At 39.0% G+C, this 129,282-nt stretch overlaps 1 protein-coding gene and 1 long non-coding RNA gene across 5 annotated transcripts; one reads left to right on the top strand and one right to left on the bottom strand.

Annotated features, from left to right (window-relative positions):
* Positions 1–25,302: 25,302 nt before the first annotated feature.
* POT1 (protection of telomeres 1) lies at positions 25,303–84,826 on the bottom strand. 4 transcript variants are annotated; one of them, XM_058190926.1, is made up of 19 exons: positions 84,635–84,826; positions 81,481–81,553; positions 80,852–80,949; positions 74,654–74,758; positions 73,452–73,502; positions 71,779–71,893; positions 63,774–63,904; positions 54,936–55,226; positions 53,707–53,862; positions 47,874–48,031; positions 46,235–46,314; positions 44,698–44,739; positions 43,032–43,188; positions 41,268–41,473; positions 38,235–38,370; positions 35,693–35,787; positions 32,132–32,223; positions 30,455–30,560; positions 25,303–25,543 (listed from the first exon to the last, which is right to left on the bottom strand). In XM_058190926.1, exons 1-19 carry the CDS (start codon positions 84,755–84,757, stop codon positions 25,434–25,436), a joined length of 2,325 nt encoding a protein of 774 aa, XP_058046909.1. In that variant the 5' UTR covers positions 84,758–84,826; the 3' UTR covers positions 25,303–25,433. The 4 variants fall into 4 exon arrangements, with proteins under 4 accessions (XP_058046909.1, XP_058046910.1, XP_058046913.1 ...); XM_058190927.1 differs by lacking the exon at positions 54,936–55,226; XM_058190930.1 differs by lacking the exons at positions 80,852–80,949; positions 81,481–81,553; positions 84,635–84,826 and having other exon boundaries at positions 74,640–74,752.
* Positions 84,827–84,977: 151 nt separating this feature from the next.
* Positions 84,978–87,936, top strand: LOC131202362 (uncharacterized). The gene is made up of 3 exons (XR_009156138.1): positions 84,978–85,069; positions 85,949–86,204; positions 87,131–87,936. It is a non-coding gene; the product is annotated as an uncharacterized LOC131202362 (long non-coding RNA).
* The last annotated feature ends 41,346 nt before the right edge of the window (positions 87,937–129,282 follow it).

Below are 129,282 nucleotides of genomic sequence, written 5' to 3'. Positions count from 1 at the left end.
TGAATTTGGCTGAGTTAACACAACAGGCTCAATCATGACTCATAATTTAGCTACCAGAGGGGGTTCACCCAGATTCTAAACGATGGGTGCAGAATCTCAGTCCCCAGGTCTTTGGTTTCCATCATATGATGTCACCATCTTGTCCTTAATTAATGACATTTTAATTAAATTTAACTTCATATCAAATTGAATTTCCTGGCCTTGCTTCTTTTTTTCTTGGCTCTATCTGGTTTTTGCAGTGTGGCCTCTGGCATACTATGCAAAATCCAGTTGTGGGACTTAGCTTAAATAAAAAATGGTGTTGCTATAGCAATAAGGGAGAATATTTGTAATTTAGGGTTGAAATCGGGGGCGGGGCGGCTTAGTGCCCTCCGAGCTTGGTTGTCTTCTTGCAGATGTTACCCAAATTTGGCAATGCCATCAATGCTACCCTGTTTCCCCTAAAATAAGACATCCCCTGATAATAAGCCCAATTGGGCTTTTGAGTGCATGCTCTAAAACAAGCCCCCCCTGAAAATAAGCCCTCCCCAAAAATATTTAAACGCATGCTCAGCCAGTCCCCGCCCTTATGTTCTGGTTTCCTCCACGCGCCCAAAAATAATAAGACTTCTCCGAAAAGACCAAGCGCTTATTTCAGGGTTCAAAAAAATATAAGACAGGGTCTTATTTTCAAGGAAACACGGTAGTAAGGAGTGGGGCAAATCAGGACTTTCAGTCCATATATTTCTGTATCAGTCTCAGTCTATTATGATGAGTCTGCAGAACTAATGTGACCGAAGAAATTAGCATTCAAGGAGAGGAAGGAGGGAAGCAAGGTTCTTTTCCATACAGTACTGTTAATTTATTGCACTAATATTAAACCAAGATTCATATATGTCAAATACTAGTACTAGTTCCATATACCATTAAATTAAATTAAATCACCTGAAATACCTGGAATCTCATTCCAAGCATGGCCCAAACCTGGAATAATGAGATCACAGCTGCTTACCTGTCTATAAATCACATTTCCAAACTGCACTATTCTCAACTGATTCCCAGCACTTTGCAGCATAATAGAAATAAGCATCATCAACAACTTAAAATGCCCATGGTAAAATGTAAATATATCCTATTTAGGTCCCACTAGGGTGGCCAAAGCTGTTTCAGTGCCATTTCTAGGTCTGTATCGTGACTGAAGAGAGCCCAGCTAATCTGCTTCCTCAAGGGCACCTTGCAGCTGCTTCCTTATTCAGCAGAAAGGAAAACTGAGACTAGTTCAGAGGTGGGTTTCAGCAGGTTCTGACCAGTTCTGGAGAACCGGTAGCGGAAATTTTGAGTAGTTCGGAGAACCGGTAGTAAAAACTCTTGACAGGCCCCGCCCACATCTATTCTCTGCCTCCAAGTCCCAGCTGATCAGGAGGAAATGGGGATTTTGCAATATCCTTCTCCCAGGAGTGGGGTGGGAAGGGAGATTTTACAGTATCCTTTCCCTGCCACGCCTGCCAAGCCACGCCCACCAAACCATTCCACGCCTACCAAGCCACACCCACAGAACCCATAGTAAAAAAAATTTGAAACCCACCATTGGACTAGTTCATATTCACCAAAGGTTCTTAAGAGCAAACCACTATGACTATTATTATTTATCGTAGGATTGGAACATGAAAAAAGAGAAACATATATACTCAGGTCAGTAATTGTAAGTAATTGGTATGGCAATGTCCAACTCAGCTATCCACATCATCTCTGGCGTTGCTTCGTGCAGCTCATCTAGGGAACCAGAGAATGCATGTCATGAGCAATCTTGTACAATATGTTTAATAGTTTGCATATCAGCACCACAACTGCAACAAGGGCAATCTTTCCATCCCCACTAATACAGAGTAGAAGCACTTCTTCAGTATCACACCTAATTCTGTTCAATTTCGACCAGAGAAAATTAGGCAGATTAAAACCAGGTGGTTAGGTAGAGGAACCACTAATGGTCAGGCCACAAGAAGGTACCTATTACTAGTAGCCTTCATAGACAATCTCTACATAGAGATATAGCTAATCATAACTTCTTTGACTTCATGAAGAAGCCCGGAGGGCATGGATCAAACCCATGGGTGGACTAGATCATGATGGACATCTATTGACATCAGTCCAAAGGCCAAAATTAATCCTTGATAACATGAGTCTCTAGCCATATAGAGCCAAGTCTCTGACAGTCTGAATGGCAAACTTAGTGTAAACTGTTGTTCTGCAAACTGATCCACCTAATCTGCCCTGACAAAGAGATAGTATATGACCATTGGTGTGTGTTCGGCCAGAGATAACTGTCTCCAATATAATTCCCAAGCTTTCCTAGAGTCGGCCCCTTTGCATGAAATAATAACAGAAAAAGTGAAAGCACTTCAACTGCATGGCTTTTTCTGATACTGATTTGGAGCACAAAACTGGAAATGCGTACAACAATCAAGGTTTACTATACCAACACATGCAGGAATCTCCTCAAATACGCAGAATATTGGTGATTTAGCATTAAACAGAAAATGGGGAGGAGGATATGTTTATGAAAACTAGATCCCTCCACTTTTGAATGACTATATAAAGCACTAGAAAAATGGTTTTTTTAAAAGTATGGATATGTACTTTCCTTACTCATTTTTCCTATGTAGTTTTCAGCCCATTAGATGTGGGCATCCATCAGGGGTGCGTTCTACTTATCTTTACCACCAGTTTGCAATGGGACCGTGCACGTGAGCGACGTAAGCTCTCGCGGGTGCGCTTTTGTACATGCGCAGAAGCTTCTGCCCATGCACAGATTGCCCATGATGACATGGCAGGAGGGTGGAGCCTCTTGCTGGTTTTACTATTTTTTTCTATAGAACCAGACCGAACTGGGAGCAACCCACCACTGGCATCCATGAACAATAATTCCTACTGCTGCTGCTGATAATTTTATACAAGTTTTAAATTTTAAACATTAGGGATTTCTTGTTTAATTCTTCTCCAGACAAATACAGGTGTTATTTGCCAGCTCACAAATTCCATCCAGCAAATCTAATTTTGTCTTATGCAAAACAAAGACATACCATGATAATCTTTATAGACCACTTTACATTTTGCAGTATCTGTATGAACCCATTGGATGAAAGTTCTTTAGAATGATAATTTACCTTATTTGCTAAATCACATAGATTTAATGTATTCATTTAAACTAATTTTATTGGTAAACTATACATCAGTCAAGACAATGGGGTGCCCAACCTATGGGCCCTTCCAATGCATTTGTTCAGTCAAAGGACTGAAGAACAGTTGCAGGATTTGAGTATGTCTAGTCTAGAGAAAAGAAGGACTAGGGGTGGCATGTTCCAGTATTTGTGGGGCTGCCACAAAGATGAGGGGCTCAACTTATTTCTCAAAGCACCAGAAGGAAGACAAGAAACAATGGATGGAAACTAATTAAGGAGAGAAGTAACCTGGAATTAAGGAAAAACTTCCTAACAGTGAGAACAATTAACCAATGGAACAGCTTGCCTTTAGAAATTGTGGGTGCTTCACTGGAGGTGATGAAGAGACTAGACAGCCACTTGTCTCAAATTGTATAGGGCAGTGTTGGCAAAACTTTTCGGCACTCAGTGCCGAAATGGGAGTTTTTGTGCGTGAGATAGCACCGGAAACTGGAAGAGCAGCTCCCCAGGGTACACACGCAGGAGCGCTGGAAACCAGAAGAGCAGCTCCCTGGCGCACACATGCGGGAGTGCCGGAAATCAGAAGAGCAGTTCCCCAGCGTGCATGCACACACCAAGAAGCTGAGCTTCCAATTTCTGACAAGCGCATGCACGTCGGTCACCTGGTCTTCAAGTTTCTGGTGCTCATGCACATGCAAAGACCAGCTGGATGGCGTGCATGCACACCGGAAACCAAAACCTCAGTTTCCTGGCACACAGATGCATGCCAGGGAGTTGCTCTCCCAGTTTCCAGTGCTCCCACGTGCGTGAAGACAGCTGGACAGTGCACATGGGTGCATCAGAACCCGGAAGAGCAACGGGCAATGGCTGGCATGGCCAGAGAGATGGCTCTGCATGCCACTTCCAGCACGCATGCCATAGGTTTGCCATCATGGGTATAGGGTCTCCAGCTTGAGAAGCAAGTTGGGCTAGAAGACCTCAAAGGTCCCTTCCAGCTCTATTCTGATTAAGGACTGTATATGACAGTGATGGCTAACCTTTTCCGGACCGAGTGCCCAAAGCATGCAAGTGTGCAAGTGCATGTGCAAATGCACATATGTGTGTGTACCTGAACCCCCAAAACATAATGTGCACATGGCCCCCATGCATGCACGTCAGAGACCTGAAGACCAGCTGGCCAGCGGGAGGCGTGTGTGCATGCGCGGCAGAGCTGAACTGGCCACGTGTCCCATAGGTTCGCCATAACGTGTATATAATAATGCTGACTTATCATTCTTATTATATCTACATATCATCCCTACTATTCACTTCTATCCGGCCATCCTGGTATATAGATATATTTTGCAGCCTTGTTCTCCATACAAGAACCTGCCCTAGAAAATTCATTTTCTGTTACTGAAAGGACCTCCAAGTTAATGCATTTGCATGCACATCAAAAACCTTTTACATTTCTTACAAATGTTCCTCTGCTACATTTTAATGATGAATGTGTGTGCATGGGGGGAGGGAAGGTAGGGCTAATTTGAAATTTTCTGATGGCTTTTGAGTCAGAATGCTTAATAATCAGAGCAGGTCTGCTTATTGAACCAGCGATCGAAATACAGCCCACATCTTTCCCAGTATCTCTGGAACTGCAAAAGCTAGAAAAGAAAAGAAAAGAAAAATAGCCAAGAAATCAGGCTAACAAACACTCTAAAGATAATGCTGGCTGGGAAATATGAGAACTGAAGTGCCACAGATCCTGAACCAGATTGGGAACTGTGATTATAGGTAGTATGGTATAGAAAACGCGGCATATTTCAATTTTATAGTCTTTTGTTCAGTCATTACATCATGCCTGCACACATGTCAATTCATCTCATGTCAAATCTATTTGGTAGCAGATTTCCAAGATGTAGATTATTCATCTCCAGCTGTCTTCAATTCCCCCCCTCCTCCCCACAGACTACATGGAATATTGTGTTCTCATTTCCTGCCTGCTACTAATCTGTTACAAGGTGACATTTTAGCACTGTTTTAACTGACGCCTTTTGAAAGCTGTTTGTTTTTCATTTTACTGCAGAGTTTTCGTTCTCCTTTTCATCCCCTTTTCTCTCTTTTTTTAAAATAGCTGTATCTCGGAATTGTAACCATTAAGATAAATTGTTCAGCACTCCTATTTGTTGATATTCCTTTTCTTCCTACAGGTCTCTCATGAATTCAGTTTGAATTCATTTTACAAAATGCTGCATTGAACCCACTGCCATTAAAGTGCTTTTCTCATGTTCTGGAAATTCAACCCTTTTTAAAGCAATCACATTTTGTCTCCTCTGATGCGGACTTGATAAATCCCTGCTACTGGCTGATAATACTTCCAATGACCTCTGGATAAATAAAGACGCTTACATTGCCTTCCGAGCTTTCCTTACTAATTCCCAAGACAATCAGACTAGATTTTGGTCTTAAACACCACTGAACCTCTTAAGAAACCACACTGAATTCTTCACAGCATTTCTTGCTCCTCGGTTTTTCAAAATCTGCAAATGGTTCAGTATCTCCATATACAACAGAGCAATATGCAAGGATGGGTTAAAGAAACACATCCACTTGGGAGATATCCCCACCCATTTGGTCAGCAGAGTGTTTGCTGGATAGAACAGGTTCTTGGGCTACTCATCTATTTTGGGCATAAAGCAATGGTGGGATTCAGCCGGTTCAGGCCATTTCGCGTGAACCGGTAGTTAAATTGTTGGCTGGTCCCACCTCTCCCCAACCCACCCCTTCCAGGAATCTCCATGTGCCTCATTTTGACTCCCAGGTAAGTGCAGGGAGGCCTACTAGGCCCAAAATGGGGTGCAAGGAGGGTGCGCCATCCCCCCTAGCCCTTTTTTGCACCCAGGAGGCTTCAAGGAGGCCTCCTAGGCCCAAAACAGGGTGTGTGTGTGTGTGTGTGTGTGTGTGTGTGTGTGTGTGGTGTGGCCCATCCATGGCCTGTTTTTGCTCCCAGGGACGTGCAGGTGGCCAAATACTGCCTGTCACACCCCATGGCCATGCCCACCCAGCTGGTCATTAGGGCAGAGAACCAGTTGTTAAATGATTTGAATCCCACCACTGGCATAAAGGATCCAGTTTGCAGGGATTCCCAGACTTTTTAAGCATATTTGGAAATGCTGAGAATATGACACCATATAGCCGCCATGGAGAGTTCTCGTCCATTTTCAAAACAACTGGCCTAGTCAAGACATCTAGGCCCAGAATACCTACTTTCCAGAACTGTATCTCTCCTTGTTCTTTTTTTTTTTTTGGGGTGTGTGTGTGTGTGTGTGGAGAGAGAGAGTTGAGCAGAAAGCCAATTAACTTATTTTCCAAAATACCTACGAAAAACATTCTTGTAAATAAAAATGATTTAAGAGTCCAGAGATGGGCTAAATGTTTGCATTCACAAATGTTATCACAGCATAGTTGCTAGCAGCAAATTACTTGGCATTTTGAGAGCCAACTCTTTAAAAAAAAAGCTGTTTCTGTTGGAGACTGAACATTTTATTTGCCTCCTAATTTGACATCCAGATTATCCTCTGCATACTAGATGTTTTTCTGCCTTGATATTTAAAGGAAAAATAATCCTCCAGATGTTAGGGGGGGAAAATAAAACAGTCTCAAAAATTGTATATCATTCATTTTCCCATCCCTTTTCAACTCATCAACAATTGTTATCTTGGAAGAATGTGAAACATACTAAATTGAATAGAATTTCCAGAACCCCTATTTCTGATAATTGTTTATTGTAAAAGAAAAACTACAATAAGAACTGAATCTGGAGAAAAAGAGGATTTTTAAATAAGAAACGGAGAGAGATAGGACTGTACTATTGTTCTCATATCTTTAAATTATATAGCAAATATAAAAATGACAAGGCTAGGAGACATGATTGTTTCACTCAAAGTTGGTTGGATGTTTCAATGTTATAACTCTGAGGCAGGAAAAAAGACCCATCACTTTCGTTAGCCAAATATTGAGAAAAGTTTATTATGAAAGTAAAAATAGAAATGTTAATGTTAATTAAGATTTTAAAAATAATGTTGATGTGTGTGTTACTGAACATGTAGCTGACAGAAAAGAACAGAAGATAGCAGTTTCTTTTCTAGGACCGAGGAACAAATTTTTACCATGTTCTGAAAAAGTAAAAAAAAGGCATTAATTTTAGGAAGAAACATAATAACCGAGACTGCTAGTTTGATGTAAGACTAAGGCATCAGACTAGAAAAAAGTGAGACCATTGGTGCTAGTCCTGCCTTGGACCCAAAGCCCACTGGGTGACCTTGGGCCTTTCAGATCTACGAAGCAGGCAGTGGCAAACCACTTCTGAAAACGCTGCCAAGAAAACTGCACAGATTTGTCAAGAAGTCTCAATAATTGGACATGATTGAAGAGTAGAAAAAAAATGATAAGCTTAGAAGAGGTCATGAAGGATAAGAACAATTCAATGTTAATAAGGATCCAATCAGGGGTGGGAGTCTAAATTTTTTTGCTACCGGTTCTGTGGGCGTGGCTTATTTTGTGGGCGTGGCTTGATGGTCATATGACAGTGGGTGTGGATTGATGGTCATATGACTGGGTAGGCGTGGCCAACTCAATGTCTCTCATGTCAAGGGATACCTTGCCTGGCCCCTCCCCTCCCAGCCATTCCTTGTCACACCCAGCCTCAATGTATCTATAGTTCTGCAAAAATATTGTTCACCTTTTTGCAACTTTATTATCTACATACTATAGATCAGGGGTCTCCAAACTTGGCCACTTCAACTCCCAGAATTCCTCAGCCAGTTTTGCTGTCTTAAAGTCTTAAAGTGACCAATGTTAGAGACCTCTGCTATAGATGCACTTTCATGGACCACTGAAAGGAGGAAATGGCTCACATGCTTTGCCCAAGAGTGTGATAGGCAACAGGCTTTTAAGGGGCTGCTAGAAAGAAGGAGGGGGAGAAGTATTTTCCAAAGCACCAGAAGGCAAAACAAGAAGCAATGGATGGAAACTCAACAAAGAGAGAAGCAACCTAAAACTAAGGACAAACTTCCTGACAGTGTGAACCTATATAGGTTTCAGTCATAATTTCACCTATAAAATTGCCATTCATGTAATACAACCTGCATATTGTTCAAAACAATCATTAGTATTATGGCTGATGATTGACAGCAAGCCTAAAATCCCCATTCCCTCCCCACTCCAGGGGAAGGTTACTTCAAAATCCCATTTCCTCTCCACCCCACTAATCTGTTCTGGGAAGGAATCAAACTCCCCCCACTTCATTTCCCAAATAAAATATCCCAGATATTTAAGGAATAATCAAGCTGCTAGCAAGGAACCTGCCTGGAATTCTACATTCCTGCCAGCTGCATAAAGGAAACTTTGTAAGCAGAAAACAGCTACCGGAATTTCGGCTCCATTTACAAGTAGGCAGAAAACTCATTCAAGACAGGATACTTCACAATGGAAATCGCCCAAACCTTTTTAGAAACACAAAGCCCATGTTGCACAAATCCCAAAACTTCAAAAACATTGAACCATATAAGAATTCCTTCTCTTATCCAATTTGTTGTTCAGCTGACTCAGAACGGAGCTTCTAGTCGCTCTGTCAATTTAAAACGATAGCGGTTCCCGCCCCCTTCTTCTTTGCCAAGCGATCTCCTGGCTGAGAAGCAGCTGATCAATTTAAAGGGATGGTGTCTTGTTTTTTTTCTCTTCTTCGACAAGGGAGTCATGATTTTTTTCCTTCCAGCCGATCAGCTGGGAGTCGGGAGGCAGCAATAGATTGGGGGTGGGGCCAGGGAGAATTTTTACCACCAGTTCTCCGAACTACTCAAAATGTTTACTACCGGTTCTTGCGAACTGGGGAGAACCGGTAGCAACCCACTACTGGATCCAATGTTTTTTTCCCCCTAATATATCAATATGGCTGTAAAAGTTGGATGCTGAAAAAGAGTGAGAGAAAAAAGGTAGCTTTGAATTTTGTGGAAGTGAAGATGTTTGTTAAGGGTGTGGTGGACTGCAACCTGCAGACTGCAGTCCTGGACCAAATAGTGGCTAATGATGTCACTGCTGTGCAAACGAAGTTTACATACTTTGAACTTGCGACATGAACAAATGATGGGCTAAAATAATGTTTATGCTTGACAAGTTTCAGAAAAAAAGGGGAAAACAATGGGTAAAATGGACAGGCAAGATTCACAAAATATTTGAAGTCAGAATATTTTGAAGTCAGAAGTTCTAACATTTCCCAAACTCTGCTCCTGGGAAACTAGGAGAGCTCAGAAATCCACCTCCCTCCCTCCCACTCCCTCCCTCCCTCTCTTCCTTCCTCTATTTATAAAAAATTACTTGCTTTAGAATTATATAGACCTATAGTTCCTCTCCCAGCTGACCCTGACTTTTCCCAATGTCAGACTTTTCCAATGTAAAAGTGAGCTTAGACATCACACATGACTGATGTTGAAGATATGAGCCATTTGAGGTAGATTTCTTTTTTTTAAGAATCATCTTGTAATTTGTAGTTATGCTGAGAGCTCTTATGATCTGTCTGGAGTACTATATTTACTTTTAGATTATTATTTTTTAAATGGCAAGATGTTCTATTACTACAACCTGGTGGCTTTATAATTTTCTTCCACAGTGATTTTTTTTTTTACATTTTAATATTAAAGTCCAAACTATTTTTTTAATAGTTCATGCTTTTAAATAATAAAGTTTATTTTGTTTACCCCTTGTAAGATTGATATTTTGGCAGAGGGATCAAATTTTTGATTTTGAACCTTGATCACATATCCAGCAGGAAATTGAAATCTTGATTACATATCCAGGAGATGGAACCATTTAAATGATTTACATTTTTGCATTTTGACTTGTTAATTACCAGAAAGGGAGCATACTGAGGTTATGGGATGGACACCAGGTGAGGTATGGCCGAAAGATAATGTTGGCAGGAGGAACCACTAAGCTGCTATTCCAAAGGAGTGAAGCACTGGTAGAACTAGGGTGTGAAGACCCAAAGGCTTCTGGGAGAGAATGTTTGGGACATCCAGCCAAAACACTCTATGGGTCTGAGCATTTAATATACAAATTATTATTATATACAAAGGGGCCTCTGGTGGCTCAAACTGGTAAGACAGTCTGTTATTAACAGCAGCTGCTTGCAATTACTGCAAGTTCAAGTCCCACCAGGTCCATCCTTTACAAGATAGGTAAAATGGGGACCCAGATTGTTGGGGGCAATAAGTTGACTTTGTATATATTATACAAAAGGATGAAGACTATTGCTTGACATAGTGTAAACCGCCCTGAGTCTTTGGAGAAGGGCGGGATATAAATGCAAATTAAAAAAAAATGCCTGTAAATGCTTTAATCTCTGTAGTCCATCTCTGTTCCATAATTTTAGCAAGCATGGGATGATCATAATCAGAGATTTTAAATAAGTTCTATATAGCTACCTTTTTACATATGATATTTGAAATGTCATGAGAAGTTATGTTAGCAGGAACATTAACCTGATCTAATTTATTGTAGGCTGTATCTTCTTTTCTATTGAGAGATATTTATTAAGAGATATTGAGATATCTATTGAGAGATATTGAGAAAGCTCAAACTGCCAAAGGAGCTGCTGATCCAGTTCTACAGAGGAATTATTGAGTCTGTCATCTGCACCTCTATAACTGTCTGGTTTGGTTCTGCAACTCAACAAGAAAGACACAGACTTCAGAAGATAATTAGAACTGCAGAAAAAACAATTGGTACCAACCTTCCTTCCATTGAGGACCTGTATACTGCACGAGTCAAAAAGAGGGCTGTGAAAATATTTACAGACCCCTCGCATCCTGGACTGTTTCAACTCCTACCCGCAAAACAACGCTATAGAGCACTGCACACCAGAACAACTAGACACAAGAACAGTTTTTTCCCGAATGCCATCACTCTGCTAAACAAATAATTCCCTCAACACTGTCAAAATAGCTACTAAGTCTGCATTACTATTAATCTTCTCATTGTTCCGATCATCCATCTCCTCCCACTTATGCCTGTATGACTGTAAACTTGTTGCTGGTATACTTAAGATTTATATTGACTGTTTCCCTATGACTATCATTAAGTGTTGTACCTTATGATTCTTGACGAATGTATCTTTTCTTTTATGTACACCAAGAGCATATGTACCAAGACAAATTCCTTGTGTGTCCAATCACTCTTGGCCAATAAAGAATTCTATTCTATTCTATTCTATTCTATTCTATTCTATTCTATTCTATTCTATTCTATTCTATTCTATTCTATTCTATTGTGTGTGGTCAGCATAGGTTTTGATGGTTGCAGAAACACTCTTTCTAGGGGAAGGGTAAATCGGAATTCAAATTCTGCTAGTTCTCTCTAGCTATTAGAACCAGAAAAACACATGTTCAGTCTATGGAGATAATTAGTGCAATTTGATTTAACTCTTCATTGCTGTCTCTGGGAAATTAGCAATTGGTGCATAAACAAAAAAATCCGCCCTGCCAATAAATACTCAAACAAATAATTAGGGAGTCAGTTATGGAAAACAAAGTCAATGGGGAAACTGGCAGCAGGTCACAAATAATGACTAGGTGATGCCACACTTAATGACATCACAGGGTTCACTTAACAGCAATCAGAATTGCTAGAGCAGCCTTCACTAAGTGATGCAGTGATGTGACGTTGCATTTTATGATGGCATTGCTTAGCAATGGAAATTCTGGTCTCAATTATCAATATTAAATGAGAACTACCTGCAATGCATAATACATTTGTTTAATAACTATTTATAAAAATATGTTTATCCAACCATTTGTTAAACTTCACATAGCTAGCAAATTCAAGAAGCAAGTTCCACACAAATTTAATCTTTTTTCCTTCTTCCCAGGAAAACTTATAGCAATCCCCATTAAGACAATTTTTTTGAACCTATTCTTACCCATCTACACCTCAACCCCTAGTTTGGACTATGTTGCTTCTTCCACCTACCTCCCACACGCCTACATAATTTGAGAAACTGCAAACGTAAGGAACCTATCAGTAGATGAAATATTAAAAATGAAAGGATGAAAAATCATGCTGTTTATAAATTTTTAAACAGTGATTAAAATAGCTTTTGCATGAAAGGATGTTTGGCACCGAAGCAGTTATCTGCAGTTGACCATACATCTATTTTAAATAAATCCAACTCTGTTTTAAAATTCATGATGACACTGATGTTGTTCAATGTTTTATCTTGTACCATCTTTACTAGTGTTTCATTTCCATGACCTTCGGATGTAATAATGGTTGATGGTTTTAAAAATGATGGGAAGAATCTTTTTTTACAGAGAATCCTGTAACTGGATCATTGACATTCAAGACACCCCATTCTTAATCACCATTTAAACACTTAAACTTTAAAACTTAAAACTTTAAAACTTAAAACTTAAACACCCCATTCTCAATCACACTAAGAATTAATATGGAATCATCCTTATATATTCATATGAATTGCATATTATCTTCACTGAACACTGACATGATGAACCCCATTAATCTTAAAATATGAGAAGGACTAAGGCAAACTTACTGTGTGGTTGAAAAATTAGTACTCCATAATGTTTATCAGTTAATTACAAAACATGCTTCTCTAACTTTTGCATCCTAGACAAAGTGATAAAAGTCTCTCTCGGTGAATCAAACGCTCTAAAATTCTCAAATGTAGCTCCCCACTGCATGGTAAAATATTTAAAGTAAAACCCATAGGCCTTCTTGTTCTGGACATATGCAGTGCTGTGATTTTGCAACATAGTAAGAGTCATTCAGGCTTCTATGCAAGATGTTTGGACAACTAGGACGTCAGAGCCTTCGTTGTAAAGGACCAAAATAATGCTTTTGCTGTCAGATTTATTTTTGTGAATGAAATAAAAGTTGAAAATGGCATGGTTCCACAAGGTTATACCACTCTTTCCTCAGTCAGTAAATGTTTTCAGTTTGCAACATAACATCAAATTATTTCTATGTAGATAATAAATCATATTTGTTTGCATATAATGTATGGCGTCTTGTGGGGAATAGACAAGAAATGAATATTTCTGGTTTAGAAACACTATCATTTGTGATATATTAGTGTTCCCCATGGTCAGTAGAAAAGTTTGCTGAGATTTAATTAAGGTTTTGAAGATAGGTGGTCAGATATAATAGAAAAAAATTGCACAGACACACGTACACACACAACTCCCACTTCCATTTCCTAGGGATATTTTAAGGCTGACATGAGGTTTCCAATATTCTGCTGTAGTAAAAGGGTGACAACTGGAGACTAGTCTTTTGCTTCAGGCTAAGGAGAATGGGAGTGAAAAACAATAAAGAAGGCAGCTGATTTTAGCTTTTTAGAATGAATTTTATTTAATAATTTATTGGGTGTTCATAGAAGAGACACCATCATGTTGCCATTGTTTCCACTATTTTCTTCTTACTCCTTTGTATTTGCCAAAAGAACCTTTATATGTTTGCTGGTTTTATAGTTAACATTTATAATAAGTTTCAGTGACTTACCTAGGGGTGATTTCAAAGTCTAACTTCTAATACCTGTATTCTGGTTGATGTTATGGTACAAAAGTACATTCTGTTGAATACATAAAAGAGTTCATGATATTCAGCATAATGCTTCTGTCTAATCTGGTGATTACAAAGGTGATAAAATGCTGTACAATCAGGCCAGAAATGCACTAACAAGGGAGATCAGAGCAGCAAAAAGAGGCTACTCTGAAAAGCTAAAGAATCAGTTCTCAAATGAACCAGCAAACATCTTAAAAATATCACTGGCTACAGCAAACCTCTTTCCCAGGCTGAAGGAAATCAACAACTGGCAGATGACCTGTAAATGTTTTACTGCAGGTTTGAAAGGAAACTACAGCCACCTATCTCCACAACTCCCATCTCAGACACACCAACAACAGCTAAGCCTCCTACAATTGACCCCATCCCATTGGGTTCACAACCCCTAGTAATCAAGGAAAAGGAAGTTCAAGACCTATTTCACAGACAAAAGCCAGGAAAAGCTCCAGGCCCAGACAAGATAACTCCTTCTTGCTTAAAAGTCTGCGCTGACCAATTGGCCCCCATCTTCACCCATATCTTCAATAAATCACTAGAGATGTGCTGTGTTCCTTCTTGCTTCAAACACTCTACTATCATCCCAGTGCCAAAGAAGCCCACCATCAAGGAACTGAATGACTACAGACCAGCTGCTCTAACATCTGTAGTCATGAAAACCTTTGAAAGGCTAGTGCTGTCCCACCTGAAAACCATCATGGATCCAGTGTTAGACCCCTTGCAATTTGCATACTGAGCAAATAGATCAACAGATGATGCTGTTAATATGGCTCTGTACTGCATCCTACAACATCTTGAATCTCCAAAGACCTATGCAAGGGTCCTCTTTGTAGACTTTAGTTCAGCATTTAATACCATCATTCCAGACACTCTTCTAACTAAGCTAAACCAGCTACAGGTACCTGAACAGTCTTGTAAGTGGATCAGAAGCTTCCTAACAAACAGGAAGCACCAGGTGAAGCTAAGCAGAATCACATCAGATACCTGTACAATTAGCACAGGGCCCCCCCAAGGCTGTGTGCTTTCCCCACTTCTCTTCTCTCTGTATACCAATGACTGCATCTCCAACGATCCATCTGTCAAACTACTGAAGTTCGCAGATGACACAACAGTGATCGGTCTCATTCGAGACAATGATGAATTCGCATACAGATGGGAGGTTGAACGACTAGCCTCGTGGTGCGACCAGAACAATCTGGAACTGAACACACTCAAAACTGTAGAAATGGTGGTAGACTTCAGGAGAAACCCCTCCATACATCCACCTTTCACAATACTAGACAACACAGTATCAACAGTAGAAACCTTCAAATTTCTAGGTTCTACCATATCACAAGATCTAAAATGGACAGCTAACATCAAAAACGTCATCAAAAAAGGACAACAAAGAATATTCTTTCGGCGCCACTCAGAAAGCTCAAACTGCCCATGGAGCTGCTGATTCAGTTCTACAGAGGAATTATTGAGTCTGTCATCTGCACCTCTATAACTATCTGGTTTGGTTCTGCAACCCAACAAGACAGACACAGACTTCAGAGGATAATTAGAACTGCAGAAAAAACAATTGCTACCAACCTTCCTTCCACTGAGGACTTGTATACTGCACGAGTCAAAAAGAGGGCTGTGAAAATATTTACAGACCCCTCACATTCTGGACATAAACTGTTTCAACTCCTACCCTCAAAACGACACTACAGAGCACTGCACACCACAACTAGACACAAGAACAGTTTTTTCTTGAACGCCATCACTCTGCTAAAAAAATAATTCCCTCAACACTGTCAAACTATTTACTAAATCTGCACTATTAATCTTCTCATTGTTCCCATCACCCATCTCCTTCCACATATGACTGTAACTTTGTTGCTTGTATCCTTACAATTTATACTGATAGTTTCCTGATTGCTTATTTGTACCCTAAGTGTTGTAAGTGTTGTACCTTGATGAACGTATCTTTTCTTTTATGTACACTGAGAACATATGCACCAAGATAAATTCCTTGTGTGTCCAATCACACTTGGCCAATAAAAATTCTATTCTATTCTATTACTTGGGCCAGTCACACTCTCTCAGGCCTGAGAAGCGGGTAATGGCAAACCACATCCAAACTCTTGCCAAGAAACCTGCAGGGACTACTCCAGGCAGTTTCCAGGAGTCAAGATTGACATAAAGGCACCCAAAAACAGAGGGCAAAAAAAAATTCTGGTGGTATTTTGCTTCTAACAATGGCCATGCAGACAAGTATGCATCCATTAGAGATGGGCTGTTTTAAATAATTTCACTGCACTAAACCAATACAATGGAAAAAAATATTTTTTTCAGAAAAAGGATTGGAAAATTGTTGTAATCAGAACATCAAAAACTTCTTTGTCCCTTTCCCCAACTCATATCCCACCTTCATCCCTGAACTAATTCCAATCTTGATAGACAACTATCTAGTGATACAAACCCAGGATTTCTTCTTCCAGTGTCAAATCATAATTCTTTTAGCTAACTTTCTCTGCTCCAAATGGTCCTTGAGATTCCAAATATTAAGAATATAGACCTAATTAGAAGAAATGATGTGCAATTAAATAATGTAACTTTAGGCTTTCAGTAAAACGTAAGGTGCTTCAAAGCTCATTGAAATGTTATATATGTCTGTTGGATACATGCATAATATACATTATCCGGGGAGTCAATAGCTATAGCTATATAGCTCAAGAATTTCATGTTCTTGAGAACCTCTATAAATCTCTGAGCTATAAGAGACTAATTGGGGGCAGGGGTGGGCTTCAAAAATTTTAGCAAGGGGTTCTTTGCCCGGTCATGGAAGGCGTGGCCTAGTTAGCCTTCTGCACCATGGCAGGGAGGGGCGTTTTTGCCTTCCCCGGGTTCCAGAGGCTTTGTTTGAGCCTCCAGGAGGGCGAAAACAGCCTCCCCAGGCCTCAGAGGCCCTTTGGAGACCCAAAACAGGCCCATTTCGGCCTTCTTGAACTTCCGCTAGGCCCATTTTTCTCTCTCCCCAAGCCTCCACATGTACCCTGCACTTACCTGCATGCAAAACAGGCCATGTGGGGACTCCTGGGAGGGGCGGGGTGGGTGTAGCCAGCCAGGAGTGGGATTTGGGAGTTATCCGAACTGCATAGAATCTTAGCTAGAGATTCTCCCAAACCTCTGCGAACCCCCAGCAGCCCACCCGATTGGGGGATAAGAAATGGAAATTTAACCTGGACCAAATGGAAATGTAGCTGAACATCTGGATTTCAGGAGATACATCTGGTGAGAGAGGAATTGTTCTTCTTAGGATCAGGTTTACAGTTTGACGACCCTTGAGAATCGGTGCTGATATTTATTTATTTATTTTCATTTATTTATTTTGTCACAACAATATATATATAAGTATCATACAAAAAGATTATATAGTATATATATATATTGCGGGTGTTTGTATGTAGGTCTTTGGTTATTTGGGTTTTCTCCCGTGTAAAATTGGAGGTGACACATGCATTATTAACTCCAGTGGAGGCTTTTTAGTACACTGAATTATAGTAAATGTGGTAGAAAAACTTTACAAATAAAATCTCCCCTAGTGTCTCTCACCTAAACAAGTCCTGTATTTATTTTTAGAGTGATAAAAGGTTAAAGATGTTATGAAGTTGTGGATTTGGGAGATAATCTCAGAAGCATTTAAGACAAATCTCAAAGGTTTACTGAGCTCTTAGACAACCTCAGAAATATCTATCTGAAAATGAGCATTTTCTATAGTTTTTTTGAATAATTTCCTCGGACCTTCCGCCGCGGGCTTAAAACATACTTATTTAATTGTGCAGGACTGAGCTAGATTTTAAATTTATGGGTTTTAAATTGGGTTTTATTTTTATATTTTTAATTCTTAATCATCGGGCTTTTAGAATAAGTTTTTTAATTGTTTTTATATTGTATTTATGTGTTTTTAAGTGCCTGTAAACCGCCCTGAGTCCTTCGGGAGATAGGGCGGTATATAAATATGATTAAATAAATAAATAAATAAATAAATGTCAGTCTTCTGAAAGATTGACAACTCCCGAAAGATTATACCTATACAAATTAAGTGGATTTTACAAAATGTTTTGAAAAAGAAGATAAAGTTCCTGCCACAATTTTTTTTGTTGGGAATTATTACGGATTGTACAGTAATTGAGACTAAATTGATTTTAAATCTAATAACAGCAGCAAGATTACTAATAGGACAATACTGGAAGAAAAAAGAAGTACCTACAATAGAAGAATGGATATTGAAGGTTGCCAATTTGGCTGAGATGGCGAAGATATCAGCCTTTTTGAAAGACAATACGCAAGAAAGATACTTAAAGGAATGGAAAAAATGGATTGACTATATTCAACGTAGATATCAGACTAAGAGTTATCAGACTGTTTTTGAATAATTATGATGTATTATTCTTGATTGTTTTTGGGGGAAGTTAGGAATTGATGATTGTAGGGGTATAATTAACTTGGGATGAAAATTTTTTAGCATATGTTTGTTTTATTTTTAACTATACCTTGTGCCGTTCCGGGAAGTCGGGGAGGGGTTGTGAAGGGAGGAGAGGAGGGGAAAGGGGAAAAATTTTTTGTAAAACTTTTTGAATAATAAAAAAAAAAAATTCTAGCCCACCCAAATTAATTGTATATTCAATATCTATTAGCTGACAGATAAGGAAAATATTACTGTGTAAAAAACATTACTATACAAAGTGCTGATGATTCCTTTAACTAAAGACTATAAGTAAGGAAGGTGACCTTGATAAAAATATATATTAAAAAAAACTAGTCAAAGGGGGATGAAATATTAAGTCCTGGGAAACAAGACAATATTAGGAGGTACAGCACAGACTTTCAAACTGTTATTATATCTCAGAATACTGAATATCAGAGTTGGAAGGAACCTTGGAGGTCTTATAGTCCAACCCCTTGCTTAAGCAGGAGACTCTATACCATTTTAGACAAATGTTGTCCAGTTCCTTCTTAAAGCCTCCAGTATTGGAGCACCCACAACTTCTGAAGGCAAGTTGTCCCACTGGTTGATTGTTTTTATTGTCAAGAAATTTCCCGTAGCTTTAGGTTGCTTCTTCATTCAGTTTCCATCAGTTGCTTCTTGTTTTGCCTTCTGGTGCTTTGGAAAATAGGTTACCTTCCAATTCTTTGTGCAGCCTCTTGATTAAGTGTAGCTCTGGTTGACTTCAGGAGTTGATCTTTTGATCTGATTTACCAAGTGGGGTTGGCAGCAATACAAGTATCTTTTGGTGTATAAATACTGTATGTGAATGTTTAAAACTTTACTTCTATTTTACTATATTAACTACTTATATTTGCCTCCAAATTATGTTTGCTTTTTCTTTCCTTTTCATATTTAATGTTTGGTCAGTGTATTGTTAAATCTTTATTACATTTCTTAAAATTAAAAAACCTTGTAAATTGTTAATGTAAATTGTTAGAATTTTATAAGCAAACTTCTCCCAAATAACACATTTGGTTGAATGGTATATTGATATTTCAAGTTTTAATTGTTTAATATTCGGCATCTTGCATTGCATTCTCAATATATGATGTGTTCATGTGTGTACTAAATCTCTCTGATTACTAGCAAATTTATATTCAAATGTTATTTATAAGCATGACCATGAGCAGAATCATTTTAATGAAATTAGGAAAAACAATAGTAAAAATTTATTGATATACTGACTGAGGTCCATTAGTGGAAAACAGAGGCTCTGGGAAAGTTCAACAGGTGTTCTACAGTTCTTCTTGGCCTTTGAATCCAACTTACTTCATAGCCCAAAATTTCCTAATGACTAATCAGTGGCCTAAAATATAAGATGTCAACCATTTTAAAACCTATTCTGAGCGGCCACTTGTTTTGCCAAGAAATTACAAATAAGTGGTAAAAAATTATAATACAAATATATAGAAATAAAACAATAGATTTTTAAAAGTTGACTGAATGTACAGTCCTACTTATCTCAACATCTCTAATTTCTGCATTGTAAGTCCTATACTTATGTTACTATACACCTTATCATGCACCAGGAAGCCTCTTTATATTGAAATTCTAACCGCTTCATGCACTTCCTATAAAACACTCTCCATAGCATTTTCTTCAACTTACAAAAATGATGAACATAACTTTATTTAGGAGCATTAGGAGTAGTTAATAGGTAATGCAAGGCAATCTATATCTGTCAATTAATTCAATTGTAGGCAAATATGAAATCCCACTGAAATAAGCAGAAATGTTTGGCTGTGACAACGCTGTATAGTAACCAAGACCTGATGTGAATATTAAACTCGCTGAGTAGTTTAATATTTCAAAACTCTCAGTAACTTTAAAAACACGTAGCTAGGAACACTAGGCTTCCAAATCATTGTCACAGGCAACTGCTCCTTGCAAGATGATAATCCGATCAGTTTTAGAAAACAGTTATATTCATTCTTCAGTTGAGAGATTCTGATGACATTTTGCCCTCATAAATGACAAAACACATCACCTGGGTTTATAGGTAAAATAAAGTAAATTACCAGAAGGAAGTCAACTATAATTAGAGAGCAGGGGTCACCAACCTTTTGAACCTCAGGGACCACTAAATTCATAATTTTAAATCCCATGGACCACTAATATGATCTGCCTAATGACCGGCTGGGTGGGCGTGGCTAGGTGGTCATGTGACTGGGTGGGTGTGGTCAACTCGATGTCACTCACATTGAGGGGCGCCTCACTGGCCTCTACTCGCCCCACCCCTCCCAGCCACTCCTCGCCTCCCCATCCAGGCTCCTTAGGGCCCCAACAAGAAGCAGTTGTTGGAGTTAAGCAGCTACCGCCAGTTGCGTCCCTTCCTGGACCGGGATGCCTTATGCACAGTCACTCATGCTCTCGTTACCTCTCGCCTGGACTACTGCAATGCTCTCTACATGGGGCTCCCCTTGAAGAGCACCCGGAGACTTCAGCTAGTTCAGAACGCGGCTGCGCGGGTTATTGAGGGAGCGTCTCGGAGCTCCCACATAACACCTATCCTGCGCAGACTGCACTGGCTACCTGTTGTTTTCCGGGTGCGCTTCAAGGTATTGGTTACCACCTTTAAAGCGCTCCATGGCTTAGGACCGGGCTATCTACGGGACCGTCTACTGCCGGCTTCTATCTCCCATCGTCCGGTACGTTCCCACAGAGAGGGACTCCTCAGGGTGCCGTCAGCCAAACAGTGTCGACTGGCGGCCCCCAGGGGGAGGGCCTTCTCTGTGGGGGCTCCGACCCTGTGGAACGAACTTCCCCTCGGACTTCGACAATTACCTGACCTTAGGACCTTTCGCCGCGAACTTAAAACTTATTTATTTCGTATGGCTGGACTAGCCTTTTATTTTTATTGGATGGGTTTTTAAAATTTTGTGATTTTACGGGGGAGTATGTTTTTTAACATTTTGGGCATTTAAATTAGTTTTTTAAGGGATGTTTTTAATTATTGTGTGTATTTATATTTTATCTGCCTGTTCACCGCCCTGAGTCCTTCGGGAGAAGGGCGGTATACAAATTAAAATATTATTATTATTATTATTACCATGAGATTGGCAAAACAGCTCAGTTCAAATTGGATCTGACTGAGAATGAGGCTCAGCAGAAGCACCTCATTGAGGACTATGAGCATAGGCTTTCCAAGCAGAGGGAGGACCTGTGCGGGTGCAAGGCCAGGTACTGGCACCTGGAGGCTCAGTGGGCTGAAATGGTCAGTCAGTTCCAGGCCATGATGCAGTCCCACTGGAACAAAGCCCTCCAGCTCTTCGCCACTAGCAGCACTTCCCTCCAGCCTTTGCCCAAAGCCCTGCACTAGGAGGCTGAAGCAGACTCCAAGTCAGAATTTCTTCGCCCCTCTGACCCACACAAGAAGACCCCAAAGGGGGAGACTCTCTGCAGCAACACAAATGTTCATTGCATGTATCCAGTCCAGGGGCCGTAGTTTCAGGATCCCTGATTTTGTGTAATATAAAAAATGCAAATAATTTTTCTGGGGACCACCAAAATTTTCTCGTGGACCACCAGTTGGTGACCGCTGTTATAAAGACTATATAGTTCTTGAAGTACTATACTTTTCGGAGTATACGATATACTACCCCCACCCCCCCGAAATCCTACTAATCGCTGGAAAGGGCTGAATTAAAAGAGAACAGTGAAGCACTGATCATAGCACCATAAGAATAGGCACTAACAGCTAGATTCATAGAAGAAAGGCTCTACTATTCTAGAGATGATCCAAGGGGTAGACTATGCAGAGACCTCACAGACAGTCCAATATATACTGACAAGGTACAAGATGCAGGCAAGAACAACATATACTAAACAGTACAATCAAGTAGTTGGCATTGTGTACAGGAACATCTGCACAGTGGATGGGCTAAACTCTCCCAAGTCCAAATGGAAGAATCCATCACGGAAAATAGTAGGTCTAAAATCCCATGGGTCTTCCAGATCCAGCTGCAGAAGCAGACACTGGCCAAATAACCAGACATCATGGTAGTAAACGACCAGAAGACAGCAATGGTGATGGATATAGCGATGCCAAATAATCAGGAAGAAAGAGCACGAGAAGCTGGATAAATACTAGGACCTGAAGGAGGAACTAGAGAGGATGCAACTCCTAATCTGGGAGAATGGCTCCAACAGATCCCAAGAACAATGTCAAGAGAGATCTGTTCAAAAAAGTGCTAGGAATAGCTCTGTGCAGAACCCTCAAATTCCTAGGTCTTTAGTGAAAGACACACACTACCCACACACTATAGGGGTGAAAAAGTATTTACATATATGTATATATATTCATTCCATGTTCTGCAGCAAGCACAATTATACATATTTTGATATAAATTCAATACGCACACACACACATGCACACGCACCACCACCACTGGAAGACAAGAAAAACATAACCAACAGTAATTTGTTTCAATTTTCAGAATTAGACTGAAAAATATTGATATCTTAAACTAGTAACTAAACCAGATTATACAAAAGAGGAAAGTGGATTAGCAGGAATGTAACCCAAGACCCAGCTGCTTAGATTATTTGCAATCTCTTAGGAAATGCATTAAAACGCAACCACATGCATCACTTAATGAAAGGATTTGGTATTATGTTTTTTTATAATTTAATCATCCCCTAATGTATGCCTATGTCACATTTTTGATTCAAATACTATTACTTTAATGCATGTGTTTTATATGCACAATCAGGAGCATTCTAGGGAAGTGGGCATTACGGCTTTAGCTCCTAGGTCTTTTTCTCCTTTCGGCATAAAAGAAATTGCTTCATTGTTTTGGAATAATAAAATATAAAGCTAACTGTATTTTAAACACCCAAACTAAACTGTAAATGGGGTTACTGCATTGAAATTATTACAGTAATTATATGGAAACCTGTAGTACAATGGTTTCCATATAATTATGGAACAATAATTAATTGTTTGCTTTAATGAACTTAAAATTTGTACTTCCTAGTTCTTGCCCTTCTTACACTGAAGTCCTCTGACATGACAACAGTTATGCTGGGCTCAGAATAGTTTATGAATCAAATATAGGTGGTCCTGGTTTAATGACCATTCAAACTTACTGTGGCAATGTTAGTGTTACTGTGGCTAGAAATGTTACAAGCATGGTAGTCATGACTGGTTCTTTATACTTACTGCTATTGCAGTGTCCCTACGGTCACATGATGGTGATTTGTGACTTTCCCTGCTGGCCTCTGAGAAGCAAAGTCAATAGGGGACCTGGCAGAAAGTTGCAAGTCACAGTCATGTGAGGTTTTCACTTAATCAGCTGTGGTGGGGCAGTGGTTAGAATGTCGTATTGCAGGCTAATTCTGCCCTACTGCCAGCAATTCAAACCTGATCGGCTCAAGGTTGACTTCAGCCTTCCATCCTTCTGACATTGGTAAAATGGGGATCCAGATTGTTGGGGGCAATATTCTGACTCTGTAAAGCACTTAGAGGGCTGTAAAGCTCTATGAAGTGGTATATAAGTCTAAGTGTAATTGCTATTGCTAATGACTTGTGATGTCCTCACTTAACAACGGCAACTGAGACTGCCATTGCTAAGTGGTGTGGTCACACAGTGTTTCAACTTATAACCATATTGCTTAATAATGAAGGTTCCAGTCCCAATTAGCATCATTGAGAACCTCTTACACCTCACACAAGAAAAAAAATAGTTTAAAGGATTGTGAAATGTTCAGGATTTGGCGTGGTTATAGAGATTAAGAATTTGGATGCAGTGTTCATTAAATTATCCTGAAAAAAATGCAAAGAAATTTCAATGAACAGGGATGGGTTTTCTGCAGAGAAAAATAGAACATCTATTTTATTTATTTATTTTGTCACACAGTATATATAAGCATAAGCATGAAATAATTATACAATATATAAGCATATATATAAGCATGAGTATGTAATAACTATATTAATTGGATATAACGAAAGGAAACAATAGGACAGGAATGGTAGGCACGTTGGTGCTCTTATGCACGCCCCTTACAGACCTCTTAGGAATGGGGTGAGGTCAATAGTAGATAGTTTTTGGTTAAAGCTTTGGGGATTTTGGGAAGAGACCACAGAGTCAGGTAGTGCATTCCAGGCATTAACAACTCTGTTACTGAAGTCATATTTTCTGCAATCAAGATTGGAGCGGTTCACATTAAGCTTAAATCTATTGTGTGCTCATGTATTGTTGCAATTGAAGCTGAAGTAGTCTTCAACAGGAAGGACGTTGTAATAGATGATTCTAGGAGTTAAACTCAGGTCATGTCGAAGGCGGCGTAGTTCTAAATTTTCTAAACCCAGGATTTCAAGTCTGGTGGCATAAGGTATTTTGTTGTATTCAGGAGTGGAGAACTCTTCTTGTAAAATATTTCTGGACACGTTCAATTGTATTGATGTCAGAAATGTGGTATGGGTTCCAGACAGTCGAGCTGCATTCAAGAATTGGTCTAGCAAATGTTTTATATGCTCTGGTTAGTAGTGTAGTGTTTTTGGAGAAGAAGCTACGCAAGATTAGGTTTACAACTCTTAAAGCCTTTTTTGCGATGTAGTTGCAGTGGGCTTTGGCACCTAGATCATTTGATATGAAAACTCCAAGATCTTTAACAGGGTGGGGGTCATCTGTAAGGTAATGTCCATCAAGTTTGTACTTAGTGTTTAGGTTCTAAACACTAACATCCCATTAAAATATGTCAGTGTATAAGAAATTATGAGCTGGGATAGCTATAACAAGAAGTCAGCCAATGGGAACTGTTTGGTGACTAAGAAACAGGATTTGTTGCGAGCCATGGGAGCCTGGGCGTGGCTTAGCTTAACTGCACTTCCCCCCCACCCCTCTCTATGTATGTATGTGTGTGTGTGTATGTTTGGCTTCTGCTGCATGGGTATTGTATACATGCATCATGCTTCATATTATTGTATATAAACACATTTCTTGTATAAATGAATCCTGCTGAATTATTTACTTGTGTGCTGGTTGGATCACTGCAAACTCTGACAAAATATTATACTCTTAGGTAAGTTCTTTATTTATGCACGTGATATAAAAGTACATTATTAAAAAACATTATGCTACTTATTTGTTCAAAGGAAGGTTTAAAAATTATAACCTTTGAATCTTCTCAGCAGTTAGAACTCAGATATCTTCAGCAACTGTAGTATCAAAAATTTGATAGCAAAGTTGGTTTTCTGTTCCATCTCGGACATAGTAAGATTTGATGAAACATTCAAGCCACGGGAAGTCATCTATAAATGAAAGGCAAATGAAATGTGAGGGTTTTTTTAAATATATGCTGTACTTTATCAGTATGACCTATTTCAAAATAGATTTACAGGGCTGGAAACATTAATTTAATGGTCAAACTGCTTCACTGGAGTGTCACTTTGTGAAATAAATGTAAAAAATAATTAGCAAAAAACCCCCCCACAGAATAAAATTCATGTATCTCAAAAGGCAGTTGTGATTCTATGAGATATCTGTACTTCTAAAGAGGAAAATCTATTTCTTAAAATTCTGTTACATGTCATGAATTCAATTGTAGTCCTTCTTCTTACAGAGATAACTTGTCGATACAACACAAAATTATGCAGAAGCTAGCTTTTGCCCTTAATGTTCTATCCTCTTCCTCAAAAACATCATACAACTTTAATTCACAAAACACAAAATATATAGTGAGGAATATAAATTACTTTTGCAACAAACAAGACTAATCCTGCTGGCAAATGCAGATTGCATTTAGGTTTATAAATCTTTTTGTGAGGCTTATAGAAAGAAAAGCATTTATAAAGATCAGAAAAGACAACTTACACCATCTGTGACTTTTGTTTGAAGGGACAGCAAATCATTTACGTGTGATTTTGTCTGACGTGATTAACATCTCACAATACAATGTAGTTCTTACACCGAACATAATGGAAGTGTCATATAAAAAAGAATAGGACTCCACTATTGAGAATACTCCTTTTCTCCAATGCAACATAGACCTTCTCTTGCAAAGTTATACTTTTCTATATATTCACTCTTCCATATTCATCAACTTTACTGGAAATCAAAGCATATGTTTTGCTGTCCCAAAGGCCTCTTCTATCCAATTTGGCTTAATCTGCCATGTCTTCATCTAGTTTTCAAGTATAGCAGCTCTTTTCACTAATTAGTTTTATGGAATTACCGTATTTTTCGGAGTAATAAGAGACACTTTCCTCCCCCTTAAAAGAGGGTGAAAATTTGGGTGTGTCTTATACACCGAATGTAGCCCTGCCCACCTGCCGGCCCCCATCGTTTTGGAGCTTTTGGAGGCTGCAAATGCAGCCTCCCAAACAGAGAGCCTCTCAAACAGCCTCCAAAAGGTCCATTTGAGAGGCTCCCTTTGCAAAGAGAAGCTCCTTTGCAAACGGAGCTTTTGGAGGATGCAAACACAGCCTCTCAAGCAGATTTTTTTTCTCCTTATTTATCTCCCCCCAAAATACGGTGTGTCTTATACTCTGGAGCATCTTTTATACTGAAAAATACGGTAAGCCGTATACAGTCTGCCATCTACATTTCACTGTCATCTCTATCGGTCCTTTCCAGACTATAGCTCAATTATTTGATATACCGTATTTTTTTGACTGTAAGATGCTCCGGACATTAGCTTTAGAGGAGGAAAACAAGAAAAAAAAATCTGCCTCTGCCTCCCAGTATCCATCCGGGATTCATCTGGCTAGCGTCCTTGCAGCAAACAGCCTGGTCAGCTTCAGCATGTTATCACAGCCCCAGCACGTGGCTCGCCAGGGTTCCGCTCCTTGTGCCCACCATCGGTCAACTGAGCTGAGCCGCCGCCATCGGGGAATGCTGGAGCCTTCACTGCCAATTGGCAGTTGGATTTGCCTCCTGGAATACTGCTGATCAGCTGTTCTAGGTGGCGGGGATTGCCGCTGATCATTCGCCGCTCATTTAAAACGATTGGTGACAAACGGGCAGCGGCAATAGGCAGTGGCAGCCCTTGCTGCTTAGAACAGCTGATCGGCACTGCACCAATCCCCTCCCCCGCCACTATATTCACTCTGTAAGACACACAGACATTTCCACCCACTTTTGGGAAGTGGAGGAAAGTGCGTCTTATAGTCCGAAAAATATGGTATATAGTGAACTGGGATAGTAAATGATCGCATACACATACATTTTAAGTTACAAAATGACAAATGTAAAGGATACATCTCAAATAACTGTGAATATGGACTTCAAAGGAAAAAAAATCCCTAAATTGCCCTAATATATTTTTGGGGAAGTGGTGAGGGTGGAAAAAACAGAATCTTTTCCAAGAACAGAGTGACAATGCAATTACTGTCTCGAACATATTGTGTATCTTTGAAGGCAATTCTTTCTTAATCATTTTGTTAGGCACTTCACAACCACATAGATATTCTTCATGATGACCTGTCCTTAAGCCGAACCTTCAGTTCTTCCAATCATGCACCCATTGCATTCTTAGCATCCAAACGAATAGTTTTTTTGCATGATGATCTTGCATAGAATTAAGTAAGTTTGAGAGCCAGCTTGGTGTAGTGGTTAAGGTATCATCAGGCTAGAAACCTGAAGACTGTGAGCTCTACTGTAGGTACTATAGCCTTAGGTACAAAGCCAGTTGGATGACCATGGGCCAATCACTGTCTCTCGGCCCTAGGAAGGTTTTTCTACTTCTGAAAAACATTGCCAAAAAAACTGCAGGGACTTGTACAAACAGTCCCCAAGGATTGGATCCAATTGAATGGAAGAACGTAACACCCTCCTCCCCCTTGAACGGGATACACTCAAAACAAATTAACCAACATAAATGCATAGTTTTTGCAAATATTTTGCTGCAATGAAAAAAGAGAGAAAAATTAAGACTTGAATAGAATTTTCTGAATATAATTTTTTTTTTAAAAAAAATTCTATTTCTAGACTATAATGGATGAATCTAATTGTTTAGTTTCATACCAACTGGTTTCTGATCTTGGTTTCTGAAAAAAATTGGCAACATGGTCAACACCCTACTTAAGTTTTTGAAAATTAGCTTGGAAGTAATCACATTTATATTGCATCTTTCTACCTATAGAAACAGGAATTTGGCAGCTCTCTATGCTGGCTTTCATGTTAGTACTTAAACACGATTCCAAAATATGTTAATAGACTTTCCTTTGTTATACTTGATAGTAGCAGTTTTGTGACATGCTGTAATAGCTTCTCTTATTCAAGTCAAAAACATTGCCAGAATACCAAGAATGGCCCTTTTCAACTAACATTTTGTCTCTTATTTTATTCATTCCAATTGTTGGACAGGTAATGCCTGCATTTATATATATATGTTATAGTTTCCAGTTACTTTTTAGATGCAATTGAACATCTTGGATAGAGATTTTTGCTGGAATATCTTCAGGATTGCTTCCATATTAAGAGTTTATGTTCTCATTGTTCAGAAGTTAGGATCAGTACCTCCGTCCTATAGAAAAGAGATTTCACTGACTCCTTGCTCTTCTTGTCAGAGATAGGCAAAAATCTGTTCTTGTATGGATCCCGTTGTGATTCTGTTACTCTACAGAATTCTAGCCATTACTGCTGTTATTTTCCTTGCTCAGAAATAATATCTAAGAATATGATTATCTGGCACTGGATTGTTTTATTCTAATTTTCCTCTGCTTTCTTATTTCATAAACCACATTTTTCTCTATTAACTTTATGTCTCTCTATTGCAAATGTCCCATTAGAACTCCACTGTTTTTTGACTATTTCTTCTCCTGCAACTAGTAATAATCAAGATATTATGATTAATGGTGACATAGTCAACCAGAAAACCCAAACAGATTTGGCTCTTTCATCCAGCTATTGAGTCCTTCCCAATAATCTGGGATAGGCAGGTGTTGTTGTTTAATAATATTGAAGGTAATGTCTTAGGATGAAAGCTGTTCCAAGTAAAGCTGCCTTTTGCAATTGATTGATGGTGATTTTGCTAATGCCAAGTAGTGCTCAAGTGATGCTCCATATGTTTTGGGATTGCACCAAGACTCCTATTACTACTGGCACTATCTTTGATTTCTTTTGCTAGTCATCCTACTTCTATCTGGAGGTCTTTATATTTTGTGATGATGATGATTAAATTTATATGCTGCCTGACATTAATTTACAAATGATTTAAACACGAGCAGAAACTAAAAAAGGTAGGCATAGCAGATTAATAAACCAGGTAGAAACAAAAGAAAACAACCTAACATAAAAGGAAGGTTTAGTCATCCTTGCCAACAGTCTAGGCAACGAACTAGATCTTCAGGCCCTCAGCAGACTGGGGGCTATTTGGATCTAAGGAGGAACCTCCTTCCAGAGGGCACTGCAGCAGAGAAGGCACGCTTCCAAGATCCCAATAAATAGCACTGCATAATTGAGTGTGTCGACTCTGCCATATTAAAAAGGATAGACAGATACAATGGGAGATAGTTCAATACCTTCTTCTTTTGTTCTTCAACCTACAACTTTCGTTCCTCTTTTGCAGTTCTAGCAGATATCCAGATATCTAGAAGCCCATTCAAATTGCATTCTAACAAAAAGCTTAGATTGGTAACCAGAGCCCTTTTAGGGAGGGGTGAATTGTAAAATTTGTTACTACCGGTTCTGTGGGTGTGGCTTGGTGTGTTCTTTTCAGCCGAAGAAAAAAATGCTTTTAAAAGTAAAAAAAACCCACCTCTGATGATCGCGCGGCTCAGCTGGGCATGGCCGGAGGTGGGGGAGGAGAAGCAGGGATTTTTGCTACCGGTTCTCCGAACCACCTGCTGCCATCACTACTGGATCAGATGATCCGGTCCGAACCAGGAGCATTTCACCCCTGATTTTAGGATGTTGTTAATCAGAAAGATCTCAAGTACATTCTCATGGCAACTAGTAACTGCAATAACCTAATGATTAGATATGAACCTACAGGTAAATTATCCTCAATGAAATGTTTAACATTGGAAGAACCTAATATAAATGGCTGTCTTTACAGAACTTGTGCAGTTAGAAAATATGTAAATTAATTTATTTTCCTGTCCTTAGGGTTAGGACAAATTGCAGTATAAAGACAGATGTAACAGACAAATATAACAGATATTAAAAAGTGCATAGTGAAAGAATATCTGCATAGTTTCATTGATATATATATTGCTTACCGAGGGTTCTGTCTGCAGGGCAAAGTCTACTCATAATGCTCTCCATATTCTCTTGAAATATATTATTGATTAAGACTTCAGAAGCTGGAATTTGGAAGAATTTTTTCTGGAAGAAAGAATAAAAATAATGTTGACATTATTAAACAGTCTGTCTTTCTTCCAAAGATTTCATTTTGGAATAAGAGCTGAAAGTCGTAAAATGCTAATTAATTTTATGTTTTAATAAAAGCTTTTTATTTTGTTTTGTCCTGTTTGGTTCTTGTTCGGTAAAACAATCAAACAGGACAAGTACAGACTTAACGGATATTTAGGACTGCAGAAAAAACAGTTGCAATCAGCCTGCCTTCCATTGAGGACCTGTATACTGCACAGGTCAGGAAGAGGACTGAGAAAATATCCACTGGCACCTCACTTCCTAGACACAAACTGTTTAGAATTCTCCCATCTGGACCCTGCTAGAAAGCATTGCATCCCAAAACAATTAGACACAAAGATAGTTTTTTTCCCTCATGCCATCACTAAACATCTAATTACCACAGTATTGTCTTATGTCTAAAGATATTTTCCCGTGGCTAGATGGGTAATACAATAATACAGTATGGCTGTATTACTATTATCCTTCTCATCTTTCTATTACCTTTGATGAAGGTATCTTTTCTTTTATGTACACTGAGAGCATATGCACCAAGACAAATTCCTTGTGTGTCCAATCACATTTGGCCAATAAAAATTCTATTCTATTCTATTCTATTCTATTCTATTCTGTTCTGTTCTGTTCTGTTCTGTTCTGTTCTTCTCCTATTGATATTTAATTATTTATTGAATTTATATTGCCGCCTATTTGCCCATGGCGACTCAAGGTGGCTTACAGAATATAAGATCACATTTAAAACAATAAAAACTTAACAAAAAGAATCAAATAAATTAATACAGTACAATATAACAAAATCACCCCCCACCTCCCACCCAGGCGACAGATCACATGAGCCATTTAATACGCTCCATCCCGCTCTGGGTTCCCCAGGCCCGCTGGGAGAACTAGGTCTTCAGCACCTTTCGGAAGAGTATTAGAGCGGGGGCCATTCTAATCTCTGGGGGAATGATGTTCCAGAGAGAGGGAGCCACCATGGAGAAGGCCCTTCTTCTGGGTCCCACCAGGTCCATCTCCCTTGGGGATGGGACCTGCAACATTCCCTGCCTCCCCACTCTGATGGGGTCGGGTTGATGTGACCAGCAAGAGTTATCCTGGTCCCAAGCCATGAAGGGCTTTAAAGGTGACAATCTTTATGATCATACTACCTTGTTGTTTGTGTATACATACTGTTTGTATGTACACTGTATTACTTTGTGTTTATTTAATAAATCATTTATTTACAAAGGTGTCCCAGTGAATTAAGTACATTTAAAATAGAAAAAAAAACCACAAGGATGTTTCAGGAAGATTGGAAAATAAGTAAACAGGTTGACACCAAGCCCAGTGCAGGTATCCTTCTTTCTGTATTTACAAAGGCACTTGGATATGCTTATTTTTCAATCAACTGTACATGGAATTGAGCATGTGTTTTTAATTACTACCTAGTCCTTGCCATCTTCACTTTGTTACAAAAATAGCTTTGATCAAATATAAGTTTAGATTTAATCTAATTAAGTCAAGAGACCAATAATCTATCCTCTTACACTGTCCAGGAGATATACATCCAATGTTCCTGTTCCATCATCCAATGTAAACTTCATCACGAAGACGTACTCGAGAGGTACAATTCCTAACTCTAAGCAGAAGCAGACCAAAAACTATTTAAAAATTACTCAAGGCAAGAAGAGCTTAATAATAGTAGTGTTTAGTAATTACATATAAATTAAATTATTTTTTAAAAAGTCTTATTGGTTGAAATTGATTGAAATCTCTTTCAGAAAAGCTGGAGGAGGAGATCTCAGCTGTAATGCTCTTGTGGACACACATGCACACATATGTACTACGTGTCTAGAATACAACCTAGCATACTTGAGCTGAGTATTTCCGCGTGCCACTGAAACAGAGCTGACTCATTCATTTGTAACCCCTTGACCAAACATGATCAATACCTCAGTGAAAGATGCTCAAAGCATTTAGTTATTAGAAGAGAGTTTCCAAGGTATACATTTAATGTAATGTTAAAGAAACACTTCAATAGCTTTTTAATTTTGTATATTAAACCTTGAAATGTATTTGAATTTTAGGGAGCTCGGGTTGGTACAGTAGCTGAGCTGTTGGTCTGAGCTCTGAGCTTGGCAATTTGGTTGCCACCGTTTCGATACCATTCGAAGAGACTGATAATGTCTCCTCAGATGGTGATGAAATGTTTGCAACCAAATTGCCAAGCTCAGAGCTCAGACCAACAGCCCATATTAAACCTTGTTGCCATTGTAGTAGAATTATTTTAATTACCCAGAATTATTCCTAAGTACCATAGATCAGTGGTTCTCAACCCTGGCAGCTGTAACTGGCAGGATTTCAACTCCCAGAGTTCCCCAATCAGCAATACTAGCTGGGGAATTCTGGGATGTTCACCCAGTTAAATTTGCCAGGGTTGAATAACCCTACCTATAGACTCTTCAAAAAGAGAATGGCTTCCTAACCGAAATCCCCTGTGGGATATACCCCACTAAACAAACGAACAAGATTATTTATTTATTTTGTACAACCAATTCCTAATGCAGGATTCAATGAAAGAGATTGCAGTTGAATTTCAAACATTTGGGAGTGGGGAAAGTCAGAGAAAGGTATCCTTCTAAGTGATCATCAATAGATAGGCTACTTTTAAAATAATGCTTCCTTCAGGACAGCTTTTCTTATCTTGATGTTCTCCAGATATATTGAATTTTAATCCAATGGTGGACTACAGGAATTGAAATCAAAACACATGGGGAGCCCAGTATATGGAAGATTGTTATACTATATTAATTTTGGAACAACTATCATTTGCTTATGTTTCTCTTACTGGTCTAAAGAGTAGACTGGGTATATATTTCAAGGAAATTTCTGTTACAGCAATGCTGTCCAATAAATTGCTGTTTATCGAATACTTCTCATTACACTTTTGGCTGAAGCAACATTAAGCCTCATTTATGAAAATAAGCAACATTTGAAGAGCTGGAGTCTGATTCAGTCTTTCAACTTTTCAGAGGGCTGCATCTTGGGGCATGGTCATGTCACTAAAAGTGGCAAAGCCTTTTTTTGTGTAATGTTTTCTTTTGGGTTCAAAATTAACAATGGGAATGAGAGTGGTTTGCTTTCCCTTTTTGAACTGTGTGTAAACCAGCCTAAATCCACTTTTTAAAGGAATGATTTCTGACCATTTTGGGGTGACTTTATGGATATAGAAGGTGTAGAATATTTCAGAGTACTTCCTCCTCCCATCAATCCCTTTGTTTCCTGGTCTGGAAGTCCAAACCAGGAGACAAAAAGTTATGAATGCTAATATTACTTCATTATAATGTTGCAGTAACAGAATTTTGAAAATCTGAATGTCCTCTCGCCTTCTTGCCCTTATGTTTAAAAAAACTAGGGAAAAATCAAGTCTGAGAGGCTTTCTCAAAAGACATTCCTGCTTTGGACTCACATTTCTTCTATCTGACCACTGTCTTAATTGTGGCTCTTCCTCCTGTTCCTCAAAGTTATTGTACCCTTGATTTTGGAAAAAAAAAGTCATACACTGCAACATTTTCTAATTTGTTGCAATTAGCAGTGGAATAATAGAGTGTTCAGTGCTGCATGTCAGTTGTGGGTCAGCCATGGCAGTCTGATTGTTAATTGTGGAACAAAAAGAGAAAAATTCTACTTCTATGGAAAAATAAATTTCTGACATTATTCAGCAAATAAATAATTGCATTTAAACCCTTTCTTACTCATCTTTGATGATATTTCTAATTTAATTTTTATTGTCTATGCAAAAATTACAAATGATGGCAGAAAAGCTAACAAATGCAAATCATTAATACATTCCTTGGTAGAACAAAATGCCTGCAAGTGACAAAAGCAAATACATAATTTGTATTTATTCTTTTGTTGGTTAAAAGAAATTATTATATTATATTAAAAGAAATTAAAATAAAATTAAATTATGTTGGCATAATTCTTTTGTTGGTTGTAACTTACATTTTTAAAAGGTATCTACAAAGATGAGTATTTTGTGCAGTCATTTCTGCATCCATGTTTCCATTCTTTGGGATTTAAAATGTTTCAATCAGCAATATAATCAAGAAAAAACTTTCCAGAGTAGAGGTTGTGACATATGTTGATAAACATTTAAAGTGTAGCAAGTATATTGCTGATTGGAATGTAATGGCAAAAGACTGTGGTATAAAGATTTAGCCTGTAAGCTTTCACAAAGCTATTCACTGATTTTGATGGAATGATATAATTATTTGCAAATTATTAACTCTGCTTTGATTAATAAATCTATTTTCTATTTCTTTTTGGTCTATATGCCATTTAAATAATACCAGAATAAACACAAATAATATAGAAATGTGTATGTTATATTTCCTGTCCTATACACAAAGTGCTTTTATTTATAGCATCTTTTTTAAATTTAGCTAAATATATTCTCTCCCTTTCTTCACCTGTGGATTTTCTACTGTATACCTTACTTTTCAGAGTATAAGACACACTTTCCTTTCCTTAAAAGAGGGTGGAAATGTTGGTGCATCTTATATACCAAATACAGTTATTTTTGGCCTCCTGAAATCCCGCCCTCATGTCCCATTTCTGCCAAAAACAGGACGGTTTTTCGCAAAAATGGGGTGCACAGAGGGTTTGGGAGGCCTGCAGAGTGCTCCTGGGGCTGGGGAGGGCAAAAATGTGACACGTGGGGGGTTTGGGAGGCCAAACGGGGCCGTTTTAATGAAAAACGACCCCGTTTTTCACCTCCCAAATCCCTCACGCATCGTGTTTTTGCCCTCCCCAGCCCCCAGGAGCACTCTGCAGCCCGTCCAAACCCTCTGAGCGCCCCGTTTTTGCCCTCCCCAGCCCCCAGGAGCATATACTATATACTATACTCCGGTGTGTCTTATAGTCCAAAAAATATCGTATATTCTGTACAATTTAACCATTGTGGCATCTATCATAAAATTAACCTGATCAGCAAGACAGTTTTAGGCATTTCCTTCCCTGCTGAAATAATTTGACTACTTTAAGTTACACATAAACTGCGGAATGAAAGTCCAATATTACTGAATAGCAGAAGAATATCACATAACCTGGTGCTGTAGAAGTGTGTTCCCAAGATGGATTTTGCTTTGAAGCAAGACAACCCAGACTTTCCATAGCCTTAGGTTTGGAACATTGCTTGCACCTAGCATTTGGAACAAAATATCAATTAAAAATCATCATAAATCATATAGATTCAGCTGGTCTCAACATCATGCTTATTGATAGGAATTTTCCCGCTGCTTTAAATACAAGTTTTTCTTTTAATAAAGCACTGGAAAGTAATGGCTTTTATAAATCATTGCCCACAAAAATAAATTATTTGGCCATACAACCTAATGGAACATGTAGAGAATTGGACATTGGGGTGTTCCTAAAAATCTATTTGCTGATTCCAGTTTCTAGTCTTAATGCTTTAAGCATTACACCAAATTGCTCTTAGTTATATCTGGCACCATTCTTATTATCTCTTTGGCACCTGACAACGATACTTTTATTCTCTCATGTATCAATTCTGCTGTGATTTTTAAATTTTTAAATTGTTACTTTTCACTTTCTCTTATTGCTTTAATGTTTGTCTTGCTGATTTTATTTTGTATTTTTGTATTGTATTTTTGTGAATGCTGTTAATGAAGTTTATTCACTGTTTACACCTATTACTTGTAATTACAATTTCTAATTGTAAACTATTGATACTTTTAAACAGGGAACAGTAAAACACACACACACACACACAGAGGGGGTAGAGGGAGAGGGAGCCCCTTTTATATGTACATTTAAAGTATGTGCTTTGCAAAATTTAAGAATATTTTTGGTGAAAGCTTTGCATAATTCTGTGGCCTACTACTTTGAAACTACTCGAACTCATCTGATCTCAGAAGCTAAGGAGGGTCAGGCCTGGTTAGTACTTGTGTTTGGAAATCCTGGGTACTGCACTTTGGTGGTTAAGATACCAGGCTAGAAAGTGGGAGATCATGAATGCCTTAGACCAAAAGCCAGCTCCATGACCTTGGGCCAGTCCGTGCCCTAGTGTCACGGAAGCCCTGGGTTCAGATGATGAGGAACAGCCTGTTTCAGGAACTTGGCAGCAGGACGTGGTGGAGCATCTGGAAGATGTGGGGGATTCTGCACCAGGAGGGATGGGCAAGAAGAGGAGGAGAGACCAGGAACTTCAGAAGGGCCAGAGGAGTGATCAGACAAGTGGCTGGCTGACAATGGGAAGGAAGAAACACAGCTGCAGCCAAGATGCTCGGAACACCAGCCAGAAGCAGAGAGTAGAGAAAGGGCACAGCTACAACTTATGAAAGGGGATAAAGAGGAACTGCCTCCTCGGCTGAATCTTAGGGCACGCAGGTGTGAGAGGAGAGAGGTGTAAAGGAGTTTGCTGAAGTTACTTGGGAGGAAGCAGTCTCGCCTCTCCTAATGAGTTGCATTGGCTGGCGACTATTTAGCCCTGCACATGGAGCAGAGTGATGCTGAGAACAACTCTTCTATTTTGGATTGTGCACGTAGCTTTGGAACATCGTCCTTGACTCTGTTTCGGGACTTTGCCATGCGGACCTTGGAATTGGATTTTGGCTTGTGGGATTTGTGTTTTTGGACCATGGGCTTGTCTTTGCTGGACTTCCTCTGTTTTTTTCTCTGACTTTGAGAAATTGGACTCATTGGGTCTTGCTGATTCCTGCCCTGGGAATTACTATTTGGTGCTGGTGAAGCCTCAATAAAGACTTCAAGCCCTTGTGATGCGTGCTTGTGCAAGCAGGCCAGGACAACTAAAAGATTTCTAAAAAAACCTTTCCAGGGAAACTGCAGGGACTAGTTTAGGCGGATGCCAGGAGTCAGCAGTGACTTGAAATATGAAAAAAGTATTTCAGACTAATCTTACCTCATGTTTTCATACAATAATAGATTGCTAGAATGCTGTAATCAACATATCTTGATTTAGCCAAGCCATGTGATATTCATATTTAGGAGAGGCAAAACTGTCTGTCCGTCCATCCATCCATCCATCCCTAAAGACTGGATTAGTTTAGTGATACTATCTAGTGTACACTCAGTGAATGACACTGGAACAGTGACACTTTTGAAAGTCTATGAACCTATTGGAGGTAAAATTGGTTTGACTACTATGTTTGGTTACCCAAAGTCACTTAGAAGAAGTACAGCCCCAATGGGAAAATCATTCTCTTTTACAATTTTTAACAATATGCTTTTCAAAATGATTATATAATCTTTTCTATAGCTAATATAAAATGGATGATAAAACTGTAATAGATGAAACACCATAATCCATTAAGTTTCAGCTATATTTTTTTTTCAATTTGCTCATTTTTTGTGTGTCAACAAGTCACGATCTATTACTGACCACATAGATAATTTTCTATGATCATTTTGTTCAACTATAGGATAAATTAAACTGAACTATGTAGCCTGAGCTATTTATTATAGTTAATTATTTGCTCAATTTATTTATAATATAGCTTCTCAAACATTTCATACTTGCAGATCAGAGGTTTAACCATCAAAATTTGATTAAGTGAACAAAACTGAATATGTATACATATATTGCTTTATGTTTATCTTTGCATTTACCCATAATACTGCATGTTTCCTTCCCAAAAATATGGAACTGAAAGATCCAATAGCACAAGAGAGTCTTCTTTGGATGTCACTGGTATAATTCCTTTAAATTTGCTAGTGAACTTCAAGATTTCATTTAGAGTCCCTCCTATAAAAAAATTAAAGAAAATCTTGATTATTTAAATAGTATTATATTCACTGAAATACCACATTAATCCCCTGGGCATTAATATATCTGTAGTTTGTGGAAACAAATGTAGATCTCACATGATTGGTAGAAGATGAGACATACAAACATTTCATAGCTACACTGATTTCAAATGTTAAAATAACAGTGAACCATTTAGAATTCAACTCAGATTCTCCGCCCCCCACTCATCACCTATTATCCTCTGCTATGGATTAATTCAGATTTCCATATATTGAACTGAAAACAAAAACCTGTGTTATATGCAATTGTCTCTAAATCTCCAAATTCCAAATGATTGCCCACAGGTTTATGAAATATGGACCACTCTTATGCTACCTTATACCATCTTGCTGAGAAGTCAGGGAGTTAATTAATATTGCTGGAGCTTGTTCAGCTGGATGCATTAGAAATCCCAGCAAAATCCAAATAGACATATTCCCCCTGTCTAACTTCCAATATATAATGTCAAATTTGTTTATATTACAACATATGTGATTTTTCCACAAATGTTAGTCACTTCTGTAATGTTAAATATTGTATTTGAAAAGCTGTCATAAAAGTTGAATGACACATTTTAGTAGGAAATTTCCTTCTATTGGCACACTTAAATGGCTGCGTATAACCAATCTACTTGGATAGTTGCCATTCCTTTTAATGATCATTATCATTATCTTTATTTGTATTTGTTTATTTCCTCCAGTTTATATCCTGGGAACTCTGAGCAGACTACAGAAAAAGCAATGCCAAATAGGATTAAAAACAATAAAAAGTCAAACCAAGCCAACACATCTATATCTCAGAGATGGTATGATCTTGTAGACTGTGCCTAAATCCCTTCCAGAAGTAAGGTTTTATATACTCATATAAAATTAAATATATTACAAGGCCTTTGCTTTTAAGTATGAATACAATTTTATCTTTGTGAGAATACTGACATCCAGAGGATGCTTAAGTTAAAAGTATGCTTGCAGTAAGAAAGGCATTGCAGCTCACATTTTAATCAGCTGGAAGACTGATTGATTGCAGCTTTCAATTACATACATATATACACATACACACACACAAATAAAATAAACGTAACTTATATCTATATAATATATACTGCTCAAAAAAATAAAGGGAACACCTAAACAACACAATGTACTATATTTAATAAGAATATTTCATTCCTTCAGATCTAGGATGTCTTACAGTATTTTTGTGTTCTCTTTATTTTTTTGAGCAGTGCGTATTATATATATTATACAGTTTATAGTGTGTGTGTATACATACACATACATACTAGCATTATATGTGTATATATACTATTATAACATGTATAATAGATATATAGTCATACAATATATATATTATACAGTAATATATATATTAAATATATTTAACAATAAAACATTGTTAAAATTTCCGATTGTGTTTGTTATTATTGCAAGTCCTTCTTCATATCCTTATTTTCCTTGTCCTATTTCTTCTTGTTCTTATGATTAATTTTTCTATCTTAATGATTCAGGTCAAAAATAACTACTTCTGAAAACATAGTTAAATAAGATTTTAAAAATTGGAGGCCAAAGGAACTTAAATTTAGAACTAAAAATTACCAAAAAAAGAAAGAAAGAAAGAAAGAAAGAAAGAAAGAAAGAAAGAAAGAAAGAAAGAAAGAAAGAGAAAAAAAAGGGAACACATTAACTCAATTTATAATGTTACTAAATTTATTTATTTATTAAATGTTTAAGCTGCCCATTTCCCCTACAAGGTGACTCAACGGGATAGGGAGAATTACAGAAGACACAGTTACAGAATGCAAAATATTCTAATTTTAAAGAATATTTTTTTTAAAAAAGGTCTCAAAAGTTAACTTTAATAGTCAACAGAACATCTGCTTCTATGGAGAAACTGTCTGTAAGATGTAAGGAAAAAGGAATACATTCTACCTGGCAAGATTGAGACTGAGTTGAAACTAGGTCTAAAAGTGACAGGCTACAAGGACATCATGTAAAAAGATGTTATACTGGACATCCAAAAACAAAAAAGCCTGATGTCTTAATAATATACCAACAATAAACCAAGAGTTACCTGGATAGTTTTCCTATATTGGATTTGCTAAAGAGGCTTGCTGAAGTTTTAAAAAATCTCATAAGAAAGAAAACAATAAATCAATTTCTATGATGTTATTTAAATGGATTAAATGTTAAGATCATTAGAAGTAAAAGGAATATAAAAGCTAGATTCTTTCATAAAAAATCAAACATATGCTATCATCTCTGGAAATCTTTAATGGACTTTTGTTGACACCATGGATTGTAATGACCATGCTTTATGGATTTATTTATAGATAACAGATGTGATATGGGAAGATGACATCATTTCTTGCATTTTAAGAGGTGATAAATTACCAAAATTGTTTATACTTGCTGTGAAGTGGGAAGTCACTTCTATAGTATTTCTTTTATTCAGACCCATATTCTCATTTTTCTATTTCTCTTTTTTTCCCTTTTTTCCTTTCTTTTCTGCATCTTCTACTCCTTATTTTTATCCTATTTTTAGTCTTCATTTAGCAACTGTTCACAGTTACGATGGTGATGAAAGAGGAACTGGGACCAGTCCTTTCATTTTACGACTTTTGCAGGTGTGCAAAGCAAAAAGAAACCTGAAGTAAGATCATAAGCACAGCTGCGATTTTATTTAGTAAATAAACAAGTTGCTGGTCCCAGCTGTAGTTACTAAACAAGATTACCTGTATAGGAAAATATCGCAAATACACTGAATCCGATTTTTAATGGAACAGATGATATGCAAATGTTTTTAGGATAAGAGATTATTATAATGAGCAATGAAATGTACAGAGTTAAGTAACTAACCTTCTAGGAAAACTAAAGTATCCTCTGGGTCTTGAAGTAGTTCTTCGTGTGTCACAAAATGAACAGCTACCCGCCGCTGTCCCTGATTTTCAGTCAGCCACACAACAGAATTGCAGAACGAGGTGCTTTTTAAGTTTGAATCTGAACACGTCGCTGAAGCTTCTCGTAAAATTGAATCAAGTTCGGTCCCGTCTGGGATTTCTTGCCTGAAACAAATACAGCATGAATTGAATGTGCCAGCAATGTGCTTAAAAGTAACTTTTCAAGAAATACAATATGGATAGAATAGAGCATTCTTTATTGGCCAAGTGTGATTGGACATACAAGGAATGTGTCTCCGGTGCATAAGCTCTCAGTGTATATCCAAACAACAAAGTGATAAATCATAAATCATAAGATACGGTCAAAAAACTGTAACAGATAATTCAATGTTTCCATATGCATATTGGCGAGGCTGCACATTTTAAGGCCTTGATGTGTTTCTGTGTCACCTTGCAAGATATTAAGCAAACTTAATAAATAATAAATAAATAAATACAAAAAAGACTAGGAAGACTAAATCTCCATAAAGCATTCAAGCTTGATTAAAAAAGAAAAAGAAAGTGTATTTGAGATAGTATATTAATACAATTAGACAGGTAACTTCATACTGGGCAAAAAGTAACCTCACACTATTTCTACCCATAAAGCACTCCCTGATATCTGATAGGACCATTGCACAGCTGGCTGGCCATTTTCACTGGTGGATTTTCTGAAAAGCCAGGCAGTTGTTACCGTTTTATTTGGGAGCAAATTTTAAAAAAACATATTTACAGACTTCACCTGTCAGATTTCTGAATTTTCGTGCATATGTAAATTGCACGTGCATATGTAACATACATAAATTTTTAAACAAAGAATTCTAAAGATATATTGGCATATATTAAAAGATATCATCTCCCTCCAGTGGAATTCAACTCTTCATGACTTCCATTGTTACATTCACATAGTTTTCTTGGGTAGAAGGTGTGGGGTTTTTTGGGGAGTTTGGGTAGTGTATAGAGACTTTTTGCAAACAATTGAAAAACTTGGATTTTTTTTCTTACTTTTCAATCTAGCCTACAATCTTGGTACTCTTAGGTATTATCAATTTCAGATGTTAACTAGGCCCCATCTTCTTAGCTTTTGAGGCTAGACTAGGTCAGCCAAATGCAGCTAGAAGTTGGCAAGGCCTAGCTAATCTCAAACAAATCAGATGAAATTGGCCAAGTTATTGCTTAGAAGGGAGACTAGAAATGTCAGGGGTGTAAGGTGCAGGAGAAAGTAAAAAAACATCTAGGGAAAAGGCAATGGCCAATATCTTCTCTAACACCAGCAAGAAAACTGCATGATGAGTTTGATTGGAATGTAACAGAACACTTGCTTGCAAACATTCATATTGTTTTAGACTCTGAATGAGCCCCTTGTCACTGCCTAGCTTGTACGGTGTTTTCATTCTGCACTGCATTTGACTTTACTGGATATAACTTCATTCAAATTTCAGCTTTTAGTGTTTGTGTTTTTACGGTAAAGCTTTGATTATGGAGGGTTAGACTCTTTAATAAATAAAATAACAATATTAACAATTAAATATTGAATATCAAAATAAACGATGAATTTATTGTACATTTTAAATTGCAGGGGATTAAATATATAATGTTGTTCCATCCTGTAAGCAATAACTATAACAGCTCCAGCAATTTATAAGATATCTGTACCAATATCCATTGTCACTGGGACACTTACAATGAATTGCACTGAGGGCAATGAAGTTTTACAGACTGGTAGAGCTTCTCAGGTTCAAATTTAAGCAGCCTAGCTCTGATGCGATAGTTCTGAGGAATGTTGCTCATTCTGATAGTATTCAGTGTAGTTGTATCAAAGTGCTGGTGATCTGTTAATACTATAAAAAACAACAACATAAAAAGCATTTGGGCAAACATGAACAAATGGCATGCATGAACATCATCAGTAATTCATTAAGCTACTTTGCCCAATTAGTCACTATATTTATATTAATTGGTATTTCAAATGTTTAAGTTTAAACAATATAGACCACTTAAAAGCATGTGTCCTGTTCAACTAAAAAGGTAAAGGTTCCCCTCACACATATGTGCTAGTCATTCCCGACTCTAGGGGGCGGTGCTCATCTCCATTTCAAAGCCGAAGAGCCAGCGCTGTCTGAAAACATCTCCGTGTCATGTGGTCAGCATGACTAAACACCAAAGACGCATGGAACGCTGTTATCTTCTCACCAAAGGTGGTCCCTATTTTTCTACTTGCATTTTTTTATGTACTTTGAACTGCCAAGTTGGCAGAAGCTGGGACAAGTAATGGAAGCTCACCCCGTTATGCTGCACTAGGGATTTGAACCGCTAAACTGCCGACCTTTCGATCAACAAGCTCAGTGTCTTAGCCACTGAGCCACCGCATATAATAACATTTTGGATTGAGGGTGGCCAAATTTACTTTACCAGTTTATTAAACATTTGTGCATGTTCATAAATTCTCCTACTTAATTTCTAAACTCATCTTTTAATATATGGATATATCCCACATTTAAATAAATATTTCTATTTTTTTTCTTAAAATATGCATGTGTTTTGTTTTTTCTATATTACCAGAGTATTACCGCACCCAAGAATTTTGAAAACTGGTGGGTAACTAGGTTTTGTTTCACAATTTTACAGGATGGGACAAAATGCTTTCCTAGTCAGAAATACTTCTTCTCCTCTAAGGCCCACCCCCCATTTCCTGCCCTATTACAGTTTGTTTATAAATTATTAGTTTACCTTATATACTCGAGTATAAGCCGAGTTTTTCAGCACGTTTTTTGTGCTGAAAAATGTCCCCTCGGCTTATACTCGGGTCTATACGGCTTATACTCGAGTTTGTTTTTTTTTTAAGCCCCTCAGCTTATACTCGAGTATATACGGCTTATACTCGAGTTTTTTTTTTTTCTTTTTTTCACATTTTACCGGACGGGAAGCCCTGCGGTGCAGTGAGAGGCGGGCGGGGGCCGCCAGCCTTCTCAGCTGAGGAGGAGGTTTCCCCAACCGGTAGGTGCCTCATTTCCCACCCTCGGCTTATACTCGAGTCCCCAGTTTACCCCAGTTTTTGGGGTAAAATTGGGGACCTCGGCTTATACTCGGATCGGCTTATATTCGAGTATATACGGTAATCAAATTAATTTTTAATTTATAAATTGATAATTATTTTATCATTTATAAAAAAAATAAATTTAGTATTTATTAAACGTACCCACAGTGATTCATGTAGTTCCCTCTGATACATCCGATGCTATTCTAAAATATCCCCAAACCAACTATTCTTTTTAGGTAGGAAGTCCTATTGTAAAAGAAGTTCTCTTCTCATTCCAAAATACACAGAGTACCTAACGTGAAATTCTTACCTGTAACAGACAACTGCTGACATCTTTCGACATTGGATCCTACTTGGAAAAAAAAGGAAAGGGGAAATTCATTTAATTTTTTTCCTATCACCATTTTACATAAACAGGAAGAAAAAAGAAATATAACATACAGAGATGGAAATGTAGTGCTGTAAGATAGCGGAGTTCAATTTTAATTAATAACACATATATATAACTATGAATACTGGGGGTTCATTTTCGGATTTGATTAGTAATGAGGATTGCAGATTCCAATTTTCAGAGGATATACAAATAGTCCCCAATTTATAACCATAATTGAGTCCAAAATTTATGCTGTTAAGTGAGACATTTGTTAAATGAGTTTTGCCCTATTATATGGCTTTTCTTGCCACATTTGTTAAGTGAATCACTGCAGTTGTTAAGCTTGTCAGAAAGTTGCAAAAGGGAAACACATGACCCTGGGATACTGCAACCTTCATAAATATGAACCAGTTGTCAAACATCCAAATGTAAATCATGTGACTCTAGGGATGGGTCGTAACTGTGAAAAATAGTCTGTTTTCTCAGTGCCACTGTAACGTCAAAAGGTCGCTACACGGACCGTTGTAAGTCAAGGACTACCAGTAATGCAGTGTGAAATAAGGGCCTCTGGTGGTGCAACAGGCTAATGCAGCCTATTATTAACAGCAACTGCTTGCAATATTGCAGGTTCAAGTCCCACCAGGCCCAAGGTTGACTCAGCCTTCCATCCTTTATAAGGTAGGTAAAATGAGGACCCAGATTGTTGGGGGGCAATAAGTTGACTTTGTATATAGTATACAAATGGATGAAGACTATTGCTTGACATAGTGTAAGCCGCCCTGAGTCTTCGGAGAAGGGCGGGATATAAATGCAAAAAAAAAAATAAAAAAAAATAAGTATCTAAATTTAAAATTCTACCAATGTTGATTTTTGCATATATTGTTGGAATTCTATTTTATTTTCAAGATAGCAGTACTAAATATAAATTCAGAATGCTTTACTTCATATTAATGTACCTATTCATTACAAAATAAAATATTATTCTCTGTGAATGCACAGAGTACAGTTTTTACTACTGTTTTACTAACTTTTCTTATATCTTATTTTGCATTAAGAAAAGAAACAGTGGTGGGCTTAACCATATTATAAAAATAGGAATCTGTACTCTTTCAGATGTTGTTGAATTTTATTTCCCAGTATCTTTTACACTGGTGAACATGCTGGCTGAGACTGTTGCTCAGCAAAACTTTGAAGGAACAGGTTTCTCATTGTTGTTGTTGCTGTTAGTTGCGAAGTCGTGTCCGACCCATTGCGACCCCATGGACAACATTCCTCCAGGCCTTCCTGTCCTCTACCATCCTCTGGAGTCCATTTAAACTCACGCCTACTGCTTCAGTGACTCCATCCAGCCACCTCGTTCTCTGTCGTCCCCTTCTTCTTTTGCCTTCAATCTTTCTTTCTCATTGCTGTCCTGTAAATATATTGCTGTCCTGTAAATATGTGAAAATGATCTATTTTATTTTTAAAAACTTACATAAAGTATAAGAATTTTCAGGTTCCAAAGAAGCTGTTTCTGAATTGTCACTTAATGCCAAGTCGATAGTGTCCAGAAATCTAATAATGAAAAAAATATACTTCAAGTAAAGTTTATCAGGCTATTAAAAAAAGGCAATTAGATTTTAGTCAATTGTCCTGAGTAATGGTAAGTATGATAACATATTAATATTAGCAGATGTTGATTGTGCCATATTTTTCACACCTCTAAGTTTTATACGCCATTGTTTGTAGAATGTTATGCTAAGTTCTAAAATGTTAAATTACAAGGTGTTTTGAAAATGTGATGGAGTATAAAAACCAATATTGTTGTAATGTGTTATTTGACATCTGACGAATGACCCAGTTGGATGTATTCCCTGCTAACTAAATGTTGATGTATACTCTACTATACTACCGTAACAAGCATGGTACTTGTATATGACTGTGGATAATCTTTTACTCCATAGGAGAGTGGGGAACGATGGCTCTTTTGTGACTTGTGGACTTCAACTCCCAGAATTCCTGTGCCAGCCAATCACAATGTGACAATTTTGGTCATAAAAGAATCACCGTTCCCCACCCCTGTTCCAGATCAACAAATTACAAATCTACACAAGTGTGTGTCTATACTACACACACACGTTAAGGGGGATACAGAGGGAGAGGAGCCTGGGTATACTCCCTTAAAAGTAATATACACCAGAATTTACAACAGAGTAATTATGCTGTAACTATATTCAACAGTCACATAATCAGAAAGCAGCTCTGAACTCAAACCAGGATGCGAGAACTAATCTTATCCTACTTGTCTACTTCCCAAAGGTTATGTCCCAGAGTCCCACAGCGTATCGATCACTGACAATTCTGGAACCAGAAATTCACTCAAAAGCATCCAGACTGAAGAAGGCTACCTTAGGTTATATCACAAGGAGCTGATGTAGGAGAGCAAGAGTCCCAGGCTGAACAGTAGCCAATACAGTAACTTGCAGGCAGGCTGGCTCACGGTTTACGTTTTGTGCAATAATAAAAATCTGAAATAATAGCTTTATCCTTGAAAAGATACCTGAATAGTATTATTTTGCTATATGGAAATTATCCTGAACAATTCATGATATAGAGATTTCCTTACGGATATCGTCAAGCTCCAAAAACCAAGAAAAAACATGCTGAGATTCTTCAAAGCAAATGTCTTTATTGTTCCTTACCTATAGCCAGAAATCTTGCCAAACTAAAGCTAAATACTTGCACCATAACTAAATACTTGCACCATAAACCATGTATTTTGGGAACTATTAAGGAGGAACCATCTTCATCTTCTTTCTCTCACACCAACTATCTAAACTATGCTGCCTCTTGTCTTTGAAACGCACTCCTTCCCTCCTGGGAATACAGACATTCTACCACAGGCACCGAAGTTTCACAAGTTCACCGAGTTCATAAACAGAGTAACATTTAGAATTCTAATTTCTGGTCAAAGAATTGTGGGATGTTAATTACAGAATTTTAAGATTTTGGGGATGGAATTAAAGTGACAAGGCATGATTCTTGAATTGATCAAACCTGGTCCAATAATGAGAAATGACAGGCTGAACAAATTGGCATGTTTTCTCTCCAAATTTTAAATGTTATTTACTCACGACTTTAGTTCTATGATATCTGGGTGGTTTTCGGGAAGGACAGCAATCCCACGACCATGCCCGGTGCCTCCATGAAGAAGAAACTGCATGACATCACGCCCGTTTTCAGAACTGTGGGGCTTTACGTGCACGTTGTACATTGAAATGAACTGTCCAATCTTAAAATACACAGAAAAAAGAATTGGATTGCTGTTACCTACAAAACATATAATTATGACAATGTATACTTTCTTGTAATTCAACAGTAATTTTTAACTTAATCCTAAATGGTAAAATAATGATTACTGAATGTAGATCTGGATAGAATGGTAAGCTTTCCTAGCTGCCTAAAATTACAGTAGAAAATTAAAGACATACTGAGTTACTAGGCATGTAGCATAGTGGAGTCTGACGCAATTCTGAATGTAAAGGAAGCAAATCAGAATTCTTTAGATCTAAGTGGATTTCTTTTTACATAAGATGGTGCAAGTTGATGGATGGATATCAGGAATATCTCTGTCAATGAAGAAACTGAAAATGAAAGAAAGTTGGATATTTCAGCAACATAACAATCCAAAAAATTACTGTACCTTCAAATCAACCGTGAAGAAATGCATAGGAAAGAAAGAAAATAATTTTGGATAAGCTTTTGTGGTCCCCCAACGTGAATAATATTAAAACTATATGAGAAGATCTCAGATGCACAGGGCATGTAAGCACAGGGCATGTAAGCAAACCTATTTTTGAGCTAAAAGAATTATGTAGTAAAATGTTAAAAAAAAAAAGCTCAAAAAACAAACCGAGTTAATTGGCTGTAAGGAATGGTTGAAAACTGTTGTTTCTGCAAAAATGATATCGAAGTATTGTCCAAAAGGGTAGCTAAACTTTTGCACCGGCCACATTTGGGGTTTTTACTATTCTATTGGGGTTTTAATATTCGGCCGTATTTAATAAGTTTTTTAATTGGGGTTTTAATTTGTATTTATGTATATTTTTTACTTGGCTGTAAACCGCCCTGAGTCCCTTGGGAGATAGGGCGGTATACAAATATGATTAAATAAATAAATAAAATAAATAATAAATAAATTTATACTTTTTGTTAAATTTATAACCAAGTCAACATAAGGAGAATAGAATAGAATAGAATTTTATTGGCCAAGTGTGATTGGACGCACAAGGAATTTGTCTTGGTGCATATGCTCTCAGTGTACATAAAAGAAAAGATACGTTCATCAAGGTACAACATTTACAACACAATTGATGGTCAATATATCATAATATAAATCATAAGGATTGCCAGCAACAAGTTATAGTCATACAGTCATAAGTGGAAAGAGATTGGTGAAGGGAACTATGAGACGATTAATAGTAGTGCAGATTCGGTAAACAGTCTGACAGTGTTGATGGAATTATTTGTTTAGCAGAGTGATGGCCTTCGGGAAAAAACTGTTCTTGTGTCTAGTTGTTCTGGTGTGCAGTGCTCTATAGCATCGTTTTGAGGGTAGGAGTTGAAACAATTTATGTCCAGGATGTGAGGGATCTGTAAATATTTTCACAGCCCTCTTCTTGATTCGTGCAGTATACAGGTCCTCAATGGAAGGCAGGTTGGTAGCAATTATTTTTTCTGCAGTTCTAATTGCAGTTTGGAATTAGAGTAAATTGGAGTAAATATGGATTGCAGTTTTTGGAAAAATATTTAATTTTGTATCATACAGAGGCGTGTCAGGTGTTGTGTACTTATGGAGCATGAATTTTTGTACACAAGTGTCGTTTATAAAATCAGCACTGCCTCTCAGCAGTGAGATCATACAAAACTAATGCAACCATTCTTTAACCACACATACTAGAAAAAAGTTCTAGTGCACTACCAGTATTTTCCAGGGGGTGGCAGCATTGCATACGTTTACCTTTTTAGCTTGTGAACAGGAAATTCTAAGCAAAAGCCTGCACAAACTAGTTACTGAAAATATTTCCATGTTTAAAAATTCATAACCACTTAACTACAACCAAAAAGCCACAAATATAAAAAACTACTGCATTGGAAAATCCTTGTAGGAAGATGAATGCACTCATAACGTTCTTGGAACAAAAGGATACGGTTCCAATGCATTTCTTTAGCATCAATGCCTTTGCTCAGCTGCTCAGCTGCTTCTCCAATGACCTTCCCTCCATAGTAATTACTTCTACTCAGTTCTCACCTCCTTGTTCTGTTTGTCAGATGTTGTGACCCAGGCCCAAATAGGTAGTAGGAAAGTCAGTCCATGAAACAAACTTTATTTGAACAGCTGAGAATTACTTCATTCCCAGCATAGTTCAACTAAATTAAAACAAAATTCCTCCCAACACAAATTCCCCAGTCCTATCGCAAACCTTGGTCCAATTAGGCAAACTGCCAAAGGCCTTTCTGGGCAAAAGTTCAGAAGTCACAAAAATAAATGTAAGATGTAGATGAAGCAGAAGACGAAGCTACCAACGTTGTTTTCCGGCAAAGCTCAAATGCCGTTGCTGGTCTGTTTTAAGCCTTATGGGAGGGGCCAATCATCTCTTGGCCCTACTCCCGAGTTGTCCTTTTTGCTTGAGCTGTTCTTGCCTTCTGGCAGCTCTTCTCATGCGTGCATTAGGAACAGGCTCCTCCTGTTTTTCTGCCTCACTACTATCTGTCTCTGGAGGCTCTGGAGTCCGCACCTCACTCCCTGATGGCCCTGGCCTCACCTCAGCCTCATCACTGTCAGACTCCGTTGCCAGCTCTGCAGGCTGCTGGTGGCCCCCATTAGAGTCTCCTATCTTGCCATTAAAGCAGTCCTATTACAGGTAGTCCTTGACTTACAACCAATTTGTTTAGTGACCAATCAAAGTTACAACAGCACCGAAAATAGTGACCCTCCAACTTATACCTGTTGCAGCAGAGTCATGATCAAAATTTGGGCACTGGGCAACTAGCATATATTTATGACAGTTGCAGAGTCCTGATATTGTGGGATCACCATTTATGAACTTCCCAGACAGCTTCCAACAAGGAAAGTCAATGAAGGGAGCCGGATTTGCTTAACGCTGACATGATTCACTGAACAACACGGCAAAAAAGGTTGCAAAATTGTGTGTGACTCACTTCACAATCAACTTGGTTAGCAGTGGTAGTGCTGGCCACAATTATGGTCATAAGTCAAGAGCCACTTGTATCTATCTGTTGTGGCCTGTCGGCCGCTGGCTATTCCAGCAGCCAAATCAGAGGAGGAGGAGGAGGAGGTGTGGGAGACAAGGTCAGCATCAAGGCAACCTGGGAGCTCCGAGGGGGAAGAGGGAATGGAGCTGGCAGAGCGAGAGAGAGAGAGAGAGCCTGGGCTGTCCGTCAGCCCTCAGATGGAGAATCAACAGCCCCCAGGTCTGAAGATGGATGATGAAGAAGAAGAGGAACAGCTGGGTCCGGTGCCTGATGTGTGGCTGCGCAGAAGGCAGAGAAAGGGAGACCAGTGGGAAGCCGTGGACCAATCCTGGGGAAGGAAGAGCCACCACTGCTAGCGAAGCAGCGGAGATGGATGGATGCGGCAGACAACTATTCATCTCCTGGCCAGATGGACTTGTTAGCCTGACAGGGACACTTTTTGCTGGGGCTGCCGGCACTCCTAATAAAAGAATTTTTTGAGTTCACTTCAGAGGGTTTGTCGTGTTTGGGGAGCTGTGTCAGAACACTCTTTCTGCTTGGCATGGATTTCCAAATGCTCACTCCTGAACAACAGAATTTGACACAGTGAGACACAACCAGTTTCCAAACACTTGCACAACTGGATCAACGTATCAGGATTCGGTTTTTATTTTGTCATAAAATGCACCAGCAAAAAGATGAAGTCTACCTCCCATTGGTAAAACAAGCTGTTTTGCTGCATTTTAATTAGTTAAGAATCCGAAGCAAATTAAAAGGCAGAATGGAAAATAAGGAGCCCTAACTTTGATTTATCTACAGTGAACAAGGGCAAGACAATTATCTTTTTCCCTTAAAAAGTGGCACTGAAGAAAACAAATCCCAATTTAACTTAAGGGTTATTTAGTGAAAACGGCTTAAATCAAAGCAGCAAACCTACAAATGTAAATTCCCAAACAACTGGAGCTCATTTTCCATATGGCAGGTTGGAATCGGAGACATGGTTGGCATTAATTGGTACATGACTGCATTGCAGTGTGATTCATGTTCAGCAATGCAAGTGAGAATGCGAATGGCTAAAAAGAAAATGCAACTTTTTCTAGCTACATTAGAGACATACCAACAACGGTAAGTTGGAAAAGTTTTTTAACTACCATATTTTTCGCAGTGTAAGATGCTATGAAATATAAGATGCACATTAATTTTGGGGGATGAAAACAAGAAAAAAAATTCTGCCTCTGCCTCCCAGCATTCATAAGTATTCATCTGGCTAGCATCCTTGCAGCAAATAGCAAACAGCATGGTTTGCTGTTCAGCACATTATCGCAGCCTGATTCAGCACAAGCAGCTGATTGGTGGGTGGATCGGCCTCCCGGAATACTGCCAATCAGCTGTTCCAGGCTGCAGGGATTGCTGCAGACCATCGCTGCCTCTGTGTGTTGCGGGTTTGGCCTCCATGTGTCATATTTTTGGCATCCACCTGCGCGTTATGTTTTTGGGCAGTTCCAGGCTATCCCTGGTCCCTGCTGCCTGGAACCACCCAAAAACGCAATGCACGGAGGCCCAAAATGGGACGTGTGGAGGCCAAAAATGTGACACGCGGAGGTTGAAAACACAATGCGTGGAGGCGGCGAAGTGCTGTGGCGATCCCTGCAGCCTGGAATAAGTCTAAAACAGCATGTGGAGGCCGAAAACAGCCGAAGGGTGGGGGCCGGGGGCGGCTACATTCGGTGCATAAGACGCACCCAAATTTTCACCTCTTTTAGGGGGAAAAGTGTCTTATACGCCAAAAAATACAGTATGTGGGTTAAGTGTCGGGTTTTGGCAAAACCATTGTAAAACAGTGTCACATGACCCAATGGGATGCTGCAAACAGCTATAATTGCAGCCATGTTGCAACTGTCTAAAGTTTGGTCATATGACTGTAGGAGGAGCACCATTGCAATTGTGAATCAGAATTGTAAGTAGCCTCAAGATACTGCAGGTCCATCATAACTTTGATCGGTTGCTAAACAATAGGTAGTAAGTGGTTGATTACCTGTACCACTCTCCGCCTTAACAGTAGAATGGAATTATATTGTAATCTTGAAAGTGCAATATCACTAGATATATCCTTATTTAAGAGCTGACTGCAGTAATAATTCCCATGTTACAAATAACCTTCCTAGCAAAATGTCGCTCTTTAATAAGGAATAAAGATTAAAAAAAATTCTTTCTACATTGCAGAACTCCCAAAAAGGTATATGAATCACAAAATGAAACATTTAGAAATTAATATTTATGAACAAATCACAAATTCATAGAAGTCCATGGTTTTTTTGAAAGAGTACTATTTTTAAGAAATAAAAAATAATGACAGTATTATTTACAAAAGCTACATTTTTTTAAAAAAATAGTTTATCTGCGTAATAAAAAAGAAACTGAAGACTTCACTTCTTTTCCAAATGTTCATAGTTGTATTCCAAAAGATATTTCACAGCCCTTTAATTAAGAAACTGTTTTATAATAAATTAATTGAATTTTCTTTACTTGCTCTACCCCGGGAGATTTGGTTTGTTGGGACTAATCATGGTAATTACACAATTTATATAAATTCAACTAATTTAATTTAAATAAATGTACATGTAAACTCACTTTTAGTAAAAAAATATGAACTAAAACAGAACTAGAAAAAAAAATAAAAATGAAGCTATAATCGTCAAGGAGTTCCTTTACCTTTAATAGTTTTGCCACATGCACATGATTATCGTAAGCTACAACATCCACAGTTAGGTATTTTAATCGACGGAGAAGACTTTCATCTCCCTCTAGGTCTTCTTCTTTAACAAGCACATTCCAAGATGGGAAAGGGCATTTTGTGCCATCCCATACCTGCAACAAAATAAAGTACATTCTTTTTGGAATCAGAGAAAATTGTACCAATAATATTCCAGAGTAAAGATTAAAAACTACAATAAAAGATGGAAAATGTGAGCCTTAAAGGTGTTATAAGACTATAATTTCCCAAAGCTTCTTCTTCAAATACATTTTGTTCAATTTCTCTGAGACCGTATTTCTGTATAAAGAACATTATTTTGCAATCTTCCTGAAGAATAATTTAAAAGAACTAGAACAGAATGTTAACTGTCCAACTAGCGAACCCAAAACTAGGAGACAGTCTTGGGAGATTTCAATTCCCAAAAGTAAATCTATATTGGATACACAATATTGGTACTGAAGAAACAAAACCAGCTATGGTTTTCTCGCGCAAATGCTTGCCTAGTTAAACAATAGCTTCCTCTTCTCCCCACCCCTGGGTGATTACATTGTCCAATTATGAAATGTCCTTTTGTTATGGAAACAGTCCATCTCTTTCTCCAACACCTACACATTCCATTTCCCTCTTCCCTCCCCTCAGTTCATTGGCTTGTTGAAAAGCATTAAGGTTTGAAAGAAGCAAAGCGGTTCAATCGTAGGAAATATATTTTTATTTGAATATATTTATGTTTAATAAGCAATCCTAGTTGCCCTGGTTCATAGGGGGAAAAAATCAAAATCCGTAGTTAAGAAATACTAAAAGAGTCATAAAAGATTTAATAGGATATGGCTTCAAACAAGGATGTTAACAAGTACAATTAGAACTACTTTCTTCCCAAAGTATTAGTAATTATTTGAATGGCAATCAGGCCCATCAAATAATATAGTCAGTTTGGAAAGAAGCCACCATAAATTGAGCTAAAATATGATAAGTGAAAACCGTAAGTTATTAACTTGCTTGAATGAAACCTTTGATCTCTGAAAGTTTCAGGAAACTTAAAATGCAGCATTTCTAGCAAAGGATTTAAAAACTGTTTTAATGAGGGGGGGGAAAGCATACTTTCAATTACAGCCTACCTATGACTGCTGTGAAGTTACTATTCAATGAAAACATGAGTGCAAGGATGGGAATAATCATAACAATAGACCTTGAGAAGGTAGGAAGATCCATCCACTTTAGCTTTTCCTATTAATTTGCCGGTGAATTCAAAAAACATTGGTGGTTCGATGTCACACAATTTTTTCATGGGAGGCAGTTTGAAAAGATTACTTGCCACCCAAATACGCAAGTCTTCTACGGTTTTTCTGTCTTCATCTGTAAATGAAAATGTTTTACTAGATGTTCGGGGAATCACTGGAGTTCCAATGTTACCATCAAATGTAAGTGAACTAAATCCAGGGCCTGAAGTCCCTTGCATCTGGCGATTAAATTCTTTGATCTACAAGAATAAGAATAAAAACGATGTATCTAAAGTTCCTCCTAAAATGTCAAGGCTTCATATAGGCTTGCAGTACTAAAATTATGAAATAAAAAAAAAATCAATGTTTAGAAAGTGTCAAAATTACAGTTAATAATTGGTTAACTATGGTTTCAGAACATTTGCTTATTTGAATTTTTTAAAATTTTCAACTGATAGAACAAGAAAGTCCTCCATTCTTCTATATGTTTGGGGTCATTATCTAAAATCCAGCAGAAATAAACTGAGCACATATGGCAGGGGTGTCAAACTCATGGCCCACGGGCCGGAATGGGTCACGTGCTGGCGACACCCACTCCCATTTTAGCAAAGGGAGAAAAAGTCACAGTAAGTCACACGACAATGTGACACCACAAGTTTGACACTCCTGACGTATGGCCATTTTATTTGCAGAAAACATAGTGTGATGCCTTCTAGAATTAAACGCATAAAACGACTAATAAAGTGGTAGTAAAGACACTAACACAGTACTACAGATTGCCTCCCTGTTTCTGAAGTAAGACATTAGATTGCAAAAATGTTGAATTTCAGTGTGTTTGAACTAGAAACAATGTAAGCCAGCACAGTTGATGCTTCATGTAAACAGATGTTCTGCTATAATAAACATCTGATTATAGCATTTTTATTTGCAGTTGGTTGCTAAAAGAATGATCAACATCTGAGAGGCATTAACAGTTTCAAAATTAGGTACTCCAGGTAATAAATCTTCCTAGATAAAAATAATACTAGTCTCTAGTGCAATAAATCAGCTTCTTTAATCAGTATAATACTTGAAATGGCTATTTTCTTTACTTAGCTGGTCACCAATATATACTATAAGGAGAATGCATTGTCAAACATAATAATATTCTTTCAAATGTTATTTTCTTCCAATGGGAGAATGTATTTGTCTCATCTTTCCTTCCTTTGACTTTCCTAATATCTTTACTGAATCTACTGCATTTTTGTTCAGTTTTTTGGTCAGCAAATGCAATGGGATACAAGTCCTTAATATAGTCAACTAGGCCACAAGGATGCATCTGGTTTGGAGAAGATCAGTTAACATCAGGCGAGGAATGGATTCTTTCCATAACTGATTGGGGAATTTTAAAAAAGATTGTATCAATTTTAATGTATTTATATACATATTGAATGTCTAAATGGTTATATATCTCATAGCGCCTAAGTGCATCTCCATCTGCAGTGATTGATTTATGGCACAATTTATCTTGTTTTTATCATCGCTACCATCAGTAGCTGCATGGGACTCAGTGAATTCTTGCAGAACTTCAACTTGCTGAAGCAATTATGTGGTTGTTCTTGAATGGGCTTTAATAATAGCCTACTGGGTTATATTTTGGAATATGTGATCTGTGGGACCTGATCCAGTCAAATAAACGTGAATATCTATAATGGTTTTGATTTCAATATTTGAGAAAAAATAGCATCTTTGGGTTAGGTGTTAAATTAAATGTTAAAGTTAAATATGATTAACTATAAGCTAAATTTTTGTTCCAAAAGACAGAATGCATGATCAAAATATAATGTCTGCTCGTGTTTCAAACAACCATGGTGTTTTCAATCTGAATTTATATTTATATATTCTCATTAGAAACAGGTGTTTCTATTGAAAATATATTTATTTATTTATTTATTTATTTATTTGATTTCTATACCGCCCTTCTCCCGAAGGACTCAGGGCGGTGTACAGGCAAGAATAAAACAGACGGTACAATATACAAATTTAAAATGCAGTTAAAAAACTTATTTTAAAATTGGCCTGAGAAGTAAAATATATAATAAGCTAAAAAACCCCATTTAAAATTAATTTCTAAGAATTTAAAAATTTGTTAAAATCAATTTAAGCCAGCCCCGCGAATAAAAGATGTGTCTTCAGTTCATGACGGAATGTCCAAGGTCAGGTATTTGGCGAAACCCGGGAAGTTCGTTCCAGAGGTGGGAGCCCCCACAGAGAAGGACCTTCCTGGGGCCGCCAGCCGACATTGCTTGGCGGACGGCACCCTGAGAAGTCCCTCTGTGAGAGCGCACGGGTCGGTGGGAGGCATGTGGTAACAGCAGGCGGTCCCGTAAGTACCCAGGCCCTAAGCCATGGAGTGCTTTAAAGGTAGTAACCAACACCTTAAAGTGCACTCAAAAGGCCACAGGTAGCCAGTGCAGTCTGCGCAGGAGCGGTGTTATATGGGAGCTACGCAGAGCTCCTTCTATCACCAGCGCAGCTGCATTCTGGACTAACTGAAGCCTCCGAGTGCACTTCAAGGGGAGCCCCAGGTAGAGAGCATTACAATAATCCAAGCGAGAGGTAACGAGCACATGAGTGACCGTGCACAAGGCATCCCGATCAAGGAAGGGGCGCAACTGCCAAACCAGGCGAACCTGGTGGAAGGCCCCCCTGGAGACGACCGTCAAATGATCTTCAAACGACAGCCGTTCATCCAGGAGGACACCTAAGTTGCGCACCCTATCCTTTGGGGCCAATAACTCGCCTCCAACAGTCAGCCGCGGCTGCAGCTGACTGAATCGGGGTGCCGGCATCCACAGCCACTCCGTCTTGGAGGGATTAAGCTTGAGCCTGTTTCTCCCCATCCAGACCCGTACGGCTTCCACACACCGGGACAGCACTTCAACAGCTTCATTGGGGTGGCCTGGGGTGGAGAAGTACAGCTGGGTGTCATCAGCGTACAGCTGGTATCTCACCCCAAAGCCACTGATGATCTCACCCAACGGCTTCATATAGACGTTGAACAGAAGGCGAGAGAATCGACCCCCGCGGCACCCCACAAGTGAGGTCCCTCGCGGTGACCTCTGCCCCCCTGTCAACACCGTCTGCGACCGGTCAGAGAGATAGGAGGAGAACCACCGATACACGGTGCCTCCCACTCCCAATCCCCCCAACCGGCGCAGCAGGATACCATGGTCGATGGTATCAAAAGCCGCTGAGAGATCTAATAGGACCAGGGCAGAGGAATAGCCCGTCCCTGGCCCTCCAGAGATCATCCACCAATGCGACCAAAGCTGTCTCCGTGCTGTACCCGGGTCGGAAGCCGGACTGGAACGGGTCTAGATAGACGGCTTCATCCAGGTATTGGGGTAGCTGTCGCGCCACAGCACTCTCTACAACCTTCGCAACAAAGCGAAGGTTGGAGACTGGACGATAATTACCCAAAATAGCTGGGTCCAGGGAGGGCTTCTTGAGGAGGGGTCTCACCACCGCCTCTTTCAAGGCGGCAGGGAAAACCCCTTCCAAGTGTTGATAATCTCCTGGAGCCAGCCTCGTGTCACCTCCTGAGTGGCCAGTACCAGCCAGGAAGGACACGGGTCCAGTAAACATGTAGTGGCGTGAAGCCTCCCCAACAGCCTGTCCACGTCCTCGGGAGCCACAGGGTCAAACTCATCCCAAATGGACTCAACAAGGCGTGTCTCCTCTCCCTCGCTTGGATCATCCCAATTTGGTCCAGACCATCCCGGAGCTGAGCGATTTTATCTGCTAGATAACCACTAACCTCCTCAGCACGTCCCTGCAACGGGTCATCCCGCACCTCCTGATGAAGGAGGGAGCGGGTCACCCGAAACAGGGCGGCCGGGCGGTTATCTGCTGACGCAATGAGGGTGGAGGCATATGAGCGCCTCGCCTCCCTCATTGCCACTAGGTAGGTCCTAGAATAGGACCTAACTAGTGTCCGATCAACCGAACGGCTGGACCTCCAGGTGCTCTCTAGACGTCTTCTCCGGCGTTTCATCTCCCTCAGCCCCGCGGACTCCCCCTGAATAAGATCGCAAATCAGGGGGGCTTTATTAGCCACGGACCGGGCATTACATAACATCAACCGAAGATCCATTTATAAATATAAATGCAGATTGGAAACACCATGCTTGTTTGAATTTATTTTATTTTACTGATACAGATTGTTAATAATAACTTATTATCCCCTATTTAAAATCCTACCAATGCATATGAATCTATGTATTTCTATCTATATAGAAATGTTTCTAGATATTAAAAAACTCAATTAATCATTATTTACTTTTTGCAATAGAACTCCTTCTATCACCAGCGCAGCTGCATTCTGGACTAACTGAAGCCTCCGAGTGCACTTCAAGGGAGCCCCATGTAGAGAGCATTACAATAATCCAAGCGAGAGGTAACGAGCGATGAGTGACCGTGCACAAGGCATCCCGATCAAGGAAGGCGCAACTGCGAACCAGGCGAACCTGGTGGAAGGCCCCCTGGAGACGGCCATCAAATGATCTTCAAACGACAGCCGTTCATCCAGGAGGACACCTAAGTTGCGCACCCTATCCTTTGGGGCCAATAACTCGCCTCCAACAGTCAGCCGCGGCTGCAGCTGACTGAATCGGGGTGCCGGCATCCACAGCCACTCCGTCTTGGGGGGATTAAGCTTGAGCCTGTTTCTCCCCATCCAGACCCGTACGGCTTCCACACACCGGGACAGCACTTCAACAGCTTCATTGGGGTGGCCTGGGGTGGAGAAGTACAGCTGGGTGTCATCAGCGTACAGCTGGTATCTCACCCCAAAGCCACTGATGATCTCTCCCAGCGGCTTCATATAGATGTTGAACAGAAGGGGCGAGAATCGACCCCCGCGGCACCCCACAAGTGAGGTCCCTCGCGGTTGACCACTGCCCCCCTGTCAACACCGTCTGCGACCGGTCAGAGAGATAGGAGGAGAACCACCGATACACGGTGCCTCCCACTCCCAATCCCCCCAACCGGCGCAGCAGGATACCATGGTCGATGGTATCAAAAGCCGCTGAGAGATCTAATAGGACCAGGGCAGAGGAATAGCCCTGTCCCTGGCCCTCCAGAGATCATCCACCAATGCGACCAAAGCTGTCTCCGTGCTGTACCCGGTCGGAAGCCGGACTGGAACGGGTCTAGATAGACGGCTTCATCCAGGTATTGGGGTAGCTGTCGCGCCACAGCACTCTCTACAACCTTCGCAACAAAGCGAAGGTTGGAGACTGGACGATAATTACCCAAAATAGCTGGGTCCAGGGAGGGCTTCTTGAGGAGGGGTCTCACCACCGCCTCTTTCAAGGCGGCAGGGAAAACCCCTTCCAACAAAGAAGCGTTGATAATCTCCTGGAGCCAGCCTCGTGTCACCTCCTGAGTGGCCAGTACCAGCCAGGAAGGACACGGGTCCAGTAAACATGTAGTGGCGTGAAGTCTCCCCAACAACCTGTCCACGTCCTCGGGAGCCACAGGGTCAAACTCATCCCAAATGGACTCAACAAGACGTGTCTCCTCTCCCTCGCTTGGATCATCCCAATTTCGGTCCAGACCATCCCGGAGCTGAGCGATTTTATCGTATAGATAACCACTAAACTCCTCAGCACGTCCCTGCAACGGGTCATCCCGCACCTCCTGATGAAGGAGGGAGCGGGTCACCCGAAACAGGGCGGCCGGGCGGTTATCTGCCGACGCAATGAGGGTGGAGGCATATGAGCGCCTCGCCTCCCTCATTGCCACTAGGTAGGTCCTAGAATAGGACCTAACTAGTGTCCGATCAGCTTCGGAACGGCTGGACCTCCAGGTGCTCTCTAGACGTCTTCTCCGGCGTTTCATCTCCCTCAGCCCCGCGGACTCCCCCTGAATAAGATCGCAAATCAGGGGGGCTTTATTAGCCACGGACCGGGCATTACATAACATCAACCGAAGATCCATTTATAAATATAAATGCAGATTGGAAACACCATGCTTGTTTGAATTTATTTTATTTTACTGATACAGATTGTTAATAATAACTTATTATCCCCTATTTAAAATCCTACCAATGCATATGAATCTATGTATTTCTATCTATATAGAAATGTTTCTAGATATTAAAAAACTCAATTAATCATTATTTACTTTTTTGCAATAGAACTATATTAATAAGATACCTAGCAGTTCTAGGCAGAATATCCCTATTTTGGAGCAAATGTGTTTAGGAACTGAAGTCCTTAGCTCATGCATTCCTCTATTAACAGTCGATGTTCATATCTTCAGATTCCCTTTGTACTTAACAGATTTGATAGAAAATAGGTGGATTACATTACTACTGCCCCAAGTTATGCATTGCATACACCAGCTCATTTAATGGCTTATCAACCTGTGACTCTTCTCTTGCTTTTTAATATTTTCTTTTTGATTTGTTTATATAATACAATCTCTAATCTAAATAAATAAGTAACAAAGGAATGTTGTTTCGTCTGTGCATTGATTAAAAGTCTGTGCATTCTATGTATAACTTTTGTGCATTTCTATGTAAGAATACCATAACCCATTCAGAAAGCTTAAAACTAAAATGCTTAAGTAGCTTAATTAAACTGTTGTTATTCTAAATTTGCATGAAACTGAACCCCAAACACACCTGCATTCAATTTTCATAGAAATGGTTACTGAACTGCAGTGCCCAGCAGCAGATAACACTTGTGATATGCTTGATGGAATGTGGCAAATTAGCAAATCCTATTATTTGATGATGAAGATGATGATGATGATATCTATTTAGTCATGTTTGACTCTTGGTGATTCTATGGGCCAGGCCTCTCCACATCTTCCAATTTTGCACTACTTCTTTGAGTTTTCCTATGCTCTGGCTGGTGTCAACTTTCATGGTGTCAACCATGAAACTATTCCTTGCTGGCCTGGTTTCATTTTATCGCTAACTCTTCCAAATATAATTGCTTTTTACAATAACTTGCCCACATGACATGGCCAAAATAAGTGAGGCATTGTTTTGTGATTTTGCCTTTCATTTAACACACATCTAAAAACATGCCTATCTAAATATTAAAGAAAGTGGACTCTACCACTTTGGGGATTAGTGTGCTTATTCTAAATCAGGTATATAGATAGTTGTCACTTAAACATCACAACTGGGATCAGCAACTGAAGCGCTCAATAAGTAATACTGCAATGGTGATTGTGAGCTTATTTAGCTTTCCTTTTCTTTACAAACCTATGAAGGTCCTAAATTCAGTTGGTCACACAGGTACATTTTCAGCACTGTCGTAACTGTGAACCAGCGGTGAAATCCGGTCAGATCTATCCGGCTCACACAAACTGGTAGCGCCAGGCTCCTCCCACATGCTGGGACGTCATTATGTCCCATTTTTGACCCTCTGCGCATGCGAAGAGGCGCGCACACACACATAGCATGCACACGCTCCTGCGCACTCCCGTTCCCAAACCAGTAATGAAGGTAAATGGATTTCACCGCTGCTGTGAACTGTCACTGTACAAAGCAATTGCTAAACAAATAGTACCTGTGTACTAAAAAATAACCTAAACTAACATGCAATTTGAAGTTAATGATACATAATCCTTAAAAAAAATTCACAAATTCTAACAGTATCTAAATCAATGCCCAATGTAAGTTTGCTTACATTTCATTCTCTAGTGAACAAACACATTGCCTCATTTGAAAATTTAAAAAATAATAATCCACCAGAATAACAATCATGCATTCAAACCAACATGCTTTGGTATGCTGCATACCAAATATTAATATTGCTTACTATTGTGAATATTCCCTAATTCAAACCGATTGAATAAAGTAAACGCTCACAATTTTTAGCTGTTCAAATGTACTTCGCAACCACAGTTCACTTGGCAAAGTTGAAAAATTATACCCAAATTATCCCCTGTGCCATCAAGATTCAAATATATTGAAAAGTGAGAGAGGAGAAGAGTTACAAGTTCAAGGACATTAAGAGTCTGCTAAAAGAATAGCAAATAAAAATAAATAAGGAAGAGTAATGACCAAGAAGAGGGAGCAAAGGAGTATCTCTAAGTAATATTTGTGAATGCTTGCATTTCTTTAAACATTATAGCAGAGAAGTAAAATATCTAACAGAAACAACCTTGCTGTCATAGACCCACCCACCATCAGGGTGACAGATCACATACAAAAATCCACCATTATCATAAGACAAAGACAAAATGCACACAGTATTGTAAGAAAGCTTCACTTCTGCTTATCTACAAGAATAATATGGTTATGGCAAGAACTCAAGACATTGTGCAGTTCATTAAAGACCCGGAATTGTCTAAAATTTTCTCTTGATGTTGTTAATGTAGTAGAAAGCAACGTTTCTAAATAGTTATCCTATTATCTATAATTAATACAATCCAATTATAATTCAATTAAAATTAAATTTAGAATTTATTTTTATTTTTATTTTGTCACAACATTATATACAAGCACATACATTGAAAGGAAACAATAGGACAGGAACGATAGGCACTTTTGTGCACTTATGCACGCCCCTTATAGTCCTTTTAGGAATGGGGTTTTTTGGGCTACACTATGCCCCCCCCCAAAGGCCACATGGAACTTTCTAGTTCAGTTTACTGGGTAAGAGCAATCAATATGCATCAGCAATCCCATGAAAGAGAGAATTCTCTCTCTCAAAGATTAATGCCAAGAAGTATCTGCTCTGTTTCCTTTGAACGGACTATAGTGCAGCTTTCTTACCACATAGCTGGAAGTGCATTAAAATTACCTTTATTCTGTGAAATCGAACAATATCCCCAATTCTGTAGATCTGTGGAAGGGCATCTTTGACTGCCTTAAAAAATGAACACACCAACTTCACATTGGACTGATCTACAATGGTCACCATTGAACAATAATCTGCACATGTTGAGAAAAAGAATGAAAAAGAACAGAATGTTTATCATGCAAAGAAATCTTTGGTTTTCATTTCCCTGACACAACTGACATATAGTACATAGGAATAGAAGGACTAAACTGTAAGATTCCATATGACTTTGATTGACATAATTCCTTCTCTATCTTTCACAGTGCCAATATAAACGAATCAAAGCAATATTTGAAAAGTTCATGAAATAAATAGCAACATCTAGTTGATAATTAGTAACAGACTGACTCTATCAATATCTTATTTTTCACACAAAAATGCTGTCAGTTGTGTTGTTGTTTCCACCACAGCAAACAAACTGTATTCCTTTCCTTTCAGGACAAATCAATTAGATCTATCTGCTAATTTAAAATCAAGAAATGATATGAATTGATGAGGGGATCAATAAAATCCAACCTATTTCATAATTGTTATCAGACTATTTGTTATCAGAATATTTGTCTGTTCTATTAATGTTTTAATTTTTTTTAAAAAAAATTACAGGTTCTTCTACATAAAGTGTTTAGCTAGAGTTTTTCTACGCATCTACTTTATTTGAAAATAATTCCCTGATAGGTTTTTTTTAAAGAAGAATAAACAAAGACAAGAAAATAAATATTTGTATGCTAATTTTTCCAAAGTTTTAAAACATACAATAAAAAGTTCTTGCTCTCTTTCTCAGCAAAACAAAAACATATCCATCTGTTTTCATACATGACACTCAGAAACAAATATCCTCTCACTTCTTTTGTTTTGTTGGGGTGCTTATTTAGGAAAAACTTGCAAATCCACTCACATAGAAATCAATGGCAAATGTCTAAGACATTTCTAATTGTATGAAACCTGTGTCACTTTTCACGATCAGGAAGAGCCCTGTTCCACCTATTGTCTCCTGAAGAGACACAGATGAGAAAGAATGTCTTTGCTTGTGCAGTAGTATAATAATCTAGTGCAGCAGAAAATCAAGATGGACAAATCAGTCTGAATTCCAGCTAAATTACTGTTATAATTTATAATTCACTGCTTTTACCGTCAAACTGATGTGTCTCCTCTGTTCCTTAAATCATTTTCTTTAATAGTGCTCAATCTTGGTTTGTAACCTTAAACATCAGATTAACAGAGTTGGAAGGGACCTTGCAGGTCATCAAGTCCAACCCCCTGCCTAAGCAGGAGACCCTACATATGCCTCTACCTAGGATTGAACTCACAACCTCCTGATTGTGAGGCAAGAGCTCCACCTCTAGGCCAGGATCACATGTAAAGATAGGATATAGAGCAGTGATGGTCAATCTTTTAGGCACAGAGTGCCCAAACTGAAAGGTGCTTGTGCTCCAGAGCATCAGAAATCCGAAAACCAGCTGGCTGGCATGCTTGGGTGCATCGGAAACACAATGACCAGCTGGCTGAGCTGGGGCAACGGTGTGCGTGCCCACAGAGAGGACTCTGTGTGCCATTTCTGGCCCACGTGTCATAGGTTTGCCATCATGGATATAAGAATGTGCATATTTTCCTTTATGCCACATCTAACCAAAATATAATACAAATTGCTTTCAGTATAGTCAAATGCATGGTAAATCTGTACCTCACATGACAAAATTACCGCTTGAAAATATTCTACTGGCAGGGTGTTAATAGCCACAGGATTAGGAGGACCTGTATCAATTTTAACCGATCTGTTTTGACCAATCACAAATAGATAACTACACTTCTCTTTAGTGGGATTAAATAAACTATGTAAATAAACCTAATTAAATTCAATGGGAATGATACCCACTGCATATAGACAATAGCAAAACTGACATTAAAGTTAACATTTATTTTTAAAGGTAAAAGAATAATTGGAGTGGGAACTGTGGAATAGCTGTAAAACGTAGAATCAATTCTCAAACTAAAGATTGTATCAAAAATGGTAACAAATATGCCACAAAAACTTTACATAAAAATCTGTAAACAGCAATGCTCACCTGAATTAATATATTTAAATAAATGTTAACAATTTTTTTCAGGTGAAGATAATTACTTTGGAGCTACTATGTTCAAAGGAATAGTCTTGAGAAGTATGGGTTGGAAGGCTGAGATGTTGAATATATTGATAGTTTAACTTTGCAAATTATATTTTTAAAGGAATACACTATGGTGTTATCAAAAAGATGTAAAGGGAACTGACATCTAATTATAAGCTTATATATTATATATTTTGCTTCAATTTTTTTTAAAAAGGTCAAGAAATTACATCTTGGTAAACTGTACAAGATCTAAGGAAACATTCTGAAAAGAAATATCCTTTTCAAACCGGACAAATAATCTGACTGCTAAAATTTAAAATTGAGTATTTTCATGGGTTATTTCAGTTCAATAAACAACATGGAATGTAGAGTGTACAAAATTTTACACAAACAATATAGACTATATAGTGTAAAAAAAAATTGAGGGACAGCAACTGTTTTATTTATAGTACAAAACAAATGTCAGTATACCCTTATGGATTTACCAGACTCTGGTATTAAAGTACAACTAACACTAGCTAAAATTGCAGGCATCCTATGGAGATTTAATACAACCTCAAGGTTTTCCCCAGCTTCTAATAGCTTCTAAGCTTTTAATTGGATTACAGGTAGACACTCTTAAAATAAATTCCTGTGTGATTTCCAGACTTGAAATTGAACAAAAGTTTCACATTGGAGAGCTATTTTAGTATGTTCCAAATTATTACAGTTTCCATGAAAAATGGAAACTATTATCGTAAGATTTGGTAACATGTTTATTGCAATGGATCCTTCATATGTATATCGGACATTAACAATGACGGATTGCTTGTTTATTCACTACTTATTTTGTAACTTTATTTATATGTTCTGCATTTCCATCAAATGAAAAACTGAACTAAATGTGATATATAGAATTCCTTCATCTACTTTGTGATGTATAGTCACAATCATTCCGTGAGGTAGGTTACATGTACATTAATTCTGTAAAAAGATCTCAAATTTTTCTGTGTTCTCTGTAAAGTGTGTTAGTTGCTAATATACCATTGAATACTACTAAAAAGATCTTTATAGTATCCTTACATTTAATTTTTTGGAAAGCATACCAGCTTTGCTTTGCTTTGCAAATATTAGCAGAAACATAAGATAAGGAAAAAGTGATCAAAATGATCAGAGAGCCAACAAATCTTCCAGGAAGAAATGGTGGGGAAAGAGAAACAGGCTACATAAAACTGCAGAAACTGAATTGTTTAGATGGGGATCATATTGTAGTTGAGTGGTGTTAGATTTTTGGGGGGCGGAGGGAGAGAAAAAATAGTCATGATTTCAGTTTATTAGATATGCTATACATATTGTAAAGGTAAAGGTTACCCTCGCACATACGTGCTAGTCGTTGCCAACTCTAGGGGGCGGTGCTCATCTCCATTTCAAAGCCGAAGAGCCAGCACTATCCGAAGACGTCTCTGTGGTCATGTGGCCGGCATGATTCAATGCCAAAGGCGCACGGAATGCATGTAAGGGACGCAGTGGCTCAGGGGGCTAGGATGTTGAGCTTGTTGATCGAAAGATCGGCAGCTCAGAGGTTCGAAGCCCTGGTCTGCTGTGTAACGGGGTAAGCTCCCGTTACTTGTCCCAGCTTCTGCCAACCGAGCAGTTTCGAAAGCATGTAAAAATGCAAGTAGAAAAAATAGGGACCACCTTTGGTGGGAAGGTAATAGCGTTCCGTGCGCCTTTGGCATTGAGTCATGCCGCATGACCACGGAGATGTCTTCGGACAGCGCTGGCTCTTCGGCTTTGTAACGGAGATGAGCACCGGCCCCTAGAGTCAGCAACGACTAGCACATATGTGCGAGGAAACCTTTACCTTTACCTATACACACTGTATATCTAATAAGAGTTTTTACATTCATAGAATGGAAGTAAGTAATTAAAATCACAAAGAATACCCTTCAATTGAAGGTTCAAGAATACTTTGAAGGTTGAAAGTATTCTTGAAGGTTCAAGAATACTTTGATCCATCTAGAATTCAGGCAGAAAGAAAGAGTTAATTGTGAAGAACAGCTATTGTCCATGAGTTCAATGTGGCACACCATTTTTTCTTTAGTATGCTACTGTTGTCAAAATAGAACTAAACTTAATTAAAAACCTAAACCATCTCCAATGTTTCTCTCATATCTCAAGATAAACTTTTTTTAGTTTATTTAGCTATGAAAATTCTGCTCTTAGTATAAGGTTTTTTTTATCAGTCTCTAAGTGTTAATATCTGATGTCTTCAGAACAGCCTCACATCATATATTTGTCATGAGTACTTCATAAATGAAACTAAATTCTAATAACTATGTACTACAATTGTTATTATAAACAGGATAACGTTTTACAATACTATTGAATGTGGGAATCATTTCATAATATTTAAAAAGTAAAAAATAAGGATTTTTTCCCTTGCGAATTGAGTATGAATTCTCTATGAAAATCTAAATAAAACTACTGGAAAAATGAATATTCAGTTGAGCTATTTCTAGGATTATTTTCTATATTTCAATGATTTTATGCTTAAAAGCAATTACTACATAGAAATCTTTGTTTTGAGGATTCATATTTTGTCATTGCAAATTTCCTTATTTAAGCAGTTGAATCCCTTTTAAAGCAATGAGTTCATTTTATTACAATGGCAAAAGTCATTGTTAATTAAATTTTAATTATTTCAATGAAAATAAATAAATGTCATCAAATTTGGACCAATTATTTACAATGACTTTGTTGTACTAGTTTTATAAGCTAAGATTTCTCATGATTCTATAATCCACATTACAAGCAAACAGAAATGTTTTTTTATAAGTAATTTCACAGGAATAGAGAAAGTGTATGAATTATACAGTATGAAGAAATTATACTCCTCTCTCCAAATTATCTAAATTTCCAATACTTCTGTTCATTTCATTTACTTTTTCAAAGCTAAGTATGATTATGGTTACATTTGCAGTGGTATTTTAATTATCCAAATTACACTTTATTGGCATATTTGAATAAAGTTTGTAGGCCAAAATGGGTTTGTAAATTGTTTGGAAAGGAACCAATAATAACCGTTCCAAAACACATAAGCCTAACTGCGACTAATCTGAAAAAAAGGGGAGATTTAAACGAGAAAGAATCACAATATTTCACAGTGTATTCTTCCTCTTTCTTGTTAGGAGATAAGAATCGGAAGAAATATGCTGAGTATCTGTGTAGACTCACAACAATATCACACTCTTCTGAAAATTTTGCATGACTTTCCAGCTTTTTCTGGTGGTAAATTTTAGTTTGGGATGTTTTAAAGCAGGGGACTCCAACCTTGGCAACTTTAGGGCTTGTGGACTTCAACTCCCACAATTCCTCAGCTAGCTGAAGTCCACAAGTCTTAAAGTTGTCAAGGTTGTAGACCCCTGTTTTAAAGTAATTATTCTTGGAAAAATATAATTGCATAAGGACTCTGCAAATTTCAGATTCTGTTTAAGCAGAAACAAATTCAAATGAAATTACACATACGTTAGCAATTTAAAAAGTTGGCTACTTCAATACTGCATATTTTCTTTACTCATTCCAAAGGCATTCACACCAATGCGGTCACTTAATAAGTGTGTTCCAATTACAAAGAAAAAAAAATACAAGTCAGCATCCCTTCAAAATTAATGCATAGGAAAGAGTCTTACACTAGCAAAACATTTGAATCTCTTATTAAACCAAGTTCCATAATGGGTAAAGAGCCTGCGGCCAACTTGTCAATGCAGTGGCAAACTGCAGAAGAAAAGAATTGAAAGAGTTCATTTTTGGTAGAAAGAATAACTCTTAAGTTCTTTGTTTTCCTGTGTCCTTATTGCTTCTTTCTTGACTTTTTCTCTTTTCTTCTGCAGTTTGCTACTGCATTGACAAATGAGAGTAATCAAACTCAGCAGCAGAGACACAGCTGCTGAACTTTTCTTCCTGCTCCATAGACTGTGTCCACTTAATTCAGAAAACAGTCTACTGTTAGAAAGCCTTGAGTGATAAACTTCAGAGTTCCAGAAAGAAAGAACGAGAGAGAGAGAGAGAAAGAATGAAAGAAAGAAAGAGCGAGGAAAAAAAGGGTACTTTTGATGTAAGATAAAAATTAAATTCAGTAATTTTAAGATCAGATAAAATTAGAGAAATCTACTTAAGAAACATAAATTAATGGGACTTAAGAAAAATATTGTGAAAGAGGTTTGGACACATTCAGGTTTTATTCTGGACCACTGTCTGCTATGAACATGCCTGCTTCCCTCTTCTTTAAATTTAATTCTGCAAGATTACTCCCCATTCTGCAAGATCATAATTTATTTCATTTACTTATTTAAATTTAATAACCACCAAAATTATTGGAACATTGCGCAGGGCACAAAACTAAAAAAGACATAAAAGCAGCTAAAGATATTAAATCATAGGCAGCCAAACTAAAATGCTCTAATAATAAAACAGGAGTCATTCAACAAATAACATCAACCCCAACTTGGACTAAAACCAGATTTTCAAAGAGAGAGGCTGTTGTCCTGATCTCTGGGGGGAGGGACGGGAGGGACACTGTCCCAAGGTAAGGGGCCGCAACAGAGAAGGCCTGCTTCCTTAGTCCCACAAGATGAAAACATTTAATGGAGGGACCTAGAGCATACCCTTTCTGCCAGAATATATTGAGGACCATAAACAATTGGAGACAAGCATTATTTCAGGTATGCAGTCCCCTCTGCCATACAGGGCTTATAGGCAATAGCCAACAACCTAAATTGCATTTGGAGGCCACTGGCAGCCAATCCAACTTGTGTAGCAGTGGTAACACATGGCCACATTGAGAGCTGCCCATTACTGCATATTAAGTCAGCTGTAGGTACTGGGAGTCCAAACAGGCACACAATCTTGTTAACACTGAGCAGTTTGTTCTACCCTATTCAGGCCTGAAAGAACTCCAGAAACTGGTCAATACAACGGTAACTTCACTTACACGGATTGGGATGGTGATATAGAGCTGACTATCATCAGAATGCTGATGATACTGCACCCTAAAGTAATGGCAAATCTAGCAGATGAAGATAGTCAAGCCTAGAAGCACCCCACACACAAGGAGTCATGAATCAATCTCTTTCCATCTGTCATCATCAACCGGAACTGACCCCTGAGGAACCACTGCCGCACGATGGCCCCTACTCCTATTCCCACAACTGGTCCAGAAGGATATTATGGTCAACAGTATTGAAAGTCACTGAGAACTAGGGGCATATACCATGCTCTGCCAAACATCAGGATCAGGGGTGAAATCCAGCAGGTTCTGGAGAACCGGTAGCGGAAATTTTAAGCAGTTCGGAGAACTGGCAAATACCACCTCTGGCTGACCCAGAGTGGGGTGGGAATGGAGATTTTGCAATATCCTTTTCTCCAGGAGTGGGGAGGGAATAGGGATTTTGCAGCATCCTTTCCCTGGAATAGGGTGGAAATGGAGATTTTCCAGTATCCTTCCCCTGCCACACCCACCAAGCCACACCACATCCACCAAGCTAAGCTCACAGAACCGGTAATAAAAAAAATTGGATTTCACCACTAATCATGATCATATGTGACCAATACTGCCTCTGCACTGTACCCTGGCCTGAAATCAGACTGAAATGGATCCAGATAATCCATTTCCTCCAAGATCCTCTGTTACTATCATTCAAACATCTTTTCCACAACTTTCTCCAGAATGGGCTAATAAGACCAAATGTTTACTTGATCAGCTATGGAAGTTTATCTGAAATGGGCCACTAGTCCACAATCTACTTGGGCACATATCTGCTTAAAAAAGGCATATACTCTAACATATTATAATGGTATGGTGTATATTCAATCATACATACCAGTTCCTTTGCTTAAATATGGAGGCTTGAAGAATTTCACAGCCCCATACAGGTTGACAACACTTCCATTTTTAAGGTGATTCAGAGGAGTATATGTGTATTTGGGAGCAACTTTCTGGCAAGATAAAGTAAAAATGATCCAATTAGAAAATGATCTATGGCAAACTGGTCAAAAATTCTGTAACTGAACTATTTTTTGTTAAGATTTAAAATAGTAGAAACTATTATGAAAAAAAGAGAGATTTTTCCCATATAAACTAGTCAGTTAATTTTTTCAAGTAGTGGATTTCATCATGCAAATTCATATAATGCCTTGATTATTATTTTTTTAAATACAGAAGCAGATGTCCCAAAAGAGCTTTTTCAAGAGGCAACTGGTTCTTCTTTGAAGATGTTTTGCTTCGCATCCAAGAAGCTTCTTCAGCTCTGACTAGATGGTGAGGAATGGAAGGCTTTATTGAAAAGAGGGTTCAAAGAAGCCATCTATGTTAAAACTGAACAGCCTTCTTTCAACAAAGGAAGAGAGATACAATATAATCTATCCAGTCTGGATAAGGTTGGTTTAGGCCAGGGGTCGGCAAACTTAAACACTCAAAGAGCCACTTGGACCGGTTTCCTACAGGAAAAAAAACACACAGGGAGCCACAAAACCTGGGTGGGCGTGGCCAACTCGATGTCACTCGCTCCCACTCAGTCACATGACCCCTAGCCATGCCTACCAAGCCACAAAACTATTCTCTGTCTCTATCTCCCCCCCTCTCTCCCCTTTCTGTTTCTCTGTGTCTCTCTCCCTATCTTCTCCTCTTTTCCCCCCTTTGTGTCTCTCTCCCTCTGTATCTTTTTCACCCTCTCTTCCCTTCTCTCACCCCCTCTCTATGTATCACTCTATGTGTCTCTATGTCTCTCTCTCTCTCTGTGTGTGACTCTCTCTCTCCTCTCTCCCTTCGGGTGATCGTCCTCTTCCTCCCCTCTCCTCTCCTAACACCCAGCTGGCTGTGGCAGAGCCAAGAGCGTGTGCAGGTGCGGGCTCAAGTGAGCGCCAAAGTGCGCGGGATGGGTGGCTGCTTCTTAGGAGGGACTTAACAAGACGCGGCTTCTCTCCTGCACCATCGCCTTACCGTGTCATCCCCCACCCCCGGCAGCTATTCGGCTGAGCACAGAGAGTGTGAACTCCAGCCCAAAGCACCAGGAAGCAACGGCTGGCTTATGTGCAAATGTGGCGCTGAGGCAGGTACAGGGCAGTTTTGCTCCTGCACTCTCTGGAGACCCTCTTTCCCCCCCTCCTCTCAGGACGCCCGGGACAGCTGAGGCTGAGCCGGGAGTATGTGCACGCATGGGGAGACCCTTCTCAACGAGCACCAAAGCTCAGGAAGGGCATGTGCAGGGCAGGCAGCAGCTTCCTTAAGGAGGGTCTCCCTGCCCTCCACAGCTGGCCAGGGGGTCATGAGAGGAGGAGGGGGGAGGAGAGTGCAGGAGCAAAGCGGCCCTGTACCTGCTTTCGTGCCACATTTGTGGGTAAGGCAGCCTTCGCTTCCTGCTGTTTCAGGCTGGAATCCAAAAAAGAAATAAGAGGGGTAACGGGCGGGACCAATCAGTGATGGGACAGGGAGCTGTGGCAGAGAAAACTTGTTTTTAGATATTCAGCCCACAAAATTTAATTGATTCAAACTTACCATGGATGCTGTTTCTGCCCCAGTCACGTTTTGTGATGATCCAGTACAAACCTGGGGGGTGGGGGGTGTAAAAAGATTCTTAGCACTATAAAAAAGTTAAGTTATTTCAGACTTCATGCCAATATTTTAACAAGATTTTCATTCAATATTTATTAAGTTTAAACACTAAATTATTATATCAGAAACGGACATTTATTTCAGGTGCTATTGAAAAGGCTAACATGAAAATGATCTCATGAATAAGATGTCATTTTCTTGTTCATCATTGTTCATTCTCTAAAATAAAGTATTACTTTGCAAATAGATTCACTGCCAATTTACTATTTTGAAAACATAACACTAAGTGTATTCTACCAATCTTCACTAAGCCAATATAACTGTAATCCTACGAGAAATTCAGATTTTTATAACTTAGATATTTAGATTTAAAGATCCAGAAATATAGCATTATTTGATATTTTAACTAAAATGTTTTTTCTAAATCAGAGATATTCATCTCTGTGCAGTATACAGTAATACTTCTTTTATACTTCTGAAGACACACCTTTTTATTCGCGCGGGGCTGGCTTGAATTGAATTTTAATCTTAAATTTTGTAAATTTGATTAATTTTAAATGGGGTTTTTAGTTCACAGCATATTTTAATTTTTTCAGGCTAATTTAAAATAAGTTTTTTAAATGCATTTTAACTTGTACATTGTATGTTTTTATCTTGCCTGTACACCGCCCTGAGTCCTTCGGGAGAAGGGCTGTATAAAAATCAAATAAATAAAATAAATAATAAATAAATAAATAAAAGCAACTATAAAATTTATATTGGTTTTAGTATTTTTAACTTTTTGTTTAGTTCCATACTTATTTATTTGCATTCTGCTTCAAAAACTTCCAGCAGTCATCAAAAAACAATATAAAACAAGCATGTATAAACTAAACAATCTAAAACATCATGTATAAATTAAAATTATTATTTCTTCATTCTTTGTGTTATCCATTGATAATGACCACTAGCGCTCCTATTTACTAGAAAATGTAAAACAGAGATATAACTTTGAAATACTATTAAGCAACATAACTGATTTCTATCTGGCAGTTTCTAATGTACGAAAGGGACACATTTATGTATCATTGTAAAAGTTCTAGATATTGATTAATTTTAATAGCCATAGTGGAGAGAATGAGAAAAAAAAACCTTGCTCAATGTACATAGATCGTTGAGCCGGCTTCTTCAGACACTTCCACTTGACACCGATGCCTACTGGGATCATTAGTGGACTTTGTCAAGCTGAATCCAGCCACCATGATGATATCCTATTGAAAACAAATATATATATATATATAGCCAATTAGCATGTTACTATATCTGTCACTATTGTTATACCATTTATATCACATCTTTTATCCCTACTTTTTAAAAATGATAAAAAAAGATGCTGATAATAAGAGCATAGTGGTGCAGTGGTTAGAATGTATATTGCAGGCAAACTCTGCTCACTGCCAGGAGTTTGATCCTGACCAGCTCAAGCTTGACTCAGCCTCCCATCTTTCTGAGGTCAGTAAAATGAGAACTCAAGATTGTTGGGGGCAATATGCTGGCTCTGTAAACAGCTTAGAGCAGGGGTGTCAAATTCACGTCATCATGGTGACGTCATGTGACGTCTCGGGACTTTTTCCCCCTTTGCTAAACTGGGTGTGGCCAGCACATGACGCATCCGGCCCATGGGCTGGGAGTTTGACAGCCCTGGCTTAGAAAGTGCTGTAAAGTGCTATGAAGCAGTATATGAGTCTAAATACTAGTGCTATTGCTATAATTTTGAAAAATGCTAAAATGAATAAAATGAGACAGAACCTAACTGCCCATTTTAAGATGAATCATGTCTTCATATATTGCAATATTTAACAAAGAGAAAATGCATGTTAAAAAACAGGAGCTTTAAATAAATGCAATAACAAAAAAAAATACAATACAAATGAAGGAGAATGGATTGTATAGAAAATAGGTTTGCAGATTATCATTGGTTAAGAAACCTTGATGTAGTAGCAATCTAGTAGAACTGGGTAACAGAAAAACCCAACAGCAGAGATTTGAAGTACAAGTATCAGTCTGAATGATGTCTATATAATTGTAACTACGCATGTTATATATGGGGATTTTAAAATAAAACCCACTTTAACCAAGAAACACATGTAATTTTTTTCATGGTAGGAAAGATATTTAAATGTTTATTTCACATATTTGTTTCTGACTGATATGGTAAGCAAAGTAACCGTTTAAATTAATGAGGAAATAAGGCAAAACAAGTCTAAGCTAAAAAAAAAATCAGATGTAGAAATGTGCAAGTATGAAAGCAATGGGTCACTTAAATAAGATAATTATAAAAACATTAAGTTCTTGAAAAAGTCAGTTATTATCATAATATAAAGATAAAACTAATAGAATGTCCGAAAAAGAAAAAGTGCAAATAAAAAAATTAAAAATGTTTCTTGAAAAAGTCAATTCTTAATAAAAGACCCCTTCACCAGTATCGAACAACTTGCCCGAAGAAGTTGTGAATGCTCCAACAGTGGAAATTTTTAAGAAGATATTGGATAACCATTTTCTGAAGTGGTGTAGGGTTTCCTGCCTAGGCAGGGGGTTGGACTGGAAGACCTCCAAGGTCCCTTCCAAGTCTGTTGTTGTTGTTGTTATTATATATTTTATAAATCAGAATATGAATATAAATACAAATATACACATATATTTTTCAGCCTACATGGTATTAACTCAAAGCCAAATAGTCATAAAGTTAAAAATGTCACTTTATGAAGAGTGACTTTTGTAATGAAGCTTTCTATTACATGCTTTCTAAACAGTATTTTAAATGTCAATAACCTGAAAACTGCCCTGGAGAAATAATACAATAATACTTGCAAATGACGATGAAATGAAGCCAATCTAAGCCAGACTATATTAGCTTGTCAGAATAAGTAACCCAGAAATTTCTTTAAAACTCTCTCTTATGCATACACATACAGAGGCAGAAAAATAAAAAAAAATTCTAATATCTCCAGGGTAGTGACAGAGCTTATTCCAGTGTCAGTACAGTATAAATCATTTTTGATGTTTGACATTAAAAGAGGTTGTAGGTCTGATGGACTTGGAAACAATTTTGTGAAAAAGTATTTACTCCCTTTCAGCTTTTTTGTGTACCTCAGCCATTGAATCTGATGAAAAAAGAAGTGTTTTGTAATTCTTGAAGCCAAAGTAGTGCAACCAGATGCTGAATTTAAAGGGTCAATTACATTTTCACAATGTCATATTGCTTGCAGATGACTTTGTTTATGAAACCAATGAACTGCACTTTGCTGTTATTCGTTCAGAGTGACTTCTAATACTGGGAGGGCGTAAAGTTCTCGTAGCTTTCAATGGAAAAGAAATGCAAATGTTTAGAAAATCCAAAGGGGGAGGTGGATATTTTTTTCACCAAATTGTATGTGCACAAGCCACTGAAAGTGATGAACTCATGCAGAAGTGCCACTGATTTTAATATTATTCAATTACATTTCATTTTCTCAAGATGGGCCCAAGTCAGGAAAAACAACTGGCAAATCATTTACTTTACAAAACAGAAACAAAAAAAAGTATATGTGTGTATGTGTTTCTGCCTTTGAGCCAGACTTGGCTCCTGGCAAGTTCTGCAGTGATCTCAGAGGCTTTCTTGACAAGGTGTTTCAAAGGTAGTTTTTCCTAGTTCTTATGGAGATTAACTAGCCCAAGGTCATCCACTTGGTTTTGTGCCTAAGGCAGGACTAAAACTCACACTTTCCTGGTTTCTAGCCTGCTGCCTTAGTCAAACTGGCTCTTTTTATAAATATAGAATGCATAAAAGTTTGTAGAGATTTTTATCAATTTGCTGTCCAATTCACTTATCTCTTTTTTCTCTTTATTATAGAGGCACTACAGGAAATTCTGAATCCAAAACTGGAATCCACTGTAAATGGAGATGAAATTAAATATAGATAAGAATAGAATAGAATAGAATAGAATAGAATAGAATAGAATAGAATTTGTACTGGCCAAGTGTGATTGGACACACAAGGAATTTGTCTTGGTGCATATGCTCTCAGTGTACATAAAAGAGAAGAAAAGATACACTCATCAAGGTACAACATTTACAACACAATTGATGGTCAATATATCAATATAAATCATAAGGATTGCCAGCAACAAAGTTACAGTCATACAAGGTCATAAGTCATAAAGATATAAATATAAATAATAAATAAATATAATATAATAAATAATAAATATAATATAAATATGTCATAAAGTCATAAGTCATAAAGTCATAAGGCACAGTTAATAGTGCTCACTAACAAAGCCTGCCCGAGAGGTCTAGATATACTGTATTTTTCAGATTATAAAATGCACCTTAGTTTTTGGGGAGGAAAATAAGAAAAAAGCTGATTGACAGGTAGATTGGCCTCTCGGAATACCCCCATTAGCTGTTCCCAGAGATGAATTTTTGCAACAGGTTCCTTGGTTGTGAGCTCTGTGCCTTGCTTTTTTTTCTGTGTCTGAAAGCCTCCGAAACAGAGCTTCAGAAAAAAAGCCTCTGAAGCTCTATTTGGGGGCTTTTTTTCTGAACCCTCATTTTTGATGCTTTTTTCAGCCTCTGAAACCTCCGTTTGAGAAGCTGGGCGGGGCTACATTCGGAGTATAAGGTGCATCCAGATTCTCACCCTCTTTTTGGGGGGGAAAGGTGCGTTTTATATTCTGAAAAATACAGTAACCTTGCTGATGGAATTTAGGAAAGCAATAAAAAAGCAAAGGAATTTCTGAACTTTCAGTTTTTTATGCTTTATGGCTATAAGAAGACAGTCTCCAAGATGGGTAAATCATGCAAGTTTTTAAAGTTGAACTCTTTAAAACCTGCTCTTATATTTATTATGGGCTATGTTACAAACAGTCTTCCAAGAGTACTGGAACACATTAAAAAATAAATAAAAACTAAACAAATGAATAAGAGGGATCTGTTGATCCTTTGAAAGAAGTGTTTTGGAAGATGAGGGAGCACATCTTTTTAGAGAATTGTTTTGCAGTTTCCAAGGCTAAAGTAGGCCTGAAAAAAGATATGAGTGCTTTTAACAATTAGAAAAAAGATCCTTGATAAGCATGTTCTATTTGACCATAAATCCATACATGATCTCTGTTGAATTGCCACTGAATGCTACTAGATGTCAATAAGTACAGAAGCAGCTGCTACAATTTTAAAACAGGCACATTATTTGGATCACACAATCTCTTTATTTTATCAGTGGACTTGGCTGCCTACATTTTTTCTTTAGAAAAATTCAGTGCTCTTGCTATAGGCTTTAAAGCCTTAATGGCTTTTGACAAGGTTCCTTGAAGAGTCTGCAATTCATTCTATTCATATGAATCTGTGCAACTTTTAAAAATCACCTATTGGAGCCTTTCACAATAGCTGTTGCTTAAGCCATTAGTGACTTTCTATTCATACTTTCTTAGCATTAGCAGTCCATTCCATTCTATACTTTGTCACTTTGTTCTGAATCTATATTCCTTCAAAAACTACCAATTTATTTTTTTCCAAATGAGTATTTGCCTCTGCTGTTTCTTAAGCTGCTTTATTGACAGTCAACTTTGTTTTTGTTAATTTTAATCTTTTTTCACCCATTTGGGGACACTTATAGAAGGATTGAATTAGAGTTTGCAAAGTAGATTTTCTCTCCACTTCCATACCTCACAGATATAATTTTTATATAAATGTATATATTGAAAATATTTATACTGTATCTATAAATTGCTAGTACCAGATGGATGCATCAAAGGAATTACTAGGAATCAAACACAATAAGGGCCGTGATAGCTCAGGCTGGTAAGAAGCCTGTTATTAGAACACAGCAGCCTGCAATTACTGCAGGTTCAAGCCCGGCCCAAGGTTGACTCAGCCTTCCATCCTTTATAAGGTAGGTAAAATGAGGACCCAGATTGTTGGGGGGCAATAAGTTGACTTTGTAAATATACAAATAGAATGAGACTATTGCCTTATACACTGTAAGCCGCCCTGAGTCTTCGGAGAAGGGCGGGATATAAATGTAAATAAAAAAAAAAATTCAAAATCATTTCATGTTCTTATTCTTAATAGTAGGTTACACAGAATTTAATATATTCTGCTTTTTCAATAGTATGATTCTAATTTTGTAAAGGGACGTGGTGGCTCAGTGGCTAAGACGCTGAGCTTGTTGATCGAAAGTTGGCAGTTCAGCAGTTTGAATCCCTAGTGCCGCGTAATGGGGTGAGCTCCTATTACTTGTCCCAACTTCTGCCAACTTAGCAGTTCGAAAGCATGTATAAAATGCAAGTAGAAAAATAGGGACCACCTTTGGTGGGAAGGTAACAGCGTTCCATGCGCCTTTGGCATTTAGTCAAACCGGCCACATGAGGACAGAGACGTCTTCGGACAGCGCTGGCTGTTCGGCTTTGAGATGAGCACCACCCTCTAGAGTCAGGAACGACTAGCACATAAGTGTGAAGGGAACCTTTACTTAATTTTGTACAAACAAGATTAATCTGCTTAGGTAGTTGATGAGGAAATTGATAAGGGCCTTATTGATCCTGTAACTTCTTTATCATCACTTCTTTACCCTCCTACCATCGGGAAGGAGATATAGAAGTATAGCCAGCCGCACAAACAGGCTGAAAAACAGTTTTTATCTGGGCTTCAATCTCATTGTACATATGTTGTGCACTGACAATAAAGATTTGAATTTGAATTGAATTGAACTGAACTTTCATAAAAGTGCACCTGGATAGCAGAAATTATTCTATCAACTGTCTGTTCTACAAAAGCAACATATGGTTGGATTTCAGGATATTGAGATAATTTGTTGCTCAGGTTGACATATAGCATGAAATCTTGTCTTAAAAATAATAGAAGAATTTTTCCTGTTTTTGGTATAGAATAGCCCATGTTTTCTTACATATGAAAGAAATTCTGTGAGCTGGACAACTTCATTAGATCTAACATATTCATTTTTAAGACATCCACCTGCTCACTTATAGCCAAGAGAAATGGTACTGGATTACAGTGGTCTGTCTAAAAAACATGTCTGCAAAAATCATAAATGTGAATGGTTGTAAGACCATTAGAAGCCAACTGAAAGAGTAAGAAATTTTTTTAACTGCAGATGGTCTTCTAAATATTCATCATACTACCATGCAAAAAAGATGAGGCACAAAGAAGAAAACCAGCAAGAAATCTGTGGAAAATGACAATGAACATTGATTAATAAATTAAAATAAAGATACATAAGTAGGTACATACATCACATGTATCAATTGAGTAAAATAGAAATACAATCTATATTAATATTACTAACAAGAAAAATAAAATCCCTTACCCCTTGTTGGACAACTTTGGCACAATCTTCTGCCAGTTTCCCAAATATTAAAATATAGATGCTGCTATTCCTGGAAGATGAGTTTTCTGATTCTGATTCTGAAAATATAAATATCACAGTCTCACTATTTCAATATGTCTAAATACAACAACAACAGCTCCTGCTCCCACATTTGCCAATATTATGACTAAGCATATTAGATTATTTATCATCCGAGTGTGAAGGAAAGCCTGGTCCTTTAAGAAGAAAATACTTCTTTATATGCAGTAGTTCCCTGAACATTTTAGTAGGAAAGAATGCTTAAATAATTTACTGTCCTCCAAATCATTCTATAAGCAAAATTATGGGCATCTTGTTTCACTTTACAGGTAGGCATGGTGAACAAATACTAAAAAGCAAGATTCATAGTTTGGAAAGTTTTTGTTCTCAAATCACATATTTACATTATTTACACTGCATAATAGAACTTGCACCCATTCCCTCAGGAACTATATAAATGTTCGGTGATCATTCACTGCTGTTGTATTTTGAATCTCTCACCCACATCATCCATGTTGAATATGCATCTTGTTTCATAAACCTAACCAAGAATATAATCATGACAATCATGACTCATTGTGCTGAAATACCTTGAAGTACTATCTTGAAGAAAGGTGTCCCATTTCCAAGATTAATCAATTGATAGGACGTAACAAATGATCCCTAAAACAGAGAAAAATACCCTGATTAATACATTTTGAAACTTTATAAATATCAACCATATTCAGAACTTAAAACTATACCTTTAAACAATATTATCTCCCACATCCCTTTGAAACATTTCTAGAATACTGAAGAGATTCAGGGGATTTTATAAAGGCAGAGGAATTAAGAGTGTTCCTAAAATATAAATATAAGACAAATGCAACCTGGCAAAACAACATCATCACTTCTCTGCCACAAGCAATACTCAGAGGAACTCAATACACAGACTTCAGAGGATAATTAGAACTGCAGAAAAAATAATTGCTACCAACCTGCCTTCCATTGAGGACCTGTATACTGCACGAATCAAGAAGAGGGCCGTGAAAATATTTGCAGATCCCTCGCATCCTGGACATAAACTGTTTCAACTCCTACCCTCAAAACGACGCTATAGAGCACTGCACACCAGAACAACTAGACACAAGAACAGTTTTTTCTTGAAGGCCATCACTCTGCTAAACAAATAATTCCCTCAACACTGTCAGACTATTTACTGAATCTGCACTACTATTAATCGTTTCATAGTTCCCATCACCAATCTCTTTCCACTTATGACTGTATGACTATAACTTGTTGCTGGCAATCCTTATGATTTATATTGATATATTGATCATCAATTGTGTTGTAAATGTTGTACCTTGATGAACGTATCTTTTCTTTTATGTACACTGAGAGTATATGCACCAAGACAAATTCCTTGTGTGTCCAATCACACTTGGCCAATAAAAATTCTATTCTATTCTAATACAGTTAAATAAAATAATTTTCATTTCTCTTCAAGCCAGCAATAAGTATTATGATTGGGATGATGACGACAATTCAGGCTACAATCCTAACTTTACTAACCTTGTAATAGGTGTCAATGAATTTAGTGGAACTTATTTCTGAGCAGACATAGAACTATGTTGCTGGCCATTTTGAAAGCATTTTGTAAAGCTGACAAAATTGAGTTAAAATATTTTTCTTACAAAACTCCTGTGGCTCTTCCTAATGCTCCTTTTTACTTTGTAGTTCTCAGTTCACCCATTATCAGCAATGAAAAACACATCATCTTTGGCTTAATGTCATGCACGCTGTATATATGAATACCAATGAAGTCTGATTGCATGATTTTTCTGCAGAGGTTTTCCTCAGAATAAACATTAGTATGTAAACAGCAACTGAAATACTTGTTCAACATCAAGGAACAGCAAAGATCCCTAAGAAAGACTGGAATCTGTATATAAAAATGTCAACAACAGGCCCTATGTATTGTTGTATCTTGAATCACATAGTGTATATTCCAAAGCAGAGGTGATATAACATAACGCACCTACTCTTTATATTGGAATAACTATTGCACAACAGAAAATTGCTGACAGACATAGAATTCATTCTATATTGAATAAAAAGAAAAAACCTTCTGATATGGTTTACCAATTAAAAAAAACGGCTAGGAGACTTTATAAAGTATTTTTTAAAAATTCTAATAATTCACCAGATATGTTTTTATTCCAGAACTGTTAGATTTACATTCTAAAGATTTCTCCAGCTGTAATTCTGTATCAGTAAAACAAAGTTGTATATTATATACCCATACATAGAGTAAAATCACCTAGGATTGTGCCTTTAGAAGGAGCCTATGTGTCTTCAGAAAAAGAAATAAAAAACAAAAATAAAAGTTAAAATTAAAACATGAATGCATCATATGGATTCCCATGTGGAAAAGGTTCACTTAAAATCCCTGTTTATTTCTAAATATCTATATATTAGACTTGTAGTTCTTAAACTGAGGTTGATTTGGGCAAATCCTAAGGATGAGAGCAATTTGTAACTCTGTGTTTGCATGTCAAAGATCCAATTTAGAATTGCCAAGTTGCTTGTATAAAATAGTCTAGGTTTGGAATCTTTTTCCCCCCCATCGGAATTGATACTATTCAAGATCAGGAAAAGAGATACCTATTTTAACAGCGACTGGATTTAAACTGAAGCAATGCAAGACAGACACTGTATAAAGAAATCTTCATGTGTGTAGGACTAAAACACACACGAGATTTAACTTTGACTTAACGTAATGCTTATTACAAGAGGGGATAGGCTATCTAGTTATAAGAGAGGAAGGGTATAATCGCCCAGAGATGCTGGGATAGAGATGGTGGCATATAACGTATATTATAGTTGTATGTAAAGTAACCAGATTTTATTTATTTATTTTGTCATAACAATATATGTAGGTATCATACAAAAAGATTATGTAGTATATAAACACATATATGAGTAAATATAAGGAGGTATAAGCATATATATATATATAGGAAGAAGAAAAGAAAAACAATAGGACAGGAACGGTAGGCACGTTTGTGCGCTTATGCACGCCCCTTATGGTCCTCTTAGGAATGGGGTGAGGTCAATAGTAGAAAGTTTTTGGTTAAAGCTTTTAGGATTATGAGAAGAGACCACAGTCAGGTAAAGTATTCCAAGCACTGATGATTCTGTTACAGAAGTCATATTTTCTGCAATCTAGATTAAAGCGGTTGACATTAAGTTTAAATCTATTAGTTGCTTTAGTATTGTTGCAATTAAAGCTGAAGTAGTCTTTAATAGGAAGGACATTACAATAGATGATTCTGTGAGTTAAACTTAGGTCTTAGATGTTCAGATTGGATTTTTGTCTATTCACTGAGTCCTGCCCAAGATCCTGGAATAGGTAGATATTGTTTTGTAATATTAATTATTAGCATTATTAGTATTATATCCAGAGCTTTGTAATTCCAAAGATGCATCTATCTGCCTAACATTTGGGGTAATGCTTAAAGGACAATCCTTTAACAGCAAGTGGGCTGTTTTAGGAAGACAAATTGCATCCATTTATTTGGGAATCCGTCCCAATGGATTGAATAAACCCATATTTAAAAATAAACATTAAATATATCCCATCCTCCTCGAGCACGTTTTATGTCGGAAAACTAGAGGCAGAGCAACTTTTCTGCAGCCCGTAACTCCACCCGTATTTCAAGGCTGGCATTTGAAATGCTTCTGAAATGCATGAACAGCCTTTACCTGGATGTATTGGTTCGCATAATCGCGCCCCAGCTGCAAATGCTCGAGATCGACTTTCTGTAGGTGGTTGGGCAGAGAATTTTTTACCACCCTAAGGGAACCACTCAATACTTCCAGAGGCATGGCGCTTGATCCGGTCCGGACTCACATTTAACGGGAAAGATGCATAAAGGAACGGGGGGGGGGGAGAAAACGGTCCTTCCCCGGACCGACGCGCCAACCTGCAGCGAAATCCTCTTCCTTTCTCTTACCAAGACGTTCTAGCCCTTCTCACTCTTTCATTTGTGACCCGGAAATTACAGGACAGGAAAGATGCGCATGCGCTCTTGGCGAAATGAAGTTTAGCGAGCGATCTGAATTTGTCCTTTTCGCTATTGGGCGAGCTAATGAAGAATGTTTAGCACCGCAGTCTTTCTTCCTTCGCTTCGCTGCTCAGTGCGTAAACTTATAGAGATTTATAACCTCTCAGCATAGTAATTATTGCATCTGACCACTGTTTTCTTCAAACTTGCACATTTCTCATATCTTTCTTCTTTCATATCTTCTTCTTTGGTTGCTCTTCTCAATACGTTTAAAGTTATCCGTATCTTTCCTAAATGGGTACAATTTTCCAACTATGGTTTGACAAACTATGGTTTATGCAAAACAGAGAGGAACACTGGTTTATATTCTCCATCAGGAGAAATGTCTAGAGGATCACAGCCTAGTTATTATTACAGTTATTAATACATTACAGATACAACTTCTGTACCTTCCACATAAACTAATTAAAAATCATTTCTGGCCATTAACCCTTGTTTTCCCATTGGAATTTCCCATTGAAATTCTACATCAAGGCTGATTTTAAAGCTTTTTCAGAAAGGCTGCAAAGTCCATTCTATCCCCTATCCTTAATTCCTTACTGGACTATCACAGTCTAATGGTAGCCGAAGTTTACCTGTGAGAAGTGGGTTGAAAATGAGTACCAGGACTTCGTAACATCTGAATGCTGATGCCATTTCATTTGTGATCTCTTTTTTTTATTATTTTATTTTGTCACAACAGTATATATAAGCATAAGCATGAAACAACTATGCAACATATAAGCGTATATATAACGAAAGGAAACAATAGGACAGGAACAGTAGGCACTTTTGTGCTCTTATGCACGCCCCTTATGTACTCTTATGCACGCCCCTTAATCTCTTGATCTTTAGCTGATTTCTCTCTGGTTTCACATAGAATTTTTAAGAAAATGAAGACTATTGTGGAATGGTAAAGCAGTTTATAATAATCTTGAGATGAAACACAAATTATCTCCATTATTTTCTTAAGGTGCTCCTAGACAAGTCTTTTTGTTGGACAATCCTAATGTCACTCAACATCTGGGATGAATCTGGACTGTTACTGTTCAGAAGTTAAGTGACACTGGCTTCCCCATTGACTTTGCTTATCAGAAGGTCACAAAAGGTGGCCACATGATTCTGAGACACTGCAACTATCATAAATACATGCCAGCTGCCAAACATCTGAATATTGATCACATGACCACCGGGGAATTCTGCAATGGTCATAAATGTGAAAAACTTATGTAAGTCACTATTTTCAGTGCTGTTTAGTAACCACTAAACAAATGGTTGTAAATTGAAGGATATCTAGCTAGCATTTTTTAATGTGCATTTGTTAGAATTGTTAGAACTATTATTAAAACTTAACACCTGGCAATTCTGGAAAAAAATACACAGTGTATGATTTAGATGAATGAGAATTTAAAACTTGATCTCAGATATGTTTCAACACAGAAACTATTTTAAGGATAAAGAGCTCATATATTGGATAATATCTCATATATTATCCAAGGAAGATCCCTTCCAGCTTTTTAATAATTTACTTTAGAAATGCAGGCTCCCAAGTCTCAAATTAGCAGAGGCTTTAAGGGATTATTTCTCTCTCCCTTCCAAATGATCTGATTTTAAAAAAAAAGTAATAATGGAGGTAATTCTTGATTTATGACCAGTTGCTTAGCGACTATTTGAAGTTATGATGGACCTCGGAAAAGGGATTTAAAACTAGGATTGATAAGTTAAATATCCAGGCACCACCCATGGTCACATGACCGTATTTTGAGCACTCAACAACTGACTTGCATTTACAGCAATCTGCAATGGTCTATAGTCATACGACTGCAATTTTACTCCCACCCCCAGAAACAGGTATTTACTTCTGGTTTCTGAAAACAATGGGTTTGGGCCCTTAACAAGCAATAGGTTTGCTTAACAACCATGGTATTTGCTTAATGATCACAATGTTTGCTTTATGACCATTGTGTTCACTTAACAACTGCCACAAAAAGGTTGTAAAATTGGTCACAGTCAAGTGATGACCCACTTTATGACTGTCACAATCTATGATAAAAATTGTGAACTCAGTTATGGTTGGAAGTCAAGGACTTACCTTTAAGAATCTTTTTTACCTTTCCATTTAAACATTTATCTCTTATTCCTTTTATATGGTTAGGCTGCCTCTTTCTAGGGTAGTGTCATGGTCCCGTTGGAACCTGGGTCCAAGGAGGAGGATGAGACGGAGCTAGGGGTGACAGAGGAAGATGGCACGGCCTCTCTGGTCCTGGAGGAACAACTGGAGGAGCAGGATGAGGCAGTCCAAGGTCCCTTTCCAAGGCTGGGAAAGGGTCGCCAGCAACGGAGAGAGGTTGCAGGATGACCAAGCAAGGGGGAGGAGAGAGCAGGCAGCGAACAGAGGGGCAATGGAGCTCTGGTGACAACCAATTACCTCCCTCCCCCGTTTGCATGGAGAATGGAGAGGAGGCAGAGTCAGCACAGGGCGACCTGATGACTCAGGAGGAGAGAGCCCCACCCCTCTTCATAAGGCTTAAAGGAAATAAATAAAGGTTATTCTTTTATAAATTGTAACAAATATAATACCAAAGTGTGAGACTATCTGTTTGCTGTTTTCTGACTATGCAAAGTGACTACAATTGGTAATGTAATCAATTGTGGAGACAATGTATTATGACTTGATAAGAGCTCCCCAGAGACAGAAACTTACGCCTGAGCCAAAAATCCTATCAGGAGACAGGAACATCGGCCCAAGGTGAAAATTATAAGTAAATAAGAAAAGATATCAGAGAATGGACGGAAAGTGCCAAGATGACCCTTAAAGGTGTAAAACAACTAAAAGGACAAAGTGGGTAAGGGGGGAATTTCTTAGGTGTGGCGTGCATTGTGTAGGAGTATAAAATGTGTAGCTTGAAAACTGCTTCTTGCGCTCTTTGAGCTCAATCCAATTGGGAAGAGTCTAAGAGGCCGCGCTTGCAACCACTTTTTTATTTTATTTTATTTTCATATTTTTTTACAATAAATCTTTGATTTTGTTAATCAGACTTGTCTTGGAGTTGTGAGTATCAAATTTGGGTTTTAAATCTCACAGGCTTACCTGGGGAATGAGTTTTAAAGAGATGCTATTGGGAGGGGCACTTGGGAGGAACAAACATTGCCTTTTTCCAGCCTCACATGCTGTTACCAACGTCTTGATACTTTGTTGTGCCTTGCCCTGCTTGCCTTGCTTGCCTGGCCTAGCTATGTGTGCATGTTTGCAGCGACACAGTTCTGCTGCGGGTTGTGCTGCAGTTCCAGTGAACTCTTCCTGTGACAAGGACTCCCTAGACCAAGTTCCCTGAACTGTGGCTATTCTCAGAACTGGGCTGCTCCTCTGGACTCATAGCAGCCAGGAACTATTGGACATGCGTCATTAGAGTTTTGCTCCTGGACTTGCAGTGAATGGTGGGACTTTTGGGGGAAAGTTGGAGCACCAAATGGGAGTTCAGCCTTCATTCCAGCTGTGTTGCTTCTATGCCCAGCCCCAGGTCATCACAGGTAGAGTCTTTTACCAGGGGTGGGTTCTAATTTTTTTTACTACCGGTTCTGTGGGCGTGGCTTGTTTGGTGGGTGTTCTTTCTTTCTTTGTCTCTTTCTCTCTCCCTTCCTCTTTCTTTCTTTCTTTCTTTCTTTCTTTCTTTCTTTCTTTCTTTCTTTCTTTCTTTCTTTCTTTCTTGCTCTCTCTCTCTCCCTCGCTTCCCTTTCTCCTGAAATGCCAGCAAAACCCACCACTTTGCTCCTAAAGTGGTCTAGGGCAGGGGTCTCCAATCTTGGCAACTTTAAGTCTTGTGGACTTCAACTCTCAGAATTCCTCAGCCAGCAAAGCTGGCTTGCCGTTTCTCAGCCTGAGCAACAAAGCCAGCCCCCCCCCCCCCCGGACCTCTGGTTTCCGCAAACCAGTGTGGGTGTCAAGTTGGACATGGGGACACGTGGAAGACAGAGAAGCATGGCTACAGGCTGTGGGGAAGGGAGAAAGGGAGGCAGGCTGGGATGGTGGTGGAGAGCAGGGGCAGCTAGGTAGGCTGTGACTCGCAGGCATACCTGGCAGGCAGATCAGGGCTACTCGGTTGGGGCGCAGTGCTTCAAGCAGGCAAGCTGCAAGCAAGGACCCACAAAGTATAAGTGAGGAGTGACTGGGTGGAGGGGGCGGGGCTAGGCCGAGCGAGCGGAACCGGTTCGGGGGCTTGGCCAGCCAGCAATTACTAGCGGTTCTGCGAACCAGCCCAAATTACCGCTACCGGACCTCCCGAACGGTGAGAACCGGTAGCAACCCACCACTGTCTTTTACCCTCTCTCATTTTTTTCTAGTTGCATTGCAAGTCTAAACTTTCCTTTCTTCTCCATGTTGTACCTGTGTTGCATTTATAGCTCCATACCTTCGATCTTCTGAATTTCATTTCTTGTGTCTCTACTCTTTGGGATAGGCCCCCTTCTTTCCTGAGGTCCCCAGTTCTGATTTCTTTATCAACTTCAAGCTGTCTTCCTACAGTCACTTTATTACTTCCCTTAATCTCTACTCTGTAACACCTGCATGGATTTTTCCAGTTCCCGAAAAAACATCTCAATTAATTTCCTTATTTCTGGCTACTAAAGCAGCTTTAACATTTTTATTATTTTTTATTTGCTCCGGCTGGATTTCATATATTTAGAGGTTCAGTCATTTATGAAATGATCCAGAAATTAATCCTGAAGTGGATAGCCTTTAAAGTGCTGGCTATGCATCCAAATAATTTATATAATGTTCAAGATAGGTTTTTCAAATGGGAATATTTGCAAACAATCCTGAAATTATCAAATTACCTTATCATGAAATTACATCAAATGAACAATGTTTATATTATTAATTAAAAGTTTATGTTATTTTAAAGAGAAGCAATAAGGCTAGCTAGCAAAAATTCTTGCAATAGAATTCAGTTTCATCTGTGACTACTATGATGAACAATAGATGGCGATGTTTGTAAAGAAAGAAAAATGTCATGAGTAATAAAAGGATGAAGGAAAACATCCCATTAAAAGTAGCAGAAATAATTAGTATTTTTAGAATTAGGTTTTAATGTTACCAACCTTTATTATAATTCATTCAGCATTAAGAAGACTCTCAGTGAATTTATTATTTAAAATGGTGTCTTGATTTCAGAGTAGCACTTGACTTTGGGCCACCATTTTATCTTAATATTTTATTAATTGCAGCAAATCTACTTATGGTAATAAGAGTTAAGGGAAGCCTGCACCCAGCAAAGGTTTCTTTCAGTTTTTAAGGCAGCCATTTATGGGCTGTATGTTTAGTGAAAGCATAATCATGGTTACATTACACCCACTAAAACAAGTGGAAAAAGTAAGTTGGATCCAATCCAAGATGTTCATCAAAATGATAAAAAATTGGGGTTACTTATTCTTGCCAGTGTATCTACCTATAAGCAATGGGATCATCAGGCTTTCAACAAATGTTTTCTAATCTCATTTCAGACAAAAAGCAGTGTCATACAAGGTTTTTACTTGAAAGAGAAGCAGGGAAAGAGAGACGATCCAGTTTGGTATAGTGATTAAGGCACCAGGCTAGAAATGAGGAGACTGTGAGTTCTAGTCTTGCCTTAGGCACAAAGCCAATTGGATGAACTTGGCTCAATTGCACTCTTTCCACCATAGGAAAGGGAAGGGCAAACTATCTCTGAAGAAGAAGAAAAAAAACCTACAGGAACTACTGTTGTCCAGGAGTTTGGGTCCAAGATTGCTAGAAATGCACCAAAAGTCATAAAACAATAACAATAATAACAATAACCATTACTGAGGCATTATCTTGACATGGCTATGGGGTTTGTGTGCTCTGAAGAACATGAGAGCTGTATCAAAGATTCAGCCATACTGGACAGGTTTCATCAGATGATATACGGTAAGATGATAGGATGAGACATAATTTACAGAAACCTATACTAAATCAGTTATTGCGTGGCTCAATAAGAACTGTGCTAAGTGTTGAATTTCTAGGCATCTGTTGAAAAATGGACTACAGTGCTCAAGACTGTTGGCTGAGTAACCAGGGTCAACAGCTGCAGAACTACTGGAAGTGACAGTGTTTTCCCATCAGAAATATACAAGGATTGCTAACAAAGATATCATGATATTTTTATTAGTACAAATCAAGTCCAACAAGAAGAGTGTATCTGAAAAAAATGTACCAGTTCTGGAAGAAAAAAACATCCAGATTCAGAAGTAACAGAAGAGAGACTAGCAGATCAATGTTGATTTATAATACAAAGTAAAGTATCTACAGAAGCTGAATTGGAATAACTGCAAAGAACTATCCAGGGCAAAGAAACGCAAGCATGGCCAGAAATAGCTCAAACTGCAAAGGCATACTATGGAAGTCAGCACTAAAGGAAGCCAGTGTAGATACTGAATTGTTTTCACTCCCAAATCAGGTACATTCTCCTCTTGGAAAGAACAAAACCCTATAACAAAAAGAAATTGAAACAAAGAATGAATTGAGAATCGAGAATAGGAAAAAAGCAACAGAATAAGCTTGCCTGCATTGGAGCTCGTTCAAAAGAAACAGCTAGCATAAGGTATGTCAACACTGTAGTATCAAATATAAGTAGCAACTCACTGCAAGAAATAAACTAACTAATATACAGCATGTCTACAGTTATAACTAAATACCTAACTAAATAACAATAATAACAACAACAACTACTACTACTACTACTACTACTACTACTTTACTCAGAATTGCCTAAATACTCAGACCTTACCTTAACATCTCTTAGGTCCTTGGTTAGTACTTGAACTGTTAAGTTTTTACTAGTCCCAGATTGTGACTCTAATTGAAGATTAAATCTATAATTATAATGATAATAATACATTAATAATAATGTATTATTATCATTGTAATAATAATAGTATTATTAACAATAATAATAATACACTGTAATAATACAGTGATTGAAAACAGAGAAAGAATGATCTGTTATTACAGATGAAGTCCAACAAGAAGAGGATATTTGAAATGAATGCACCAGTCCTGGAAAGAACAACATCCAGCATCAGAAATAACAGAACAGAGGCTAGCAAATCAACGTCAATTTATAATACGAAATAAAGTATTCATAGAAGCAGAATTGGAAGAACTGCAAAGGTTTATCCAGGGCAAAGAAATCAAAGCTTTGCCAGAAGTAACTCAGAATGTAGAGACAAACCAGGATGAGTTGCCAAGCAGTTTAACAACAATACTACAAGGAGGTGAAGTTGAAGAGTGGCTAACATCTGGAAAAATCTCCCAGATAATGAAAGCTCCAGAAAAAGAGGCAACTAAGGGCAATTACTTGCTTATCAACAACTTTCTAATTGCTAACTAGTATGGTAGCTAATGCAATCTAACAGCATCTAATTGAAAATAATCTCTTTCCACCTGAGCAAAAATGAAACTGCCCCAGTAGCAGAGGAATAAAAGATCAACTCCTAATTGACAGAATGATTTTGGAAAACTGCAAAAGAAGGAAGACCAACCTGAATGTAGCATGGATTGACTACAAAAAAGGCATTTGACTCTCTGCCACATGACTGGATAATCAAGCGCCTAGAAATAACAAAAGAAATAAAAGAAATAACAAAAGTCAGTAGAAACATCAAAAACTTTGTAAACAATCTTGAACTAAACACACTCACAACCGTAGAAATGGTGGTATAGATTTTAGGAGAAACCCTCCTAGACTACCACCTCTTACAATACTAGACAACACAGTATCAACAGTAGAGACCTTCAAGTTTCTAGGTTATATCATATCTCAAGACTTAAAATGGACACCCAATTTTTTTTACTAAATCGGAAAATGGAGGATGAACAAGTAAATGACACAATGATACAGTGGGCAAAAAACTTTAGATATAACATAGAGTTAGAGAAATGGCAAAACTTATGGGAAAGAAACTACCAATTAACAATGGCAACTTCTTATAAGGAAAACTTACATAAATGTTTTATAATTCTATTCTATTCTATTCTATTCTATTCTATTCTATTCTATTCTATTCTATTCTACAAAGGTTGATAGAACAATGGAAGACACAGTTGCAAGTCAATGGTGAGTGACTGGGTGGGAGAGGTTAATATCAAGAGAGGAATATTTCAAGAAGATTCACTATCACTACCACTATTTGTCCTTCCACTGTTTCACTGCCTACAAGAAAGACCAAATGAAAAAACAGAACAGAGGCATGGGAAGACAAAGCTCTACATGGCCAGTACTTTTTTTTTTAAAAAAAGGGAAAGCAGGTAACAACAAGATCTGGCAATGGCTAAGAACAGGAAAGTTGAAGAAAGAGACTGAGGGACTAATTCTGGTTGCTCAAGACTAAGCCTTAAGGATAAATGCATACAAATCCAGAATTGAGAGAACAGTAACAGACAGTAAGTGCTGCCTATGCAAAAAAGCTAAAAACAACAGTGGACCACCTGGTAAGTGGTTCAAGAAGATAACTACAAACAATGGCATGACAAAGCAGCAACAACGGTGATTCTGGGATGAAATGCTCCTGGTTCGGACTGGATTGCCTGAGTGATGGCAGCGGGTGGTTCGGAAAACTGGTAGCAAAAATCCCTGCCCACCCCCCATGCCCAGCTGAGCTGCACGATCATCAGAGGTTGTTCTTTTTTACTTTTAAAAGCATTTTTTCTTCGGCCGAAAAAATGCTTTTAAAATTTTTTTAAAAGCCTCTGATGATCGTGTGGCTCAGCTGGGTGCTAGCCAAAAAACAGGGGGTGGGGAGTCCATTTTTCCTCCCAGCAGGCTTCCCTGAAGCCTATTGGGAGGAAAAATGGGGTGTGGGGGGTTGTTTTTGAGAGAGAGAGAGAGAGAGAGGAGGCAGGGAAGGAAGGAAGGAAGGAAGGAAGGAAGGAAGGAAGGAAGGAAGGAAGGAAGGAAGGAAGGAAGGAAGGAAGGAAGGAAGGAAGGAAGGAGTACAAACCTGGCACTAGACGCAGCATCAGAAGATAATACAGGGCTGGAAGGTACCTGGAGCAGGACATTGCTAGTGAATTTCTGTCTTTTGATCCCCCCAGTCACATGGTTACATAGCCATGCCCACCCAATCACATGAACCCCCCCACCACCAAGACACGTCCACAGAACCGGTAGCAAAAAAAATTAGATTTCACCCCTGGGTGCATTGGAAGATGTGCAAGAAATATCATTTGCCTGCAAGCAAGAACTGTTGAGACCATAAAATAGAGAATGTCATAGAAAATGAAGACATTAAATTGCTCTGGGACTTTAGAATTCAAACTGACAGGAAACTGTCACATAGCACCCCAGACTTAACAATTGTCAATAAAAAATACAAAAAAGTCTGGATAGTGGATGTGGCAGTGCCTAGAGTCAGCAGAATAGAAAAGAAAGAATTGGAGAAGATAACAAAATGCAAAGACCTACAAATAGTAAAATGACTGTGGAAAAGGCAAGCAAAGGTAGCACCAAAAGTAATAGGAACCTTGGGTGCAATCCCAAAACAACTGGAATGAATCCCCAAAATGAAATGTGAGCGCCCCCCATGCATGTCCCCCACCCCCCACACATGCGCCCTACCCCCCGCACATGCGCCCTGCCCCCATGCATGCACAGCAGAGACCTGAAGACCAACTGGCCGGTGGGAGGCACACGTACATGCGCAGTCAAGCTGGGCTGGGGTGATGACTGGCGTGCCCGCAGAGAAGGCTCTGCGTGCCACGTGTGGTACACGTGCCATAGGTTTGCCATCACGGCCCTATAGCATCGTCTTGAGGTAAGAAGTTGAAACAGTTTATGTCCAGGATGTGAGAGGTCTGTAGATATTTTCACAGCCTTCTTTCTGGCTTGTGCAATATTCAGGTCCTCAATGGAAGGCAGGTTGGTAGCAATTGTTTTTTCTGCAGTTCTAATTATCCGTTGAAGTCTGTGTCTGTCTTGTTTGGTTGGAGTGCCAAACCAGACAATAATAGAGGTGCAGATGACAGAGCCAATAATTTCTTTGTAGAAATGTATAAATGTCATTTTTTTTCTTGAATGTCCAAGTAAAAGAAAGATATATTTAATATAAAAAGGCAAAAATACTTGTAGGTGGGTTTTTTTTTGTTTTTTTTAAAGGATTATGGAAATTATGCTTAGAACAGAGTAGAGAAAGAAAGAAATTCTGATTCTTCGGCAATAAGAAAATCTTAGAGAGGTTTTGATCCTTGATTAACTTATAGCTGGCTGACTGAACAATATTAAAATGATGTTATGAAACATAAATAGATACCAATATTCTAAGTACAAAGAATAATTTGGGTCCCTGGATGGTATTACAATTAACTGGGGTTTATCCTGGGATTGGAAATATTTCAAAATTGAGCTATTTATTTCCAGGAAGTAAAAAAGTTTCTCAGATTAGCAAAACAAAGGAGTGATATAAATCTAGCCATAGTTTAGCTAAGATTCCTCCGCAGTCCTTTATATTTTTAGTATGAAGCACTTTTCCAGATCTCTGTTTCTCCTGCTTTCTTGTGGGATAGGAGAATTGTTTACTGAGACCAATAAAATAAAAATCTTCAATAAAATAAAAGTATAGGTACGTACGCACACACAATCAATTTGACTTAGCTCTTGTATTATAATGTCTTCATAAATGGAATATTCTGAAGGATTCATTTCTGCAGTCCTTAGAACAATCCTTAATGCCAAGTGTTTTTTCCTAGCAGAAAAAACAAGAGGAAACAAGATCTCTGCAGTTGCAAACTCAGACCAAAGGATGGGACTTTATGGATTTCAACATTATCAACAAGTTCTTCATGAGAGGTTTGCATTTGTTTTCTCTTGTCCTGTGTGTGTGTTCGGGTATAAAATATATATTATTCCAAGACTTATGTTTATTCCCACACAAGTTCCACTTAACCCAATAGTATGTTAAAACGGAAAATCTGTGAGTGGGCATCATAAATGATATCAAATCAATATGGGACAGGGACTATAATATTGAATTGGGACCAAGAAGGTCCCAATTCAATATTACATGGTGATATATCTCACAGACCAGCCTTATATGGGCTGAGAGATATATCACCATTGTATGGATGACTATCTCTCAGTCCAGCCTATCTCACAGTTTGTTGTTGGAATGGTAAAATATGACAAAAGATGCCATCTTTAACTTCTGAGAGATTCTTAAGAACATCTTAGACATACTATCTTTCAAATCTTGAAAAGAAAAAATAATTGCTACCACCCTGCCTTTCATTGAGGACCTGTATACTGCATGAATCAAGAAGAGGGCCGTGAAAATATTTACAGACCCCTCGCATCCTGGACATAAACTGTTTCAACTCCTACCCTCAAAACGACGCTATAGAGCACTGCACACCAGAACAACTAGACACAAGAACAGTTTTTTCCCGAAGGCCATCACTCTGCTAAACAAATAATTCCCTCAACACTGTCAAAATATTTACTGAATCTGCACTATTATTAATCTTCTCATCGTTCCCATCACCAATCTCTTTCCACTTATGACTGTATGACTGTAACTTTGTTGCTGGCAATCCTTATGATTTATATTGATATATTGACCATCAATTGTGTTGTAAATGTTGTACCTTGATGAACGTATCTTTTCTTTTATGTACACTGAGAGCATATGCACCAAGACAAATTCCTTGTGTGTCCAATCACACTTGGCCAATAAAAAATTCTATTCTATTCTATTCTATTCTATTCTATTCTATTCTATTCTATTCTATGACAGGACATAATTCTAAGCAATTAATAACATAATTTTTAATTTTCAAAGGCTTTGTTTAAGTAATCTTTTAAAAGTAAATTGCTTGGTAAACAGAATGTTCTTTTTCTGATGTTCTAGGATGTTCCCAAGTGCTTATCTTTATCTACAAATTTTCCGCAGTTGTTCTGCAGAATCTCAATTTTATAAATGGTATTTTCTGTAACAACAGCATGGAGATTCTGAATCTCATATTATAAAAATGGCAATGATGGGTACAAGCTTTAGCGTATTTATTACAGGCTGAACTTCACTGAACAAAACAAGATTTCCAACTGGGAAGATAAGCATAGGATTATGCTTTAAGTACTCTTTATTTATATCTTGTATAATTATGCTAGAAATAGAGGGAAGACTGAAAACACAAAAACCAGGTGATTCATTGTTGAAGTTAACTGCAAAGTTTTATAGGGCAAAGTATGACATTTACTGCATAGAATACATCAAAATGTTGTATTTAACATTCAAAAAAGGAATTAATACATTTGGGCTATGGTGGAAAATTGTGAACTGCTCACCTAATATATAAACACAATCCATATTCTTACAAGAATTAACATTTAGAAAAGTTGAAAAGTAGAATATATCTATGGAATATATCTATCTAAGTATCTATGGTCAACCAAGCACACTACCATTCCATTTATTTTGATACGCTTTAAAAGATAAGTGAAAAGATTTTTATATTAAAAAAGATTCTATCAGTTAGAATCAGTTGTGGAAATATTTTATTAAACAACTTCAAGTGTCTATGGATTTTCTCAGTCATCCAGGTCATGATTTTCTTAAAGGTGCTTTTTCAAAAGGCAACTGGCTTCATTTTTTCCTTGAAGACATTTCTCTTCTCAGCCAAGAAGCTTATTCAGTTCTGAATAAGGTTGAGAAATGAAATGTCTCCAAGGAAGAAAAACAAACAAACTCCATTTGCCTTTTGGAAAAGCAACTTTGGGACAACTTCATTCCAGAATACCTTCAGCCTATTCACCGTCTTCCTTCTTCTAAGAGTACACGACATAAAATGTTAAATAGTGAAGGGATCCATTCTTAAAAGTATATGTATGCTCTTAATGAAAAATAAGCATTGAAAGGCTAGATCTGGAATCAAATATTTCAGAGATCACAGCTAATTAGCTCTTCAAAGAAGAATGCTTCAGGCCAAGGGACAATGAATATCTATAGTTGTCAAATACCATAGTGGCCTGGTTGAACTTAAGAAATTATGCCTCATATTAATTTTGTTCCAAATTTTGTTCCAAAAAGTTTATTGTTGTGGATTTTTATATTTTGAATTCTATAACATTGATTTGGAAACTAACAATATTTTATACCCATGCTTGTCCTTGGGTATAAAAGACATTTGATGAAGATTGATTGCTTGATTTTTCTCCCTCTCTCTCTCCCTCTCTCCCTCCCTCTCTCTCTCTCTGATACACAAACATTTTCATTCTATTTAAAGTATGCTTGAAACACAAATGAAAAGATAGAACAGCTTTTTCTCCCCTTGGAGAAGAGGAAAATAATTTCTGCTTTGATACTGATGTCAGTTTGTTCTATGATCTTGAGTGACACATATCAAAAAAGCAGGTGCACACATTTATGTATAGACACCTGGGTAATAAAATTTGTTTTTCTTTTTAGATAACTACACATTACTCATTCATAAGCATCACTCAGACTCGAGGGTTTTTTATAAAGCAATTGACATAGAACACTTACCAGAGTTTGGACTTGTGGGAAAATAGACCTTATGCTTGCCTATTGCTTATTAAGTTGATTATTCTACAGGAACAGTTTAGACTTCTTTATGTGACCTTTGATGGGAAAGATTTCCATTCTTTCTATCCCATTCAGATTATTAACTTTTGGTGTGAAAAAAGCACTATTGAATCTGGTCAAAGTACTTTTTCTTTAGTATTCTTTCTTTCAGTACCCAAGCAGTTGCCTTCAGGAAGCTCACAAGCAGAATCTAAAGCCAATTCAGTGGTATTTAGTTTCTGAAAATTTGAACAAATGTATGAAGTGTTATATAATGTAGTTCAGAAATATGCAACAAGGCATCCTGACTGGATAACAGAATGGATTTCATAATCAGTGGTGACATGAGCTGCAAGCTGAAAATAATAATTTTAATGTGTTTGTTTTTGAAATTTATAAAGCCTCCCTCTTACAATTTATGACTCTGGGCAGTGTATACCTATAAAAAATAAGCAAATATTTTGATCCCACCAAAACCATTGGAACTGAGAATAGTCAAATCATCTGAGCTGGTCCAGAAACAAACATATCATGGCAGATAGTTGTGAAGGCCACTGAAAGATCAAAGACGGTCAGGAGGAATGTATCTTTACCATCGAGATTCCACATAGGTCACCAGAAAACATAACTAATGTAGGGGTGAAATCCAACAGGTTCTGGAGAACCGGTAGTGGAAATTTTGAGCAGTTTGGAGAACCAGCAAATACCACTTCTGACTGGCCCCAGAATGGGTTGGGAATGGAGATTTTGCAGTATCCTTCCCCTGCCAGGCCCACCAAGCCACGCCCACCAAGCCACCATGCCCCCCCAAGCCATGCCCACAGAACCGGTAGTAAAAAAAATTGGATTTCACCACTGAACTAATGCCATCTTGGTACTATGTCCCAGCCTACAACTTAACTGAAAGATTTCCAGATTATCTCTTATTTCTACAATACTTTGAAACCAAAATTTTACTGGTTTCTCTTGCCTTCAGAATGAGACTAGATGTATAAATGTAAAATGTCAGTTCTGTTTGATCCATTGACTTGTTAGGAGGGGTAACTCCTAACTCCTCCTTTTTTCTAAGGCCCATTTCTAAGGTCCATTTACCACCATCCGATGTAACGCGTTAGCATGGATCTAGAACAGAGATGGTCAGATGTATAGGACCATGGAATTTCTCCACTTATTCAGGCTCAAATTCCTCCTGTATAACTACATTGGAATGATTTATTCAAAATTGAAAGAATTATTCCAGGACTCTGTTATTTGTGGTATAGAGGAAAGTATTTACTATATTGGGGGGGATAAAAAAAGTCCACTGCAAGGATTATTTGAATTAAGTATTGGATATATATTTTTTTGCATGATGGAAATTATATTAAGGATCCTGTGAAATATTTTATAATCTGGAATATGGGCCTTTTTACACTTAAATTATTTCAAGTTTAGTCTACTGGGGACACTAATAGGAGATGTGCTAGACTTGTTTTGCTATTAAAATCAAGAACCAACTGTATTTTTAAGATGAATGGGTGTGGCATAGAAGCACAGAATTATAAAATTGGAAGGTTTCTTTTTATTGAAGACAAAAATCATATAAAATACTTCAACTTAAAAATACTTAATGATATGGCATAAATTTTAGAATTTACCAAATGTTTATTTCACAGCTATTTATAATGAAACAAAGTTCTTTTTCAACATTTTGCATTACAAGTTTTCTTTCCAAAGCCTTAAAGATACATGTATTGAGGGAATAAGTGCCTAACTCATTTGTATCTTAGAAAAAAAAATTGAAACATAATTGTACAGTAGAATGCAAACTCGCATTCAAATATTCACAATATTCATTATGGTTTCCTAGAGACTTTATCAAAAATCTCAAACTGATGCAAAAAATTGGACCAAAAGGAAGGTAAGAAAAACAAGCAACTAAAATAAAAAAAAATTGTGTAGCATTAACATTGCAATAAACGTCCTGCAGTTTGGCTACTTAAATATTTTAGACATTAAATCAAAATTGGGGCTTGTCAGATGGATTATGTAAAACAGCACTGCAGTCACTGAAGCCTGGAGAAAATGGAAAAAGAGCCTAAAGAGATGGTATTTAAAGAAGTAGGTCTCCACACTGAAATCTATTCCATTGAATTCAGTAAGATTTATTTCTCAGCAAATAAGGATAGGATTGGGTAGCATGTGTTCATTTAAATAAATCAATCACATAACAATCAACTACATCTTAGTTTGCAATCTTGTATAATAGATGGTATGTTTAAACAAACCCTTTATGTATTCAGTAATTATATGAAGCAGAATAGCCACATTCTGAAAGGTTCAATCAATAAAATATGTTCATCTAGACAGTGTGGATAAAATATGGTGTGTTTATAAAAACACAGTGCTCTCTCATTGCCCTACTTCCACTATTAACAAGATCTGTGCAGTGCACTCATTGTTTGCCAATATAAATATTATCTAGACACCTAGCTATCCATCTTGCATACAAACACACACACACACACACACACACACACACTCACACACTTCTTACTACATTGGTACATAGCAGCTTCTCTGATTTCTTTTAACTGCAGATTACGATACAGGTAGTCATGGCCACAGACCATTATGGTTCAAAGTTATGATGGTGTTGAACAAGTGGTTCTTATGACTGGTCCTTGAAATTCTAGCTTTGCTCAGCATCTCTGTAGTCATATGATTATCGCCTAGACTTTTCCTAGAACCATATGACTACAATGTAGGTCCAGGGGAAAAAAAGTTCTTTAAAGATGTTCCAAAGTGCAGAATGAGGATAATAGCTTTCTTGGAAGTACTTTGTACTGCCGCATCTGCTTATATCTCTCACTATATTTTATGGTTTCACTAGACATTTAAAGAGCCAACTGTGGCTTATGCAATAAATTAGGTTAATGAAATCGGAGTTTAATGCAATGAGTGAACCATGCCGCTCAGTGTCAGTGTAGGGATTCAAGACCATATGTTCCTTCCCCCTGACATCAACAACAGTTAAAAGATTATGCTGATTTCTCATATTACCAATATCTATGGAATATTAAAGAAAATCAGGAACTTTTAATGGCTTTTGCTTAGAGTGAATAACTGAACAATTTGTCATTTTATAAATGTGTCAGAAGGGAAAAAGTATGTGAATAATCATTTTTACTATATTTAAATAAAAATAATATTAAAATGTATATTAAATTATACAAAATTTAGAGTTTATCCTACCATCTCCAGGACAAGACATTAAATTTCAAGAAGTAGAAAAAACTCCTTCCAAATGGAAATCTACAAATTTGATGGATATGTTTGTTTCTGCCTGGTATATGTTTTTTTTAGTATATACTGAGTATGTATTTACTAATGTACAATAAAAATAAAAATCTTGCCAAATAAGCACCTAAATTATAATATTTGGAAATTGATATATTACAGTAAAGAATTGCTAGTATCAGGAGTTGTTCTGTTTTCCATATATTTGTCTTAGAGATATATCTACTTTGCCTCAGTGCAATTAGTGATACATTCAATTTCATTTTGATAAAGATCACGTTCTCCTAAAATTGACATGATCTGTTACCTATTTGATTGAGCGTACTTTACAAAAGCCAAAAGTAAATATTTAAGAATGAGGACAATAGTTGCAGGAAAATGTTTAATCATTTTAAGATATATTCCAAAGATATGTTTCTATGAGGAATGTTCATTAAATATACTGAAATGATAAAATAGGTTTTATTTATTGGTTTATTTGTTAAATTTATTTTCTGCCTATCTCACTATGGGGTAACTCTAGGTGGCTTTCAACAATAAAACGTATGGTGTTCCTAAAATCCAATTTAAACTGTGCATTTTTACCCATGGCTTTCTACAATTTTTAAAAGCTTTATGCTGCTAGTTTTTAAAAGTTTGCATACGTATATTGTTGTTTGCTCTATACACTGTCTCAAACACTCACTGACATCTCCCAACAGAGATGTTCGGAGTGAATAATATTTATTTGTTAAGTAAATAAATACTATTTTACACTGTTTATCCTGAGTAGTAATGAGAGAAATAGACTTATCTGATATTTGCAAGCTAGTATTGAATTTTAGATCTAGAAAGTCCTTGAACATACATAGCTTTGATATATTGTTTTAAAATCTACCTTCATCTGTATTTTCTCTGCTGAAAGTGGATTTAAATGTATCTGGTAGGAAAATATTCATTGCAGATGTTTTATACATCTAATTCATGCTTAATTCCTTAAAGGACTAAGCCAAATAATGTGTGCGCCTTTAACCAAATTACCAGTGTGAGATTTTGTGGACCAGCGCACACATCCTCAGGTGTAGTGCATTGTGATCCATGAAAGCATTTGCAATTATAAACTGGTTAGTCTTTAAGGTGCCACAAGATTTAGCATTATGTTTGCTGCAGCTAACTCATATGGTATTCCTCTTGAAGGTACAAAGGCAGGACTGTGAGAAATTCACTATTAAAGTGTGCCCTGTGATATTGTCATTTGTTCTTTTTGAAAGCAATGTTATTTGCAAATAAAGCATGCATTAAGAAGTTAACCTCAAATACACCAATAAAATCAGTCAGTGATTGTTACAGCTGAATTGGTTTAAAGTTGAGCATTTTTACATAAATCTAGGCAAACCAACACAAATACATAGAATAATCCAAGTTGATAATTCATTGGCTATATTGCATAGTAGGATCTGGTTATGATATGACGATTTAACAAGATTCTAAAAGAATGGGTGTGAACCTTACAACATATTGAATTATAAACAGTAAGTTTTTAGCTTAGCAAACTTATCCAATATGTGTGAATATACAGTAACTAGCGGTGGAAGTAAACTAGTGAGATCAGATTAAAATTACAGATGAATATTATGGGTGGTAATTTCTTGAGAATGACCACTCTACAAATCGGTATGAAAATATCTGTAGGACAGCTAGTGGAGTAACTCTGTTGAACATCACACTACATATGAAACTGCAATTATTATATTTTTATAATTATTATAATTATAATAATATTATATTATATTTTATATTATTATATTATATTATAATATTATAATATATAATATATAATAATATAATATAATATAATATAATATTATATAATATTATATTATATTATAATATAATATAATATAATATTATAATTATAATATAATATAATATAATATAATATAATATTATTATATTATATTATATTTATAATATTATAAATAATAATTTATAATAATTATTATACCATTCCTGTCCTATTGTTTCCTTTCATTATATCCAATTAATATAGTTGTCACATACTTATGCTCATATATATGCTTATATATTATATAGTTATTTTCATGCTTATGCTTGTGTATACTGTTGTGACAAATAAAAATAAATAAATAAAATAAATATTAAATGTTAGACACAGATAGTGGATAATCAAACTTGCATTTTAGTTTATTATATCTTAATTTTCTTTGTGTATTTCAGGCACCCTATTTTTGATGAATGTATTATATGCATGGAATATAGCCAGTTTGCAAAAGCACTTTGATTTATATATCCATAGCACATGCAAAATTCTACCTAAAAAACCTACCAGTATATATCATCCAGTTAAAAACTGTCAAATCCTATTTAATTTAACAGGAATTGGACATGTCTTTCAACATCTTTAATTGAATCAGTAGAATCTGAAGATGCTTAATGTTGGTTGGATGAACATGCCAAATGCATTATGGATGTGTTACAGTGTCCATTAGATCTGGGATCAAGTCCATCAGCAATGTAAGGAATCATTCATTTAAAACCTGAAGAAGTATTTCCAGCTATACGCTAGAGCAGTGTCAATGTCTTTGTTTAAATGAGATCTCTCCTTTGCTAAATTAATACTCTTGCTAATTATCTTCTAGTTGCTGTTCGGTATTTGCCTAATTAGTTTAGCTGTGTCATCCTATTGTCAACTTGCAAATTATTCAATTAATCTTATCTTGTCTTCCCAATAGCCTTATGCTAAAATGAACAATGGCCCAGCATTTGTGTACATCTATCTTTGGGTATAATAACTGCATTCTGTGGTAATTTTTTCTTATGAATATATTTATGTATCTCTTTTTGTACTAAAGCTTCAGCTGTTTCAGCAGTGACAACAATGTTCCAACTCTTCACTAAAATAAAATAGCCTGTATGCTGAAACTGAAGCCATAGCGGAAAGAAGGAAGGAAGGAAGGAAGGAAGGAAGGAAGGAAGGAAGGAAGGAAGGAAGGAAAAATCTATTCAAACAATTTCCAATTGCACAAATGTTCCTGGATGATGCATATCCTGAAAATTCAATTAAAAGAATTTAGAAGAAATGAATTATTTATCCCTTTACAGATTCTGAATTAAAATGTAGTTCTACTGTCTCCAAGATAATGAAGATCAAAATAGTGCCATATATGTAATGATTAAAATATCTATGTAATCCAGTGGTGCATCAATTATTATGAAAGATACTTATGACATGGATTTTTTTTTTAGTAAGAACAGTCCAGAAGGAAAATGCAATAAATTAGTAGTGCCTTCTAATTTCAACCCCCTAAAGCAGGGGTGTCCAAACTTGGTCCCTTTAAGACTTGTGGACTTCAACTCCCAGAGTTCCTCAGCCAGCTTTGCTGGCTGAGGGACTCTGGGAGTTGAAGTCCACAAGTCTTAAAGGGACCAAGTTTGGACACCCCTGCCCTAAAGGATATAGTTTGTTTGCTTGTTTGATATAGAATCACTATAAACCATGTTTATATTCTTTTCATAACTAAGATTCTAGTTAAGTGTCAGTTTTAATGTCAGGGTTTTTTCCCCCAAAATAATTCCAAAAAGATTCCTGGGAATGAAATGATCGTTTTTCTGTGGAAGAAGACAGAAATCCAGTCAAATTTAAGAAATTCAGGCACCACTGAACATGGCCTTAACTCTCCTGTTGAGATCAATAGAACATAATATGTTTTTAGCTTGTGCCTAAGGTTTATTTTGGTTTTGGATAGAGATTATAATTAACTGTCTTAACAAACCTCTGTTATGCCAAGCAGGTTAATATCGTGGACAAGAACATGATTCAAGGCTGTGATATATAAAATGGTATGTTAATGAAGGGCAAAAGAAAAACACAATTGCTCTCATGCAGCTTTGCAGAATTTCAGAGAGGGTCCATGGCTGAAAATTTACAAATTTGTCCCTTTTTAAAACATTTGCTAAGGGAAAAAGTCTCAAACTACCTTGTGAATCCTGACTAAGTAAAACTGAAGGAAGTTCCGTAAATGTTGGTACACTGTGATTAAATTGACAATAAGAATGTTAATGGATAAATAATAAATAAATGTACAAATTAGGGTTTAGCCTAAAGGCAGTCAGCATTGTGACTCATCTCTGCCTTTGAGCCTAAACTGAAGAAAGTCTGAAGCCCTTCCCCCCTTTGTTATTTCTTGATACTTTTTAACTTGTTTCCCTTATTTGTCCTCTCCTGCCCAAATGTTTCCCTTTTTGCTTTTTTGTATTTTATACTTTATTGAAATGTAATAAAGTTTTTTTTTTAAAAAAAATGACTCATCTCTGGGTTCATCTTCTGACTGCACATTTGCCTAGAACTGTGATGGCAAACCTATGGCATGCAGCACCCTCTCTATCGGCATGCGAGCTGTCACCCCAGTTTAGCTCTGCCACGCATGTGTGCAAGCCTCCTGCTGGCCAGCTGGTTATCGGGTCTCTGCCTTGCATGCGTGGGGGACTGGGCTGTGTGTGAGGACTGCATGTGCATGCGTGGGGGGCAGGGCGCATGCAGGGGGGCCATGCACGCATGTGCATAAGGGCAGGGTCCATGCGCAGGGCCCATGCACACATTGCATTTGAGGGGTTCGGGTGTGTGTGCATTCCCGTGGGTACGAATGTGCTTTGGGCACTTGATCTGGAAAAGGTTAGCCATCACTGGCCTAGAACAAACCTATAAAAATGTCAGCTGGAAACTGCTTGTACCAGGTTCTGCTTTGTAGCTACCAGAGCTAGAAACTAGATTTTTGGGGATGGGTGGGTTGTGTTATTGAGGTTTGGAATTATTGCAAGCAGCAAAATGATTATCTTAAATCTTGCCTATTTATTTCACTCATTACACCTCCTGAATAATACAGGGGTCATTCTGAAATATTTTTTATTTTATTTTATTTTAATTTGAATTTATATCCAGCCCTTCTCTGAAGACTCAGGGCGGCTTACACAGTATTAAGCAATAGTCTTCACCCATTTGTATATTATATACAAAGTCAGCTTTTATTGCCCCCAACAATCTGGGTCCTCATTTTACCTACCGTAGGATGGAAGGCTGAGTCAACCTTGGGCCTCGTGGGACTTGAACTTGCAGTAATTGCAAGCAGCTGTGTTAATAACAGACAGACTTAGTTTGCTGAGCCACCAGAGGCCCATTTTGCCTTGATACTTGTATTAATTATGTTGGATTACTGTAAGATGCTTTATGTAGGGCTCGCCTGGCTAGTGCAACTACTATTACGTTATTCACCAGGACTTCTTACTGCATATATGCCACTTCTTGCATTGCAATCTCTGCATGAGGTGGCAATCATTTTTAGATTATTGCTCTTGGCCCTAAACAGCTCAAGGCCATGCTTGCTTCCATAGAGGCCTGACTGATCTTCAACCTCTGTAGGGAATGCTGTGTTGATCCTGTTAAAGATTGATTATATCCACTTTGCTGGGATGCCATGGTAGCTGTTCACTGCTGTGGCCTGATGTCACATGGTGATTATATTTAAGGCTTCCAGTAGTAATCCTTTCCTTTGTAAAATTAATTAATTAAAAAAAACCCTTCATTTTCCTAGAAGTTCTCTTCATTTCCTCCATGTCCCCTTCATTTTCCTAGAAGTTCTCTTCATTTCCTCCATGTCTTTTTGGCAATTCATAATAATTATTCCTTTTATTTTTGTATTTTTTTTCCTTCTGGGTTGTAGATGTTTTTAATGGAAAGCTCTGCAAGATTTCCTTTAACGAAAAGCAAAATCTAAGAAACACAAACAAATGCATACATAAGAAAGGATGAAGTTCTTTATAATGAGATAAATGGGATTCTTTTATCACCCGTGGGAGGTGATGTTTGTAAAGCCACTAACACTATTGCTTATTGGCAAACTCAAGGCATTGCACGATTAAAATTAATTTCACCAGTAGAAAAAGATCATATGAATTCAGGTATCATCAAGCTCATTTAGTACAGGAAACAGTGAATATACCCTGATGTTTCAGTAAACCTTGCAGCTAGCTTCTTCAGAGTAGATGTACCAGGACCAAATTAAGGCCAATTAATGCTCCAAGTACAGCACAGCTATGAAGCTCCTCAGCTGTTCCTTTCATTGCTTAACTGACAAAAAACATTTAGACTGAATAAGTGCTGAAAGCTGAAGTTGAGTGTGGCAGTGAAAAAATTAAAAGCATGATAATAGAGGGGAAAGCTTTGTCCGCCCCATTCCCTTGAGGCCTTAAGCATGAGTTACTTTTGCTAAAGGTTTAATCCATGGATGATGCATAGAGATACAATTCAGATATTTTAAAAAATCCCTTCATCCCAAAGATCAGAAAAAAATTATCCTGTAATTTACAACTTCTTCACTGCAAAAACATATGGACTACAAATCTTGATCAAGGCAAAGCAATAGATGCAATTTACATAGACTTCTGTAAAGCTTTTGACTCAGAGGTACATGACAAACTTCTCCTAAAACTAAAATCCTATGGCATCTCCGGACCCCTCCATAATTGGATAACAGCTTTCCTGTCAAACACACAACAAGTGGTCAAAATTGGCAGTGCTCTATAGAATCCTGTTCCTGTCAAAAGCGGCGTTCCCCAAGGCAGCGTTCTAGGACCAACGCTCTTCATATTATACATTAATGACCTCTGTGACCATATTATAAGTAATTGTGTTCTCTTTGCTGATGATGTCAAACTATTTAGCACTACCAACAATACAGCTACCCTTCAAAAAGACCTTGACTTTGTGTCAGAATGGTCAAAAACTTGGCAACTCCAAATCTCAACCAGCAAATGCTCTGTCTTACACATTGGAAAAAAGAATCTAAACACTAAATACAAGCTCGATGGACATTACCTTGTAGATGACTCCCACCCCGTTAAAGACCTTGGAGTTTTCATATCAAATGATCTTGTTCTGTTTCCCTTCCCCCAATACTCCCAGCAAAGAGTCCGTCAGAGGCCTTCCTTTTTTTTTCCTTTTATTTACATAGATACATGTCCTGGCCACGTCTACCCACGGGCCTGCCAAGTTTCTGGAGATAACGAGGAAATTATAGATAAGGCCAGAATTACTCACGAATATATTCTTCCCTCCATGAATTAGCTCGCGCCAAATTCATTGCTTTGTCCAAGACAAAAAACCAGGAAGTCCCGCCTCCTATTTATAGTCTCTGCAGATGTCACTGCATGACAATTATGACTTGGCTTTGTCCCAACTCTTCCGCTGCTGCGCACGCCGATCAAGTCTTCGTAATCTTGCGTCCCTCAAAACTGTTCTTGGGCGTTGCCAAATCAGAAGAAGGCCGGAGAATCAGGCCTTGCCGGCCCCTCCCTTTGAGTGGGTGCCAGGGAGGAGAGGGCTCAAGAGAAGCAGGGCTTGCCAGGTCTTCTCCCTCATTTTCTGAATCATCCGAGTCCAGGAGTCTGGGTCCAGGAACCTGGGTCACAACACTATCCTCACCGCAGGGCCCTTCCCCGGGCTGACGATCGGGATGCGGTCGGGCTGGGTTCTGCTCATGGAAGGCCTGCACCAGGTCAGGGGCATGAGCGTCGGAGGCATCTACCCAGGAGAAATCAGTCCCGTATCCCTTCCACGCGATCAAATATTGGAAAGCGACCCTTTAGCCAGCGAGAGTCTCGTGACGCTGTGGACTTCAGATTCCTCCGACCCGTCCTCGGCGACAGTGGCGGGTGCTGTTGGGCACCGAAGGGGACTCGGTGTGGCCTCAGGAACCAGAAGGGACCGGTGAAAACGGGTGGATCCGCATGGATCGTGGCAGGGTCAGTCGGTAGGCTACGGGTTGATGACTGCCTCGACAGGAACGGGCCGATGAATCGGTGGTCCAACTTCTTTACCGGCGGTCGGACGGGAGGTGTTTGGTGGAGAGCCACACCGGTCTCCAACTGCCAGCGGGGCGTTGCCCGTCGGGAGCGGTCAGCGGACCGTTTGTAGTCCTCCTTTGCCCGATTCAGCTGCTGGCGTACCAACTGTTGGACCGCATGCAATTCCGTCAGGAAGGTCTGCGTTTGGGAACAGGAGAGTCGGTGGTGCCAGAGGAAGAGCGCGGATGGTACCCACATTGGCAAAGAACGGGTCATCTGAGTAGAGGTGTGCTGAGAGTTGTTAAAAGCAAACTCCGCCAGAGACAGGTAGTCGGCCCAGTTGTCCTGTTGCTGGTTGATGAAGCAACGGAGATACTGTTCCAGTATACCGATGTCCTTCTCTGTACCCCCGTCGGTCTCCGGATGGTGCGATGGCGACAGACATACCTGCACCTCCAACGCGGCCATCAGGCTCTTCCAGAAGCGGGCTGTGAACTGAACTCCAGCGGTCCGAAACCACCCTGTCCGGTAGACCATGGAGGCGGAAGATGTGCTGCAGAAAGAGGCGGGCGTTTTGCGGCTGTGGGCAGTCCAGCGGCATGGGATGAAGTGTGCCATCTTGGTGAGCATGTCCACCACCACCAGCACCGTGGTGAACCCAGAGGACGGCGGCAGGTCTGTCAGGAAATCCATAGAGATCGCCCCAGGGTCTGTCGGGTGTCGGCAAGGGCTGGAGGAGCCGGGAGGGGCCCCGTGGCGGTCTTGGCTTGCCGGCACGGTACGCAGGATGTCACGTAGGCATGTATATCATGCCGCACTGGGCCACCAAAGGTCCGTGTCACCAGGTGGAGGGTCTTGATGAACCCAAAATGTCCTGCTGCAGGGTTGTCGTGGCACTGGGTCATGTCGAGGGCTCGGAGTGGTCCTGTGGGCACATATAATCGCCCCCGAAACTTGAGTAAGTCCTCCTCCAAGGTCCAAGGAGACGTGGGGCCCACCTCCGCTCTCCTTTGCTGCGACCAGGCGTCCTGGCGCTGCGCCTCGCACCTGGGCCCGCAAGTCCACTGGCTCCCGTGCTGCGGCCAAGGCTTCTGCCGCAGCACTGTCCGTGGAGGAAGGGGTCCTTGGCGCAGAGGTACTCTGGCTTGCGGGACAGGGCATCCGCCCTCCGGTTGTGACCGCTGGGAATGTAGGTCACGCGGAAGTTGAACCGGGCAAAAACAACGACCACGGATCTGCCGCTGGTCCACCTTCCTAGCTGTGGTGAGGTGCTCGAGATTCCGATGGTCCGTTCGGACCTCCACCTGATGTCGGGCCCCCTCCAGATGGTGTCGCCAAGCCTCGAATGCAGCCTTGATAGCCAGCAACTCTTTTTCCCAGATAGTGTAGTTGCGCTCGGAAGGTTGAGTTTCCGGGAGTAGTAAGCGCAGGGAAAAGTGTGCCGCCATTCGTCGGAGCCTGTAGCAGCACCGCTCCCAGAGCCACATTGACGCGTCCGTTTCCACCACAAAAGGCCGGAGCGGGTCGGGATGCCTCAGGACGGGTTCCGTGACGAAGGCTTTCTTGAGGGCTGTGAATGCTTCTTGCTGCGGGGACCCCACGGAATGCAACCTTCTTCCTGAGGAGCTGGGTAAGTGGAGCTGTCAGTGTGGCGAAGCCGGGATGAAGGTCCGGTAGTAGTTGGCGAAGCCCAGTAGGCGCTGAACATCCTTCACCCGACGAGGGCTTCCCAGCTACACAAAGCTTCTACTTTACATGGGTCCATGGCTATGCCCTCGGGCGAGATGATATGCCGAGGAATTCTATGGAAGTCCGGAAGAAGACGCATTTCTCCAGCTTCGCATTGAGTTGTTGCTCCATAGCGTTGCAGAACCAGACTGACGTGTCGAAGGTGGCTTTCCTGGACCGGGAGTAAATCAGGATGTCGTCGAGGTAGATAACCACGAACCGATCCAACATGTCTCGGAACACGTCGTTCATGAAGTGCTGAAAACGGCGGAGCATTGGTCAACCCAAATGGCATGACAGTGTATTCGTAGTGTCCGTGTCGGTGCGAATGCCGTCTTCCATTTCTCCTTCTCGTATCCGCACCAGGTTGTAGGCCCCGGAGATCGAGCTTGGTGAAGATCGTGGCCTCGCAACCTTTCCAGTAGCTCCGGGATGAGCGGCAGGGGGTAGCGATTCCGCACCGTAATGGCGTTTAGCCGGCGGTAATCACAGCATAGGCGCAAGTCCCCTGTCTTCTTCTTCACAAAGAGGACCGGGGCCGAGAGGGACTTTGAAGGCGGATGAACCCTCGGGCCAGGTTTTTGTCCAGGAAGTCCCTGAGGGCGGCCAACTCGGGCTCCGACATGGAATACAGGCGTCCCACAGGCAGTGGTGCGTTGGGCAGAAGGTCCACGGGGCAATCGTAGGGCCGATGCGGGGGTAGTTGGTCCGCCTCCTTCTCGCTGAACACGTCGGCGAAGTCCGTCAGCTCAGGAGGCAAGGTGATGGCAGCGGTGGGGACGTTCTGGCCGGCACAGGTGTGGCGGATGTGATCGACGCACTGCAGACTCGGGAAAGAGATGGCGTTCGCGACCAGGCCACCTGAGGATCGTGGGTCCGAAGCCAGGCCAACCAAGGACCAAGGAAAATGAAGGTCCGCCGTGACATAAAACTGGATCGCCTCCTCATGGTCCCCAATAGCCAGGCGCAAAGGCTGGGTGGCGAATTTAATGGGGCGGACACCAGTTCTCGTCCATCAATTGTCTCTACCGCATCGGAGGGTCCACGGAACCACGGGACCGCAAACTGGGTCACAAAGGCCTGGTCCATAAAGTTTGTTGTGGCCCTGAGTCCACCAGCGCATGCGCCTGGAGCCCGTCCGACTGGTTCCCCAACCATATCCGTGTGTCCAGAATCAGATGCCGAGGGGCCCAGAGTCTACTTCCAACGTCCAGTGGGGCTTAGTACGTGCCCGACCTAGGGTTTCCCAGGTCGGGCCTGCTCCGCTTCCGATTGGTCACGCTGTGATTCGGGACCGGCGTCGTGCCCCACTTCGCTTTCTGGGGCAAGAAGCGGCGAAGTGGCGGGCTCCCCACAGTACAGGCACAATCCCCTTGGCGCCTCGGTTCCGCTCCTGGGCTGTTAGGCGAGGTCTGGCCGCTCCCAACTCCATGGGCTCTTCCGCAGCGGTTACAAAACGTGGGGCGACCCTGGGTGCTGGTGGTGCAGGAAGTGGGGTGCAGATGTCGACGGAGGGTCCCGGGGTGCGACGGGACGGTCGCCGTTGCAGACGGGCATCGAGGCGGAGACAAAGGGCACCAAGTTGTCGAGGTCATGGCGCCTCCACGGGCCAGCTCGTCTTGCAATTCCTCTGAGAGTCCCTCCTGGAACGCGTCCACCAGCGCTGCATCATTCCAGTCAGAGTCCTGGCACAAAAGACGAAATTCGCGATGTACTCCTGCAGGCGTTTCCCTTGACGGAGTTCCTTAAGGCGCCTGGTTGCCGCCAGCATTCGAACGGGTCCTCATACATGGTGCGTAGGTGCTGCCAAAAACGCTGTTGGTCCGCCAGCAGGGGGCTGTCCTGGAGCAAGAGGGGCGTGGCCCATCGAGCAGCCGAGCCGGAAAGAAGGTTAATCACGAAGGCCACCTTAGCCCGGTCGTCTGGGAAATCCTCTGGCCTCATAGCCATGTAGAGCTGGCACTGTCCCAAGAAGGTCGGGAACATCTCAGGCTGCCCAGAAAACTTATCCGGCACGGTTATCGGGCACTTGCGACGAGGAGGAGGAGGGGGAGGATGGGGGGGGGGCTGCAGGCACATTCCTGGCAGCAAGTTGGCCTGCCAAGTGAGCCACTTGCTGCTGGAGCTGTTGATTAGCCGCTTGTAGCTGCTCTAACTGCTGCTGTACCTGCTGCTGATCCATCTTTGGTGGAAGATGTTTTAGTCAGGTCTTGGACAAAATGTTCTGTTTCCCTTCCCCCAATACTCCCAGCAAAGAGTCCGTCAGAGGCCTTCCTTTTTTCCTTTTATTTACATAGATACATGTCCTGGCCACGTCTACCCACGGGCCTGCCAAGTTTCTGGAGATAACGAGGAAATTATAGATAAGGCCAGAATTACTCACGAATATATTCTTCCCTCCATGAATTAGCTCGCGCCAAATTCATTGCTTTGTCCAAGACAAAAAACCAGGAAGTCCCGCCTCCTATTTATAGTCTCTGCAGATGTCACTGCATGACAATTATGACTTGGCTTTGTCCCAACTCTTCCGCTGCTGCGCACGCCGATCAAGTCTTCGTAATCTTGCGTCCCTCCAAAACTGTTCTTGGGGCGTTGCCAAATCAGAAGAAGGCCCGGGAGAATCAGGCCTTGCCGGCCCCTCCCTTTGAGTGGGTGCCAGGGAGGGAGAGGGCTCAAGAGAAGCAGGGCTTGCCAGGTCTTCTCCCTCATTTTCTGAATCATCCGAGTCCAGGAGTCTGGGTCCAGGAACCTGGGTCACAACAGATCTAAGTGCCAAAGACCACTGCAACTACATCGCAAAAGAAGACTTTAAGAGTTGTAAACTTAATCTTGCGTAGCTTCTTCTCCAGAAACATTACACTACTAACTAGAGCATATAAAACATTTGCTAGACCAGTTCTTGAATACAGCTCGCCTGTCTGGAACTCACACCTCATTTCGGACATTAATATATAGTGACCAGACATCCCGCTTTTGGCGGGACAGTCCCGCTTTTTAATAATTTGTCCCGCATCCCGCGGCAATTCCAAAAAGCCCCAATTTTTTTTTGTTTCACTCCCATTCTGAAAATGGGAAGCGGCAAGGCAAGAGGAGGAGGCGGAGAAGGGGGAGTGGTGGAGAAGGGGGCGCGAGAGGGAGGAGAGATGCCGCTTGACTTCACCCGAGAGGAAGAGAAGAGCCGAGAGGAGAGCCGAGGAGAGCCGGGCCTGCCTGGAAGAGCTGAGAGGAGAGCCGAGCCTGCCTGGAAGAGCGGAGAAGCAGCAGTCGCTCCTCCTCCTTCAGGCAGGTGGCAAGACTCAGCACGCATGCACAGCCCCCCCCAATGGTGTCCCGCTTTGCCATCGCTGAAATCTGGTCACTTTACATTAATACAATTGAGCGTGTCCAGAAATATTTTACAAGAAGAGTTCTTCACTCCTCTGATTACAACAAAATACCTTATGCCACCAGACTTGAATCCTGGGTTTAGAAAATTTAGAACTCTGTCACCTTCGACATGACCTGAGTTTAACTCATAGAATCATCTGTTACAATGTCCTACCTGTTGAAGACTACTTCAGCTTCAATCATAACAATACACGAGCACACAACAGATTTAAGCTTAATGTGAACCACTCCAATCTTGATTGCAGAAAATATGACTTCAGTAACAGAGTTGTTAATGCCTGGAATGCACTACCTGACTCTGTGATCTCTTCCCAAAATCCCCAAAGCTTTAACCAAAAACTATCTACTATTGACCTCACCCTATTCCTAAGAGATGTGCATAAGGGATGTGCATAAGAGCACCAGGTTGCCTACCGTTCCTGTCCCAATGTCCCCTTTGATTGTATCCAATTTGTATAGTTTTTTTATACTTATGCTTATATATATGCTTATATATTGTAAAGCATGAAATAACTATACAATATATATGCTTATATATACACTGTTGTGACAAATCAATCAATCAATCAATCAATCAATCAAAACTGGGAGACTCTTCAACTACTTCAGTCTTCTTGAATTTTGACAAACATCTGTGCATCATTATTTAAGACATTCATCATTTTGTAAGAGAGGATTGTTCCTTTAAGAATTAAGTGGAGGATATGTTGGCTATGTCTCTATGGAATTTCTGTTTTTATACAGATGAAGTCTTCTTATTCAAGGAGTGCTCATTAGTTTAGATTACCTTGGCAAATATATCTTTACTAGGTCAAACCTAATACACCTTTCAACAGCTTTCTGAATGTTTAGTCTTTAACAACCTGCTTGAAAACAGCTATATAGAAACTGCTAAATTATTGCATATAAATTTGAAACTTACGCTTGTAGAATAGAATAGAATTTTATTGGCCAAGTGTGATTGGACACACAAGGAATTTGTCTTGGTGCATATGCATTGTTCCTCCTTCACTGTGTTGTTTAGGTTGTGTACATACTATTGACCAACTACCAACCAGCTACAAAGGGCAGTGAAGAAATGCTTTTTCTCAACATGAATTTTGCATAATGTGTATAGAATAAAACTACATTACATTATTATTGTAGAATTATACAACCTTTTCAAAAATAGTGAAATGAAGCTAAGTGCAAGGATGAAGGTATTGTAAGCATTATAAGAATGGGGGTCGTAACCATGTCAAGGTAACAAGCCATTAAACTAAGATTGTGCATAAGTACCATAAGATTAATTTCCTTCCCTATTATAAAGTGAAAAAGCTCAACACAAATTACAGGAAGATAATGTTTTAACATTAACCCTCCACATCATTCTGTATTAAAAACATTGAGTTCTAAAGGCAGGGGTGAAATGCTCCCGGTTCAGACTGGATCGCCTGATCCAGTAGCGATGGTGGCGGGTAGTTCGGAGAACCGGTAGCAAAAATCCCTGCCCCACCCCATGCCCAGCTGAGCCGCATGATCATCAGAGGTTTTTTTTTTACTTTTAAAAAACTTACTTTAGCCGAAAAAATGCTTTTAAAAGTAAAAAAAAAGCCTCTGATGATTGCACGGCTCAGCTGAGATCATCCAAACCCTTTAAAAGCATTTTTTCCTCTGGCGATCCCAGCTGAGTTGCCTGATCATCGCAGGCTTTTAAAAGTATTTTTTTACAACCTCTTCAGTCAAAGAGGTTGTAGAAAAAATGCTTTTAAAAGTAAAAAAAAAAAGTTAGCTAAGCCCACCCAGTCACATTACCCCACCACTACCAAGCCACGCCCACAGAACTGGTAGTAACAAATTTTACATTTCACCCTTGTCTAAAGGTATATTAAGACAGCCAGTTTGGTGTAGCCATTAGGCTAAAAAAACATGACCTTACAAGTTCTAGTCTCAATTTAGGTATAAAGCTGGGTGAGTGACCTTGGGAAGCAAGCTTTGTCTCAGGTTTAGGAAGGTGCCAAACAGAGGTGGGTTTCAGCAGGTTCTGTCCAGGTCTGGAGAATGATTAGTGGAAATTTTGAGTAGTTTGGAGAACCGGTAAATACCATTTCTGACTGGCCTCGCCCCCATCTATTCTCTGCCTCCTGAGTCCCAGCTGATCAGGAAGAAATGGGGATTTTGCAGTAACCTTCTCCTGGAGTGGGAGGAAATGGAGATTTTACAATACCCTTCCCCTGCCACGCCCACCAAGCCATGCCTCACCCACCAAGCCTCACCCACAGAACTGGTAGTAAAAAAAATTTGAAACCTAACACTGGTACCAAAGGTGAACTACTTTTAAAAAACCTAGCCAAGAAATGCAGAGACTCTTCCAGGCAATCACCAGGAATCAAGAAGGGGGAGACATATGAGCTTTGAAGGCTGTAAAGTACTTTAAATTTGATTTGGAAAAGATGTGGCTTTTTAATGGTTCAGAGATAGGTATGCCTTTGTGATCCCATGTGTTTGAAAGCATTTTATTCAAATGAAATGCAAAGTATTGTGCAGTTCTGTTAGTTTTCATATGCAACCTTATTGTAAAGTTAGATGTATTCAGTCTGAGCAAAGTACATTCCAAATAGCGTGTTGGTATAGGAAGAGCAATTTGGTTTCTTTGTTTAAAAATGCAAAACAAACAATACTTTATAACATCTCTCTCTCCCTCTGTATATAATATTCACACACACTAAAAATGAAACAAAAAGATAAATTTGGATGATTTATAACTTCAACAAAAAAAGAAATTAACAGTAAGGAATTAGAGACATTGATCATTTAAGAAGCAGAAACCCCATAGTAAAGTTTAATATTTTATAAAGCTGGCAGAAAAGCTAAGAAATGTTAACAGCTGGTGGGCCTTGTGAGACATAGGAACTAGCCTAGAAGTCTGACTAAGATAATATTTTCCTTTAAATCAATTTTAAACTAATTAAATCGTCCTTAATTACATTTAAAACATCCTCCAGCAAAGAGGAGAAAATGACATCAGCTCTAGCTATGAAACAAAGGGAAGAGATAAGAAAATGGCTTAATTTTAATTACATACTATAATATTTTGGAGGGAAAGATGAAGAATAAAAAGTTTGTGTTCTGTAATTATTTAGTAACAGTTTGCTGAATTGCAATGTTGTTTGTAAAGTGTATGAGCCTGTCTTGAGCATCTATAAATAATTGCTGGATTTAGGTTGCACAAAGATTCATTCATGTTTAGATTACTAGTCAAGGCCATCTTTCTCTCCCCTCTCTCCCCCCCCCCCCCAAGAAAGAGGAAAAGGGGGGGGGGAGAGAGAGACGATAGACAGATAACCACGCAGCAGAGAAACCATGATTGATAGAAGATTTCACTGTTAACCTCATATATTTGCCATTTGGTGATTATTATAGCTTGTGTATTTGGCTATATACAGAAAAATGCAATGCTTAATTATACTTGATTATACTTTCAGAAATGGATAGGTAGTATGAACAGATTTGGCCTGCAAAAATCCAGATGACGACAAGATGGCAGTAAGCATACAAAATGCACTAATTCTTTGCTACTTTCTAGAACAGTGTTTACCAGTTGATTTTAAGTTGTGTGGATTTCAATTCCCAGAATTCTCTAGCCAGTGTACAACAGTTCTGAGAGTTGAAGTCTTCACATCTTAAAAGCTGACAAGTACCAACCTGAATTTTTGCAATCATGATCTAGAAGCCATAATCTACCTCACCATGAGTCATCTGAACTGAGTTTTTCAGGGAAGTCAGGGAAAAAGTAGTTTGTCACATAACATGAAATACAATTTATTGTATGAATAAACTAAAAGGTTAATATAGAAAGTCTCCTGCATTTAGTGAGGAAATAATTGCTTAAGATTTCAGGAATGATTTCAGTCATGCTGCACAATAATTTTTCTGTTCATTAGTGCTACTTTTTGAATCTCACTCAGCTTAGAGAGGCAAAAAGATTGTAATCAAGAGCTGTTTTCTTCATACTAAAGATATTAGGTGACTGGTTCTTTGACAGGTAGGTAAGAACAGGTATTTTCTTTTCCCTAGGAGTTCTGCATGTCCTCAATGAGGTTTACAGTGGAGCAGGTGTATGAAGCTAATAATTGACATTTTGTCCCTTTTCCTACAGCAGTTTTCAGTGACCTCTCATGGATATATATATATTTCATGCATGAAGTATACTTATTTACATTTGATTTCTAATTTCTGACTGACCTCATGCAGGCCAGAAAGGACCAGAGGTAGCCTCAGGGAGTGTGGGGGTGGGAGAGGCTATAAAATGTACAATCTGCTTTGAGAAGTAACGTAAACATAGCGTGCACATACAGGTACATGCAAATAGAGATTTTAAACCTCAGTTGTTTCCTAATATCCAAGGAAAATAAAATAAGGTTTTGTGTCCATGAATAATGCATTTCTAAAATGTAAGTCAGAGTGCTTAGCATGCCAAGCATCTCCAAGAATGGCTGGCAAATTCTTGGGAACAGAAAGAGAATATGTAATCCCCAACAAATAAATAAGAATGATTACTGGTGAGCAGTTGCTTAGAAAAATATGTTTTGAATATGTAGTTTAAGCTTAAGCCTATTCATGCTTATACACGGTAGCCGAGTGAATATAAAACAAAGAATAATGGGGTTGAAGGAGATCTTTCAGGTCTGTAGTCCAACCTCTGCTCAGTCAGTGTCTCTGACGAATGGCCACCCAACCTGTGTGAAGATGTTGGATGAAGGAGCACTCACCACTTTATGAAGCAGCTCATTCCATGGTCTGATAGCCTGCCTGAATACATTTCCTTGGTAGAAAGGTGGCTATATAAATACCTTATGTTCAATCAGCATTTAACATAAGGTATTTATATAGCCACCTTTCTACCAAAACTGTCTAGATGATGAATGAATAAAAACAACAATAACAACCCATAACTGTAAAAAAAAACCCTGCCATCTAAATTATTAGTAGTGTTGCGCCATTTGCAGACTTGATAAACATCCACTGAATCCTTCAACTGGGTGGTTGATAAAAATATTAACATGCACAGATCCGAACAGCCATGTGGTGTTGCACTCCCTACTAGCTGAAATGGTGCCTTTAACAAAAAGACTTTGGTTAGCAGTTGTTTTAAATTTATGCGCCATCAGATCTAAAGATTTTATGAAGCATCCATAGCATATTATATGCAATATACAAATATAGTGCATTGAGAAGAAAATATACAATAAAACATCATCCTTCACCAGACAAGATCAAAAACTGCTCTGGTCCCAGATTTGTTTCAAAAGCTAGGTTTTTAAACTTTTCTAAAGGATGTCAGGGTTAGGGCCAGATAAATCTCTGGGGGATGATATGATAGATGGCAGAGCTCTAGGATCCCCTGAGATTGGTGCGATTTAGTCATTGAGTCATTTGAGAATCAATCTAACTACAGGTTCATGTATCTTATGTTTTAGTGGTGAAAAAGTATGGCATCATGAAGGGACTGTTGAAGGTTTTGCTGAATCCAGGTTCACTATGTGTGTGATCAGAGGTGGGCTTCAAAAATTTTAGCAAGGGGTTCTCTACCTGGTTGCTGGTGGCCGCGGCCATGGTGGGCATGGCCTAGTCAGCCTCCTGCACCATGGTGGTGGTGGTGGGGCGTTTTTGCCCTTCCTGGGCTCCAGAGGCTTTCCTCAAGTCTCCAAGAGGGCAAAAATGGCCTCCTCAGGCTCTGGAGGCCGGAAATGGACCTGTTTCCACCCTTCCCGAACTTCCAGTAAGCCCGTTTATTGCCCTCCCCAAGTCTGCGTGCAGGCACTGCACTTACCTGCATCCAAAATGGGCCACGTGGAGACTCCTGGGGTGGGGTGGGCAGGGTCATCCAGGAGTGGGATTTGGGGGTTCTCTGAACTGCACAGAATCTTAGCTAGAGGTTCTCCCAAACCCCAGCAGCCCACCCCTGTATATGATGGTTTCTCAGGTCCATTAATCTAATAATGCTATCAAAGGATGAGATAAGATTAGTCTGGCAAGATTTCTTTGTGATAAACCCATGCTGATTATTAATTGTGGCATGCTTATCCAACATCTCAAAACAAGCTCTTTGGTTATCTGTTTAAGGACCATGTCTGGTATAAATATAAAACTGACATGTTTATAGTTTCTTATGACTTCCTCCTCCTTCTTTTTGAAGATGGTGATGACAATTGCTTTTTGTCTTCTGTGATCTCATCAGAGTTTTTAAAGATGATTGAGAGTGGTGACATCCCCATCAATTCCTTTAGTAACCTGGGATGCAATCACTCTGGTCCTGGAAACTTGAATTTGTTCAAATTAGTTTTTCCCCCCTCTTTCTCCTTGTATATGCTGAGTTGCATTTCCCTGTTTTTCCTAATAATATAATGATGACCACATAATGGCCTTTTCCCTTCTAAAAGGGAAAAAAAAAAGTTAACAAGTTCTGTCTTTTCACCAATGCTAGTTACCCATTCACAATTTTCTCTTTTCAGTCCTTTGTTGTATGCTTTCATCTTGTTTTTGCTTCACTCTCCTCTTTTTGTTTTTTTATCTTATAAATTTAAAAATGGGTTTACATTAATACATTGATACTCTGCCTGATTCCATATATAACAGTATTCTATTCTCTTCTTTCAGTAGTCTTATTCATTCAAGCTGTTGACTTGTTTTTCTTTTCTTTCTTTTTTGCATAATTCTTTCAAAATCAATGGAATCTAAGTTGATTAAGATAATTGCAAGCCAAGTTCTTAAGTATAATTGAGTTGACCTAGAATTCAATAGACCTGTAGGCTAAAAGAGTACCACGTAAGATACCCATTTAACCTATACTATTTTATATTGAATCAGGCTACCAATTTAGCACAAGCTGACAAGGTGGTATGCTTCAGGTCCAGAGGTGGGTTTCAGCAGGTTCTGACCAGTTCTGGAGAACCGGTAGTGGAAAGTTTGAGTAGTTCGGAGAACCGATAGTAAAAATTATGACTGCCCCTGCCCCCATCTATTCTCTGCTTCCCAACTCCCAGCTGATTGGGAGGAAATAGGGATTTTACAGTAACCTTCCCCTGGATTGGGGTGGGAATCGAGATTTTACAGTATCCTTCCCCTGCCACGCCCACAAAGCCACACCCACCAAGCCATGCCACGCCTATCAAGCCATACCCATAGAACTGGTAGTAAAAAAATTTGAAACCCGCCACTGGTCCCGCCACTGGTCCCTTCATATAAACAATATCATCTATTGGTACCCAGGAAATGTGCTATCTCTGTCGCATTCTTGCCTCTGTCGCATTCTTGCCTCCTGATAGACAAATGGCTTCCAAAAATCCTTAAAGATGTATTCTCTCAAACTGTGGATGTGAATGGTTGAATCCCTTGTAGATTTGTTCCTGTTCTTTATTCCTTTTCTTATTCCCTTTTTATAATAATTATATGGTAACCCACTCCCTGCTTACGCAGGAGGCTTGGGAGGACCCCTTACAGGGTCGTGCTGAGGATTTTGCACAGTATCTGTCTGATAAAATCACTCAGATTCGGGACGGACTGGACACTGATTGGATAGATCTGGGTGGGTTGGCGGGGACGAGTCTTGAGAGTTTTATCTGGGCTGAGTTCGATCCTGTGACTCCCGATGACATGGACAGGTTGTTGGCTAGGCTGAATCCCACCACATGTTTATTGGACCCGTGTCCCTCCTGGATGGTACTGGCCACACGGGAGGTTACACAAAACTGGCTCCTGGGAATTACCAACGCTTCTTTGGTGGGGGGCATTTTCCCCGCTGCCTTGAAAGAGGCGGTGGTGAGGCCCCTCCTTAAGAAGCCCTCCCTGGACCCAGCTGTATTAGCAAACTACCGTCCACTCTCCAACCTTCGTTTCTTGGCGAAGGTTGTTGAGAGTGTGGTGGCATATCAGCTTCCTCAACACCTGGAGGAAACTGTTTATCTGGACCCGTTCCAGTCCGGTTTCAGACCCAGGTACAGCACCGAGATGGCTTTGGTTGCGTTGGTGGATGACCTCTGGAGGGCTCGGGACAGGGGATGTTCCTCTGTCCTGGTCCTGTTAGATCTCTCAGCGGCTTTTGATACCATCGACCATGGTATCCTGCTGCGGCGGTTGGAGGGATTGGGAGTGGGAGGCACCGTTTATCGGTGGTTCTCCTCCTATCTCTCTAATCATTCGCAGACAGTGTTGGCAGGGGGGCAGAGGTCGACTCCGAGGCGCCTCACTTGTGGGGTGCCGCAGGGGTCCGTTCTCTCGCCTCTCCTGTTCAACATCTATATGAAACCGCTGGGTGAGGTTATCTGTGGTTTCGGGATGGATTATCATCTATACGCTGATGATATGCAGCTGTACATTTCCACCCCGAACCACCCCAACGAAGCTGTCGAGGTGATGGGTCGGTGTCTTGAGGCCGTGCGGCTCTGGATGGGGAGGAACAGGCTCCAGCTCAACCCTTCCAAGACTGAATGGCTGTGAGTTCCGGCATCCTGGTACAGTCAGCTTACGCCATCGCTGACTGTGGGGGAGAAAATACTGACCCCAGGGGAAGGGTGCACAACTTAGGCGTTCTCCTGGACGATCGGCTGTCCTTAGAAGAACACTTGACGGCCGTCGCCAGGGGAGCATTTTATCAGGTTCACCTGATTCGCCAGTTGCGCCCCTTCCTTGATTGGGATTGCTTACGCACGGTCACTCATGCCCTCATCACTTCCCGCCTGGACTATTGCAATGCTCTCTACATGGGGCTCCCCTTGAAGAGCACCAGGAGGCTCCAGCTAGTCCAGAATGCGGCCGCGCAGGTGATAGAGGGGGCACCACGTTGCTCCCATATAACACCCATCCTGCGCAGCCTGCACTGGCTGCCGGTAGCTTTCCGGGTGCAATTCAAGGTGCTGATTACCACTTTTAAAGCACTCCATGGCTTAGGACCGGGGTATTTGCAAGACCGCCTTCTGCCACTGATTGCCTCCCAATGACCTGTGTGCTCCCACAGAGCGGGCCTCCTCAGGGTGCCGTCGACCAAACAATGTAGGTTGGCGGCCCCCAGGGAGAGGGCCTTCTCTGTGGCGGCACCAGCCCTATGGAACGAGTTACCTCCGGGGTTACGCCAACTACCCGACCTCCAGGCCTTCAAGTGTGAAGTAAAGACCTTTTTATTTCACCGAGCGGGACTAGCCTAAGAATGTATTTTAGCGAAATTTTAATGGGTTTTTAATTGTTCTTCAGCCATTTTAGTGATTCGGCCACTAAATATTTGTTTTAAATTGTTTTTAAATAGTGTTTATTTATTATATTTATATCATAGTGTTATGTGTATTTTAATATTGGCTGTACACCGCCCTGAGTCCTTCGGGAGATGGTGCAGTATATAAATGTAATTATAAATAAATAAATAAATAAATATTGTATTTTTATGCAATATAATATTTCTATTTGGGTTTATTGTATGACACCCTTAGTCAGTTTGGACTTGGGTGGTGATAAATAAAATAATCATATTTGAAATCTGGATTTTCAGAAAGGCGGAATTACATCCAGCAACAATATTCAGAACTACATCTAAATAACAGAGCTGATGCAAATTCCTTAAATACAGCCACCAGTTTATCCTTAAATTGCATTGTATAGTACATCTCCAATGAAAGATCAGAAAGATCTGATTTTATGTGTCAATTCAGCCTTGGCAAATGAGACAGTTGCTCCCATGTTTTCTGAAGTTTACCAAACCAATAATATCTTGCAAGAGCAGGTATTTTTTAGAAAGTCCCTCCCCCCCAAAAAAAGTCTGGGTGGTAGTTATGATGGTGATACTTATGGGATTCTAACAGGCAGCACATTCAGTTAAGCACTAGTATTAACCACCATTAGAGGGCCTGAGAACCACATGGAAAGATAAGTAACACATTTCTTCTAAAGCTAGGATTAGAACTAGGGAATTAGTATTGAGGGAATTAGTGGATGATACCTGTGAATCAATATTGAATCGTGTTTCAGAGGAATGTACAAATATAAAAAGAGCTTCCCTTTCTAAATTCCCATCACAACTGTCACAGGCTATCTGTCTCTGACAATGAAGAATTTTATAACATCATGATAGTTACATTGATTATCTGTCACAATTGACCATAACTTCACCAATTAATATAATAGAAATAAATATACATCAAGGAAAAGCCAGTTCCAAATCATACTCAACTCCTGATGACCTCCTGAACACATTCATACAGATTTTCTGGCAATAATATGAAGTAGCTTGCCACTGCTTTCTTCTCAATGTTTTTCTGCTTCCCAGTCAGACAATACCTCTGGTAATTTCCTATCCAATAAATGTTGAAGTATTGAATGAGATAACAATGGCCATAGATTTACCACATCTTCTGACCAGGTAATCAGTTATGAAAATAAGCTGTGTATGTTTGTATGTATGTGTTTAAAAAGAGGACTTTGTAACTTCTCAATGTTAAAGGGATAGATACCCCTGTCTCCCCGAAAATAAGACCGGGTCTTATTTTCTTTTGGACCGCCAAATAAGCACTAGGGCTTATTTTCAGGGGGTGTCTTTGTTTTTTTCCATGTATGTGAGGCCACTTCTTCTGTTTGCTCACAGTGGGACAGGAAGCCACAGAACATGCCAGTGCTGCTGCCAAGAGATCTCAACAATCTATATTTCTCTACCTCACAAGCAAGTGACTTTGGGCAGTATATAACAATATTTATTATCTTATATATATTTAATTTTCATCTCCGTATATTTGTTTTTTGTTGTTTTTTCCCCCTTCTTTAACAAGTCTCAGTGTGGCTCAGATTCCATTGCTTTTTCTTCAGAGTTGAAATCTGCAGCTTGAATCAAATCTGACCTGATTCTTGCAGGGTTGATATAAAAGCCACGGAATGGGTGAAATAATGATGGTAAGAGGAATATTCTATAAGGCTACCTAGCTGGTACCTCACAACATTTTTGTAGTTTATAGATATACTATATATATCTGCTGCTGCTCTAGTATAATGTTCTAAAGCTTTGATCCTAGATAAATAAGGTTATATAATTAATAGTACCTATTCGTATAAACTCTATTTCAGATTGGTTGAGCAGAAGCCAGTCTTGTAGCTTTTAATGGTGTCTTCATTAAGGAACAAAGGCTTGTAATATGTCATGTCTTTGGCTTAATTCTCCCTGCGGTTGTGAAGCTTTGTCTTAAGTTGAATCACTTCAAAGGGCATATAAGAGGTTCTTGTGATTAAACATCCCTCAGAAAGACGGCAGGCTAGTACAGCTGTTGCATATCTACTTTCCTGGTTTTACTGATAGCAATTCATTCATTCAGTCATTCATTCATTCATTCATTCATTCATTCATTCAATCAATCAATCAATCATTCATACTATGTGTAAGAGATCCATTGCAATCTGATGGCCAAGCAGCTTTATATAATTAGTACTATTTAGGTTTGTTTTGATGACTATAATGTAAAACAATATGGCCCAAATAGGTGAACATCCAACTCATTCCTTTTACATGAAAAAGAAAAAATAGCTTATGGTTGTGGTTTTGGAATAAGTTTGTCACAAGGGGAGAAGATTTAGAATTTTCTTTTTTCAGACAATAATGTTACCACTGTGGCAGCATTTTGTAGCACAAAACAAATGGTTGACTGCAAGCTATATGAGTTCATCAGGACAGCAAGAATTAAAACACAGTTATATCAATGTTCATATGGAATAGCCTTGTATGTGAAGAAGCATAATGGGAAAATTAACCACTATAGCTCTAGAAACATAAAGTGAAATCAAAAGGAAGGCATAACTTTATTCACTTAAAACATACCTATACTATTTGCAAGCAATGTATCCTCAAATTTAGATAATAATTTAAAAGGCAATCACACATGCAATACCTTTGAAAATACTGAAGCAAGTAAACCACTGTTTATGAGTATGAGAACAGAACTAGGGCTTAACACCTAAATCCTACTTATTCTTAACATATATGGCCTATGAAAAATAATTATCCACAAAATGTTGACAAGAGGAAGATTCTATTAACAATAGAGATTGTTAATCTCATACAACTATGAAATGCTTGTAGAAATCTATGAAGCACCAGCAACCATGTTAAAAACTGATGCAGCATTGTGAAAACACTTTTATTCATATTGTTGTTTGACATCCCATTGCGGTACTGCTTAGGGCTCTCAGATTTAGATTGCAGACAACTACTGGATGGTATCAGAAAGATGCAAGAAATCTAGCTCTTTGTTCCATCTAGATGTCTTTGCTCCAATCAGTTCTCTGGATTTTTGTGTCCAAATCTGTTAGTCCTAACTTATCTTTTCTTTATTTTATTTATTTATTTATTTATTCATACTTTTATACCGCCCTATCTCCCTAGGGACTCAGGGCGGTGTACAGCCATATAAAAAACACATAAATATACAAAGTAAAACATTAATCTAAAAAACTTATTAAATAGGCCAAATATTTAAAATAGACATATAAATAATAAAACCCGGTTAAAATTTAGTTTAAAATTTTAAAAATATTAATAAAGCCCCAAATTAAAATTTGACACTATTATGCCAGTCCTGCTTGAATAAATAGATGTGTTTTGAGCTCATGACGGAAGGTCCGAAGATCAGGCACTTGACATAAGCCAGGGGGAAGTTCGTTCCAGAGCATCGGTGCCCCCACAGAGAAGGCCCTGCTCCTGGGGGCCGCCAGCCGACACTGTTTGGCGGACGGCACCCTGAGGAGACCCTCTCTGTGAGAGCGTACGGGTCGGTGGGAGGCATAAGGTAACAGCAGGCGGTCTCGTAAGTACCCGGGTCCTAAGCCATGGAGCGCTTTAAAGGTGGTAACCAAAATCTTGAAGCGCACGCGGAAAACCACAGGAAGCCAGTGCACGCTACGGAGTAGTGGTGTTACGTGGGAGCCACGAGCGGCTCCCGTTACCACTCGCGCAGCCGCATTCTGGACTAACTGTAGCCTCCGGGTGCACCTCAAGGGCAGCCCCATGTAGAGAGCATTGCAGTAATCCAACCTAGATGTAACCAGAGCGTGAGTGACCGTGCATAAGGCATCCCGGTCAAGGAAGGGACGCAACTGGCGGCCCAAGCGAACTTGGTAAAAGGCCCTCCTGGAGACGGCCGCCAGATGTTCATCAAAGGACAGCCGTCCATCCAGGAGGACGCCCAAGTTGCGAACCACCTCCTTTGGGGCCACTAACTCGCCCCCAACAGTCAGCCACGGATGCAGCTGACTGTACTGGGGTGCCGGCATCCACAGCCACTCCGTCTTGGAGGGATTGAGCCTGAGTCTGTTTCTCCCCATCCAGACCCGTACAGCTTCCAGACACCGGGTTCTGTTGGTGTGGCTTGGTGGGCATGGCAGGGGAAGATACTATAAAAACTCCATTCCCTCCCCACTCCAGGGGAAGGTTACTGCAAAATCCCCATTTCCTTCCGATCAGCTGAGACTCAGGAGGCAGGGAATAGATGGGGGCGGGGCCAGTCAGAATTTTTACTACCGGTTCTCTGAACTACTCAAAATTTCTGCTACCGGTTCTCCAGAACTGGTCATAACCTGCTGAAACCCACCTCTGGTAACCATGCTTCCAAGGGCTTCAAAACATTCCTGGTAGGTACGGGTTGTAGAGATGATAAACTCATTGGTCAGCCAGTTTGATCATATCAAAGTCAGAGAGCTCCTCCAGCATTTTCCGTAAAGGGAAATAAAATTGCAACATTATAGATTGCTACAACTCCAGAGGTCGCAAAACATTCTTTGAATATGCAAGACGTTTTTTTTTTTTTTTTTTTTTTTATTCAAAAAGTTTTTATTAGTCAAAAAAGGTTTATACAAATACATTTCAGGTATGGTAAATTTTCATTTTTCTTATCTAAAATAAGAATTTTACTCAAATTTTTTAACACATACAACAGCCATATGGCAAGCAGGTGACACGAAGTAGCTAAGTTTACAAATTTTAAATACGTAATAAAGAAGAGTCAAGAATAAACAGAATATCGTACAAAAGAGAATAAGGAAAACCAACACAATCCCAAATATCTTTATCACTTCCTAGTTTTGGATCTCAGAACTCTGGGTTCAGCCTGACCCAACTCCAGGGCCGCAACAGCGGCAGCCGCTCCGCCCATGATCTATAACCTCCCTTCTTCAATTCCTGGGTCATCTGATTCCAGGAGGCTTTGTGTTCCTCCACATAGGCCGTAGCCTCCATAATTGTACTGATTTTTTCGTAATGCCCTCCCGGAAAATCATCAATCCCTCTGGCATCAGCCATCTGAAGCCACTCCCTTCTGGTACAATTTGCTTGACAAAAATAATATTTCTTTCTTTTTCACGTACCTGTCTGGGAATCTGCCTCAGAATGGCTATCTCCCTGCCCCTGTAAATCAGTGCCCCACTCCTATGTTTTCTAAAATTTCATCTCTCGTCTCTCTTCTCACAAATTTGACATGAACCTCTCTGGGAACTGCATGCGTG

The sequence above is a fragment of the Ahaetulla prasina genome, chromosome 7 (assembly GCF_028640845.1).
Source record: "Ahaetulla prasina isolate Xishuangbanna chromosome 7, ASM2864084v1, whole genome shotgun sequence".
Classification (NCBI taxonomy): Eukaryota; Metazoa; Chordata; class Lepidosauria; order Squamata; family Colubridae; genus Ahaetulla; species Ahaetulla prasina.
This window is presented reverse-complemented; position numbering and strand designations above follow the sequence as displayed.

What these genes read in the sequence shown, in the direction of transcription:
- POT1 (XM_058190926.1), bottom strand. Translation starts at nt 84,757, where the DNA reads ATGCCTCTGGAAGTATTGAGTGGTTCCCTTAGGGTGGTAAAAAATTCT. An exon ending in ATGTATATCTCCTGGACAGT is followed by an intron (nt 30,561 to 32,131) that starts GTAAGAGGATAG and finishes TCTTTCTTCCAG; the next exon opens with AAAAAATTCTTCCAAATTCC. An exon ending in CCCTGCAGACAGAACCCTCG is followed by an intron (nt 25,544 to 30,454) that starts GTAAGCAATATA and finishes TTTCATTTATAG; the next exon opens with ATGACTTCCCGTGGCTTGAA.